The sequence below is a fragment of the Lynx canadensis genome, chromosome B4 (assembly GCF_007474595.2).
Source record: "Lynx canadensis isolate LIC74 chromosome B4, mLynCan4.pri.v2, whole genome shotgun sequence".
NCBI lineage: Eukaryota > Metazoa > Chordata > Mammalia > Carnivora > Felidae > Lynx > Lynx canadensis.
In genome coordinates, this window is record NC_044309.1 from 121,952,894 (window position 1) to 122,097,072 (window position 144,179).

General features: G+C 35.7%; 3 protein-coding genes across 3 annotated transcripts; 1 reads left to right on the forward strand and 2 right to left on the reverse strand.

Moving 5' to 3' along the window:
* Nucleotides 1-1,454: 1,454 nt before the first annotated feature.
* Nucleotides 1,455-44,095, reverse strand: NUP37 (nucleoporin 37). The gene is made up of 10 exons (XM_030323509.1): nt 44,027-44,095; nt 42,505-42,725; nt 33,742-33,866; nt 29,917-29,989; nt 28,123-28,217; nt 11,881-11,971; nt 4,714-4,895; nt 4,175-4,225; nt 2,233-2,326; nt 1,455-1,721 (listed from the first exon to the last, which is right to left on the reverse strand). Exons 2-10 carry the CDS (start codon nt 42,658-42,660, stop codon nt 1,608-1,610), a joined length of 981 nt encoding a protein of 326 aa, XP_030179369.1. The 5' UTR covers nt 42,661-42,725; nt 44,027-44,095; the 3' UTR covers nt 1,455-1,607.
* An 81-nt stretch (nt 44,096-44,176) lies between these two features.
* Nucleotides 44,177-110,339, forward strand: LOC115519504 (PARP1 binding protein). The gene is made up of 11 exons (XM_030323512.1): nt 44,177-44,240; nt 48,349-48,504; nt 62,153-62,386; nt 68,694-68,798; nt 78,704-78,874; nt 79,959-80,113; nt 90,296-90,479; nt 93,783-93,961; nt 95,908-95,989; nt 109,282-109,417; nt 109,900-110,339. The coding sequence occupies exons 2-11, from the start codon at nt 48,352-48,354 to the stop codon at nt 109,968-109,970; spliced, it is 1,470 nt and encodes a 489-aa protein (XP_030179372.1). The 5' UTR covers nt 44,177-44,240; nt 48,349-48,351; the 3' UTR covers nt 109,971-110,339.
* Nucleotides 110,340-111,148: 809 nt separating this feature from the next.
* PMCH (pro-melanin concentrating hormone) lies at nt 111,149-112,037 on the reverse strand. Its single transcript, XM_032593800.1, is given in 5 exon segments — nt 111,149-111,334; nt 111,336-111,356; nt 111,689-111,763; nt 111,766-111,809; nt 111,812-112,037. Coding segments are annotated over 5 exon segments (453 nt in total). The 5' UTR covers nt 111,939-112,037.
* Between the last annotated feature and the right edge of the window lie 32,142 nt (nt 112,038-144,179).

The window sequence follows — 144,179 nt, forward strand, 5'->3', positions numbered from 1 at the left end:
GATAACTTATATTTGGGTAAGCCCTTATTCCAAAGAACCCATTTCTTAGACACCCAAAAATCCAAGGCCAACATACTTTTCAATATGCATCCTTTTTTTTTTTTTTAAGTTTATTTATTTTGAGAGAGAGACAGAGACAGTGTGAGTGTGGGAGGAGCAGAGAGAGAGACGGAGAGAGAGAAGAGAGAATCCCAAGCAGTCTCTGTGCTGCCACCGCAGAGCCTGATGTGGAACTCTAACTCACAAAACTGTGAGATCATGACCTGAGCCAAAACCAAGAGTCGCTTAACTGACTGTGCCACCCAGGCTCCCCTCAATCCCCACCCTTAATAACAACCCACTCAATTCCTAAGTCAACGTCCTTAGACAATTTTCAAAGGCACTGGCTCAATCTGACATCTCAATATGTATTCCTTATATCTGGGACACATCCTGAAATGAAAAATTCTTACAAATTCTTTGATCTACCCTAATACTTTTAGGGTTCTCTGTCCCATCACAGAGATTGTTAAAAGGAAACATGTCCAAATTCCCTGACCTTTGCCTTTTTAAGTTACAATCCGCTTATGAAGGGGTAAAGGAAACCACTGCTATTATTTAGTAACAATTTATTATATCAAATAAGTGACTTAGAATTTGGTATACTGTGCATTTTTTCATCAGTAAAGCACATAATAGTTTAAATATCTACATGATTAAAACATTTCATTGCATTAAAAAAATTACTTGCAACATTTCCTTGTCTCGTAAAGCTAATTTTCTTTTCTTTTTTTTTTTTAAGTTTATCTATTCTGAGAGAGAGAGAGCAAGCGAGCATGGGGGAGCGTCAGAGAGAGAGAGAGAATCCCAAGCAGGCCCTGTGCTATCAGCGCTGTTTTACTGCCACTAGGTGCCATCTCAGAAACATCTCAGTTTCTTGATAAAAATGGTGAAGATTCATAAAAGGCAGAGGCTGTTAAAGATATTAATTATAATTCATTTTTCAAGGTAAGCTTTATCCCATACACCAGATGTTCTAAGAATGTTGAGATGTCTAGTCAAAAGAAATTTGTATATAGTCAACAGGACTGAGTCAATCAGTCACATTTTTAAGAAAGTGAAAATCATTCTTTGTATTAAATTAAATGATAATCTTTTATAATTACTGAGGAAGTTGTAAGACCCTTACACATATAAACTGCTAACAAAGATGCATATACCCACACATATACATTCGATCACTTCCAGAGTAACACTGAAAGGAAAGACATTTTCTTCCTTTTGTAAATGTTTGCATCTCTGAGAATTAGGAAAACAGCATATATTCAAAGTATAGAGGACAGGATACACTTTGGATAATCTGTGATAAAATCATCTCTTTTCTGGAGCTGCTCAATTATAGTCTTGAAAGATGATTTTAAAAAATGTATGTTTTTAAACACATACATGCACATATACAGCACAGAGCAAGAAAATGATTTTTCAAACCATTAACATTTTATTTAACAAAAGCAACAACTGGGACATTACTAGAGCTTACAGTATATTTGATATAAAAATAGGGAGTTCTCCAAAATATGTATTAAAAATACAAAGTTTATGCATCTAAGGTACAAAGAAAATTTGTTTTACATTTCAGTTACCCAAAACAACAGCTTGTGGTCTCCTCCAATTGCACACAGTGGAAGAGTTCTATGCCAGGAAAGGCCAGATCCGACGGCTACAGAACCAATGAGGACAGGCTACAATATACGTAAAGAATTAGAGAAACTCAATAGATCACCAAAGTTAATAAGTAAAAACTACCCTTCAAAAATAAGAAATGCATTGCTAACTTGTCTTTGTTTAATGTAGCAGAAACAGAATTAAAAATATGCTCCCTCATAGGTGAAATACACATTATTTTTTGCAGCTGGCTAGAATGAAGGATACAAATAATCTACGAGTAACTGGAGTAGCTTAGATTCAAACATTTTTGTAGCCTAAACCAAGCAAACAAGCAAAATTATTATATTTAAATGAAGAGGGAAATAAAACAGAAGAAATAAATTTCTTCTTACGTGAATACTGGCAAAGTGTCTGTTACCACTGGTGGTTTAAACATTAAAAAATGCTTTCTCTTTCCAACCAATTTGAGCAGATAAGACATTCACAAATGTCTTTAGTTACATATTACAAATTTGGGGGCTATAAGTAGAAAAGTAAAAAACACAAATGTAGAAACATATATGCCACAAAACAACTCTACATTACCTGAGGGTGTCCTAAATGATGAATTTGAAACTGGCTTGCCATTTTGCCAGGATAACCAGTCGTTGCAAACAAGTTCTCATTAACTGTAGACCACCTAAGAAAAGAAAAAAATAAGTATAGTATTCTACAGATAACTACAGCTTTTCTAAAACAAGTGATTTCTTTTTGCATAAAACCAATAATTTTGAAGTCTAAATTTGTTAATACAGCTTCACAGTTAGACTGGAAATTCCAGGGAAGTTAGCTATAAATATTTTCTCATTTTATGAATATTTATTAAATGCTTACCATGTGCTAGTCGGTTAAGTTCTAAAGTTACACAAAGTTAGCAGTTCCTTTCTTATAACCAAAGGGCCGACAGTGAGGTAGGAGATACAAACAAGGTATCAGACAGACAGAAAATATTTCACAGTGCAATACATTAAAAAAAAAACAAAAAAAAACCCACTTATTGTTCTTACTGACATTTGTTGTACAATTAGCAATAAATTCATGCATTTAAACTCCTTGGGATGATACAAACACCTAGAATAGTTAGATATTTAAGCTTAAGTTTCAAGATATCCTAGACACTGAAATATAATGAATTAATGAATCAACAAGTGTTCCGGCAACATGCTCAGCACTACCATAAGGGCAGTGGGGAAGATATAAGAAAAAAGAAAGAATTCATTGATAAACAACGACAGCAAAAAATCCAAAAGCCTGTCTAGTTAGTATTTTTATATGGGCAGACATTATTAGTTGCTTGCCCAACAGCCTTTCTGCCCCTTTCCATGCTAATTGAACCCCAACTACGTCTGGCAGTGTGTTTGATCCCAAGGGATGAGACACAACCGAGTGAAGGCAATGGCAGCAATTCCTCAGTGTTCCTTCCTCTCCTCTTTGGACAAGCTTGTATGAGGCCCTGATGCATGGAACCCTGGCAGTCGTCTTGTGATGTTGAAGCAACAAGCCCAAAGCCCTGCCACTGCAGATGGCAGAGGGAAAGGTCCGAACTTGTTGGCGCTGATGAGCTCCTAAGCCAATCTCGAGACCGCCTCTGTCCGAAGCATCCCATCTCTTGTGATATGCTCACATTTCTGAAATCAGAATGTACCTTACAATCTATAGCATTCTTACACTTAATCGAATGTAGTTTTTTCTAAGGTGTACAAAAAATGATGGTGTCCCTAAGTTCTAGAATTTTATTGGGGGTAATTTAGATTTTATGAAATATAGCATATAATAGATGTTCCACTGGTTTTATTCTGTTAGTATTCATGTTACTAGAAGCTAAAATCACCCTAATGGAATTATGCAACGGAATATATATACATAATAAACAATAACAATAATATAATATACAATGGTATCTTATAGTAATACTAGCATATTAATATTTAATAAATACATTAATTTGTTAATTTATTCATTTTATTAATATTAAATATTATGGTAATATACATAAAACACATAAATATACATAAACATAATAAATATACAATGCAATATTATGCAAAAATCAGTAAGAACAAGGGAGACATGTATATTAATATAAGTAGAGAAAAAGTTGCAGATATATAATATAGTGTTCTCACCTGAAGCACAACAATGAAATTTATATCTTTATCAGAACAAACAATAAGGATGTATATACTCCAAATCGTTGTAATGGTATTAGTGGAGTGGTAATGTGTTTTGTATTTTATAAAAATTTTCAAAGGAAATATTGGAAAACAAATCACTCCCTCACCCAGACAAAAAGACAAAAGCAAAGACTTAGTTATGAAAGCAAAATAACCATTTATAAAATAGTCAGCAAATAAAACCCAAAACACCCCCAAACAACTCAGTACAAAGGAGAGGACTGGCAAAGTATTCCAGGTTGGGGGCACAGCATGCAACAAAGTAACCGAACTCAAAAAAACCAAATACAGCTCCAACAGAAATCATACATTACCTGAATAAGCAGGCTTGATCCATGTGGACAGGTCTCTTATCTTGAGGATAACTAAAAGGTAACATTTTGCATTTTATGGATTTATATGCTGGTCTCAAGTAGAGGAACTTAAGATTTAAAAGATATTTTCTCTTTAGAGGATACAATACCCAATGTACTTAAACTGTGATAAAATTCTAAATAAGCACTGGATTAACATAAACGAAATATGATAGAAACATAGACATAATTTAGAACTGTTACAGAACACCATAATTCAACAGGATCAGTTTTTTTTTCTTCTTTTTTAAACATAAGTAAATACTGCTCAGGTCTAAGATTTCTTCCTTTGCATTGTTCTTTCTGGGTTACTCTCAAAGTAAATCTGCAAAGCATGGGCATCTATCTCTGTTATGTGAAAAGCTGTAGCTCTGGTCCCTCTACAAGAGAGACTTATTTTTGCTCTACAGTGAGGCTCAGGTATACAAGAATGGCTCAATGGATCATTTAGCAATAGTGACTTTTTGAGTAAGCAACAGATGAATATACTAAGGAAGTACCTGGATCGAGTAATATCCCAAATTAACCAATCATTTCCTGCAACAGCTCCAACTTTGAAGGTGTTTTTTAAGCACCAGTGAGCTGACATTAATGGCATCTGTTCTGATTCAAGAGATAAAATAGCCTGTTGAGCCAAAAGATCATAAAACCGGATTGTTCCATTCTTCTCTGCAACCATCAGCTGTAAGATAGAAAAAAAAAATTCACCTAATTCACTAGTCAAATCTGAGGCAGAAATTCAATATTATATAGTAATATGCAAATATTTGCATATATTACAAATGGGACATCAAATGCAAATGAAACAGGAGAAGCCTTATGTAAGAATCTCTATCAAAAATAAAAAAGCTTACAGAATATTGGCAAAATAAAGACTGAGGAACATTGGGTACAATTTTAAATGATGAGGTATGGTTATCAGGAAAAAATAAGCCCAAAGAATCATTCTGGGAAAAGTTATACCTTTAAGTTATATTGTCTAGAAAGGGTAGCTAAGTGTGTATTTCTCAATAGAGATACATAGTGTGTGTTACATATCCTTATGTGATGTGAGTTTGTTTCCAGAATGGAAGGCAGCATGGTGTAAAGAGCACAGATAGGCCTGGGGACAAGACTGCTTCCTCAACCTAAAAGCTGAATGACTGGCCAAGTTACAAGTCTTTGATTGGCACTTTTCTCGTTTCCAGAATGCATCATGTGAGGATAAGAATAGTTACAGCATTGCGTGTTGATTAAATGAGTAATAGCTCTAGAGCACCCAGTGCTTGACACCTTGTAGCCACTCACTCAATAAATTGCAGTTACTCTAACTTCAATATTTCCTTTAATTCTAAAATAGTACTGATTTAAAGATGTTGGCTAATGAGGCGCTTGCTTGCTTGCTTCCCCTATCCCTCCTTCCTAAGAAATACTTTAGCAATGTAAACATAGTTATAAGACAAATTTAAATTTTACAAAATATTAAAATGTGAAAAAAATTTGTTTCTTAGACTCAAAGAAGTAAGGGCATTTGGATACCCATTTGTGGGAATTAAGGTAAAGAGACTGCTATGAACACATAAGTGCATGAGTAGTTGTTGCCCAAACAAAATGGTTTAAAAACTCTCTATATTTTCTGTAAAGTTCTTACTTTTATAAAATGTTCTTATAATTCTAATTATGTTAAGGTGAAAACATTCCTGAAGATGTGGAGTAGCAGTGGTAGCCTGGGAAGAATGGGAGACTTAGTGTCAAAAATCCTGGGTTCTACTAAACTGGTGAGTGACCTGGAGTTTGCTCTTTTCTTGTCTGTGAAATGTGGGAAAATTACATCAGACTCCAAAGGTTACCATATAGCTAAAATGTGATATTGTATATTCAAGTACTTCCTTAAACTCATAAAACACTATAAAAGTATTGTTACTATTTCTAATAAGAACATCATGTCTAATAAGACACACATGCTCAGGACTATTGGCAGTCATTCTATTATTCATCTAAGAGACCTTTACCAAGCATCTACCCCAGCCCACCCACTGCTGACACATAGTTGAGTTTCATTATTCATGGTACTTAGAGTCTATAAAGTTGCTGTGAACAAAGAATTAGTAAATTCTGAACATTGATTCTAGAGAAAATAAAGCATTGGGTTCTTGTGAGTCTCTGGGCATAACATTTGTGTCAACTGATCAATACATAATCTTGCCTTAGGTATATTTAGAGATACCTTATTTCATATATATGCTTCACTAACATAGAACTCAGCCAACAGCACTATAACTTATGTCTACGAAGCTTACCTAAGACATGTATTTTTTCCATAAAGCACATCACAGTCTTCTGACACTTAGGAACCCTAGACAGCACTTTAGCACTTATGCTTGGGGGGCCATTTTACATGGTGAAATCATGAACAAAAAGCACAAAAATGTGGCACTAAATAGACCACAAATAGGACACTTGTTTAGAGCATGAGAGCTAAAACAAGAAGGCAGATCACTGGCCTCATTCAGCCTTAGGTGGAAATACGCACATTAGCTGACTCAAATTTCTTGCTGCCCTGAGCAGGTCTGTGACTGAAATGCCACTGAGTATTGACTTTGGGGTTATAAATACATTTTGATGAGTAGACAAACTTGCAAATATGGAACCTGTGAATAATGAAGATTAACTATATACACATGTGTGCAAAATACTATGCTAATTTCTAAAGAGATCAAAGGTAAAAGACATGATCCTTGATATCAAGAAACTTTCCATCTAAAGAAGAGAATTATGAAAAAAACAGAACATAGAATATAGGTAGAATATTGGTAGTCTTTGCAACTATTGGATTCTTAATAGAAAAGGTGGAATTTAAAACTATTCTTTAATAGCTAGAATGTTTAAATAATATTAATATTACTAACAATAACATGAGGTCAATGACATATACAACAAAACCAAATGCAACATTGAGCTTTATATGCCCTGCTTATTGAATTCTGTTAACCCCTGTATGAAGAAATTACTATCATCAATCCCATTTTTCAGAAAGGAGACCGAGGCGCAGAGTGACAAAAGTAACTTGTTGAAGTCTCACTGCTTGCCTGTGGCAAAGCCTGCATTTGAACCCTGGTCTTGAACCCAGGTCCATCTGACTACAGAGCACATGTATTTCTTACTATGAGCTAGACTGAAGACTGGTGAATGGCATGGTGTGCTATATATAGTTGAGGGTTGGGAAGAAGCAGTGGAAATGAGAGGAGACCAAGGAAGCCTTAACAGGACCTAATAAAAATATTTGGAATTTTGAGTCTGACTCTAAAAAATCTTAAGGATTTCAGGTATAAATTATGGACTGTGGAAGGGCAAAGTCTATCTGAGTCTAGGTCCTAAATTAGGAGGGGCAATAAAGCAGTTGGGTTTAAAATGGGGCCTACCTGGGTGGGTCCTAGCTCTGCTCTATGATCTTAAGCAAAAGACCTCTCTATACATCAGGTCCTTATCAGTAAAAGTGGAGACAATAACAGTACTTACTTATAATAGAAGGATGGTATGAGTTAACACATGTAAAGCACTCAGAACTGTCTTAGCACAGAAAAGGCACTCAGAAAACATTAGGTATTATTATAGGTTGAAGTCAGATTGAAAACTCAGTTCTCAGTTATTTATCCTTTAAATTTTTTTTAAAAATGCTTATTTATTTTTGAGAGAGAGACAGAACAAGAGCAGGGGAAGGGCAGAGAGAAAGGGAGACACAGAATCCAAAGCAGGCTCCAGGCTCTGAGCTGTCAGCATAGAGCCCAATGTGGGGCTTGAACTCAGGAACGGTGAGATCATGACCTGAACCAAAGTAGGATGTTTAACCAACTGAGAGCCACCCAGGCACCCCTTATTTATCCTTTTTATTAAAAAAATTTTTTTTTTCAACGTTTATTTATTTTTGGGACAGAGAGAGACAGAGCATGAACGGGGGAGGGGCAGAGAGAGAGGGAGACACAGAATTGGAAACAGGCTCCAGGCTCTGAGCCATCAGGCCAGAGCCCGACACGGGGCTCGAACTCACGGACCGCAAGATCGTGACCTGGCTGAAGTCGGACGCTTAACCGACTGCGCCACCCAGGCGCCCCCTTTTTTTTTTTTATTTATCCTTTTTAAACTGTGCTCAATTGTGATGATAGTTTTTGGGGTTTTTTTTGTTTGAAAGCAGATAGAGTAAAAAAGTTAAATAAGTTTGGAACTGCTGGAGCTGAAAAGTTTACAGGGGAATTTTTCCTTTACCATTTCTCAGAACTATAAACAGAATATGCACTGAATTTTCACAGGGGAAATATCTTTTGCAGCACAGAACATTAGTACTTGAACCAGACCGAGGTCAAATCTGTGCCTGTGTGGCCTTGGAAAAATTAGTTATTAACCTTTTGGTGCTTCAGTTTTCTTATCTACAAAATGGATAGAATAATGTTACCAACTTCAGAGTGTTCTGTGAGAATTACATGAAAACACATGTAAAATAATCAGCACAATTCCTGGTACTCAGCATTCAACAAATGTCAGTTGTTACACCTCATTTCATTTAGCAGTTGTCTATTCTCTCAGAGACTGAGATGTCCTTGGTCCCAATTCTCTGATCGTCTGACATCCTAAACTCTTGGTTCTGTTATTACTACCTAATAAAATCTAGTTCCAATTGTGGTTAATTGGATTTAAGATCTTAATTTCTCAAGATCTTTTGACGTTTGTATCTTTTACTAACTATTAAACGCTAGCACTTGCTTTGTGCCTTCCAGATTACATGGCTCTTTAAAAAAAAAATTTTTTTTTTTTTAACGTTTATTCATCTTGGAGAGACAGAGACAGAGTGTGAGTGGGGGAAGAAGCAGACAGAGGGAGACACAGAATCCAAAGCACGCTCCAGGCTCTGAGCTGTCAGCACAGAGTCCAACGTGGGGCTAGAACCCACGAACCGTGAGATCATGACCTGAGCTGAAGTCGGACACTTAACCCACTGAGCCGCCCAGGCGCCCTAGAATGGCTCTTTTTGTAAAGTTCACACCTCATATGATTTTCCTAAGAATTCTATGAGACAGGTAATCATGGACCCATCTCTTTCTCTTGTCTGGCTGCCTCCTTTTCACCCAGGCTAAGCATATCCGAACAAAAATTCTGGGCTTGAATGGATATGGTGGACCACAGAGAACCACTAGCTTTAGTAGTAATGGTAAGTGTCAATCATGACAAGCAGCTAAAATTGACTGAGTGCTTATTATGTGCCAGGTTCTCTTTTAAGGACCTTATAAGGATTCACTCATTTAGTCTTTATGAGCTTCCATTTTACAAGAGGAGGAAGTAAAGGCAGTTGAGAGAGCTTTTGTAACTTACCAGAGATCACACAGCCAGTAAGTGGTGGAACTGGGGTTTGACTCTGGGCAGTTATCTCGAAAGTCCATACCCTTCATCACTTCTGTGTTGCCTTTATGTATTTTGAATTTAGGGGTGATACGATGAAATTGATATTTTAAGATTAGTCTGACTTAAAGTAGGTAAGAAAATCAAAGAGTGGAGAGCCAAAAGCTAAGCCTTGGCAAGAGTTACTTATGAGAACAGAAAGGTGAAGAATATACCTTTAATGATGGAGGAATGTGTTCTAGTAACAGGGAAGGAAAAATTAAAAACCTCGAAAATTCTGCATACAGGGAAGGAAGACATCAGAGGTGATTTCAGATTTTGAGTTTATGTAATTTACAGCAGGGATTTCTAAACATTCTGAAGTCATGGAAGCAATAAAAAAAAAGGAGAGGAGGTGGGGCGGAGTTTTAATGATATACAGAAGAAAAACAGAAATTAACTTAAAGCACATGGAAGAAAGGGATCTGAATCATAAGCATTAAGATACAAGTTTTGGGAGAGAGGTTGTAAGAAAAGTTCTCATTTCTCATCTAGGTCACAGATTTAATTTTTAAAATTTTTATTTTTTGGGAGAGTGCAAGTGGGGGAGAGGCAGAGAAAGGGGGACAGAGGATCTGAAGCAGGCTCTGTGCTGACAGGCTGACAGCAGTGAGCCCAATGTGGCGCTCGAACTCAAATCGTGAGATCATGACCTGAGCGGAAGTTGGATGCTCAAATGCCTGAGCTACCCAGGTGCCCCAGGTCACAGATTTTAAAAAGTAACCTATTGTATTTATACATGGTGATATTAACATTTAGGTAGGATCCCTAGTTATACTTCAAGTAGACTCACTACTACAGGGGAGAAATCTGGCATAAGATAAAATACAGGGCCTGGCTTCATAATACTTCTACATGGAACAATCCCTACATATGCAAGATGAATAAATGGGAAAATTTTACTCATGCACATATACAGGGTATATAGTTCTACTGAAGAAAGATCCAACAGGCCTGAAACAAGTTTTCATGGCATCCCAAGGTTCAGAGAATACAGTTATATGGTCTGGGACATTTCAGCTGAGGATTACCTCTTCTGTGAAGGCTATGAGCAGATCTGTTTAATCCTTTTTTTATGTCATCATTCTACTTATTAGATTTCTTTATTCCAACACTTAAAATCTGTGTTACTGTATTTAGTTACATGTTTCTCTTCCTTACATGTCAGTCATGTGTAACTTAAGGGCAAGGGCTTTATTCATTCTTCTATCCTCTCTTAAAGGGCACAGAGTAGGTGAGAATTACCTCTTGCAACAATTCACAAATACATGGTGAAAGAAGCTGACAGAGGAGAAAGAAAAAGGGAAGATAACATGCAGAGATGCTCAAGAGGACTAGAATAATGCAGCTTTAAAGATTAAGTGAGCAGGGTTTCAAGATAGAAGTGGTCTCCTTGTCTGTAAAGTGAGGATCATCATAGTTGCTTGCTATCTCATAAGGATGCCATGAGGATTAAGTGAGCTAACATGAAATGCTGATAATGGGCCAAGTACATATAAGTACTATGTAAGTGTTTGTTATAATTAAACAGGCTTATATTTCTCTGCAAGTATGAGGACAGAAGAGAGTCAATGGAGAAGCATGAAAGACATTAGAGAGCTATAAAATCAAGATGCCTAAGGAACTGGCATGAACTCTATACAGCTAAAGAATTAAGTTTAAGAAGATGAACATGGGAACTTCTTAGGTTCTAGGGAAAGATAAAATAGAGTGATGCCCAAGAGAAGATACTGGCAAATAAGAGAATTCCTATTGAATATAGCTGATCTTCTCAATGAAATAAGAATTAAGGTCAATTGATAAAAACTTGCAATATATTTTTAGAATTTTAGAAAGCTCTACTTTGAATAATAGGAATTGAATACCACTGCAGCTAGGTCAAATTTGCCTTATGCCACTGATGCTTTCTGTTTACATGTTATGGCTTGCAAAAGTGGATTTTAACATTTTTTTTTTCCCCTAATGAATACTGCTACTAGATAGTCTAGGCATCAGGTTTTTTTTTTTAATTGAAATGTACCAGAGGGTAGGAAAAATGTACTCTGAAAAAATTCCATTTATGGATGATGGCTGTAAAATAAAAACTTAATTATAGAGTTTTTAAGTTACAGAATTCTGGACTAGTCTAAATGCACTTATGACAATTAGAGTCCCTGAGGTGGAAAAAATAATGGCTTTTTCTCCTCTATGTATGCATGTATTACACATGTATATGTCTTTTCAGCTTGATAAAAGAAAGCTAAGTTGTAAATAACAACCTTAAAAGTTTCCTCAGGATGCCAGCACACACTCATTCCCGGGGAATGAAGAACAAAATGAGCTGTCTGCATTCCTTCCAAGTTCCAAATCCTAATAAAAGAATAGGAGTACAATGTTAAATATTTTTGCTATATCACTACTAAAAAAATGAAACCTCCATGAATTCAAAGCTATTAACTACAGATTGCAAGGTTGACATTTACACCTAAAGTATGTTTTTTTTAAGCCATAACATAATTGTAATTGTTTTAGAAAAATGTGAAAATAGTATGAAGGATTTGAGTTTTACCATACTCAATCACAGAAAAATTTAACACAGCAACACTGTAACACAGTAACCAAATTATTCATACACTCTTTATTTTGTGGCTAGAGTCTTCAAGTTTCCAGTTCACTAAACAGGTTGCATTCTTAGTTCAGTAGTCATTTCAATAACAATAATTTCAACCAGGGGTGCTTAACACATACCCCAACACACCCAATACTCCCATTTTTCAAAATAACATATATAGAAGCTAATATGAGGTGATGTGAATTTAGGGAGATAGTAATTTTCCATAGTTGCTTATTCCTTCTGCTTTTGGCCTTCCATGCCAGGGGCTACTTCCTATCTTATATCTTTTCTGATCTGGCTCACTTCCCCAATTCTTGGTGTCAAAGGTGGCTTTGATTGAAAGTTACCAGATTAAAGGTTGGTTGAAGGAACAGATACCTGGCTCCTTCCACTCTTTCTCTTTTTAGTACTTAGAAATCTATAGTAACAAAGCTACTCTGTGAGATGGCTTTCTACCTCAATTTCTTTACTTTCCCCATAGTAGAGATCAAGCCTTAGAAATCTCAGTAATGGCACTCTGTTGTGAGAGGTGCTACTCCCCCACCCACACTGTTAGTTGCCCAGCTCATCCCTCACACTCAACCAAGGCTGTATCTCACTGGTACAGAATGTGGGGGAAGTTAGCATGACAGAAGGCAAAAGTGGTGAGCGGTTGGCAAAGTATTCACAGAATTCTGGTCTTTAAGAATTGAACTCACTTATTAGAATGCCTTAGACCTTTTCTTCTAGGGGTATGGTTCATATCTCATTGAGGACCATAAAATAATTTTAACAAACTTAAGGAATATATGTTTAAAGTCTAGGCAAAGATTTACTTCCAAAAAAAATAGACATAGTTATTGGACAATGCTGCTATTCTGTGTCAAATCACATTATTTCAAATATTTTTTCTTCTTTGTAGAAATTATAGGGTCTCCAATCATGGAATGTTATAGTTAACATATAAACTAACATAAATGTTTTTCAAAATGATTATCTACTTGATTAAATACTTTAGAAGCATACTCTTTTCTCTTGCCAAATCAACACTTTTCATCTGTATTTACTACACAAGGGAAACAACTACAATTTAATTGAAGAGGGGAATCACATTTATTAATGGTTTATGCAATTGTGTTTCACTCCCCACAATGAATAAGATTATTCATTATGGCAACTGAATATTTCTTTCTTCTCTATTGCCTCTTGCATAATAAAGTGCTGGGCTAGCATATATTTGTACCACTACTGAAATAATATGAATGTCTTGCAAATTCAGTGAGTCTCATGAGAGAGAGAATGGTTTAAGGCTTCTTTTGATCTTATTCTAATATGTATTTGATTTTTGTTTGTCATTATATAAATTGAATAAATGCGTACCAGAATATTTTCATGATTTTTTTTCCTTTGAAATGAGGAAAACCAGAGGTAAAAATTATCAATAAAGATATTCTACAAAAAGAGGTCAGTTAATGAAGTGTATTTTTGGCCAATGAACCAAATTTCAGTCTAATTTTTAAATAGTGTTTTATCCTGAACAGAAACCTAACACTTAAAAAAAATGAGGAGGGCAATCCAGATTACTTTACAGGACTAGGATAAAGTAATTTATCACTTATATTTGTATGCTTATTAAATAATTCTCAGTGGTTGCATAATCCAAGCATTAAGTATGCAAAATACAACAAATTGGCTTGAAATGAGTTATAACTAAATAAGCTACATATGGTACACTTTAAGTTGTTAACTCTTATTTCCCTTTTTGATAGATTCCATAATTAAGCTCTTCACAAATCCCTTTGTAGAATTCAACTTATTTTTCTGTTATTACTTCATGTAGTTAATATTAGTTCCATCAGATAAAATCACATTTTTTTTGCAGTTCACCATACATAATAAAAACACATATATCTTAAGCATACAGCTCAAAGAGAATAGCACCCAAGTTAAGACAGTATTTCCACAGCTCCAAAAGTCATCTTGTGCTTCCTTCTAGTTACACTTCCTTGCTCTCTCACAAAAAGCACACCATAGCCTACTTTTGCCAGGTCTGAACATCATACAAATGCAATCATATATTATGTATTTTCTTGGTCTGGGACTTTTCACTTATGGTTAGATTTTGTGAGATTTACCAACATTATTGCATGTTGTACTTTGTCCACTCTCATTGTTGTAGATAGTATTCCACGAATTAAGTACGCTGTAATGTATTTACTCATTGTACTGCTGACACTTAGGCTGTTTCCAGTTTTAGTCATTAGTAATAATGTTGCTATAAATCTTCTTGCATATTTTTTAGTGAATACAGACATCCACATGCACCCCCACCCTGCCCCCCGCGAGTATATACCTGGGTATGGAATTGACAGATTATAGCTTATAAATAGTTGAACTCTAGCAGTTTTTGTCAAATGGCTTTCCAGATTGCTTGTACCTTTTCTTTTTTCTTCCCACATCTTTTTAAATTACCAACTGAAAAAAACCTATGCTGTCTCTGACAAATTTTCTGACGAAAACAATCTTAACAACAATCATTTGACTGGCAAAAGGTAGTTTGCAGTTGGTCTTATTTGTAAGACAGATTTTTCAAATCATCCTTTTTTCTTGCATGTTATTTTCATGTACCTATGTATGGAAAAACTTACATCAGTTTTAAAATGTAGTGAATACAGTGGATAGGAAAAGGTCTTAACTGACCTCCTTTGACAGACTCCTCTACAACTGACAGGAACAAGAAGGCTATTTTCTAATAAGCTTATACATGCATTTGTTGTAGACTTACCAAGAGGGAATATGGATTTTTTCCTTAGCAAACCACTGTTTGTAAGTGGTGTAAACCCATGCTTAATTATTAGTATAATTACATAATTAGTATTATGTAAGCTGATAAAATATGAATATGAAAGAGCTGTTTCTTTTTTTTTTTCCAATATATGAAGTTTATTGTGAAATTGGTTTCCATACAACACCCAGTGCTCATCCCAAAAGATGCCCTCCTCAATACCCATCACCCACCCTCCCTGCCCTCCCACCCCCCATCAACCCTCAGTTTGTTCTCAGTTTTTAAGAGTCTCTTATGCTTTGGCTCTCTTCCACTCTAACCTCTTTTTTTTTTTTTTTTTTTCCCTTCCCCTCCCCCATGGGTTTCTGTTAAGTTTCTCAGGATCCACATAAGAGTGAAACCATATGGTATCTGTCTTTCTCTGTATGGCTTATTTCACTTAGCATCACACTCTCCAGTTCCATCCATGTTGCTACAAAAGGGCCATATTTCATTCTTTCTCATTGCCACGTAGTACTCCATTGTGTATATAAACCACAATTTCTTTATCCATTCATCAGTTGATGGCCATTTGGGCTCTTTCCATAATTTGGCTATTGTTGAGAGTGCTGCTATAAACATTGGAGTGCAAGTGGCCCTATGCATCAGCACTCCTGTATCCCTTGGGTAAATTCCTAGCAGTGCTATTGCTGGGTCATAGGGTAGGTCTATTTTTAATTTTTTGAGGAACCTCCACACTGTTTTCCAGAGTGGCTGCACCAATTTGCATTCCCACCAACAGTGCAAGAGGGTTCCCGTTTCTCCACATCCTCTCCAGCATCTATAGTCTCCTGATTTGTTCATTTTGGCCACTCTGACTGGTGTGAGGTGATATCTGAGTGTGGTTTTGATTTGTATTTCCCTGATGAGGAGCGATGTTGAGCATCTGAAAGAGCTGTTTCAATGAAACGAAGTTGAAGGCCACCAACTAAAGGTAAATTTCTAACTTAAAAAAATGCTCTTAAATTAGGCAGGTGTGTAAGTAACAAAAGATTAAGCCATAAAAGTAAAAAGCCTAGATAATTTTGAACTAAGAATGCCTAGCAAATGTTTTCATTGTAGACTCTGTATTATGGGTATGGTTCATGCAAAAAAGAGGTCCAGTGCTAATCAACAGACTCATAAATTAAGGGGGGAATAAAAGGTCTTGGCCTAATATAAAAAAAATTGGCAATTAGCAAACTGGCAAATTTTCATAAATTTCATAAAACAAGGTAAGTAGATAGTCTCTTAAAATGATTTCCCGAGTTTACTCACTTTTTGAGACTAGCTTAATCAATTAATTAAATTTAAATTCCAATGTAGTTAACATACACTATTACATTAGTATAATACAGTGATTCAACACTTCCATATATTACTCAGTGCTCATTACAAGAAGTATACTTTTAATCCCTATCACCTATTTCACCCACCCTCCACCCATCTCCCCTCTGGTAACTATCAGTTTGTTCTCTATATTTAAGAGTTGATTTCTTGGTTTCTCTCTCACCTTTCTCTCACTTTTTTCCCCTTGTTCATTTGTCTCTAAAATTCCACATATGAGTGAAATCATATGGTATTTTTCTTTGACTGACTTATTTTGTTTAGCATTATATTCTCTAGCTCCATCCATGTTGTTGCAAATGGCAAGAATTCATTCTTTCTATGGCTAAGTAATATTAATTTTCTTTATCCATTCATCTGTTGATGAACACTTGGGCTGCTTCTGTAGTTTGGCTATCGTAAATAATGCTGTGATAAACACAGGGGTGCATATATCTTTCCAAACTAGTGTTTTTGTATTTTTTGGATAAATATCCAGTAATGTGATTCCTGAATTGTAAGGTAGTTCTATTTTTCATTTTTTGAGGAGCCTCCATACTGTCTTCCACAGTGGCTGCACCAGTTTGCATTGCTACCCACAGTGCATGAGGGTTCCTTTTTCCCCACATCCTCACCAACACTTGTTGTTTCTTAAGTTTTTGATTTTAGCCATTCTGATAGGTGTAAGGTGATATCTCATTGTGGTTCTGATTTGCATTTCCTTGATGATGAGTGACACTGAACATCTTTTCATGTGTCTGTTGGTCACCTGTATGTCTTCTTTGGAGAAATGTCTCTTCATATCTTCTGCCCATTTTTTAATTGGATTTTTTTTGACGGGGGAGTGTTGAGTTGTAAAAGTTCTTTATATATTTTGGATAGTAACCCTTCATCAGATATATCACTTGCAAATATCTTTTCCCACTCAGTAGGTTGTCTTTTAATTTTGTTGGATTAGTTTACTGACTTTTTTATTGTTTAACGAATTGCAGGTTTAGACCATGTCAGATAAGGGAGTTTCTATTGTAACAGGGAAAAATTCATAGAACTGAAAGTTCATATTAATATTTCCAAATTTATTGCTAATAAATCTGTTTATAATGAATAAAGTTACTTAAAGTTAATTATAACCACAGATACATACTTTTCAGGAAAGTGGGGCATCACAATAAAAGCTGTAAGGGTTCATAGGCTCTTCAGTTTTTTAATTAATTAATTAATTAATTAATTAATTAATTGTTTTTGAGAGGGAGAAGGTGCAAACAGGGGGAGAGGAAGAGGGAGAGAGAGAACCGTAAGCAGGCTGCACGCTCAGGATGGAGCCCAATGTCATGACTGTGAGATCATGACCTGAGCTGAAATCAAGTCAGATGCTTAACTGACTGAGCCACCTAGGTGCCCCTCATAGAGTTCTTAATACACATAACCAAGCATATGGAAAGGTAATGGACTATTTATAAAAGCATAAAAATATAACATTATCAAGTTAAACTAACGAGCAAAAATCAGGAGCTATATGAAATATATTGTATACCTATTTAAATGTCTGCATGGGAAATTTCAAAGAAAAAGCTTTTAAAGTATAATTAATTTACTGACATATTGAGAAGCCAATACTATGGATTAAATCAAAGGGCACTGGAGTACAGATAGCATCACTCTTCAAGTAAAATAAAATAAATGACAGTTTTGAACCAACGTGACTATAATTATAACAAATACCTCTACCCATCCCAACTCTGTGGTCCTCAGTGGAACTCTTAGATTTTAGCTGTAACATGTACAGATGGACAGCTGTCCAGATCTAAGGTTATGAATTATACTTACTTTACTTTTGGTAGTTTAATCTTAAAATTATTGCCTTATTTCAGGTTGAGTGCTTTTTAGCCGAACATTAAGTATCCTTATTTAGTTAATAAAAAGATCCCATAAATTGGGTGTTGGCATATTGCAGCTATCCTAGATATTCTCAAGGGTCTTTTAAATTACAATTAATAGAGGGAGATGTTCCCTCTGAGATTTTGAAAGGAAATTTCCTGGGTAATACTCTGTTCTTTTATTTGTTTGTTCTCCATTTTTAATTGGCAGCTCATTGTCTGGTAAGGAGTTCATTGTAGAAGGAAATTTCTGCTACCAAATGTTTCTGACAACACAAAAGAAGGAATGGATGACATTAAATGACACATCTGTATCCATCTGGCCTTCTCTAACTAGTAAAGCAAAAAATACTAACCGCAATCTTTCTAAAAGACTTGACTGGATCACATGAATTGCTGTACTGATTAATTAAATATGAAAGCAAGCAAAAAAAAGTAATGCTGAGATGTAGTTATAAGGAGGAGAAGGTACTTTACAATGTTACTGGGTGCAAGAAAGGGATTTCCAATACTCTTAGACAACAAACACTTCTTTCATTGAGTTTTGTGATAACAAAATGAAGATTTTCCCCTACCATTTCCAAATAATCACTAAGTTACACATCACACTATGGATAATTCAAAAAAGGGAAAGACATAGTATATTTCCTTAGTAAGTGAATGCAGAATTAGGAAGAAGTGAAACAAATTACAAAGTAACTTACTGCTAAAATGTCTGGTTTTAGGTGCAAAAGGAATTCAGAGGTGGAAAACCATATTAACTACAAGCACAAATCTAGGGTTAAGATGGGCCAATCTCCATAGTGAGTATGGTAGCTTAGAGTGGTGAATAAATAAACTTTGTCATCTGGGCAAAAGCCTTTAACAGTGGAGGCAACAAAAAGGCATGAGAGTATAAAATAAGAATTTTGTACAGGGCACTTTCAGTATGTGTCTGTGTTTCAAATATATTCAGAAATAAGATTAGACTAATTCAGCTTTTTTTTTTTAATGTTAGAGACTACTGTGCAAGTAGTATTAATGTACTAGTAAGTATTAATGATAAAAGAAATGGACCACCACAAATTTTATTGACTTGAGGGTAAGAAGAATAGTAAGGGTGAAAATGAGAGATAATTGCATATGCTTATTATTTTATCCTCCAATAACAAAAAACAATGAGTCAAAAAAAGAATCAATAATCAAAGACTATGTGTGTTTTGGAGGGGAGACAAAGGTAGCCTGTTTCAAACATAACACTAATAAACCAACTATACCATACATAAAATAATCTACCTTTGTAAATCTTTACAAAGCTTTGGAAGAGTTAAAAAAAATATTACAAGCTCATGTTTTTGCTTCATTTTGTTTTCTTGAAATTCCAAACAAATTCAGCAGAAACTACAAGTTTATCATCACAGAGGTGAGAAACTAGGTGAGGCTGCCCCAGGGGAGAATTAACATCTTACTTAACTTACATAGACAGATTTTTGAAGGACAGGAATTCTGAGAAATTTTGTCACATTTAAAAATAAATTCAAAATTAAACTCTCAACTGCAAAGAAATACCATATGGTAGCTTTCAAACAGATCATACAGAATGATTTCATCTTCAAGGAATTCAAAGTAAAAGAACTTTTCCTTTAACTAACATAAACACCAGTAATACTATCCAGGAAATATTAGCATTTTATTATTTCCAAGAAAAATTTTGATAAACTTTAGAACCTAAAATTTGACTATATGTTATAAATGAGGGAAAGGACTCCTTGTTAGTGACATAAATGGACTTTCAAAACAAACCTGAAAAATGTTTATGGATCTGATTCTCATTTATACAATTCACATCCTGCAACCACACGAGGGCCACATAAAACCAGCTTAAATCACTGCAATCACTGATATGGTAATACAATTTACGTGGTAATGGTTTTGGATTTCATCTACAGGAGCACATAAGAGAGAACAAAGAGTTGAATATTAGAGAGAGGTGTGACCAGTACCTGATCATATAAAAGTTTAGAAAAGTCTTGTATCACTTTCTAACTTTTACTCTACTATAATCTTGCATACTATTTAACTGCACTGAATTGAAAAAGGTCTGCAAATGTGATCAACAGGTTTTAGTATAACTTTTGGATAGTTCTTATAAAGAAACAGATCCTTATGTTCCACACAAGGGAGGTAAACTATTACCAAACCTAACACAAACTGTTTATTTATCCTATTCTTAAAGCTCTTGTTATAACTGTGCAATAATTGATCTTGATTTAAAATGTTACAAAAAATTACATGGAATTTTGGAAGGCAAGCAGAGAACTTTATTTCTGGATTTATTTAACCATAACATTATAATAAATAATATAAATTCTCCCGATTTCACTTTGTACCTGGAATTACTTAGGCAAAGTTTATTTGCTCCTGAATAGGAATTCACTGAAGGCTCTCAGTCCCCTTCTTTCTGTTTCCTGCAAGGACTATTTTTATTTTTATTTTTATTGTTTTTAAATTTTTTTTTCAACGTTTTTATTTATTTTTGGGACAGAGAGAGACAGAGCATGAACGGGGGAGGGGCAGAGAGAGAGGGAGACACAGAATTGGAAACAGGCTCCAGGCTCCCAGCCATCAGCCCAGAGCCTGACGCGGGGCTCGAACTCACGGACCGCGAGATCGTGACCTGGCTGAAGTCGGATGCTTAACCGATTGCGCCACCCAGGCGCCCCTGCAAGGACTATTTTTAAATAGACTGCATATTCTGTGATCCCAGTTGGGGTCAGGGAGGGGTAGGGTGGGGTGGGTCAGAACACCATCTTAACTATGGATTCTGAAGACTCTCGAACGTACATAAACAGAGGTAATATGGAAAGAACTTGGCTGGCATGGGGTTCACAGAAGACATTTGATAAACATTTTTTTCCTCTTGTATAACTTTTCAAAAAACAATACAATTGGCTTAGTGAATATCTTAGGTAATTTAGTATTCCTTTATCCAATGATTTGGTTATATTCCTAAAAAAATCTTATTTTTTATTTTTTATATGCTACCCCTTTTCCCATTCTTTTTAAAAATGATGACAGCTAGAACATGACAACTACTAATATCCCATGTTTTATAGACAAAGAATGGCACATTACATGCTTCTATTATTTTAGTCTTAAACTAAGAATCCCTTGGTTTCTAGAAGCCAATTTTCCTTCACCATAAATTTTATCTAATATTTAAAAAGATTGTTGGGGGGGTGGAGGAGGAAAGAGATTTACTTCTGACATCCTTTGTAGTTACAGTGAGTACTGGGTCTTCTATTTCTTTTGTATCCCCCAAAGTACTAAATGTTGGCTATACTAAACGTGTTTAATAAATACTTGTTGATCTGACTTGTTCTTACAGAACGGTACTGTTTTTAATATACAAGAACATCTGTTATTTGGCACTGACTGGGAATGAGATGTTCTGTATTAGTGAGTTTTTAAAATAATAAGCTTAACCCATTAAATACTTAAACACCATTTTTACCTTCCTTTGGAGGTATGGGATAATAAGTCTTTCTAAATGAATATGTATTTATTTACTTCTCAAATATAATAATAACTTTAACCTTCTTTTGATAATGCTGGGTCATAAGTCTGAACACCAGTAGTGACATTTTCCTGTGCATATGCATATACATACATATACGCATGTATGTGTGTATATATATATATGTGTAAATATTTACATATGGTGGACATGATGAGGGCTATAAAGGAGATGGTACCGAACATGAGGCTGAATGGCTAGCAATGCCATTGTTAACTTGGGAATTTCTTTTCTTAAACACATCTCCTGTCAGATGCTTTGTTTGGTGGTGGCAAGACGTGACAAGTACAGAGTTGTATTCATTCCTTCTCCTACTCACTCACTGAGTACTGCCACAAGGGCACTCAGATGCTATGATGACTGACTCTAAGGTAGTAAAGTAAAGCTGACCCTGAAAAATACCTTATTAGTGCAAAGGCCATAGCAATCTCCTCTAGAATAATTTTCCTCATCCTCTAGAAAAGTCTGTTTCTCTTTACTCTTCTTCCTCATCTGTAAACTGCACTAATGAAGTAGGAAGAAGGAACATGACATCTTTTCAAGAACTGGTATAGAATGTTTTAGCAAAGGTATCTTTCAAACATTATAAACTCTACATAAGCGGAAGATAACACTTCTGCAGACATGACTCTAACCACAATTGTGTCAATTTTATTAAGCCCTACAGAATGCTTAATTTTGAACAGAACACACAGGTTATCTGAATACTTACTTTTTCAGTAATATAAAAAGATGAAAACTTAAAAAGTGTTAAACTGGAAACAGCATAATGTAGTGAGCAAGACTGCCTGGGATTCCCCTCTGTAAAAGGGGGAAAACCTACCACATAAGGGTTTTGAGGATTAAATGAATTAATCCATCAAATGAGAATGAAACTTAGAAATCCCACTAAAGGCGGGAGCATTTCAAGATACAAGATAAAGTTTTTGCAATCTTTGTTAGTATTCCATCCCATGGAATAACAGTGATTTATTTTGATACTATCGATATAAAAACTGATTGATTTCCAAGAATATTATCCTTCCTTAGTTTTTCAACTTGACATCCTATAATAAGACTGTGTTATTTTTACTTTGAAAACATTATTTCCCTCTTTCACTTTTTTCTATTAAGATGGACATGAGTTTTAGTCTAATAACCGTAGTTTCACTCAGACACACTGAGTTATGACACTGCAGAACTCCAGATGGCACTATTTACATTGTACTTGATACAAACCATATCCCTGGAATCCTGAAATTTGGCAGCCTTGTCGCTGCCTTATATTTTCCTATCATCTTGTTTTTCTGATATTCAACTTTATTCATTGTAAAGAGAGACAAAGACTACCTGAGTATATACACACCACACTTTTATTCTGTAACAATTAGTTTTCTTTTTTACAGAAATGTATAGTACAATTAAGGCACTAAAATAATTTTTTGTGAATAGATATTTTGATAGCTTATATTTTCTTTTCTTTTTTTTTTTTTTAATTTTTTTTTTTCAACGTTTATTTATTTTTGGGACAGAGAGAGACAGAGCATGAACGGGGGAGGGGCAGAGAGAGAGGGAGACACAGAATCGGAAACAGGCTCCAGGCTCTGAGCCATCAGCCCAGAGCCTGACGCGGGGCTCGAACTCAGGGACCGCAAGATCGTGACCTGGCTGAAGTCGGACGCTTAACCGACTGCGCCACCCAGGCGCCCCGATAGCTTATATTTTCTATGAGTTTCATTTATGACTGTATATGGGCATTATAAAATATTTATTTTAAAAAGGGGATATTGGGACTGATAAGAACTGCTGACTTAAATGAGAATTCAATTTTCTTATAAACCTACATAGATCACAGAATATAAAACTAGATGAAATTTTAGATTACAATTTAATCTCTCATCTTCTATAATAACATTTCAGATTATGAGTAGCCCTGTGGTTCATTGTTTAAATTAATGAAGTTATATCACAGAATGTAGAGAAGTAAGAAAGAGCTGAAATAGTTTAGATACAAATATGTCTTCTCATGCCAGGTGAGTAAGAGTGCAGGTACTAGGGTCAGACTGCCTGATACTCCTGTTCCTCTACTTAACAGCTCTGTCCCTTTCCACGAATTACTTGGCCTCTCTTTATCTTATATCCCCATCATGTAAATGAGCATAAAAATAGTACTTATCTCAGAGTTGTTGTAAAAATTAATTAAATTTACATAGGTAAGTGGTGGTTAATATACAGTAAAGCACTCAATAAAATATTTAGTAATGTTTTTGCTTATTAATATTGCAATTCACTTATAGAAAACAAAATATCTTCGTGATTCTTGGAGAAGCCTGAAATGCCTTCCTCTGCAATGATTATTCACAGGTTTAAAAATAAGTCAATGATTACTGTTCACTGCCTTTCTACCTCCCTGTCAACCCCCAAAGGGGGGAAAAAAAAGGCCAGTGCTTATCAAGTACCTAGCTAGCATGGTGCCTGGCACATACTAGACACTTGATACTTGTCAACTGAATGGACTAGTCTATATATTAATTGAGTCTCAATACATTTGTTTGTCCTTTATACAAGTGACAATTTGTTAACAGAGTGACATGCTAGTACAAGTAAGAACTATCTTCATTTTGTCTGATTCAGAATTTGGCAATTTTCAATAAAATACATAAACTTTATGAATCTGTTCAGGGGATATACCGTTTTGAAATGATGTCCCTAAGGCCATAAATCTAGCTAATTATAATACTGTGTCTCTCTTGGAAATGACAAAGTCAAACATCAGAAAATATGCATAGATCAAAATATTTATTTTAAAAATTATTTAAGTTGGCATGGAGTCAGAGAGAAATATTCATTCTACCCTTTATAGTACAAAATGTTATCTTCTAAGCATTTTCTAGTTTTAGCTAGACATTGTTGAAGACTTTTGCATCAATATTTGTAAGGGATATTGGTTTGCAGTTCTCTTATAATGCCTTTGGTATCAGGATAATATGGGCATCATAGAATAGTTATAAAATGTTCCCTTCTCTTCTATTATCTATAAGCATTTGAGACACTGGTGTCGATTCTTCATTAAATGTTTAACAGAATTCACCAGTAAAGCATCCTGTCCTGGGCTTTCTTTGTTGGGATGCTTTTTTTTTTTTTTTTAAACTTTTTTTTTTTTTTTTTTTTTAATTTTTTTTTCAACGTTTATTTATTTTGGGGACAGAGAGAGACAGAGCATGAACAGGGGAGGGGCAGAGAGAGAGGGAGACACAGAATTGGAAACAGGCTCCAGGCTCCGAGCCATCAGCCCAGAGCCTGACGCGGGGCTCGAACTCCCGGACCGCGAGATCCTGACCTGGCTGAAGTCGGACGCTTAACCGACTGCGCCACCCAGGCGCCCCGGGATGCTTTTAATTACTGATTCAATCTCTTTGTTTGTTATAGGTCTATTCAGATTTTCTCTCTTTTCTTGAGTTTTGCGAATTTTGTGTTTCTGGGAATTTACCAGAATTTTATCTAGGTTAATTTGTTGGTTTGTAACTGTTCATAGCATTCTCTTAAAATCCTTTTTATTTCTGTAATGTTGGTAGTAATGTCCCACTTTTTCTGATTTTTCTAATTGGAGTATTCTCTTGGTCTAGACAAAGGTTTGTCAATTTTGCTAAATCTTTTCCAAGAACCAACTTACAATGTCTTTGATTCTCTGTGGTTTTCTATTCTCTGCTTATCTCTGCTATAATCTTTACTTTCTTCCTTCTGCTATCTTTGTGTTTCCTTTGTTCTTTTTCTAGTTCCTTTAAGATATAAACTTTGGTTACTGATTTCTTTTTTTTTTTTTAATATTTCTTTATTTTTGAGAGAGAGACAGAATATGAGCAGGGGAGGGGCAGAGAGACAGGGGGACACAGAATCTGAAGTAGGCTCCAGGCTCTGAGCTGTCAGTACAGAACTGGATGTGGGACTTGAACTTGTGAACCATGAGATCATGACCTGAGCCAAGATCAAGAGTCAGATGCTTAAACACCTGAGCCACCCAGGCACCCCTGAAATGTTTTTCTATTGTAGTCTTCTCAGAATTCCTTCTTTCCTTTGTTACTATGAAAGTGTAGGATACCTACTACTCTTCCTTACTTTAAACTTCTTGATTTATGCTGTTTCTTTTAAAAGTTTTAATCTATATTGCTAAGCTTTTGGACCAAGACATTTGACTTTAATAGCCAATTGGAATTATCCTTTACTTTTGATTGGTGAACTAAGCTGACAAATTCTAAGTTTAGCTCCTTAGCTACTGCTAAAATGATGTTATCAACCCCCAATCTCAGTGGCTAAGAAAAATAAGCATACATTTCTTGCTCATGAATCTGTAGGAAGCTCTATTTCATAATGCCACATGGGTCCATATTTGTTCTATGTGTTTCTCATTCTGGGACCAGTAGCTATCTAGGCCACTCTCATCTTACAGAAGACAGAGGACAATAGGTCAAGACAAACCACGTAAATCAGATAAAGTGTCTGCTTGTATCATACCAGCTAACATTTTGTTGGCCTAAACAAGCCACATAGCTAAGCCCAATGGAGTGGGAAAATCTCCTTCCATGGGAAGAGGGGAGGGAGAGTATTCATTTGCTGAACAATAACATCATCCATCGCAGTGTAGCAAAATAAGGCAATTAGGTGCAACAAAGTTTTTTTTTAAAAAGTTAAATTTATTTAAAGGACTTACTTTGAAGTTAAGTCTTTCTCCTTTTTAGAATAATGTTCTTACTTTCAGAAAATGATGGTAATAATAAAAGGCAGTAGACCTTTTAAAATTCTTACTACTTGACAAAATAAAAAGTTGGCAACCCTTTTTCAGTCCCCAAAATTTTAGGACCATTTTACTAGTCTACAAAAATCCCCAATTCTACAACAAGAAAAAAAGTAATAATAGACCACTGAATGTAATCCCAGGTCTTTGGCTATTGTTCACTATTCAGAGGCTGTTCCTTGGCTTGCAAAGACGCTCATTTTCCCCCTTCTCAGGTTTCATTATTCCAAATGCTTGTGATTAGGAAAGTCCATGTGTTACAGAACTAAAATGTCATTATTTATATCTAGTGATCTATTCTAACTTTTACCTTAAAAATGGTCCCATTTACTCTTCAGCTCTCTATACAAACTTGGTTTTGTAACATGTGAGGCCCTAAAATCTTAATGGCATGTAAATCTTTCATGTCCTTGACATGAAAATTTTAACAGGCAGTACATAAAGAATAATGGCCTATGACTCTATAACTTTAAAAGGATGAGCTGTTATGATTAAAATTTAACAAGTTCCTCGTGGCTTTACTTCCAATGTGAAAAGACACATATTTAATGGTTTTATATATATACAAGTGTTTATGAACACTAATGATTTTGTCATCGCCTCATCAAACATTAAAACTATGTAAAATAACAGAGCTGTGGGGTATTTTTCCTCACAGTACTGTTAAAGCAAATGAAGTGATTGGCACTCCTATAGAATTCCCTCATTTCACTCCTGACTCCTCAGCTTATTTCCACCTCCTACTCTTCGTCTTATTCTTTACTTGTGATATTCTCCAGCTTTAGGCACTATTAAAAAATGTTATAGCTACCTCATCCATTCCAAACTTGGGGTGAGGTAGAAGAATGTGATATTTAAATGCACTACATCTACAGGAAACCTTTATTTTTTATCTCAAAAAAATTTTTTTAATGTTTATTTTTGAGAGAGAGACAGAGAGAGAGCGCGAGCGAGTGCACACAAGGAGGGGAGGGGCAGAGAGAGAGAGAGACACAGAATCTGAAGCAGGCTCCAGGCTTTGAGCTGTCAGCAGAGTCTGACTCAGGGCTTGAACTCACGAACTGCGAGATCATGACCTGAGCTGAAGTCGGTTGCTTAACTGACTGAGCCACCCGGGCGCCCCTACAGAAAACCTTTAATATAGAGACTTCCAAATTTGTCAGAATAGGAAATTTCCCATGAGTCTTAGTTTAGGAAATGAGATTTGCAATTCATTATTAAACAACTTTCAGACAGGATCTGTGAAATAACTTCACAGTATGGCAATTGCCTTTTAGTATCCTACTGATCTTACCCGATATTGGAGAATTTGACCCATTATATATTTAAATTTCATAAATGTACACATCTAAAATAAGAGGCAGAGAGGCACCTATGAGTCAGCAAGGGACGTTTCCATTAACTGGGATGAGAACTCAACTTACCAGTTGTGAAACTCATGTTTGTGTCATGCTTACAATTTAAACCAAGTATACTTCTTTTATAACATTTTATGGAGTAAATATACAAATTAAATTTTCTCTAATTTTTCTAATGTAATTCTCATTAAAATAAGATGAAAATTGAAAAATGTGGCTTTAACATAAGCAACATACCTGCAGGTATGATCATCACTCACACTTGCAAGTTCTTGGCCCTCTTTGGGCTCAAACACCAAACCATTAATGAAATCTGAATGGCCCTCTAAAATCTGATAAAAGGAGAGAAGTTAGTAAGTACACCGGAAAATAACCTACAATATTCCTACCTAATATTTTTACTTCACTGACTTAAAAGCTTTCACTGCATGCTTCCCTTTTCTATAAATATTTCTTAAGCAATTTGCTATTTTTAAAGCATGATTTATACACCCACTTTTCTGGAAGGTTTATCTTGGAAAGAAGCTGATCATTCAACACAGCTATTAGCTTGATCTTTCTTTTCTAGTATGCATTTCTTACAAACACACACACACACACACACACACGCACACACACGCATACACACACACACTTTTTTTAGTGTACCTGTCCTCATATCACCTCCTCTTATTACATAAAGCTTAAGCAAATATTAAAGCTAGAAGAACTTTCTAGGGGTACTGAGATAGAGTCCCCCTCAACTTTTTAACTCACATCTACTACTCTGCACACTCTTTATCTAATAAACACATATGGATTTCACCTTCTAAGGTCTTTATTCACTTCCTCAATGTGACTGCCATCACCGGGGACAGTTAGTATTAGAAGCCCATAATCACAACAACTCAAAAATCCAGTTTTGTTTTGTGGCAAGAACATTTAAGCTCAAAGCTTGTTTTTAAAAAAAATTTTTTTTTACATGTTTGTCTATTTTTTGAGAGAGAGAGAGAGAGAGAGAGAAATGGAGCATGAGCAGGGGAGGGCAAAGAGAGTGGGAGACACAGAATCTGAAGTAGTCTCTAGGCTCTGAGCTGTCCGCACAGAGCCTCACGTGGGGCTTGAACTCATGAGCCATGAGAAGATCATGACCTGAGCCGAAGTCTGATGCTTAACTGACTGAGCCACCCAGGTGCCCCTAAGATCTACTCTTAGCAACTTACAGGTATGTAACACATACTGTTCATTATACTCATTATGCTGTACATTAGATTCCCAGAACTTATTCATCTTTTTTTATTTTTTTGTTTTTTTGAGAACTTATTCATCTTATAACTGGAAGTTTATGCCCTTTGACCAACATCTCCCCATTTCCCCCATCCCCCAGCAACCACCATTATACTGTTTCTATGAATTTGCCTTTTTAAAATTTCACGTATAATTGAGATCATACGGTATTTGTCTGTCTTATTTTACAGGGTTATTTATTATACTAATAGAAAACATATCTATAGGGCTTACTATACACAAAGATTTGTTCTAAATGTTTTACATGAATTAGCTCTGTCAATGCTTATGGTCCTTGAGGCAGATACTATGATTATCCCCGTTTTACAGATAAGAAACTGAGCACAAAGAAATTGAGAACTTGACCAGTCACACTGTTACTAAAGCGGTAGAATTGGGCTTCAAACCCTGGTAGTCTGGCTCCTGTGTCTGTGATCTTAAGCACTTTGTAATCCCACCTTGCCCTATGCTGTGCTAATTGTTGGTTCTCTTCAAGTCTGACTCAACTCTATGTGTGTTCATGTCTATTACTCTACTACTATACTGAAATGTGAATTTCTAATTTTCATTCATTTGCTGTGCCTATGTAATATTTTAATAAATGCTACCAGATCTATAACCTATAGTCCTTACTATAGCCTAAAACAGAGTCAAATAAAGTAAAATGACATTAAATGTCATTTTAAATTGAGACAAATTCAATTAAAAAAGCAAAAGTAATACATGTTTTAAAATAGAGAGTTATAAGTATACTTGTCAACATACCTTGTATTCATTTTTATCTTGAAGGTCTGAAGTAAACAACCTTATTTTCATATCAGCAGCTGAAGTACAAAATCTAGAAGTAAAAAAACAAGACCCAACACAAATCAGTAATTAGAGCTATAAGTAGAAACAAGGACGGATCTCACATATATAATGTCAAGTGAACAAAGCAGGGCAGAAAAAAAAGGATATTATTATTCTATTTGTATGAAAGTTCTTAGGTAGGAAAAAATAGTTGATAAAATAACTGATAAAACTACAGAAAAAAACTCAAGAAGATAAATGATTACCACAATAATCATGAGAATAATTACCTTTAAGGAGAAGGGAGGTTAATTAGGAAGGGGCAGGGGGAGACCTTAGGTACTGGCAATGTTTTCTATTGCCTTCCATGGGTGATCATTACATGGGTGTTTGTTTTACAATAATCATGTTAAACTGCACATGTACTTTTTTTTTTCTTTTGTACTTTTGGGCACATATGCTATATTTCGTAACATACAAATTAAAGATAAGAAAAAAATTAAAAAAACCCAAAGCTTATAGTACCTAATTCTTCTTTGAATTTGTCCCATTATTGTTTTGGGTATTCATACTTTCCCACTCAGAGGAAACTCTAGAACAGACTTGTTACAACATTACTAATGTGAGGGTCTTCTAAAGTAGATTTCCCCATAGTGATGTCATAAGAAATCATTTAAAAATCTCTCACCAAAATATCATTTCTAAAATAGAAAAAGGCTATTTTAGAAGGCTTTTAAAATAAATATCTCAAGCAAAAGGGTTTATAAAGAAGGTATTAGTAAAAGAATAAGGCCAAGTTCAGTAAAAACATCAAAGAATACAGGCCTTACAGGGACAAAGATTATTTACTTAAAAAAGAATTAATGAAAGAATCTCATTAAGATTAAAAGAGGGGTGCCTGGGTGGCTTGGTCAGTTGAGCATCTGACTCCTGATTTCAGTTCAGGTCATGACCCCAGGGCTGTGGAAGTGAGCCTGGCAGCAGGCTCCATGCAGAGTATGGAGTCTGCTTGAGACTCTCATTCTCTCTCTCTCTTTCTCTCTCTCTCCCCTTCTCCCTCTCCCTCTGCCCCTCTCCTTGTGTGCGTGCTCTCTAAAAAAACCCAATTTTTAAAAATTAATAAATAAAATTAAAAGATAAAACACACCTACAAAACTTTATGGAAAATCTTTTGGTGTTCTACTTTTCTCCAAACTTTGCTGCTTAACTTTATACATGGTAAGTATACTTACATCATCCTTTAATAAACCATAAAGACTCAGAGAACAGAGGTAAGGTGAAGAGTTACTCTCCAGCAAATGTGAAAGAAAAGCAGTGGGGATGAACAGAGAGAGAGATGGAGAGAGAGAAAGAACTGACGGTAACTAAATGCTAAAGATAAAACACTAGGAATGGGTTCTTTCTAACTATAAGTTAACGATGGTAAGACAGACACAAAGTTATATACCTCAGTCATCTTGATAGACCACTCTTCAGTCATGAAAAAAATAGTATCTACTTTGGATTATAAATATAAAAAAAGTAAAGTAAGAAATATAAAAATACAGTTTAATCACAACTGTGTAAAACTATTTATGAAAAAAATAGAGTACTGGGTGTGTAGATGGCCTTTAAAAATGTTTCTGTATATTCCAAATTTGATACAGTAAATGTGTATTATTTTTATAATAAAAATAAATAATTTATTTAAAAACAAAATTGTGCTGCCAGCTTGCTATAAAAATACTGTCTTTAAAATTAATGCCTGGTTAACGTGCCAAGTTTATTATACATATTTGTAGAGTTCTCCCCAAAATTTGAGGCTGCTTATCAAAAGGCAACAACGACAAAAAAGATGAAACAGTATAGCATATCCATTAAAAGGAGGGCAGGAAAACAGGCACCAAGCAGAACCATGGGAAGAACAGTTTCTACAGCTTTAAAAATCTGCTAGCGAATGCAAAGAGACTGCCTGACTCTTGTTTAGCTTCAGATTCTGTGAACACTTCCTTTTAATATAAAAGGAAATGAACAGCAAACTGGCTGCTGACAATGACTTATGTATGTTAACAAGCACTGTCGTGTGGATTATTTAAAATTCAGTTAGCTAAAACCTGTAAAGCTTCTAGAAGAAAACACCACATCTTCACAATCTTTGTTGCAGGCAACCATTCTGTAGTTAGGAAATAGAATGCATATGAAACAGTGCTCAACATCATGAGTCATCAGGGAAATGTCATTCTGGTACTAACCAAATTAAAGACTGACAACAATTAAACATTTTAGAGTTGGTAGAGGAAGTGGATCATCTTTAGATTATTGGTGGGCACATGAAATGGTAGAAGCACTATGGAGACTGGTACTTTTTAAAAAATGTTAACATACATCTATCCTCTGATTCTACTCTGATTCTCTTAAGAGTAGGAGCAATTCTACTCCTAAGAGAAATAAAACCATGTATCTACTAAAAGCTGTATATAGGGACGCTCAAACAACTTTAGTCATAATAGCTAAAAACTGGATACTGCCCTAGTGTTTATTTACAGGAGAATGTTACAAACAAATAGTGGTATTTATACAATGTAATGGAATGCATTACAAAGTAACAAAATAAATGAAAAGAAAAAGAAAAGAACCACTGGTACTCTTAACACGGATAAATCTCAAAAACATCATACTAGACACAAAAAATACATTCTATATGATTCTATTTACATGAAGTTCTAGAATAGGCAACACTCATTTCTGAAAATTAGATCAATGGTTGCTTTGGCAGAGGATGGGGTACATGGATTGACTGGGAAGGAGCATAAAGAACCTTTAGAAGTGATGGAAATGCTATGTATTGCCAGCATATGGGTTATACAAGTATATGCATGTCAACACTGATCAAATGGTACTCCCAGAAACTGAGAATTTCACTGTTTTCAAATTATCCCTTAATTTAAAAAAATTAGGTTAGCTCAGTAAGAGCTAACTTATGGCTGCTAAGCTGTTTACTAAAAGAAGACATATCTTTTAGATTTGACATCTGTGGAAGCAAGGTTAGTGTTCTGCAACAAGCACTAAATAACCTGACATATTATTATTGCCTTTGTGGAGAAGGCCTCAGCAGGTAGTGTCAAGATGTTTCTCAAAAAGCAATTGTTCTTTTCTAATGTTTTCATAAAAACTGAAGCTCAAGTATTAGAACTGCCGCTTTATATACTGTTAAACATGTACATGTGACATTGGCCTATGTGTGCAGTAGTAAGTTTGATTAATGACTCAACCACATTTACTTATTTCAACAGAGTTGTACTTTCAGTAAGTAGTGGACTCAGTGAAGAATCTGTGAAGACCTCAAATGATTTAGGTGAAACTCAAGTAAAAATTTATGTAGTCAGGCCCAAACATATTCTCAAAGTACCACTACCATGTTGCATATTTAAATCACATATTCAGATAATAAGCCTAAATTACAAAATAATGGCCAATGTTAAAATTGCTAATGTCTAGGGGCGCCTGGGTGGCTCAGTCAGTCGAGCGTCTGACTTTGGCTCAGGTCATGATCTCGTGGTTTGTGGGTTTGAGCTCTGCATGGGGCTCTGTGCTGACAGCTCAGGGCCTGGAGCCTGCTTTGGATTCTCTGTCTCTTTCTCTCTCTGCCCCTCCCCTGCTCATGCTCTGTCTCTAAAAGAAATAAAACATTAAAAAAAAAAAGCTAATATCTAAAAGTGGGGAAAAAGGAAATGGAGGAGAAATGTCCTTATGATCAAAGGCTTCAGATCACTTACAACAAAGGACATTAATAAATACTGCATTTAATAGTTTTAAACTTACTTGATTATTGGAGGCAATGAATCAAGTCTAGTTTCTGGGCTCCAAGCTATGCCATCAACCCTGACTCCATGCTGAAATGTTCGTAGTGTTTTATACTGAATTCCGTCCACGTCTGCTTCTTCTTCCTAAACATACATAGTAAATGTTTTAATAAGTTATAAGAACAAACACTATAACACCCCATTTCGTTATAATGAAGAATTTATCAGGAGGCCATGTATATTCTTTTGTAAGTTCAAAAACAAATTAGATACTGAGATTTAAGTGGTTTACTGAACAACGATGACAAAAATCGGTAAAACTTTCTAAGCCTCAAAGAATAACTCTCTAGGGCTACTAAAAATAAACAGTGAACATGTTATACTTTATCTTACTTAGAAGACATTTTATTCCTGATAGTGAACATATTTCACACCAAATGCAATGAAAATTGAATCCTCTAAAAATCAAAATATTCTAGGTAAATGAATTACCATACATAATCGAACTGACAATATTAAAAAAATACATACCGAACATAAAGTTTTGGTTATGTACAAGATAATGCCTCAGTCATTACAATGAATATCAATAATTTTCACATAGTATTATATATGGCACTATACATGTATAAGATGTTACAAATTGTTCATCTAATACTATTACAGTCTATGAATAGTGAATATGTTGATACAATCTGGTTAGTCTTTTGGATTCTAGGTTAGATGTTTAATTAAAGTCAGCTTATTTACCCGCTCAGTACTAGTAAAATGATTTCTGTTTATCTTCATGGGAAGAGGAGGAAGAAAAAATGAATTTTGAAAAGCCAAGTCATCTAGGTCTGGCAATATGGATGTTCACCTGAAAAGCTTTCCCATTATAAAAATAATGCAAAAATCCAAGTCCAGGGAAGCAACTGAGCACTTAGGCATGCAGCTATCTTAAGTACTTCTGCCCACATCCAATAACTAACTGCTTGTTTGAGAGGCAAAAAGACAAAGCTTAGTGCCCGCACAAAGAGGGATGATTAGAAACTTCTGCATAGATCCAGGACTTCTAAAGGGGAAGTAGGAATAAAACCAAAAAACTGAAACTACTATGCAAAATGTCTACCATGGGCGAAGGCTAAGAAAGAGAAATGCCACTTAGAAGAAAATCTCAACCATAAACTGGTCCTCACATAAGTTTGGGGCCTGAATTCACACTAACTATGTGCTTCAGAAAATAACATTTTAAAATGGCCATATGTTGGTAGTGGCCCCAAGCACTTGACAGACAAAAGCAAATTCTCTTTGGATGAACTACCTCTACCCAGGTCTCAAAAAGTTCCCACAGATATAGTTCAATCAAATATGATCTTACATGCATGCACTCATATACGTGGAAAAAAAGTATCACAAACACAAGTATGAGTAAGCAACAAGAGATTACCAAAAATGATTAGGCAGATTTTAAAAAGAACCAAACAAAAAATTTAGATGAAAATACCATAATGGAAAAAAAAAATCAATGCTTAGAGCAGCTGGAAGACAGATTTGAAAAAAATTACTCAGAATGGAGCAAAGTGAAGACAACAAGAGAGAAGGGATTCAATGAAAAGGTCTACCATGTATCTAATTGGGGCTATAGAGGAGTGAATAGAGGGAATGAGGGAAGAGTGTTGACAATATTCGAAGAGATAATGACAAAGGATCCTCTCCATACTTGATGACAGGCACCAATATGCACATTTAGAAAGAAAAATACATCCCAGTTGGCTTAAATAAAAAATCTGCAGGCAGATACAACATAGTGAAGCTTCAGAATATACACACAAACTCTCATGATATATATTTGTGTGTATATGTATATACACATTGAGGGAGAGAGTGGTGGGGAGGGAGAAGGCCAGGTGTGTGTGTGTGGGGGGGGTGGGGGGGTGGGTAGGGGGAGGTGTCAGCAACACCAGCCAGAAGAAAAGACAGGTTCCCTACACAAGAGATTTCCTAGAAAAGGACAACCATGGACTTCTCAGCAGAAACAACAAATGCATGAAGATAGTAGAATAAGAGCTCCAAAATGATGACTGAAAAAAACTCTAGAACTAAACACTTCAAGAATGAAGCTGTACTAAAGATATTTTCAGAAAAACAAAAACTGAGACTTAGCATCAATAAACTCTCACTGAAAGATCTAAAGCAGATGGTGGCAACCAAGGTTGTGCAAAATCTGACCTCTGGCTTGTTTTTGTAAGGCCCATGAGATGAAAATCATTTTTAGATTTTTAAGGAGTTGTAAATAACTACGAGTAATTTGCAACAGACACATGAAGTGGCTGGAAAAATGTAAAATATTAGAAATTATTTAGTAGTAAATAACTTAGCAGTAAAAATTTAGTAGTAAAGTTTTTCTTATAGTAAAGAATGTGCTTTCAGGTGAAGAAAAATGATCCCAGAAGGAAGGCCTGAGATGTAAGAAAAAGTGAGTAAAAAAATCAAAGGCAAGCAGGTGGGTTGATCTAAACAAATATTAGCCACATAAAACACTTAAATTCGTGTGTTAAAGTGAAAAGAAAAATGACAGAACTAAAATATGACAGTAATATAAGTCTGGAGGGTGTGGTAATAGTTCAAAGAGTCAAAGATCCTTATTTTGTTCATGAAGAAGTTAAAGATATTAATTTTGACTTTGTCTAATTAAGTGTGTATGTTAAAGTGTCTTTGGTAACCATTAAAAGAAACAGCATGTACAACCTCCAAATTAACAGGGAAGAAAACAATGAAAGGAGGTAACAAAACACAAGCAGAAGACATAAGAATATGCGTATTGGCAAGGTTTTCAAGAGTAAAAAACAAAAAGTAACCCAAATAGCCAACAGAAGAATAGATTAATCATGGTATATTTGTGTATCATATAACAATGGAAATAAATGAACTTTGACATGGAGGAATCTAACAAATACAATGGTAAGAGCAACATACTGTAGAAGAACAGAATACAGAATAATTTCATTAAAACAAAGGTTAAAACATGAAATACAATATACTGATTTGTAACACCTACATATATGGTAATTCTATAAAGAAAAACAAAGAATCCCCAACATAAAATTTCAGACTCTTGGGGGTGAGAAGGAAAGGCCGTAAGGGGAGAACACCCTTCGGTGTTCGAGGGAATTGCTAATGTTCCATTGCTTAAGCCAGGTTGTGGGTATACAGGAACATATTTTCTTCTTCTTTTTTAAAATATTTGTTTATTTTGAGAAGGGGTGAGGGGCAGATAGAGAGGGAGAGAGAATCCCATGCAGGCTTTGCACTGATAGCCCCTATGCGGGGCCCAGCCTCACCATGAGATCATGACCTGAGCTGAAATCAAGTGCTGGATGCTCAAGTGACTGAGTCATCCAGGTGCCCCTATTTTATTATTCTTTATACTTTTTATAGATAATACATATTTTAAAATACTTTTTATAGGCTTAAAATATTGCAATTCAAAAATAAGTAAATCCTTGTCTTGTTATTTAAATCAATACCCTAACTGGTCTAGAGACTCCAGCAAAATTTTTCATGACAAATTTGCCCAAGGAATCCTCTGTATTAAGTGGCTGTAGTTACCTTTTGTAAGTTATCCTTTATAATTCTTTTATAATTTTATAAAATGCTAACATCATCAAGGAAAAAAAAATCCAGAGCAGGTGAAACTTGTTATTTAATGAATACATATGTCGACGTAGATAGGAATATTACCTAAAGGCCTGTTCTAAGAACTCCATTCATCCTGAATCTAAATGCCAAGTTTCAGGGATGCCTGGGTGGCTCAGTCAGTTAAGCATCCGACTTCGGCCCAGGTCATGATCTCACAGTCCATGAGTTCAAGCCCCGCATCAGGCTCTGTGCTGACAGCTCAGAGCCTGGAGCCTGCTTCAGATTCTGTGTCTCCCTCTCTCTGACCCTCCCCCATTCATGCTCTCTGTCTCAAAAATAAATAAACATAAAAAAAATAAATAAATGCAAAGTTTTAGAGTGTGTACTTAAAGTGAATCCTATTGGATGTGTAGATTTTTTCCAGGATAGCCTTTGGGATCCTTAGCAAAGCCATTTCACAGATACATTACACAGGGTTTTCTCTAAATAATTCAGATGCCCCTTGAAAATAACTTTAAATTTCACATGAACTTAGAGTTAACAACAAAAAGTTTTTCCATAAATGAAAAAAAGGAGATAGAAATGTACTTATCAAGGAAAGAAAAACACTGTCAACTTTTATTACTTCATAATCTGTGTGTATAACTGTATAGCTAACAGCCAGATATGCCAAGGCAGCAACCACTAAGCAATTTTAAAATAAGGTTAAGAGCCTAATCATAGCTGACTTCATAGTTTGGGTTACATCTATTTTTCCACACTGGACAAATCCATCTTCTAAAAATGAAGTTTCACCATCAAAACACACTTTACTTTGCGACTGTAACAACAGTGTTGACAATTGGGTTCTATAATTTGTTACCCATAGTATATATGGAGTTATTGGGTGGCCGGTGGAGATAAAGAAACCCAGGGACTGTATACCCTGAGCTTTATGTATTACCAGTGAAACCTTTTTTCCTGGCAGCAATGTCTGCCATGGAGCCAACTAAAAGGCTAGGGTGTGTGTGTGGTATAGGCAGAGACGAATGTTATTTTAGGTTTAGTTTGGGGTGTAGGCAGTATTGTATAGGAAGGAAATTAAGACACTTTGGAAAACTTGCTACAGTACAAATCATTATATAAGGCTCTGGCGTATTTGAGGTTGGGACAAAGCCAGGTTGATTGAAAGGGCTATTCTAAGGGTTTGAAATTGGTAGGCCTTCCCACCACACCCATTTAAGGCCAAACACAGAATTTTAGTCAGATGAGACTGTAAAAGTTTACCTAGTCCACTTCTTTCATCTCACACTTGAATTTATAGAACATCTGAAGAGAGTCTGTACAACCCTTCTCTGCACATTCGGTGACAGGAAATTAGCTACTTCTTGGGGGGAGCTTATTTAACTCAGGGGTAGTTCTGATTAGAAGAGTTCTCTTTAACGTTAAACCTAATTCTGTTCCCATGTAAATTCTATTCAGTGCTCCTGCCTTCTGGAACCATATGGATTAAGTCTACTTCAGTGATGGCAAGTGTCTGGCCACAGCTGATCTCTCCTTAGGTGAATGCACTCAAAGAGCAGATTCAGCATCGGTCTTAAAGCGCTATTAAGCCACAACTCAACTCAGAATTGACAAGTAACACAAAATACATCTACCATTCTGAGTCTAATCCCTCTTTCACATGATGGTTTCAAACATTTTAATAGCATTCTGAAATCTGTCTTTGAATACATCATCTGCTTTGCATCATAATATACACTGCTGAGAACTGAAGTAAACATTAAACAACCTGTGAATTTATACAGGAGAATATAGAGCTATACTGTCCAGCATGGTAGCCACCAGTCACATGGGGTGATTAAGCACCTGAAATACAGCGAGTTCAAAACTGTGTATATTTTATAAAGTGCAAAATCCACACCAATACAAGATATCTCATAAATTAAAAAAATTTTTTTTAATGTTTACTTTTGAGAGAGAGAGGCAAAGCGTGAGCCAGGGAGGGCAGAGAGAGAGGGAGACACAGAGTGTGAAGCAGGCTCCAGGTTCTGAGCTGTCAGCACAGAGCCTGATGAAGGGCTTGAACTCACAAACTGCGAGATCATGCCCTGAGCTAAAACCAGATGCTTAGCTGACTGAGCCACCCAGGAGCCCCTCATTAATTTCTCATATTGGTCACACATGAAATATTTTGGATACAATGGGTTAAAAAAAAACATTAAAATTAATTTCACCTGGTTTTTACTTTTAATGTGTTTGCTATAACACTTAAATTTATATACCTGTGGCTCACATTGTATTTCTACAGAACAGCATTGAATTTGGCAGTTAATCATTGCACTGACTCATGGTGAACATCCAGGTGACTAAAAACTATAAGTCACAATTGTCTCTTCTAGCTTTAGCAGTCTATCATTTCAAGACTTTATTAATTTTTAGCTTGTTCAACTTGGTCCATTAATCCGATCTATTAAAGAATAGCTCAATTCTAAGTACAGTGTCTGGCAAATAATAGGTGCTTAATAAATACTTGTTAAATGCAGTTTATCATCAAAGCATTAGGTATCCTTGTCAGCTTCCTGTTCTATATAAATTCAATGAGCTTGCTTAAATCAAATGTTCTCATTCAAATCCCAGTAAGGGCCCCGATGCATTACTGGTGACCCTTTGAATAGACTAGAAATTTTCATGTTTCCTCCACCCTTTGCACATAGGACTTTTTAGAGCAGTTTTCTTACTGCACTGTTATACGTTTAAACATCTTGAGGTCAGAGTCCTTGCTTTGTTAACATGTGTTACCGGTTCCCAGCACCTGATTTGCACTTAATACTTGACAAATACATGACATCAATTAACAGTACCATCATTCAGCTCAAATTTCCATATTCAAAAGAACACCATAAGATTCTGAAAAATGCTTTGTTGAAATTTAAACCTAGTGCACTGTTTCCTAAGAGTCTTAGAATGAGGATTGCCTTTCCAACAGGAAAGTGGAAAGCTTTTAATTCAATTTACCTTTACTTCATGTTGTCTCAGACAAGAGGGAGGCAGAAATTGGATGCTATGAAACTTGAAGATTCTAACATGAGAAAATACATTGTTTAATAGTGTTTAATTAGATAAAAAAAAACTTTAAAGGGAAGCAATAATTTATTCTGAATCCTCAAACACAGATTATTGGGATTCAATTCTCTTGCAGAACTATTTGAAATATGGCTGCAACCTGTCTGAATAACACAGAGGGAAAAGAACAGGGGTTTAGAACCAAGGTCTAGATCTTGTTTTTTTATTTACCAGTCATTTACAAATCCCTGAACTTCTTTGAAGTAAAATGGAAACTCTATGAGGTCAGGGACAGTTGTTTAATTGTATCTCCGATACTTGGCACAGAATATTTGTGTTCATTACTTGCCAAATTAATAAAATCCAATTCTTTCTTTAGGTAACTTGGCTGTAAGACCCAGATTGCCAATCTGACAGGTCTGAAGATGAACAAGGACAATGTGCAAGACATGACAGAGCAATGCAAATGTTTTTGTTAGTTCTCTTCTCGTTTTGTCTTTTGCTTTCATTTTCTCTCTGCCACTCATCACCTCTGCCTTTCTTAATTTTTTTCTCCCTTCTTGACTTTCTCATTTCCTAGCTGGACATAAACAAGAGATTAAGGTATACTTTTTCAGTATTTTTTTAAACACAATTCTATGTTTACAGCTATTAATTTTAAAAGTAATGAAGTAAAAGTTTCACCTGTAAGGAGTTGCTCTATTCTTTCGTAGGTTAGTAGCCTACACTGGAAGGATGGTTTTTCCCTCAGTCTTTTTCAAGAGTGTGTTATTTCTCTTAATAATGTGGACTTTTTTTGATCCTAACCAAGTAGTCCAGCTAGTCAGACCGAGGGTCACTTAGTGTGAAAGCGAGCACTTCCTATCCCAACCTTAAGAGACACCGTGGGACAATGTAAGACCTCCTGTATTCTACTCAGACACCAAAAAACTGAAGCCTTTAATTCATACTTTCTCCTTAGGATAAATACTCATGCAGTCTAACTTTGTATAACTTTATACATTTATTGCATTGCAAAATGCTAAACTGCACTTATGACGCCAAACCATTGTAAGATACTGAACTGCTTCCCAAGTAAAAGAGAAAATAATGTTTATAAACAGTATGGGAGAGGTAAAGTTACTTTAAATCTTTGAAAACTGATCACTGTCAAATTACCTCATTGATTAATCTTGAGAAATACTGTTCTATGAATAATATTCTGGTAAATTAAGGATTAGCCAAGATTTCTGAGAGTTGAACTCTCATTGTTTAGACTCTTCCACATGTGGAACTATTTCCTGTGAGAAAACATGGTGTGTGCTCATCAGAAACAATCTTGCTTTGGTGATTAAATATGGGCCTGTGCTAGGGGGCAATGCTGACCAAATCAATGACAGTTAAAACATATGTGTGTGTGTGTGCATATATATGCATTAAATGTGCCAGATGCCTTCCAGGAACTTCTCATGTACTAACTCACTACATTCTCATAACACCCCATTAAGTATTATTTTCATCATTTTTATAGAAGAGAGGTTAAGTACCTGCTCAAGGTCATACAGCTATTAAGAGGTAAAGCCAGGTAGGAGTAAAAATCTAAGCATTTTGGTGCCAGAGCTCATTGTCTTAATGACTGTGCTAAATTGTCTGTTCAATTAATATGGTCTCATACTTTGTACACTCTGGATGTATGCTTTAGATGTATGAGAAGCAAGAGAGCATATGAATAGAAAAGCTGAATATCCTGACAGCTGTAAAATCTCCTGGAGGACCATTTTTAAGGCTTGTTTCCTAAGTCAAAGTGGAATGTAGAAAAACTAGATTAATTACTTAGAATTCATTTGTTTCCCTGTACATACCAAATGTTCAGTTAATCACAACCTTCAATTACTAGGATATTGCATTTCTAAACATGAGGCAAAAGAGAAGCCTTACAGTCTTTTTTTTTCACTACTTAATGTTTCCACAAGTCTCAGGCATATATTACTGGAATATCTTCCTCTGTAGTTCTTCATATCATTTTTTTTCTTACATTTAAACTCAATATGCTTTCCAAATTTAGCCAAAGTTTACCAAAAAAAAATTTTAAGCTCTGAAATAGCTGCACTGTCATTCACTGAGTTTGTACACTAACCTGAAATGTACACGTGCCAATGACCACATAATTACTGCCACCATATGCAATTAGGTTTCCTGAATCCCCACTCTCAAAGGGATTAAATTCTACCACATGCACATAATCTTCACAATCCACAGTGTAGGCAGCATTTCTTGTGGCATCTTGCTTCATCTTGTATGTCAATACTTGAACAGTTGTAAAAATAAAATAGCCTTCTACTGGACAAGGTCACGAAACTGTGGATGATAGCACAGACACAGTTAAGACAGAAACCATCAAAGTGTTAGTCACTTTCAGCAAATAAAATAAGGACATGGTGTTTCAGATGCCAGAGACAGCTAAACAATTTCAAGTACTTCTTTAAATACTTTATGAGTGATACCTGCAGAATGTATCATAATACCCTGTTTAGATGACCTAAAAGATATAGTAAGTACTTGGAAGATGTAACCACTGTAATAAATATATTCATAAAAATTAATGATACTTAACATTTACGAAGCACCGCTTGTAAGTTCCATGTTGAGGATTTAATTGACATCAGGACACCTATATTTGCAAACTTAAGAGGAAGGTACTACTTACAGTTCCCATTTTATAGAGAAAGAAATGGAGACTTTAATAGGTTAGCTGCCAAGCTCCTAAGGCGAGACAGCATTTAAAATACTTTACTATATGTTGGACACCAGTGCTAGAGAAGTAAAACACAGCCCTCCACCTTGAAGATTACAATATCCGGTAATGGTCATGATTCAGTGTGAAAAGAGCAATAAAATAAGCAGATCCAAAATAGAGGATCTGGAGGAAGGAGTGCCGAAATGTGTGATATAAAGATAATATTCATAAAACTAGGCACAAAATTTCAACCAGCCTGTCATGGCCTGGTGTGCACTGTGGAAGCAGCATTCCCAGACGAAGCAGCATTCCCAGAGATTTAGGGATCTAAAGAGGTCTTTTTTCTCTTAACTGGATGCAGGAGTTGTTCTGAGAACAGTTGGGCTCAGTAACAAACACATCAAGAACCTGATAAGTATTTATTGAGAATCAGAGGAATCCCACCTCAGGGAGCCTATAAAATAGTAACCCTATAGAGCCTATAAAATAGTAATCCCTGGAGGGGATCCGGGACTAGGCAATAGTTAAAGGTGACCAGCAGGTGGATGCCCTCAGAGGCAGCGCGGTGTCAGAAGTGGAAAAGATTCGAGGTCAGGAGACTTGGTCCCCTATTCCTCGTTAAACTAGTGCCCAATCTCACTACATTCTCAGGGTTTTACTGTACAAGGCGGGCTGGACTTGTCCTCTAAAACTGGAGGGGAAAAGACGGAAGGAAAACTTAAGTCCTCTCAAAGAACCCCAACACCTCTCCCCAGGCAGGCAAGTCCCGCGAGACCCCGCTACCACCTCCCGAAGCCCCAGGTCAGAAGGAACAGGGGTGGAGCACGGCCCGGGGAGAGAAGGAACTCGCACGAAAAGGATGCGAGCGCGGGCGGCCAGGAGCAGAGCGGCGCGGCCCCCTGGGTTCCCGTGTGATACGCACCAGGGGCGTCGGGAAGTGGTCAGAAGGAATCTGGTCTCCGCTGGGGGCTGCTGCGGCGCGCTCAGAGTTTGTTTCCGGGTCAGAGGGCGGAAGCAGCGATTGGCTCCCGAGCCTTCCCGCGAGATTTAAAATTAAAATGGACAACTTGGAGACTGCAGCTCGGCCGGAGTTTGCTTCTGTTCGGTCTGCACCTAGCGGGTCTACTTTGAGCCAGGTGAGTCTCATGTCTTCCTTACCTTGCTGTCGTACTTTAATTTTTGACTCAGGCTGCGGCTGGGGAGGGGTTTTCGGTGACAGCTAAGTAACCGTCTAGGGTATTATTTTTTCAGTGGCTTTGCTCTCGAGCCTGGTTGGATCCCGGGGTGTTGAACGGAGTTCACGGTACCTAGTGATGAATAGAGCTAAAAGGTCCTGAGGGATCATCTGCAGACTGGAAGACTGAGCCCCGTAGAGTCCTATTTAGGTTCATTAGGTTGGCAGGAAACCAGGTCCTAGTCCCAAGACGTGTGCAGGCTCCAATTCTGAGACTTCGCCCTCTCCCTATTACATTCTTCTAAGGAATATTTAGGATCAGCATTCTGACGATAATAGCACCAACGACTGCCATTTTTTTTTTTTTTCAATTGAGCACCTAATAAGTGTGCAGGCACTAGGTGGGTTATTTACTTGTGTCTCATAGTTTTATGAGGTAGGAGATCTCTTAACTGGTTTTACATTTAAGGAAATTAATATTCATCAGAGATTTTAAATACTGAAGACCATACATCTCTTAAATTGGGGAACCTGATGTGGGCCCTGGAATGTCTGACTCAAAAATTCTTTTACCATCTCACACTGTCTCTACAGTGATAATTTCCTGTCTCATAATTTTTGCTACAGTGCAGTTTGGAATCCAGTTTTTTAAAACAAGTATTTATTATCGATGCCACCTTCTACTGTTTTTGTATAGTGCAGCCTAACATTCAGAGTGCTTGCATATTCATTGTCTCATTGACTTCTCATAACTGGCTGGAAGGTATTATTCCTGTTTTCTATGTGATGATACTTTACCTAGGCAGTCAGTTGTAAAACTGACTGCCTAGGCTTATACAGACAGCTAGCTGCTGACAAGCTGAGACTACACCAGTGTTGGCAAACTAGGGCACTACTTGCTTTTGTTTTTTTGCAGTCAGTTCCTGAGCTAAGAATAGATTTTACATGTTTGAATAGTTGAAACAAAAACAAGAGAATAATATTTTGTGAAACTTAATTTTAATTTCCATAAAGTTTTGTTGAAGCACAGCTATGCTCATTTGTTTATGTATTGTCTGTGGCTATTTTCGTACAGCAAGATCAAGTAGAATAGTTGTGACATCTAGACCATATGCCTTGCACTCCTTAAATATTTACTATTTTGGTCCTTTCCAAAAAGTGTTCTGACCCCTGGATGAGACTGTTGGCTTTTATATGTGCCAGACACTGCTAAAAGCTAAACTTGTATTTATGTCATTTACTTTTCACAAAATCCTGTGAGATAGGAACTATTATTTTCATTTTCAGTACAAGGAGGCTGAAGCAGGGGTGGTGACATGGCATAGATCTCATAGCTATTAAGTTAATTCTTGACTAGTTTTCATTCTTAGCAATCTGAACTCATATTACTTTTAAATAATACCCTAAATTATTTAGTGCTAAAGATTTGTCAGGTAAACTGATCATATCACTGAAAATTTACTTTTTCACTTTCGTTTTTTTTTTTTTTTTTTCTTTTAAGAAGTGAGGGTGATGGGCACCTGGGTGACTCAGTTGAGCATCTGACTTCAGCTCAGGTCATGATCTCATGGTTTGTGAGTTTGAGCCCTGCATTGGGCTCTCTGCCATCAGGGCAGAGTCTGCTTTGGATCCTCTGTCCCCTCTCTTTCTGCCCCTCTCTGGCATGTGCGCTCGCTCTCTCTCCCTCTCTCTCAAATAAGCCTTTAAAAAAAAGAAATGAAGGTGATATTTTGAAGAGAAATATAACTTTTAGCAACTTACTAGTATTTGTATAGATGTAGATATTGTAAAGTTTTTTATTTGTATCTTTAAATTGCATCACTGATGCAACTATGAATTATTGCTGTAAATGTTATGTACCCATTTTCTTGATCATATAAATCCAAAATACCTAGTAAATATCTGGAATTCTATTTATGCCACATAAAGAAAGAAAAAGATAACAGGAAGCTAATAAATGGGATATGTACAGTAGAATATACCCAAAATAAGATAATGGCACATGAATATGTTAGAAATGAGCATACTTAAGAGGAGGTAGGAAAAAACAACTTTTAGCAGGCATAACTGTAAACTCAGAGAAAGGAATTACTTCCTTGTTTACACTTGGGCTTATAAGACATTGGAACTACATCCAGTTGTTTTGAAAGACTTTTGTCTGTCAAGAGAAGTTATGTAATACAGTGATTTAAGAGCACAACTTATGGAGTTAAGCATCTTGGGTTTAAGTCTGTTTTGCCATTTGCTAGCTGAGTGACATGGGGCATCACATTCTTCAAAGGTAAAATGAAGATAATAATAGACCTTCCTCATAGGACTCTTGCAAAGATTGAATAAGGTAATAAATATTAAGCTTTTGAAAAATTTCTGGCACCAAGAAACTGCTGAATATTAGATATTGTATTGGTTATCTATTGCTGTGTAACAAACCATCCAAAACTTAGTGGATTTAAAACAGCAACCACTTTATTTGCTTAAGATTCTGTGGACCAGCAATGGCTGGACTCAGCTAAGTGGTTCTGCTGGTCTTGCCTGGGATCACTAATGTGGCTGCAGTTCCCCTGGCAGGTTGATGGGGGCTGGAAAGCCTAATATAGCCTCACATGTCTTTGAGTTGGTGTTGGTTGTCAACTGGAGTGCAGTGGTTCTCTTTTCTATGGCCTCTTGAGCAGGTGAGCTTGGACTTTTTCATATGGCAGTCTAGAGTAAGAAAGAGAGTAAGAACTAAAGCTGCAAAGCCTTGTATCAGGAGGCCCCTAAGACCACCCACAGGTTGGATGTCTGCTAAGGCTCAGAGGACTCAGCATCTAGTTGTGCCCATACCTCTAATTTATTACAGCAACAAGATGCTAAACAAAATCAACAAAGAGCGAAGCTACATGGGGAGACGGTGCAGGAAGCAAAGTCCTGGGGTGATCAGGCATAAGCTTACAGAAGTCTGTTCTTAGTGGAGTCACATAGGACATGCTTAAGTCCTCCAGCAAAATGTCTTGACAACCCATATGAAATAGTGTCTATCAGGAAAACTCTTTAGAGACGCAGTGCCCAGGGTACTGATGTAGGTATCCTCTGTCTGTGTTCTAAAATTCCAGACTCAGAAAGAAAGCATTGTGTTCAGCATAAACTATATTATTTGTATAAACAGTTTAGCCACAGTGAGCCACTCTTACTGGGAACCCTCCTGAATTCTGAGTTCCCAGGTGCAGCCAAGGGCCAACCTTGTAGGCAGGACTTTCAAAAGATAGATATCAGGCATGCTGTAGTAACTCTTTTTTTTTTTTTTTTTTATTAAAAAATTTTTTTTTTTTAGCATTTATTTTTTTGAGACAGAGCATGAACGGGGGAGGGTCAGAGAGAGAGGGAGACACGGAATCCGAAACAGGCTCCAAGCTCCGAGCTGTCAGCACAGAGCCTGACGCTGGGCCCGAACTCACAGATCATGAGATCATGACCTGAGCCGAAGTTGGACGCTCAACCGACTAAGCCACCCAGGCGCCCCTGTAGTAGTAAGTCTTTTCAACAAGGGCCTTTTGCGAGCCAGGCTTGGAACTCCCATGACGTCATTCTTGCCATATTCACTTGGTAAATCAAGTCACTAGACTGACCCATATTTAAAAGGGTAAAAAAGTAGACCAGTTATTTTGGGATAATGTAGGGATGGGAGGAAATTGGTCTTTTTCTTTTTCTTTTTTTAATTTACCACACATATTACCATCTATCTCAAAACAAATATAACATATTTTGAAACTCCTTTACTTAGCTATGTCTGTGTCTATAATTACTAAGTTTATAGAATTTACATATCTGTTTTATATGAATTTTCAGACTGAAGGTTGGATTTTGTTATTTCAAAAGATTTGGCTTAAGAAAACTAAAGGAGAGGAAAATATGATTGTGCAGAAATTGTGTTGTTCTGTTTTCCTAAATTTAATTAAAAGCAATCTTAGTAAATATGAAATGACCTTTCATTCACTACTTATTTTTCCCTAACTCTGCTTTCTTACACATGTTAAATATTAGTTTCCAATTAAAATAAAGCTTTTTAACATTGCATTTTGTTCTACTTTCAGAGAATGGCTGTGCTTAATCAAAAGTCTATCTTGGATATGATTAAAGAGTTCAGAAGGAATTGGCACATTCTTTGTGACTCTGAGAGAACTACTGTATGTGGTGCAGACTCCATGCTCTTGGCATTGCAGCTTTCCATGGCAGACAACAACAAACAGGTTAGTAGACTATATTTGGGTTTACTTATTTTTTTAAAGTGAATTTTGGTAGCTGCTCATTTTAATTATATCAATTTCTTTGCAGTATATGTCCTCCTATGATAATATCAATATAGTATTTTCAAAAATGCCTCTGTATATCTACATCAAAATATTACAATTGGATTTGAAATGATTTGCTTCAAAATTAAGGCCTTCATATGTATAATTTAACGTAGGACATGCATATTCAATGTTTAATTTGAGATCTTGAGATAAATATGCAACTAGTATGGTTAAAAATGTTTTTATTTATGACTTCTTTAAAAAGTTCTAGAAGGCATACATAAATTATGTTTATTTTAATATAATTGAAGTCTTTTATGACTAATTTCAGACTCAGTGCTATAGATTGATTATTCTAAGCCATGTTATGAATCAGAATCACTTGGGAAGGTTTTTAAACAAATCTTGGAATTTCCAGTCTTGGAAATTCTGATTCTTATAATCTGCACTGAGACTCTGGAAATTGTCTTTTTAAAATCTTTTCTTAATCTGATTCTTATGTAGTTGGCTTGGACCAAACCAGTGTTTGGAATGAGCTGTACCTAAAGGTGTTCAGATGAGAGAAGGATGAATATAAGCTGGAGTGGTAAGAAAATGATTTAAAAATTTTAGATTTTAGGTAATGTACTTAAAGGAAGGGGAAGTCTTTGGATGGCAAGGTTTTAAAGAAGGGATGAAGGAAGGGAAAAGTCAGTTAAGAAGCATCCAGAGGGATCAAAGTCTTGATGGTTTGAATATAACAAGGAGAATGTCTCCTAATATGAAGAGTGGAATAGTTGGGCAAGATAGTGAGTGAAATGACATTCTGATGAGTTATTTTAATCTGTTATGTCAGTAGGTTCCAGATTTTTAGATTTCATATACCAATAAAAGTTCCAAAGAAGTATTATACATTGACAGATTTGAACATTTGTCACATGGCAAATAAGACCATTGAAAAAAACTAGTTACTTGGAACTATAATTTTGCAAAAGGAAGAATATTTTAACACCTAAAAATTAGGAATTGTATAATCTTAAAACAAGAGATAGTCTTTGTTATACATGATAGTTGGAAGTTTTGTGTGTTTACAACATGTGTGTATATTTTTGCATATATATTAAGATAAACTTTGAACATAGAAAGATTTTGACAAAATTCTGACATAGTCATTCTTTTAACAAATATTTGAGTTTTTACTATGTGCTAGACCTTTTTCTAAATTTTTTTTTTAATGTTTATTTATTTTTGAGAAGAGAGAGACAGAGCATGAGCAGGGGAGGAGAGAGAAAGAGGGAGACACAGAATCCAAAACAGGCTCCAGGCTCTGAGCTGTCAGCACAGAGCCCGACGTGGGGCTCGAACTCACGGACCATGAGATCATGACCTGAGCCGAAGTCGGATGCTTAACGGACTGAGCCACCCAGGCGCCCCTGTACTAGACCTTATTCTAAACATTCTGAGTGGGGCACCTGGGTAGCTCAGTTGGTTAAGCATCTGACTTCGGCTCAGGTCATGATTTCACATTTTGTGAGATCGAGCCCCATATTGGGCTCTGTGCTGGTGGTGTGGAGCCTGCTTGAGATTCTCTCTCTCTCTCTCTCTCTCTCTCTCTCTCTCTCTCTCTCCCCCTCCCTCTCTCTCCCTCTCTCCCTCTCTCCCTCCCTCCCTCCCTCCCTCCTTCTCTCCCTCCCTCTCCCCCTCCCTCTCCCCCTCCCTCTTTCTCCTTGCCCCTCCCCAATTTGCATGTGTGCATGCTCTCTCTCTCAAAAATAAATAAAGAAACTTTAAACATTCTGAAGGAAACTATTGCTCTTATGACATTAATCTTCTAGTGGGGAGAGACAGAGATAATAAATAAGATATTTAGTATTTTAGGTCAAGTACTGTAGAGAAAAAAAACACAGATTTGTGCTTAAGGAATGTATTGAGTTTGGGGTAAAAGATTTCTTGCAATTTGAAAAAGGATGGTCAAGGAAGGCCTCATCTGCAAGTTGCCATTTAAGCAAAGATTCGAAAAGGAAAAGAAGGAACTAGGCATGGAAATTTTTGTGGGAAGGGACTACCAGGCAAAATGGAAGGGCTCTGAAGTGGGAATGTGCCTGGCATGTTCAAGGAACAGCAAAGAGGCCAACACAGCTGTTTATATAAATGTTTTTTTTTTTTTTTTTTTTTTTTAATTTTTTTTTCAACATTTATTTATTTTTGGGACAGAGAGAGACAGAGCATGAACGGGGGAGGGGCAGAGAGAGAGGGAGACACAGAATCGGAAACAGGCTCCAGGCTCCAGGCTCCGAGCCAGCCAGAGCCCGACGCGGGGCTCGAACTCCCGGACCGCGAGATCGTGACCTGGCTGAAGTCGGACGCTTAACCGACTGCGCCACCCAGGCGCCCCTATAAATGTTAATTGTTAATTTCTAACCTTTCATTTTCCCTTCCCCCGATTTTTTTTCTTTTCTTTTCTATTTATTTATTTTTTAGCTTCTGTGTGCCAAGCATTGTGATAAGTGTTGAGGTTAAAATGATGAACAAAACCAGACATTGCTCCTGCCTAGCTTATTACCTAGTGGGTGAGGTAGACATTTAATAGAGAAAAATACAAATAAATGTAAAACTATGGCTGTGAGAAGAGGTGTATGAGGCTGTGAGACCAGGGAGTTGACCTGGTTGGAGAGATCAAGTTGAACTGTAAAGCAAGGAGAGCAGTTAACTAGGCAAAGAGTTGGGGCAAGATGATGAGGATGAAGGAACAGCATATGCAGAGGTCTTGGGCAGGAGACAGTAGGTGGAGTTTGTGAAAATGCAAAAGAACCAGGGTAGCTGAAGTGGTGGTGGTTACATGACCCATTTGTCTGCTTTTTTATTTTTAATCATAGTCATTGTTAAAAATCAACTCTATCTAGGTATTTGGGGAAAAAAATGGAAGTAGCACTTTTTGGAGTTTGTGTTTAAAAAAAAGTTAAACTTTCAGAAAAGTCACAAGAATAGTACACTGAACTCCTTTATGCCCTTCACTTAGATTCACCAGTTAATATTTTGCTACCTTTGCATCATTCTTTTAATATTTTTGTACGTGTATATCATAGAAATAGATAAATACACACAGATATATATTGCACACATACATACATATTATTCATATTATTCTATATGAACCATTTGATGGTAAGTAGCAGACACCCTGAATATTTATCCCTAGACACTCTTGGTGTTGTACATTCTGTGGAGTTTGACAACTATATAAGGCATGTATCCACCTTTATAGTATTGTACAGAATTGTCTCCCTGCCCTAAAATTCCTCTCTGCTCCACCTATTTATCCTTCCCTCTCCCCAACCCCTGGCAACCACTGATCTTTTAATTGTCAGCATAGATTTGCCTTTTTCAGAATGTCATGTAGTTGGAATTGTGAAGTATATATAGCCTTTTCAGATTGGCTTCTTTTACTTTCTTTCAGATGCATTTATGGTCCCTCCATGTCTTTTCATGGCTTAATAGCTCATTTCTTTTTAGCAGTGAATAGTATTCCACTATATGAATCTATCAGTTTATCCATTCAGCTTTTACTTTCCTTCCAACCAATATTCAATAAGATATTCAATATTTAATAGGTTCTTTAGTTTAATAATTATTGGGTTTGCTGTTACCCTCTTTTTTTTTTTAATATTTTATTTTTGAGTACTCTCTACACCCAACGTGGGGCTCAAACAACCCTGAGATCAAGAGTCGCGTGCTCTACCAGCTGAGTCAGCCTCTGTTATCATCCTCTTAATTTCCAAGAGCTCTTTTTTTTCTCTCTTTTTGAAATATTGTTCTGTTCTTCCTGCAAGCATATAGTATTTCTCCTTTAAGACTATTGATAAATTTTTTTTTTTTGAGGTTTTCTTCTTGTGTAATATTTCCTCTAAGTTCCTTGTTTTATTAGTCTTGTTTGGGAAGAGTTTCCTTTCTTCCTACTAGAGACTTTCTTCATGATGATCCTTGACCATCCACTTACATTTAAGTGGAGCACTAAAATGCTTACTGGAAACTCTTCATGGAGTATTAGAGTTTGTCAATCTGACCTAACTGGGCTATTTGGCTGGGGAACATTTGATGCCTATCTCTTTAGGATATCCCTTTTAGAACAGTTTTCTCAGAAAAGAGTCCTCTTTGCCCCTGCACAAATAGTGTAAAGTTGAGCTGCCAAGTGTTGGGTGCTTGAAAGAAGTATCAACATTTAGAATATAAATGGTCATGTGATTCTTATTGTTTCCATTTGGGTACTCTTGTTTTCAATTGAACCCTTCAGTCCAGAGACTGTTTTACGCTCTCCAGGGAATAAACCGCCAATTTTCTGCCAAAGTAGATGACTGTTCTCCCCTTTCTCAGCAGAAATTAATTATTAGACAAAGTCTAAAAGAAGATTATCCAGAGAGGTAAGCACAGTACTGAGGCTACTTCAGAAATCTCTTCACTGGGGGTGCCTTGGTGGCATCGAACTCTTGGTTTTGGCTCAGGTCATGATCTCACAGTTTGTGAGATTGAGTCCCACGCTGGGCTCTGTGCTGACAGCGTGAAACCTGCTTGGGATTCTCCCTTTCTCTCCCCTTAACCTCCTCTCTTCTCTGTCTCTTTCTTAAAAATAAATAAACGTTTAAAAAAAGAAATGTCTTCCCTGGCAAGTATCTTCATTATCACCTTTTGCTGGGCAGATTTTCTTCTAGTGGACATAGTAAGAGTGCTGACCTTTAGAACATTTATGTATTTATGTGTTAATTTATATATTTATTTATTTATTTGTTTCTGAGAAAGAGAGTGAGAGAAAGAGAAAGAGCATGTGCGAGGAGTGCAGGATCAGGGAGAGGGAGAGAGAATCTTGAGCAAGCTCCGTGCCCATCGCTGAGCCCAACCAAACGCAGGGCTCGATCTCTCATGACTCTATCATGTCACGACTAGACATCATGACCTGAGCCAAAATCAAGAGTCTGAAGCTTGGCTGAATAAGCCGCCCAGGTGCCCTGCCCCATAAAGAGTGTTGACGTTTAGAGGCTTTGACTTTATCTGGCAGGGTGGGCAGGGAGGGTCTCTGATGCAACTTTCCACCTTTCTTATGCTTAGCTTTGTCTCCTAAAACTTGTGCTCAGCGTTCATAAAAACCAGCTTCTTTAGTGTCAGGGAATGGTAGTTACCAGGGAAATATAGGCTCCATCATTTGCTTACCCATCTGTATTGGCACTTTCTCATTGTTTTTGAGCTTTTGGGTTTTTATTTTCATTTTTTTTAAATTAAATTTTAGTTAATGTACAGTCCAATATTTGTTTTAGGAGTAGAATTCAGTGATTCATCCCTTACATACAACACCCAGTGCTCATCACAAGTGCCCTCCTTAATACCTCTCACCCATCTAGCCCATCTCCCACCATCAACCCTCAGTTTATTCTGCATCATTAAGAGTCTACTGTGGTTTCTTTCCGTCTCTCGTCCCCCCCCCCCCCCGCCCCTTCCCATATGTTTATTTGTTTTGATTCTTAAATTCCACATGAGTGAAATCATATGGTGTTTGTCTTTCTCTGATTGACTTAATACACTCTAGCTCTATCCATGTCATTGCAAATGGCAAGATTTCTTTTTTTTTTTTTAATATTTATTTATTTTTGAGAGAGAGAGTGCGCGCAGAGTGTGAGCAGGGAAGGGGCAGAGAGAGAGGGACACATAGAATCCGAAGGCAGGCTCCAGGCTCAGAGCTGTTGGCAACAGAGCCAGACACAGGTGTCAAACTCGTGAACTGCCAGATCATTACCTGAGCTGAGGTCGGATGCTTAACTGACTGAGCCACCTACGTGCCCCAAGATGTCATTCTTTTGTTGACTGAGTAATATTCCATTGTATATATATACCACATCTTCTTTATCCATTCATCAGTTGATGGACATTTGGGCTCTTTCCATAGTTTGGCTATTGTTGATAATGCTGCTGTAAACATCAAGATGCATGTACCTCTTTGAATCTGTATTTTTGTATCCTTTGGGTAAATACCTAATAGTGCAATTGCTGGATTGTAGGGTAGTTCTATTTTAGTTGTTTTGTTTTCCAGAGTGTCTACCAGTTTGCATTCCCACCAACAGTGCAAGTGGGTTCCCCTCTCTCCGTATTCTTGGGAACCTGTTGTTTCTTGTGTTGTTAATTTTAGCCATTCTGACAGGTGTGAGGTGGTATCTCATCTGGTTTTGATTTGCATTTCCCTGATGCTGAGTGATATTGAGCATCTTTTTTTTTTAATGTTTATGTATTTATTTATTTTTGAGGTGACTGGGGGAAGGGCAGAGAGAGGTCAGAGAATCTCAGGCAGGCTCCTCATTGTCAGCATAGAGTCCGATGTGAGGCTCCATCTCCCCAACCTGAGATCATGACCTGAGCTGACATCTAGAGTCAGATGCTTAACCAACTGAGCCACCCAGGTGGCCCAGTTGAGCATCTTTTCATGTGTCTGTTAGCCATCTGGATGTCTTTGGAAAAGTGTCTATTCATGTCGTCTCCCCATTTCTTAATTGGGTTATTTGATTTTTGCTTGTTGAGTTTGATAACTTCTTTATAGATTTTGGATACTGTTTATCAGATATGTCATTTGCAAATATCTTCTCCCATTTAATAGGCTGCCTTCTAGTGTTATTGATTATTTCCTTTGCTGTACAGAAGCTTTTTATCTTAATGAAGTCCCAATAGTTGATTATTTTTGACCTTTTGTAATTTCTTTTATGGACAATTCAGTCATGAAAAAGTATTTTCTATTTTCTTATTTATTTATTTATTTATTTATTTATTTATTTATTTATTTATTTTGTTTTTTTCCATTTGATTCCTCTTTATTAGTTCCTGGTAAGGAGGCAGTAAAAATAAGCCGCTCTAAAAACTGATTAACTTTATTTACTTTTTCATTTTTGATAATATCTTAATTTTGAAATTTCCCAGAAGTCCTTGTGATTATTTAAATTTTTTCTCATGTACAGTGATAAAATGATTGGTACTTTGTCTCACAAGATCCCCCTTAGGATTTCTTGTAGGGCTGGTTTAGTGGTGATGAATTTCTTCAGTTTTTTGTTTGTTTGGGAAGACCTTTATCTCTCCTTCTATTCTAAATGACAGACTTGCTGGATAAAGGATTTTTGGCTGCGTATTTTTTCTGTTCATCACATTGAAGATCTCTTGCCATTCCTTTCTGGCCTGCCAAGTTTCAGTAGAGAGATCCGTCACGAGTCTTATAGGTCTCCCTTTATATGTTAGAGCACGTTTATCTCTAGCTGCTTTCAGAATTTTCTCTTTATCCTTGTATTTTGCCAGTTTCACTATGATATGTCGTGCAGAAGATCGATTCAAGTTATGTCTGAAGGGAGTTCTCTGTGCCTCTTGGATTTCAATGCCTTTTTCCTTCCCCAGTTCAGGGAAGTTCTCAGCTATTATTTCTTTAAGTACCCCTTCAGCACCTTTCCGTCTCTCTTCCTCGTCTGGAATACCAATTATGCGTAGATTATTTCTCTTTAGTGCATCACTTAGTTCTCTAATTTTCCCCTCATACTCCTGGATTTTTTTTTCTCTCTCTTTTTCTCAGCTTCCTCTTTTTCCATAATTTTATCTTCTAGTTCACCTATTCTCTCTTCTGCCTCTTCAATCCAAGCTGTCGTCGTTTCCATTTTGTTTTGCATTTCGTTTAAAGCGTTTTTCAGCTCCTCCTGCCTGTTCCTTAGTCCCTTGATCTCTGTAGCAAGAGATTCTCTGCTGTCCTCTATACTGTTTTCAAGCCCAGCGATTAATTTTATGACTATTATTCTAAATTCACTTTCTGTTATATTATTTAAATCCTTTTTGATCAGTTCATTAGCTATTGTCATTTCCTGGAGATTCTTTTGAGGGGAATTCTTCCGTTTGGTCATTTTGGATAGTCCCTGGAGTGGTGGGGACCTGCAGGGCACTTCCCCTGTGCTGTGGTGTATAACTGGAGTTGGTGGGCGGAGCCACAGTCAGACCTGATGTCTGCCCCCAGCCCACCGCTGGGGCCACAGTCAGACTGGTGTGTGCCTTCTCTTCCCCTCTCCTAGGGGCGGGATTCACTGTGGGGTGGCGTGGCCCGTCTGGGCTACTTGCACACTGCCAGGCTTGTGGTGCTGGGGATCTGGCGTATTAGCTGGGGTGGATTGGCAAGGTGCACAGGGGCGGGAGGGGCAGGTTCAGCTCGCTTTTCCTTCGGAGATCCACTTCAGGAGGGGCCCTGCGGCACCAGGAGGGAGTCAGACCCACCGGAGGGATGGATCCGCAGAAGCACAGCTTTGGGTGTTTGCGCGGTGCAAGCAAGTTCCCTGGCAGGAACTGGTTCCCTTTGGGATTTTGGCTGGGGGATGGGTGAGGGAGATGGCGCTGGTGAGCACCTTTGTTCCCCGCCAAGCTGAGCTCTGTGGTCCAGGGCTCAACAACTCTCCCTCCCTTTGTCCTCCAGCCTTCCCGCTTTCCGAGCAGAGCTGTTAACTTATGACCTCCCAGATGCTAAGTCGCGCTTGCTGTCGGAACACACTCCGTCCGGCCCCTCCGCTTTTGCCAGCCAGACTCGGGGGCTCTGCTTGGCCGGCAGGCTGCCCCTCCGCCCCGGCTTCCTCCCGCCAGTCTGTGGAGCGCGCACCGCCTCTCCTCCCTTCCTACCCTCTTCCGTGGGCCTCTCGTCTGCGCTTGGCTCCAGAGACCCCGTTCTGCTAGTCTTCTGGCAGTTTTCTGGGTTATTTAGGCAGGTGTAGGTGGAATCTAAGTGATCAGCAGGACGCTCGGTGAGCCCAGCGTCCTCCTACGCCGCCATCTTCCAGTGATCTCTATTTTCTCTTTTAGTTTTAGGTGTTTTATACCAGGAGGGGTTTTTCTACATATCCAGCCAGGCAGATTTCCCTGTTAATGTGTCTATTTTAAAGTTATAACAGATGGTATACATTCTTTCTGCCTCTTGTTTTGATCATCCAGTATTGTTTTCAAGACCTCTTTAGGTATGATAGAAAAGTTGATCTAATTTATTCATTGTAACAATCATCCTTTGTGTGACTGATACGTTTTACTCATTGATGGACTTTTGGGTTGTTTGAAGTTTTTTGGTATCATAAACAATTCTGCATTGAAATGAGATGTCTGTGCATGGAACAATAGTTTCTCTAGGCTCCCTACACAGCAGGTCATATGATAGATACATCTTTGATTTGATGCTACCACATTGCTCTTCCACTTGGTTATTAGAATTTACATTTATTTTATTTTATATTTTTAAAGTTTATTTACTTTGAGAGAGATCTGGGGAGGGGTAGAGAGATGGGGGAGAGGGAGAGGGAGAGGGAGAGGGAGAGGGAGAGGGAGAGAGAGAGAGAGAGAGAGAGAGAGAGGAAATCCTAAGCAGGCTCCACACTGCCAGCATGGAGCCTCTTGGAAAAGAGAAAAAGTGGTATTTCACTTTAATTTTTCTATTAACTAAAGCATTCAAACATCTTTTAAATGCTTATTTGACTATTTAGGTATCCTCTTTTTATTGTCAGTTCATGCATATTCTTTTGCTTATTTTACTGTTGAGTTGTTTTTATCTCTTTTACTCTTTAAAAGAGTTCTACATGTTCTTTAGATACTCTCTTTGTAATACACATTGTTAATATCTTCCAATATGCTCCATTTTACTATTCACTAGATATACTTGCCTTACATTGTTTCACCAGAATTTATATGCTAGACTTCTCTACTGAGTCTTACTTGGTATGATCAGGTACTTATTGGACATTTTACCTTGATGTCTAGTACTGTCTCTGCATCAGTTTTTTTAAAAGTAGACCATATTGTTTCCTCTGTCAATTTACCTTCTTGTTCATATTCTGAGTCTCAATTATGCATACCATTGTTCACTCAGTCTGTGAAACTAGACACCCAAGGGTCATTTTAAAGTCTCTTTCCTTTGTTCTCCATTGCAATCCATGTTCAAGTCTTTCCAATTTACTGCCTGAATGTTAAAAAAAAAAAAAAATCTCTCCCTTAATAACCTGAAGAAATGGTACTAAGGTAAGTAATAGATTCTGAGGATATTGTAAAAATGGAATAAGCTAGCCAAAGGTTAAACTTTGGTAACCATACACTGGAAAATAAGGAGAGAGAGAAATTGAGGCAATTATTAAGAATCATTATTGTACAGTAATTGAGTACTATTGTTTTGGAATTAAACAGACTACGTTCAACTCACCTTTTGTTTGTTTATGAATAATTTTTGAAACATAAATATGTGAAAATGCTAAATGACTGTGAAGAAAATTTAGTTTTCATTGTAAAAATTTTGATATATTGAAATACTCAGGTCAAGTCATTTTTTCTTCAGGACTTGTCTGTGTAGCACTCAGGATCTCTTTCTATTTATTAATTTTCTACTTGCTAATTCACTTAATTCACAGTGAAAGTTCAGACTCTGGGTGGGAAAGAAGAGGAGAGGTGAATTGCAACTGAGCTTTTCACAGTTTGTGTATGTGTGTGCACATGTGCAGTGGAGATGGTGGGTTGCAATTCCGTTCGACTCTCACTCCCCATGTAGCGTTAGCTCAGGCATCCCCAACTGTGCTGAGACTTCCAAGTCACTCAGCAATATGAAAAACACACATATGCCTGCAGGTGCATTCATAGGTAATAGTAATAAAAAGGTAGAATTGATTGTATATATGCTTCACCTGTATTTTTCACTCTCTGTTTGAGCTCTGTTTAGGTTTTCAATTATCTGAAGTTTGAGAACATGAGTCTCTAAAAGTATGTGATCCTTTGAATTGAATTTGACTATAGTAAAACTTGTGAATACCTAGTAGAGTTGCTTGTTTACCGGCATGTTTGTTTTCTTAGTTGCTTTAATTGGGATAAAGAAAAGGTACATTAAAATAATCTTTGAGTTTTAGGTTTTGGGAATGTTTTCTGAGGGGAAGTCTTTTTTAGCTTAAATCATCTGACCTCTAAGAGTTTTATACTGCTAAAGTTTTAATTTATTATAGATTCATTGAGGACTATATGGCAAATATATGTGACTTTTTAGATTGCAAATAGTGTTTTAGCTTTTCCTTTCTTTAGAATTGGCTTCATTATTTGAATCTGTCTGGCAATTGTATTATACATGCTATTTTTCACATTAAATAGCCTTAAGAGTGTTACAAATGTTCCAGTGGATGAAACAAAGATATTAATTTTATAACTTCATGGAGACTCACAGCCTGTGGTTAACTGTCAGATTTGAAAATGACCTAACATTGACATAACAAATAAGAAGTGACAGTTTTTACAATTGTATTACATTTATCTAATACTCCCCCCAACAGATAATTATTTTACTTTGAGTAAGAAAAGAGAAAGCAGACTGACATTTTTTATCCCCTACCATTTATCAGGTGTTATTTAATCTGTATAATCTCATTTTATAGCCAAGGAAATGTATTCACAGGGATTTCAGTATTTTACCCAAGGTCACACAGCCAATTAATAGCTGTTAAGTAGGCCTACTATCTTTTCTCTTTTGATAACAACAAAAACTCCAGGTAGTTACAAATTGTAAAGTTTATTTAAATTTTTGAATAATTATAAAAATAAGTTCAGTAAAATATATAAAGTGCAGTGCTCTGGAAAAATGTAACTCATTTTTTTCTCATTTTATTCTTAGGAAATACAATCTTTCTTATGTCCATTAGAGAATTAAAGCATTGACCATCTTGAACTTCCTTCAGATATTAGCCAGCTGGCATGTTTTCCTAGCAAAACATTTTCTGATTTGACCACAAGCTCTCTGAATCAGTTGTTACTGGTTTGAATAATAGAATATGCTGTCATGGTGGGCACCTGATCACGAAAACTGATATCTGGAGTACATTTTTATTTGGATTTAAAATGTTTTTACAATCCCAGTATAAACACTGTTAATCTAGTCAAAACCTTTTCTCACAAGATCAAGAGTTTGCATATTTGAACTAGTCATAGTCCACAGAATGAGAGTAAATTGGACATTTACATTAGGCATACGTTTAACTTATTTTTAATGTGAGGAATGCCATACCAAAATAGTTTTGGAATTTTTGAGATAAAACAATTTAGTTTTGAAACTCTAAATAACTGGATTTATTTAACTTAGATACATTTGGAAATTTAATTGTGTAATTTTTACGGGATTGGGAAGTGAGGTGTACAATTTTAGATTCAATGCTGAGAAATTACAAATCTGACTTACATTTGGGTTATGGATTCAAGGTTTGAGAGTTACTTTTTTTTTTTCATTAAATTAATTTCATGAAATATAATTAATTTTTATAATTTTGGTATAACAGGTCCCTCCAAGGATAGTAAGGGTAATTTTCTTAGTTGTTTCCATAGAGATGAGTAAAAAGTTAATTATTTTAAGGCAGTTTGGACATATTGTCTTCAATTTGGATAGTAACTAGACAATGTGGCTCATTTTTATAAAAGAAATATAGATTTGAAAGAAATATAGATTTAATAGAAAGTACTGTATTATTTGGGTCTATTTGATTCTCATTAGTCTTCTTCTTAGGCTAAAGATGATGTTACAATTTTAGTTCCAGTGAATTACAGTTTTATTTATATATCCACCCATCTTTCAGTACAATTAATGGAAAGATCTTGGTGTTATCAGAAACTACTAACATATTAAGGGTACTTAACTGTGAAAGGAGCAACACAATACATTTCACAAAATCACGTATGGATATTTAAAAATATTTGTTATTCATGTTGCTTTGGAAAGGAGTAGTTAGAATTTTTTACTGAATTAGGGCTGGCATATTTTGGAGGGCACCATTACTAATATCTGAGATTAATATTAAGTGGGAGCAGAATGCAATCAATTAAAAAAAAACAAACCTATAGCTACTGGCATAATATATCATGTTGATATTGAAGAAGAGAAAAAGGACAATTTTGCCTGATTAGGAGCATCCAACAACTTATAGAAAGAAACCTTGGCTTTTTAGAACTTGTTTGTTTATAGTTTAGTGTGTCCATGAGCAGGGAAGAATCAAAATTCTCTGACCCAAGGTTTTTTAGCACTGATATTTTGTCTTCCCTGGAATAGTAATGAAAAAACCAAACCAAACCATGATTTTTAAAAATTTAGTTTTTATGATCATGTTTTAAGACTAACAGTTGGAATAGTGCGGTATGTGGTAATTCACCATGGCATTGACAGTTTTGAATAAGAGATTAAAAATACATTAGCTGAAAGAGCTGAAAGAAACTAAGTATTAATGGAATGAAATGTTTTCCCAGTCGGTAGTACTTAAGTACAGATCTCTGCCCACCCATCCCCCGACTTTGGGTAGGAAAAATTCAGTGAAGAATAACTGTATATTTGCCAATTGTGTCATGCACAAACTTGCCATAGTAGTTTATATTTTTATAAACCATCAAAATCTTTCTCTTTCATATCTGGTTTTAAAATTATTCCATAGTTATATCCATTTGGATATTCTCTTCAAATCCACAACAATTCAATGTAGACTTATATAACAAAATTCAATTTGTACTTCCTATCTCAATTATAACTTAATGAATATTCTGGCACCCAACTTTATTTTTTTATTTTTGGCATTGTCTCTTTCAGCACAATGGAGAATTTACAGTTCCTCTCAGTGATGTCTTATTGACCTGGAAATTCTTCCTACATGAGAAGTTGAACTTACCAGTTGAAAATATGGAAGTGATTGACCATTATGAGGACATTAGGAGGACTTACGATGATTTCTTAAAGAATAGTAATATGTTAGATCTGATTGATGTTTATAAAAAATGTAGTGTTTTGATTTCTAATTGTGAAAATAAAGCCAACATATCCCCTGTAAGTATTTTTTAAAATCTGTCTTAAATGAAAATTTGGCTAGATTTATTTTTATTTTAAATTATGTTATCAGCATTTATGGTAACTTGATAATGCTTTTGCTTTTCAGATCATGTTAGAAAATGGAAAATTTAGCTACCTGAAAGCTAGTTATTACTGGAAAGAAATATTTCGGTGGTAAATTTTGCTGAAATTCTGTTGTTATTTGGTTGAAATATAAGAACAGCTTTTTACTAGATCAAAAAATTTTAACAAAGTTATCAGTCCCAAATGTGTGATTTCTTTTTGAATTCATTTCAAGGATTGCTTTTCTATTTACTTACTTGGTTTAATGTGCATCTGTTCATTTTGGCATATGTTGTATAAATGCTATGACTCTTTCTATGGATTAATAATATTATTTTAATTAGATGGGATATCATTTTGTGAGGATAGTATAATGCAATAAACATGAAGTAATACACTATTCCTTTTTTTTAAACATATACACATGTTCATTGCTTTATTTTTTTATTGAATATAAATTTTAAAATTAATGGAATGTTATCCTTTGCAGTTTGGTTTTATCTACATTAGAATTGGTATCTAGTTTGTTTTAAAATGTTGAAATATATTTCTTTATCTTAACATTTACTGGGTACCAATAAAGTAGTAATTAAGTAGTGGTAATAACTAAATAATTGTAGATTTAGTATATTTTCTAAGCTGTTAAAATATTTTATAAATATCTGTCGATACTTGGGAATGGTGTTTTGGCTGCTTGTAATAGAAACCTCTGCAATAGCAGTGGTTTAACGAAATGGAAGTGTATTTCACTCTTTTATAAAAGGTATCTAAAGGTAAGAATCTGGGACTGATGTGATAGCTCTGTGATTATCAGATACCTAGGACTTTTCTGTCATTCTGCTCTTCCATCTTAGTTCCTACCCTCTGCCTTCAAGGTCCTTTGTGACAGCTGTTAGAGCTCCAGATCCCGTACTAGCATTCCTTGCATCAAGAAGTGGTAAGGGAGCACAGTATTCTCCTTTCCTTTTAAAGAGACATAGCTCTTTTGCTTCCATGTCCTTGTCCAGAGCCTAGTCACATGGCCACACCAAGATGTTAGGGAAAATGTAGTCTTTTTTTCCTTCATAACATGCCAGAATAAAAACAAACTCTCTGTTACTGAGAAAGAAGGAGAGAGTGGACATTGGCAGGCAGTTTGCTGTCTTGGCCTCCCTGGGCTATAATGGAACCCTTTGTCCTGTTGTAACTTTCTAAGATGCACATGCATATGTGTACATGCATACCCACACATACACACCCTTACTATGGTGAAGATATTGTGAGGGAAGATAGTTTGTTTTTTTTTTTTTTCCTCCTTACCTATATTTTATTTGCTTGTAGAGATGATTTTTGACTACTTTTCACATAGTTAATTTAGAGGCTGATCAAACATAGTATTGGAACAACAAAGAAAATCTTCTGATAAGCCAATGAGAATATAATCTGCCTGAGGTTTTTGGGCATATAGTTTTGTTTTCATCTTATCCTTTGCCCCTGTTTAAATCTTCTAATAAGCCTCTTCATTTAAGTGAATCACCTATAGTTTGAGATATATAAGTCTACATTGGAGGGAGTTCTGTGTCTCCAGATATCAACATGTTCTTCTGCAGGACATCAGGAGTAGAGTGCAAGCTGCTAAGATGATAGTATGTGAAGTTGAAAATTTTCTGCATTTAAAATGAAAGATTTGATCTCTGATACTTGTTTAGGAAAATTTCCAAAGAGGAAAAAGTGAGCAGGCAAACATATCCCTAGATTGATTCCTCAAAAATGCACTAAATATAACCCTAATTTATGCTAAAAGTGCCTTTAAAGATACATATGCTTATGTGTCTTCTTTGTTTTTTGTTTATTGTAACCTAAATAAGGCAGTAATTATGAGGAACTTAGATAAAGGTAAGACAGGGAAGGGGCGCCTGGGTGGCACAGTCGGTTAAGCGTCCGACTTCAGCCAGGTCACGATCTCGCGGTCCGTGAGTTCGAGCCCCGCGTCAGGCTCTGGGCTGATGGCTCGGAGCCTGGAGCCTGTTTCCGATTCTGTGTCTCCCTCTCTCTCTGCCCCTCCCCCGTTCATGCTCTGTCTCTCTCTGTCCCAAAAATAAATAAACGTTGAAAAAAAAAATTAAAAAAAAAAGATAAGACAGGGAAGTTCTGGGAACCTTATAACTTGAACAATGCCCCTTTCCTCTGTATTTCGTACATTATTAATTCCTCTCCTAGGGAACATGGATGCAGGGCCTGTGGATATCTGGAGCATACAAGGCCTTGGATTCTAACTAGAGTTTAAGAAGAGACAATTGGTACAGAGTTTGCTTTCTCATGAATTAAGCAATTATCTGGGGGAAATCAGAGCCCTGGGCTGAAGAGAAGAAATGGTAGCTCTCAAGAAGAGCTTAGCAGCCCTCAGAAATCTGGGGACCTTCTGGGGAAGGTTAACAAATGCTCTCTGTGAGTGTGCCAGGATTCTCTGTCTCTGAGGAAGCCAAAACGTAGGTGAATGGATGGGTGTACTGTTGGTGATCCTTGAGAGACCACAAGAAGACTCTCCCTTGGCCTCAGTGGGTGACTGGTATCCTGTTTATTTTTCCACTGCTGCTTCATGAAGAGTAGAGACTATTTCAACTTCCGTTACTTGTAAAATTATCAACACTTGAAGTACCTCAGCATTCAAGGCTGAGCCCCAAAAAGCCAATGAGAAAAGCAATAGCCACCTAAGGAGTCCTAGCAGTTACAGAAAGATGAGTTATCTGAGAACACACATGCTCGACAGAATAGAACTGCTAGTGGAGAGTGACAACTTAAATCCATAAAAATAGTAAGTACTCAAGGAAATTCAAGGATAAACCTAAACATGAGACTTTGTAGATGAAAAAAAAGAAGAAAAAAGTTTTCCCAATGCAACAGATAAACTCAGACACAAATTATTGTCCTGAAAGTCAAATTATTGTCCTGAAATAAATATTTAAAGTGCAGAGAGAAAAATCTGAAGTTCAAGAAATCGTGAAGGAAAAGTTAAGAAACTTGGAGGTTAGATCTAGAGGATTTAACACACAAATGATAGGAGTTCCAGAAGGAGATAAAAGAACAGATGCAGAAGAGGCCATGATTAAATATTTCTTGAAACTACATCTATTATAATAAATATTTCTTTGATTCTGCTAGTTAAGAGTGTTTATGAGGTTCCAGCCTGTAATCAAGAGAAAAGACACATACTTACACATGTCCTGGTAAAATTCCTGGACTCTTTAAGGGTAAAGATAAATATTATAAGTTTCCTAGTGGAGAGAACAAGTTATTTAAAAAGAACAAAAATTAAATAGCATGTCTTGATCCTCAACAAGGTATCACTTACTAGCTAAGATAAAGGAAGGACTTGTGAGGCTATGGAAAAATTTAAACAATGTCATCTTCATACTTCAAGTGAAGACTTTGCCTTTTCAAAGACCGTAATAATTAAACAGATGAATTAGAGCAGATACGTATCTAGAGGAAGATGGTAGTGAGCAACAAAACTTGGCGTGTATATGATAAGGGTGGACTGGGGATATGTGTGCTGAAATGGAAGGCTTACACTAAGGGAGATTCCGATATTAGTTTAGAATTAAAATGGCAAAATATTGTAGTTTGTTGGGAATAAGCAGGCATTACCACTTTTAAATAACAGTAGAGAAACGGGTCTGATTTGAGTACCAGAAAGTGAAGGTAACCATTAATGGAATGGAAAAATATGGTTAATAAGAGGATAAAAGTAGAATGAATAACAACTTACCTACAAAGTAAAGGTATAAATCAATAAAATTAATAGTGTATCACAGAAAATACATTGTGATTTTTCTGCTTACTTCAGAAAGCTTTATGCCATATTATCTAGAGTCCTTGTCCAAGTTTTAAGTTTAGGAACCCTTTTGCACTCTTAAAAATTAATTAGGGGGTGCCTGGGTGGCTCAGTTGGTTTGATCTCTGTGCTGATGGCTCAGAGCCTGGAGTCTGCTTCAGATTCTGGGTCTTCCTCTCTCTCTGCCTGTTCCCTGCTCGTCCTCTGCCTGTCTCTCAAAAATGAATAAACATTAAAAAAAAATAATAATAAAATTAAAAAATAATTAGGACTACAAGATTTTGTTTATATGAGTTTTATCTGTTAATATTTATCAAAGATTAAAATTGAGATATGTTCAAAGTATCAGTTATTAAGATACTGATAATAAACCTATTACCTGTTTGTGAATAGTATTAATAAATTTTTTAGGAATAGAAAATTGTGAGAATGTTTTACATATTTTGTATTTATTATTTTTTACATTTTTAATAAATATCCTTAATGTCATGTATGATAGAAAATAGCTGTTTCTCATGTCTACTGTCTGGTATGTTGTTTTGATTGAAGTATATCAAGAAAATTTGGATTCACATTGATACATAGTTGAAAAAGGGTGAACTTCCTGGGTCTCCTGAGTGGGTCTTAAGGACCTCAGGAGTCCATGGACCCTCCTCACTGAACTGATCTAGAATATTGTCCTTTACATGTCATTAAACATGAATATGGCTTTATTTTTTAAAGTTTATTTCTTTTGAGAGAGAGAGCATGTGCAGAAGGGCAGAGAGAGAGAGAGAGAGAGAGAGAGAGAGAGAGAGGGAGAGAGAATTCCAAGCAGGCTCTGCACTGTCAGTGCGAGGACCCCAATGTGGGGCTTGAACTCATGAACCTGTGAGATCATGACTTGTGCTGAAATCAAGAGTCAGACACTTAACCGACTGAGCCACCTAGGCACCCCAACATGAACATAGTTTAAACCAGAGGGTAATATTATCCGATTCAAAAAAATAACATTGTATTTATGGAAGAATAAATCTTTGCTTTTAACATCTCTCCTGAAAACATAAGAACCACAAGTGTGAGGACTACCTCTATTCAAGATTTTTTAAATAGTAAATTCTTAAAAAGACAAACCAAGAAACAAACTTAACTGTGGGAGACAAACTGATGCTTACCAGAGGGGAGGTGGGTGGGAGATGGGTGAAATAAGTGATAGGGAATAAGGAGTGCAGGTGAGATGCACATCGGGTGATGAATGGAAGTGTTGAATCACTATATTGTACACCTGAAACTAATATAACACTGTGTTAACTATACTGGAATTACAATAAAAATGAAAAAAAAAGTAATCATCAAACACAAATTCTCCCAAAACAATTTTTCTGTTTAAAGACAATGAACCTGAATTATTTCATAAGATTAATTTTTTAAATATTGAAAAGTTGCACTGTATGTTGTCACTGGTCATTAAAAGTTTCTGGCTAGCTAATATTTAGAAAATGGGTATCCAGGGCTACCTGGGTGGCTCAGTCGGTTGAGTGTCCAACGTCAGCTCAGGTCATTTTCTCCCAGTCTGAGTTGGAGCCCCATGTCGGGCTCTGTGCTGATGGCTTGGAGCCTGGAGCCTGCTTCAGATTCTGTGTCTCCCTCTCTCTCTGCCACTCCCCAGCTGGTGTTCTGTCTAAAAAAAAAAAAAAAAAAGAAAGAAAAAAAAGAAAGAAAATAGGTATCTAAGTTGCCCTTTGTAGCAAAGGAGTAAAAGTCAAAACTTAAAAAAAAAGAAAAAATAAATTTTTTTTTAGTGAGCTTAAATTTTGAAATTCAAGTTATGAACAACAAAATCCCACTTTGTCTTTTAAGAAGTATGTATTGGGGAGTTATTTTAGTTATAATTTTGCAACGACTGAGAGGAAAGTGGTTTGCAATCTCTTTAGGCTTTGTTAATTCAGTTTATACCTTCCCTCCAAGTTTACTCATCAGGAATGAGGTGTGTGAATACCTACATAATCTTGGATCGCTTAGAACAAATATTAGGGAGATGTTGAGTACCATGGCACAGTGAAAGCAAATAATCATTTTTTTTTCATTGAAATTCTTACTTTGAAATATGCTGTTAGGACACTAGGTTTACTTTTGTATAATCCCAAAATGAAGCATTTATTGTGTGCCTTAGGTAAGCATTTTGTCTTTAATTTTCTTCTATAAAAATTAAAGGCTCAGATTAAATTTCCAAGGTTATCTTTTAACTCTAAACTTGTGAACTCTATGAGTACAGCCGTTGGAAACAAGCATTTTGTTAGTTTAATTCCATGTATACTTACTGCCAACAAAGATCAGGTAATAATACTGTATGCTGGGATATTAGTGAACTATGTAGAGCTCAATGTGAAGTATTTTTTATAGTTGGAAAAGCAGTTTATTATTAGCAACCTCCTGTGTTTTCTACAGAGTCAACTACGGGATTTTCTGCTTGGAAGACAGTATGCAGTAGATGAAACTGATCTTTATGTACCGACATCACCAATGAGTAAACACAACCAGGATAATGAAAAGGTACTGATAAATTGTGAGTAAATTAAAAAGCAGGATATGATCCTCTTCAAATCACTATGAATGTGATTGTATGTTATTTTTCTTAAATCAAAAATGTTCTTTAATTTGCTTAAATAAAGCTGTATTTGCAAAGAGTAATACGTTAGAGACTGGCAAGAGCATAGCAGTCAGTTTCTTCCTGGTTTCCGGCCAGGATCACAGGCACTGTGCAAAAATAGGTTATCTTGGGGCGCCTGGGTGGCGCAGTCGGTTAAGCGTCCGACTTCAGCCAGGTCACGATCTCACGGTCCGTGAGTTCGAGCCCCGCGTCGGGCTCTGGGCTGATGGCTCAGAGCCTGGAGCCTGTTTCCGATTCTGTGTCTCCCTCTCTCTCTGCCCCTCCCCCATTCATGCTCTGTCTCTCTCTGTCCCCAAAATAAATAAAAATGTTGAAAAAAAATTTGAAAAAAAAATATTTAAAAAAAAAAAATAGGTTATCTTGGGGCGCCTGGGTGGCGCAGTCGGTTAAGCGTCCGTCTTCAGCCAGGTCACGATCTCGCGGTCTGTGAGTTCGAGCCCCGCGTCAGGCTCTGGGCTGATGGCTCAGAGCCTGGAGCCTGTTTCTGATTCTGTGTCTCCCTCTCTCTCTGCCCCTCCCCCGTTCATGCTCTCTTTCTGTCCCAAAAATAAATAAACGTTGAAAAAAAAAATTAAAAAAAAAATAGGTTATCATTCTAAGTATCTGAAAAGTAGTTGGAAGATCTAGGTTGCCAGAGTTCTTTGAATCTTTGTATTTGGTAAATTTCACAATTATGGTTTTAAATGAGTGATTCTTGGGAAGATGTACAATGGAAAAATCTGTTTTGTCCCTTTTGCAGAATAACTGATGCATCACAAATCGTGATAATAGAGTTTGTTGAACAAACAAACCACAGTGAAGAAACCACATGTTTGGTCTAATATAATTTACCTTTAGCTAAATACTATGCTAGGTACCTAATTGAATATAGTATCCCCTTACTAACCATGGGAGTTATGTTTATGAAAGTACCTATGGTAAATAAAATCACCATTGACAAGATAAAAATTTAGAAGTATTGGAAAAAGCAGTAAAATTACATTCAACATATCTAAATCCATCTTCTTCAAGTTAATATATTTGATGAATCACCTTCTCCATTTTTTAGGAAACATTGCTAAAGCAGATTCTCCCATAAGTCCCATGCGATACAGGTAGCCTTTAAGAAATATATTGACTGGGGCATCTGGGTGGCTCAGTCAATTGAGTGTCCAACTTCGACTTAGGTCATGATCTTGTGGTAAGTTCGAGCCCCGCATCAGGCTCTCTGCTGTCAGTGCAGAGATTGCTTCAGACCCTCTGTCTCCCTCTCTCTCTGACCACCCTGCCAAAAAAATAAATAAATAATAAAACATTAAAAAAAAAAAAGAAATATGTTTATCATTGCCCTCAAGTAAATACCTGTATACCTACTTCCTAGATTTACTAAGGTTCTTTATATTTGCATTTAATATTTTTTTCTGGCTTATTTGAAAGTTGTTTCTGGCATCATTACCCTTAATACCTAAAATTCTTTAGCATATTATTTCCTGAAAATAAAGGCATAACCATAATATCATTATCATCTGTAAGAAAACTTAAGTATTCCCTATTATCACTTACTGTCTTCCCAATTCCGATTTCTCCATTTGTCCCCCAAATGGTTTTATAGCTCTTTTAATCTAGAATTCCCCTCTGTTTTTATGTTTTGTTTTGTTTTTGTTTTTGTTTTTTTGTTTATCTGATAAATTTCTCCTGGTATTACTTATCTTGTTCTTCTATTGCCAGTAAACTGGAGGTTTCAGCTAAAAGCTTGCTTAGATTGAGGTTTAACATTTCATAGTACATGCTTCTTAACTGATGGTAAGTATCACATCAGGAGACACAGTTTCAAGTTGTCCCAAATTGCCAGATCTGTCTAGAAAAAAGATGTAGTTTTTCCTTTGCTATCAGCAAAGATCTATGGGGTAACACTATGTAAATAACCTGTTTCCCAACAATCTTTTGCACATGCATTGATGATCCTTGGCTGACTCCGTTATTTCTTTAGTGTTTGCAGAACGGTGAATTTCTAACCCTGTCATGTCTTTACATTGATTAGCTGCCATTTTTCAGCAAAGAAGAACTTTATCTTCTCAATTGAGATGAAGTATATAGTTCCCTAAAAAAGGCAGGGTCACTACTTAATTCTTTCTATTTCATTACCAGCTTAGGAATTGGGATAATAGTTATTTAAGATGCAAATTAGATTTTTTCTATTTATCTTTCTCCTTTTTTATGTATTTATTACTATGTACTCATGACTTTTTATTTATTCAGAGTTTTAAAATCAATCACAGTCATTAATCCTTGATTCTAAAATGGTGGATTCCCTTCATGCTGGCTTCTGTGTCTTTTTTTTTTTTTTTTTTTTTTTTTTTTTTACATGCCCTATTAGACTTCTGAGCACTTACTTTTTTTTTTTTCTGGTACAAGAAAATATTCCAAGCCCATCTTTGAATGTTTTCTTCCCAGACATGATTCTATTTAGTGATTTGTAACTATTTTCTCTTGCTTGAAATTAATTTTTCACTTACATTGTTTTTCCCTCCTGTCCCAAATATTGATAAAATGTTTACCAAATACCTGGTCTTTTCGCATTGGTTCTTAAAGAGTACATTCATATATATCAAGAGACTAGATCACTTACAGATCTCTTTAATTTATGTTACAGGCTCTACAGGGAAAAAATAGTAATTGTTATTGTGCCTTTTAATGAATAGAAATGAACTAGTTTGTGTAAAACACCTACGTGTTTATAATTTTGGCTTACATATATAAAATGTTATATCTTAAAGGGATATTCATGAAAAAAGATCATAGTATATAGAAACTGATGAGTCTTCATTGCAAGCATATAGTTTTCTCATTTAAAAATACCATGATAGTGGCGCCTGGGTGGCTCAGTCAGTTGAGCATCCGACTTCGGTTCATGTCATGATCTCGCAGTCCGTGAATTCAAGCCCTGCCTCAGGCTCTGTGCTGATAGCTCAGAGCCTGGAGCCTGCTTCGGATTCTGTGTCTCCCTCTCTCTCTGCCCCTTCCTTACGTGCACTCTGTCTCTCTCTGTCTCTCAAAAATGAATAAACATTAAAAAAAATTTTAAAAATACAACGATAGTTTCACTGGGTTAATCCTCTACTTTTATCTTTTGCCTCCTTGGATTGTTTTCCGAGAGTATTCTATCTAGTAGTTAGCTGATAGATTAGATTTTATGAGGACTATTAAAGTCACAGCCATCCTCTTAGCCATTTTGCATTTTACTTGCAGACTTCTAATTTTTCTTTTTGCAAAGTATTTTTGGAAGGCAATATATTTCTATTAAAATTCTAATGTGACTTTTTTGGGCTGAAGTCTTGCAAAGATATATTTTGATCACAAAATGTACCTTAACTAATGCCACGCCAGAGTCATTAAGTAGATGAATGGCATGAATTTGAGAAAAAATATTTTTGTTTCCTTATTTTATTTTATTTCATTTTTCCTAAGGTACTAAACTGCACTAGAAATTCTGAAGCAAGGAAGGGAAAAATGGAATAAAGGCCCAAAAAGAAAACCCTCAGTTAAATAAAAAATTCTACCAGTATATTAGTTCTAGTTCAACTTTTTGTTGTTGTTGTTATATGTAAGAATTTATGTATTGGCAAAGAAAGTAAAAAATACCTGTATAAATTGTTAATCTCAATCTAGCAAAAGTAACTTTCAAATTGAGGTTGAATATCTGCATTTCAGTAATAATTAAGGGATAGGAAAAGAAGCTTGGACTTGCCAGAAAGCTTAAGTAAGATTGTTCAACTTCTAAACAAACATTGCAAATACTTTGTGGTATGGATTGAATCGGTTTATTAAACAAATAAACAGAACATTATCTTTATTTTTGGTATCTTGGTAAAAGCTTCAATCTTGTGGATTTTTTCAATTTAGGCCCTTGCTTCTGGACATCATAACTGTATTTATGTGGAATGCTTTTCCAGAGAGCCTCTTTAAAACACACTTGCAAATACAAGAGCAGGGAAACCATAACTGCCATGTTATATGACCATAATGATAGGGATAGATTTCCAATTGTAGCCATGAGTTAAAAGAAACACTCTAACTGTGAGGACTCCAAAATGTTTTTCCCTGATGTTTGCCTAGCATCACAGATGAGCAGGGCAGAATTTGCTAGCCTTAAAGAGCAAGTTGTAGATGTGGTTTGTACCCAATAAGGATCAAATCTATATATTGTTATATCCTCATTATTTTTGAACAGTAGAGGCACAGTGAGACAGGGATTGAATGAAATTAAATCTAGAAAGAGTAAAACAGTTTCTGATTACAGTGTGAATGTCACTTTTTCTCTGCTTTAATTTTTTAATTTTTTTTTCAAGGTTTATTTATTTTTGGGACAGAGAGAGACAGAGCATGAACGGGGGAGGGGCAGAGAGAGAGGGAGACACAGAATCGGAAACAGGCTCCAGGCTCCGAGCCATCAGCCCAGAGCCCGACGCGGGGCTCGAACTCACAGACCGCGAGATCGTGACCTGGCTAAAGTCGGACGCTTAACCGACTGCGCCACCCAGGCGACCCTCTCTGCTTTAATTTTTGACAAATGTGTTAGTCTTTTGAAATGTGAAGAGATAAGATAGAGGAGATTCGTATGTTTTCGACAGACTATTACACTGTGAAATTAAAATGGAAACTTTTGTATTACAGATTCACATGAAGTATTATGATTTACACTGAAAATAAAAATAAAAGGACACTTGAAATATAAGCAGAAAACCATGTTGTGCTTTATGTTATAAAATTTTAGGATGGATCTCAAAGATGATTTTACCTTAGAGTTGTACCTTAGAGTGATTTTCTTTTTAAGGCAATGTAATAAAAATACATGAGTGCTTATTCGATCTCAAGTAAGATTTTATCAGTAGTTTTCATTTTGTAATATCTAAAAGGGCCACATACATGTATTAAGTTTTTTTTTTTTCCATTTATCATTGAACAAAAACTAATTGAGAACCTATTAACAAAATGGACTGATTACCTGCTATAATGCCAGTCATTCTTTAAGGCCCTAAGGATATATCATTTGCTCTCCTGGAACTCACGAAGTAGTAGAAAGATTAAGAAAACACACAATGTCAGAAAACGTTAAGGTCTATCAGGGAATTATAATTGGCTGATATGCAGAAATATTACAGGGTGGTAAGAAAGGGAGTACATGAATTGCTGTTTTATATGGGAAATCAGGGAAATGTTACCTGCAAAGGTAACATTTGTCTAATATTTTTAATATGTAAGAAAAGAGTTTCATAGTGTTAATATTCAAACTTTATTTAAAAAATCAATTTTGCTTAAATTTTGAGTCCATATTTAAGGTAATTTTTTCCTGTCCAAAAAGTTTTTTTAAAGTATTTTTTAAAGTTTATTTATTTAATTTGAGAGAAAGAGAGTGAGCAGGGGAGGGGCAGAAAGAGAGGGAGAGAGAGAATCCCAAGCAGGCTCTGTGCTGACCCACTGTGAGATCATGACCTGAGCTGAATAGAAGAGTCAGATGCTTAACTGACTGAACCAGTCAGGCACCCTCAATAAAGTTTCTTTAAATTGACTGCCTACAATGTTTCAAAAATTGTTTTTCATATGATATTTAAATAATCCAAAAGCAAGTTACCTTTAAAAGTGCTTTTAATATGTATATGAACTTGAGAGACTCTCTTAGTAATTGTCTATGACACTTCTTATTGATTTGTAATTTTTATTCCTACCTTTTAAAGCTTTCTTTTATGCTTCCTAATTTAAAATATGATTAAACAGAATATGGAGAAATTTTAATTTTAATTCAGAAAGTATTGGGGCATCTGGGTGGCTCAGTTGGTTAGGGATCCGACTTTGGCTCAGGTCATGATTTCACGGTTCGTGAGTTCAAGTCCCGTGTTGGGCTGTGTGCTGACAGCTCAGAGCCTGGAGCCTGCTTTGGATTCTGTGTCTCCCTCTCTCTCTGCCCCTCCCCCACTCATGCTGTCTGTCTATGTGTCTGTCTGTCTGTCTCTCTCAAAAATAAACAAATATTAAAAACAAAAAGATTTAATTCAGAAAGTATTTTCTTAGTTACAGATGATAAATTATGGGATCTTTAGCTATGTTGTCAGTCTCTGAAGGGTTTAATGAATTTCATGTTTTGAGAGGGAATTGAGTTTAGAATTCGTGGAGTCCATTTTTCTAAGGGTATAGGCAAGGAGAAGATTTCAGGTAAATAGTGTGGGAGCAACATTTAAGAATTAGTTACAAACAAGATTCCAGAGCAAGAAGATGGGGTGGAAGCAGTTGAGAGGGTGATAAGAATTCCATAAAACTAATTTAATTTTGATGAAATCCAATTTATCGTTTTTTTTCTATTATAGATTATGCTTTTGGCGTCATGTCTAATAACTGCCTAATCCAAGTTACAAAGATTTTCTTTTATGTTTTATTCTAAAACTTTTACAGTTTTATATTGTACATTTATACCTGTGATCTGCTTTGAGTTAATTTTTACAAAAGGTGTGAGGTTTGGGTGGGGTTCATTTGTTTTGCATATGAATGATCAATTGCTTCTACACCAGTTATTGAAAAGACTGTCCTTTCTCTATGATTTCTTTTGCACCTATGTCAAAAATCAAATGGGCATATGTATGTTAGGTCTATTTGTGGATGTGGTTCTGTTTCATTCATAAATACTATGTTATCTTGCTTATTGTAATTGTATAGTAATATTTAAGATAATTTCTCAACATATTTAATATGTTGTTCCAGTGTTTTTGGCTTATTTTTTGATGGTCTATTAATCTTGTCATCATTCCCTAGTATGTAATTGTCATTTTGCCCTGGTTACTTTTGAGATTTTTTTCTCATCTTTGGCTGTCAAAGTTTGATTATAATATGGGAGTGATTTTTTTTTTTTCCTACTTGAGTAGCCACTTACATCTATGAATTAATGTTTTGTACCAAATTTGGGGTGCTTTTGGCCATAATTTCAAGTATTTTTTTCCTGCTTCTTTCACTCTTCTGTAGGGATTCTAAGTATTTATATATTGATTTAATTAAATTATCCCACAGTGTTCGTTGGTTCTTTTCTCTTTTTTTTTTCTTCCTTTGTTTTTCAGATTTGGTAATTTCTATTTATATATTTGTAAGTTCACTGATACTTTCTTCCACTTTTTCAAGTTGTTATTGAGCCCACTTGGCAGATTTTGTTTTTGTTATTGTACTTTTCATTTCTAGAATTTACCTTTTTTATAGTGTCCACTTTTCTGTTGTCATTTCCTCTGTTAATTCATTGAAAACATTTTTTAAATTCATTGAGCATATTTCATTTGAATTCTTTGAATGTATTTATAGCAAACACCTTGATGTTTTGTCTGCTAAATCTAACATCTAGGTCTACTTGGTGATAATTTCTATTGATTGCTTTTTATACTAAGAAGGGCTAACACTTTCTCTTTTTCTTTTTTTAAATTTTTTAATTTAATTAATTAATTTTTAAAAATGTATTTATTTATTTTTGAGAGACAGAGAGAAACAGAGCATGAGCAGGGGAAGAGCAGAGAGAGAGGGAGACACAGAATTCGAAGTCAGGCTGCAGGCTCCAAGCTGTCACCCCAGAGCCCGATGGGGCACTTAAACTCAAAAACCGTGAGATCATGATCTGAGTCCAAGTCGGATGCTTAACCAACTGAGCCACCCAGGCGCCCCCCCCCCCTTTTTTTTAAACTGTCTAGTAATTTGTGAATGAAAACTGGACATTACAGATAATATTCTATAGTGATTCTGGGTTATATCATGTTCTTCTGAGGACAGTTGAGTTTTTGTTCTAGTAGGCAATTTACTTGCCTGGATTTCAACTTCGTATTTTGTTTCCTCAGTATGCACCTTTTTGGATATCTATTATTATGGCTTCCCTTTGCTGTTTTTTTGGGTTGGCTTTTGTAGATCTTTCTTCTGCCTGCCAAATTTGGCAGTCAGGCACAGTTTTGGGGAAGTATGGAGCTTATTCTCTCCATAGATTCCTTTTCCTAGGGTTTTTCCTGAATTTTCCAGTTCTGATAAGCTTTGGCTGTGTACATTTAACACTTCAAGCCTGTACACCTTCAGCTTTCTGCCACTTAAGCTATACACAGTTGAGGAATGCACTCAGTTTAGCAAACCTTCCAACTCATAGCTCTGGTTCCTCATAGCTCAGTCTTTCTTGAATATATTTTTTGAATATGTTTCTTTCTCATTTCGACTTGCATTTTTGATGGGCCTCCTGGAGTCTCCCCCATGCTTGTGTGGTTTCCCAGTCAGCTAGGGATTTTGACTCTTTATGCTCTCAATTTTTCCAAGATTTTCCCCTTTAAATATCTAGCTGCTTTCCCAGCCCTGGATTCTAAGGACACCTTTATAGTCACTTCTACCTTCTGCAGCCGCCATAGTCATGAAATTTGGGCCAGTAATCCACGAACTTAATTCATACCCTTCTTATTGCAGTTCCATTAAAATTAAATATTCTTCCAGCTTCTGTCTACCCTCTGGACACTTCTCAGTGTCTTTAAATAGTATTTAAAATTTCTTACCATTTTATGTTTGTTATCTGTGAGGTTCACATGATCACTCACTTCCAGTACTACAGGAAGTTTAGGGCCTTGAACAACCACAGGCTTGCTATTCTTACCCTTCTTGTTGCAGTTCTTTTAAAATCAAGTTCTCCTCCAGCTTGTGTCTGCTTTTTGGATCCTTTCCAGTGTCTTTTATTTATTTATTTTTATTAAAAATTTTTTTTTAATGTTTATTCTTGAGAGAGACAGAGCAAGAGCGGGGGAGGGCAGAGAGAGAGAGGGAGAGGGAGAGAGAGAGAGAGGGAGACAGAATGTGAAGCTGGCTGCAGGCTCTGAGCTGTCCGCACAGAGTCTGACGCGGGGCTTGAACTCACAAACCATGAGATCATGACCTGAGCTGAAGTTGGACACTTAACCGACTGAGCCACCCAGGCGTCCCTCCAGTGTCTTTATGTAGTTATGTTTTTAAAAATTTACCTAATAAGTTATACTTATTTGTGGGAGTTCACACTATCACTTCCCCCATACTAGATAGAAGTTGCAAGGCCTTAAATAGCTATAAATAGCTAATTTTAAGAATAAGATCATTGAATACTCTGGTTTGTTGTTTGACTATAAAAGACAAATACAGTATATATGAAAGAACCAATATCCATATGAAATTATAGCAGATATTATTTATCTTGTGCTTAAACAGTCATAGCTCTGTTTTAGGCCAGTTAATGTCAACATCAACTACTTGTTATTTTTTTTTACATTTGCTTCTATCTCTTCATTGTAATACTTACTTGGTTATTTGGTATTGTCAAAACCAATATCTAATAATTTCCTCCAAAATTTAACCTTTTAACTTCAGCCTATATCTAGTCCTGTATGGGTAAAGGACCAAATAGTGCCAGTTGGCTCATTCCCTAAGCTTGGGGGCATCATTACTCCTTGTTATTTAGTGACAAATGTGTGCAGGGGAAAGAGATCCAGCCTTATCAGAAATGCAGACTTTGGACTTTATCTTTTTATATCATTTTTTAAGAGACATTTTCAACAATTATGATAGTTGTTATTTGCTCATAGATGCTCACTGGTGGCAAGTTGGTTTCACAATCAAGAATATGTTAATTGTCCAATTCAAATTTTTGTTTTATGGTAGTTCTCTTTTTTTCCCAAAGAGTTGAGTGAGATTGTTATTGAATGGTCATAAGTATTTTTACTGCATATAAGAAAAGATTATTGATTTAGAACAACCTCAATAAAGAAAATAATATTTTATTGTACAGGTGCAGTTACTAGCAAGGAAAGTTATCTACTCATATTTAAGCCTGCTAGTGAATTCAAAGAATGACCTGGCTCTGGCTCATATTCTTAATATTCCTGATAGAGGACTTGGACGAGAAGCCTTCACTGATTTGAAACATGCTGCTCAAGAGAAAAAGATGTCTATCTTTTTGGTATGGACGTACTACATTTTCAAGATGTTTTAAAAGGCTGTTATGAACAGTGGATACCTGTACCGTAACATAGACTTCTTATGATAAAACAGGATTTAAACTGTGAATATATGTTCTTCCTTGGTATTTGAAAATCTGTGGTATTATTACCATATTCTTCAAATTTGACAAGGGAGAATATCTCTAAAACAGTGTTTTCCTACGTGTGTTCTATAGAGTGATAGCCCTGTTAAATTCTCCTTGAGTAAATATGTCCAAAGGAAGAAGTCCCTGTTAAATGCTCCTTGAATAAATGTGTCCAAGGGCAAAAAGTTTGGAAATAGTATATACCTTTATTGGATGTTTATATATCAAAAGCTCTGAGAGGTCCTACCATTAAGAAATATGCTTAAATTAACCATGTTATTTAATCTGTTGTTTTCTAAGTTATTTAATCTTGGAACTTTCTTCCAAATTACTGAAATTTCATAGAATTTGTCTTAGTATACACTGTGGAAAATACAGCTTTAGAACATTTCATCTTTGATGGAGATGCTCTTAAGTATAGCCATCATATACATAATTTTATCATTGTAGAGGTAAGGCCTTTTGAACTACACATGATGAAATAATCCTAAAATGTGAAAGCTAGATAGGACGTAGTGATTATTTAGTCTAAGTGTTTAAAGTAAGATAAGGCTTGGAAGAGTTGAATTAATTGCCCACCCTTGAATAAATCAACACAGTTGATACTTAAAAACCCTTTGATCCATATAAAAACTCCAGTTTAATCTATACAAGAATATATTTCTACACTAATATTTTATAGTCAGTGATATTCTCTTATGAATATATTCTTACTCTCTTAGTTTTCTAACTTGGCTCCCCAGTCTCCACTTGCATTGCCATCACCCCTGCTGGCATGAATTTTGCATGGCATCTGTTTCTTTAATATTTGCTTCTGAATCAAAGTGGCATGAATTGTAAAAAGTGCTTACTTTACCTCTATACCCAGAAATAATATAAATGCACCCAGCTTCATAAAGTTTTATTTTTAACTTACTAAATCATTAAACATAACTAAATCATTTGTTTTAATTCATAGGTGGCCACATCATTTATTAGGACACTAGAGCTTGGAGGGAAAGGATATGCACCATCACCATCTGATCCTTTAAGGGCACATGTAAAAGGATTGTCTAATTTTATTAACTTCATTGACAAATTAGATGAGATTCTTGGAGAAATACCAAATCCAAGGTAACGACTTTTCATAAATTACAAATGTTTGTTACTAATATAGCTTTAAAACTTATAGAATCAGAGGTAGATTTGAATATAGGAGCTATTGAAATGACCAAAGATCAAACCAAACAGTAGGGAGAAGAAACAAAATATCTAGATGAATAAATTATAACCTTATGACCTATCCCTCTAGTTTCTGCCTATCTTTGATTCTAAAATTTTTGCCAAAGTCAAATGGCATGTTCAATTAAATTTGACTATAGAAGAGGGATTTCTGTTTGTCTTTTTCTGGAATAAATAGATTTTTGAGGACTGGACATGACTGAATAGATCATTTCTTTAAAGTTTTTATTTAGCAATAAGGGAAACTTATGCCCGGGATGAGTAAGGAAATTGATAGAGATATGATGAAATCTATATTCTACTTCCTGCTACTATTTTTTCCTTTTCTTGGGTGTAAATCTTTAGTTTATCTGGAATTTGTTTTTATATTATATTGGAAGTAAGATCTTCGTATCTGATAGACTCCTATTTATAATATATGCATTTTGGATGATAAGTAATTTTGAGAGTAATTTGGTGGGGAACAGAAGTGTATTGTATATGTTAGCAATCATGGTAGATCACTGTCAATTTGGTTGGTATGCTTTAGCATTGTACTAATAAAAAGAGCTGGTATTTATTCAACACTTTTTATGTGTCAGGCATTGTATTAAGCTCTTTGTGGGGGTTATCATTTGATCATTACAGCAGCCTTACATTATGGGTACTGTATACACACCCAGTTTAGAGAGGAAGAAACTGAAGCACTGGGACTAAGTAATTTAACTCAGTCACATTGTTATTTAAGTAGCAGAGCTGGGATCTGAACTCAGTTCTGAACCTGGAACCCATTCTTTTAATCACTATATCTTATTTCATGAAACTTCTTTTCACTGTAAGATTCCAAGAAGAATTTTTTTCTTAGGATTTTATTCTGAATTACATCCTTCTGTCTTCTTTGTGGATATCCATTCCAAGGAAGTAAATTTGGAAGAGGTTTTTTGAATGTGACTTATAGTCAATAATAGTGACATCTTCTGAACTTTCAAATATATTGGCTGGCTGTTTCTTCTGAGATCACAGATAATTTAAAAAAATATTTTATTTTTAGCAAAGCAAATATAGGTATATTTTGTTAAAATCAAGTGGCATTATGGACTTACAGTAAAATAGTCCTCTACATATGAATTGACTTATGTTTTTTTGTTTTTAGATTTACCTCATTTAAATGAAATTTTTATTCAGCTATTTGTTGATTTTTTCAGTTTTAGACAGTATTAACTTCCTATGCCAACCTCCCAGCCCCCCTTTTCTGTCTTCTCCCTTCTGTTAGGCACACAGATACACACAGACTTCGTTCATCCTTCATATCTAGTTATACTACAATTTCAGCTTAAGTTATGTTTTAGAATTTTTTTATTATGACTCTGTAAATACTGCCTACACCTAAGCTATGTGATATGCTGTGATTATACTTCCTTTCTTGTATAGATTTTTTTTTTTTTAACGTTTATTTATTTTTGAGACAGAGAGACAGAGCATGAACGGGGGAGGGTCAGAGAGAGAGAGGGAGACACAGAATCTGAAACAGGTTCCAGGCTCTGAGCTGTCAGCACAGAGCCCGACGCGGGGCTCGAACTCATGGACCGCGGGATCATGACCTGAGCCGAAGTCCGCCGCTCAACCGACTGAGCCACCCAGGCGCCCCTGTTTTTTTTTCTTCAGTTAATAATTATCTACTTTTTTCTATTGCTTGACTTCCTATTTTATTATAGAATCTTTATCAAGCTTCCCAATAAAACTATACAATTTCTTCTTATTAGACCTAATAATAAGGTTATCTATAAGTTCTGGGTTTTGCCCTTGAAGACATTCCTTTTGGAGAATGCACTATCTTCTTCATTCAGTTTGTACTTTTGCTTGTTAGGCCTGTTTCACAGTGGTAACTGTGAAGTTTCATTACCTTATGAATTTTCTTTGCCTCTGCCTTGTTTTCTGAATCATGACTTTATTTATTTATTTAAAAAAATTTTTTTTACATTTTTTTATTTTTGATAGAGACAGAGCACAAGTAGGGGAGGGGCAGAGAGAGAAGGAGACACAGAATCCGAAGTAGGCTTCAGGCTCCGAGCTGTCAGCGCAGAGCCCTACACGGGGCGAACTCACAAACCGTGAGATCACTACCTGAGACGAAGTCGTAAGCTCAACCGATTGAGCCACCCAAGTGCCCCATGACTTTATTTTTAATTGGTAGACCCCTTATTGGTGTACATGGCTTTCTGAGAAAAACAGGAGACAAATATTTTTATTGTATTCTCTCATTTGATTGAATGTGATCTTATATCATGTTTTATTTATCTAAAAGTATTATATTTTTAAGATTATTTTTATCTGCTTCCTGGATTGTCTTTGTTGTTATCTAAGTTGAATGTTTTCTTTTTTGTTTGTTTTGCAATCTTTCATGTTAGAGGTATTCCTAAAATGTATGGTGATTCTGAACAGCCCTTCCATCATATTTCAGAATGAGACTCTATAAAGCTGATTAGTAGTTCTGTACAGTGGATTTCATTATAGCCTGGCATCCAGTTAGTTCCTTTGTTGGGGATTCTCCCAATGTCGGTAACTATAGGTCTTTTCTTTGGAACTTACCCCAGAATTTACACAGTGGCATCCTTTAGTCTCCTTCAGAAAGCTGTAAGTCTAGCTAGTCTAGTAATATTCTGGGATTTGAAGTCGCATAGGAGCTGATGCTCAGTCTCCCAGTTCAGTCTGTTGACTTTTACTCAGTCTCTCTGTTTTCAGTTCCCATTGCCTTGAGGTCTAGAGCTCATCTGGCTTACTTTCTTCAGAGTGATCTTGCTTTCCATGCTGAGGGGAGGGAAGTGCACTGGCCTGACTGCTCAGAATAGGAGAAGAGATTGAGGCGTCAAGTGTTCTGATGAAGACTGTCAACCAGTTCTTATTTGCAGCCCCTTTATCATAGCCTTCAGTATTGAATTCAATATCTGAGAATTTCTGGAGTTGCTTCTTATTGGAATCTCTTTTAGCAGTTACATATGTTTTAGCTTTCTTTGTTCTGAGTAGTCAGCTACCACATGTCCGTCTGCTTTTCATCTTTCCATCCTTTCATTGTATGTCTCTGCTGTCATCCGCTATTGTCTCCTCTTCCATTCTTTTTCTTCGTGGATTTAAAACACTTGCATTTCTGTCATTTCTCTGCAGCTTTAGGAGGGAGCAGATATAAATGTGTACATTCAGTCCACTGTAGTTTGTTATAATTGCATTCCCTTTGGAGGAATGTCTGGTTTGGATAAATTATCTACAGGATAGAAGTACATTTTAGAGGCATCTAGGATGAGGCATCTTAAATTCTTTAACTTATCAGTGAGTTATTGTGGATATCCTGTCTTGTCACAGTGAGTAATTCACTCTGTGTTCTTGTGAAGACACTGAAGAAGTAGGTGTCCAAGTAGTGGGTATATTCATGTGGGTGTCTAAATAGTGCCCTAAGCGATCTTTATTTCTTCTTTATGGTGACATTTGTGTATACTAAGTATATATTCATCTCATAATCGTAAAGAATTATTAAAAGCTAAAACCATATATCCTATTTATGCAATAGGAGGATGTACAGAGGAAAGGACAATTGCCTTATTTGTGGGAGGCAGGGATAAAGGGTCAGGAATACTTACCTGGGTGGCTGTTACAGTTCAGCTTAATCTTAAAGTATGGACTTGAAGGAGTTAGACGGACATGGAGAATGGGTGTGATATGAAGCCCAGATGGGGAGAAGGGAGGATATTTTCTACAGTGGGGATAATATGAGTAGCCTATTGGGACATTGTTTCATTGGTTATTCATTTTGTCTTATAATTTCAACTTCTACTAGTACTTTTGCCACAGTCCATAAAGATTATAAGAAAAAACAACAAACGATCTTCTCTGTTTTTGTCAATTCCTTCTCCTTCCTTTTATTTTTTGATTTTTTTTAAATCAATTTTTTCTAATGTTTATTTTTGAGACAGAGGGAGACAGAGTGCAAGTGGGGGAGGGGCAGAGAGAGAGAGGGAGAAACAGAATCTGAAACAGGCTCCAGGCTCCTAGCTATCACCACAGAGCCCGATGCAGGGCTTGAACTCACAAACTGCAAGATCATGACCTGCACCGAAGTCGGATGCTTAACTGACTGAGCCACCCAGACGCCCCACTCCTTCCTTTTATAACTGAGATTCTTTTTTTTTTTTAATTTTTTTTTTTAACATTTATTTATTTTTGGGACAGAGAGAGACAGAGCATGAACGAGGGAGGGGCAGAGAGAGAGGGAGACACAGAATCGGAAGCAGGCTCCAAGCTCCGAGCCATCAGCCCAGGGCCTGACGCGGGGCTCGAACTCACAAACCGCGAGATCGTGACCTGAGCCGAAGTCAGACGCTCAACCGACTGAGCCACCCAGGCGCCCCTATAACTGAGATTCTTGAAAAAAAAATGCTGTCCTTTATTCCATTTCCCAATTCTAATTATTTAATATGTATTCCTCACCAGACTCTGTGAGGGTTTTGTTGATTTTCTTCACTAATATCCCTTAGAGTTAACATGGTTTCTGGCACAGAGTAGACACTCAATATCTATTTACTTGTCTGTACTTAACTGACTCACAATCATTCACTGTTCCACTCTATTGAAGCTATTCTGCCAAAGATCACTTGTGATCAGGTTGGTATGGTCTTTTTTGGACTCCAAATGTCCTTAAATTTGATCATTTTCTCTGTTAGAACCCTTTTCCCCATACTTCTGAGATTTCATTCTCTCTCTTATTTTCCATCTACTCCTATAAATTCTATATCTATAAATTCTAAATCTATATTTCAGTGGGATCCAAACCTCTTTCCTGAGTTTCAAAAATACATCTTTGTCTCTAGGTTGTGACCTCAAAGGCAACTAAAACTTAACATGTCCCAAACTAAGTCTTCATCTTTCCTGCAAACCTTTTTCTCTTTCTAAAGTGCCCCAGCTTTTTGAAGCCTCTCTTTCTCAAGCTACCTAAGCAGAAATCTGGAACATATCTTAAACTCCTTTTTTCTCCTTTCTCTATCCCTTCTGCCACCAAGATCCATCAATTTTTCTTACTTAACATTTTTGATATTCTTTCTTCTCATCTCTATTCCTGTAGCTACTATGTTATATTTCCATTTTGTATGGAAAGTCTGTTTTCAGACTTTTATCCTTTCTTGCCTGAACTTCTTCACTTCTCTCTGAGTTGTTCTTTTTCCTCCATTTTGAGTTGCCCCATTCTGCTGTCCTCACTACTGCCAGTGGTCTTTCTGAAACAACGGATGTTACTCCCATGATTAAAATTCTTCAATGATTCATATTAGGTACAGGATAAGACTCCAGAAACCTCAGTATGATATACACATTCTAAATGCTCTAACTCCTGCCTGCATCTTTCTCTAGCCTGTCTCTCAACCTTAAAACTTAGAGATAAAAATATACTTAACTCTTGTAACTGAGTAGAATAGGGTGGAGGTAGTAGGGAAACACAGTAATCTTTGAATCAAAGGGAGGATGGCAAACAGACAGGGAAGAAATGAAAGAATCAATTCCTACACTTCCCTCCCCATTGCCAACTTTTCATCAGGCCATCTTAGCTATAATTTGGTTGTATTTCTACATTTTGCCAGTAGGTGCCACCATAAAATGCATATACTTTCCTGAAAAATATCTTAAATTAGGGGTTTCAGGTTACATAAATTAGTTCTCTATTGTTCCAATATTTAATGGAAACAAATTCCAATTTGTTTAATGGAAGCAAATTCCAATATGTATTTCAAATTTATGACACAACTTTTAAATGTATATTTGAGTTATACTTATTGGACTAACTATTATTCATTTATAGAATGTTAAATCTAGTTGAAATTTTCTGGTCCAAAATTCTAATGTTACATTTTTTATCATTTAAAAATATTCTAGAAGCACTTTTGATATATCTTATGTAGCACTTTTAATCATATTTAAATTTTAAAAATGTGTTTTAGCAAATAGCTTTCTAATTCTTGGAGATAGTAGAGGAAAGCCAATCCATACAGTAAAGTAAGAATATTCAATAAATACACTGAAGTATAACCATCCATTTGTGTTTTACTGCTTATTGTTCTTCTTCATTCACAATATTTTGTTACAAGCTTGGTGATTTAATTGTTTTCCCTCACTAGTTTTATTTTTCTCTTTCTGCCCCAGGGCTTTAATTTGATACATTTGGTAGTCAGTAGGTACAGTTTACCTCTTTTTCACCTAAATTCTTCCTTTTTTTTTTTTTTTAAGTTTATTTATTTACCTTAGAGAGAGAGAGAAAGAGAGAGAGAGACAGAAAGTGTGAATGAGGTGGGACAAACAGGGAGAGAGAGAGAGAATCCCAAACAGGCTCCACATCATCAATCCAGAGTCCAATGTGGGATTTGAACTCACGAACCGTGAGATCATGATGTGGGCTGAAGTTGGATGCTTAACCAACCGAGCTCCCCAGGTACCCCTAAATTCTTCTATTGATGTTTTTCCAGAGTACTCATAATGTATCTTCTGGGATGCCTTCGTGAAATACTCTTTCTTCCCTTACCTCCCCACTTGAACTCCCTTTATACCTTTAGTATCTCACTTTCTCATGTGGTTAATTGTGACCTCTTAAAGAGAAATATTTTATTCATTGTATCCCCATTGCCTAGCACAAATATCCTGGTGTCATTTGAGTTAAAACTTCAGAGATTCCAGGCTCTAGAAGCAAGAGTCTGGATTATACTACCATGTTGCTGAGCAGATTTTTGAAGAGCTAATATTGGGCTCTAATAGAGAATGTATAGCAAGCAATAGACTAGTCACAGCACTAGTGTTTGAGGTATTTTTTACCAAGGTCAAAATGTTGAGCTTGGCAAGGATCTGAAACACAAATCTTACACACTTTTTCCTGATTTAATTCAGTCAGGGAATTATATCATCTTTAGAAGGAAGGAATTGAGAAAAGGAGGCAAAGGTGACTTTTACCTAATATCATTAAAAGCATTTTTTTGTTATTGTAGTTGACATTACAACACTCTTTCATGTTTTATTATCCTTTTGAATCTTACAAAACTCTTCCATTAGATTATTTGCCAGAAGAGGCACATAGTGTTGTGCTTTCATTTCGGCTTCATTTCATCCAATTACTTTCTGTGCTTTTGATTGAAAATCAAGGAAAAACCACTGAAAAAGATAGTGATTGTATATATAAAAGAATTCTTAGAGTTTACTCAGACTTCTGATGACAGGTATATGGCAGGTTAGGTCTCCTGATTGAACCTTCCCTTGAAAATAGTTAATAATGCTGGATACATATCTTTTAAATACTTTTTGAATGCGTTGATGAATAGGCATTTATAATGAAAATACTGGCCAAAAACTAGGGGAAGGAAGAAAGTCAAAGAGGGAAGTCAAGAAGGGAAGCCAGCTTTTATTTTGAGAGTATTTGGTGATTTGGAAAGTCTGTTCTTATGCTGGTAAACTCTGAGGGAGCAGAGACAAAGCCTGGGGACTGTCTAAGATGAGGAGTCTGTTGGGACATCCACACTCACAGGGCTACCCACTCTGTGTCAAATGAACTGAGAATAAAGGCTTTAACCTGATAAAGGGTTTCTATACAGACCTCCTTACTGGTAAAATGTTTTAGCATTCTATTTAAGGTTTAAGATAAGGTAAGAGTTCCTACTCTTATCATTTCTTTTTAGCACAATATTGTATGTTCAATTCAGTGTAGTAAGGCAAGATAAAGAAATAGATGTAACAATTGAAAAGGAAGAAATAAAATTCTGTTTGATGATAATATGATTGTATATGTAGAAAACTCCAGAAATCTAAAGGCAAATTATTCATATTAATAGTAGTGTTTAACAATGTTGCTGGACACAAGGTCAGTAAACAATAAGCAATTGTTTTTCTCTGTCATCACCAAATAGGAAAACAATTTTTAAAAAAGAGCTTCAAAAAGATAAAATACATAAAATAAATCTAATACAACCCTTACTAGTTCCTTCTCCCTCAGAAGGTTCAGACTCAATGTGAAATTCTCTGGTTGCCTTCTCCCACCGGGCTTTGTGTCCTGATCAAAGTACTGCTAGAGATTTTTGCCTTCAGGAAAACCCATTCATTCTGCTTGCATCCCATTTGTAACTCCCAACTTTCTACTCCAGGTCTTGTCTGTTCCTTTTTTGGGGGAGAAATTAAGTGGTATTTAGAGATTTCCCCCTATTCCTGCCAAACTCAGCGAGATATTCCCCCAGGGTATTTAGTCCACCATAGTGTAAGTGGAAGGTGGAAAGCTCCTAAGCACTTTTCTATTGCAAATGATATGAATAATCATAAAATATGTATCTTTTGTCTTATTGTAAAAAATTTTAGATTGTCGCATGTGATAGTGGTCATATCAATCATTTCTTCTGTGTGCAAAGTATAAACTGGTAGTGTAAAAATTAGCATTCTTCCTTTCTCAAGAAGCTTTTTCTTCCTTTTTTTTCTTTTAAATGAAATGTTTCCCAAGCTTGTGTGGTTGTTAGAATCACCTGTGGTACTTTTAAAACAATGCAGCTATTCAGTACTCTTTTCTGCAGTTTGTGATTCAACAAGGTGGGATCTGGAGTTGATATTTTAAACAAATGCTGAATATGATTCTGATAATTAGGCAAATTTGGGAGACACTGGTCTAATCATACATTAAGTGTCTCTGCAATTTTCTTCTAACTTTCCATCTCTATTTGGACCAGCTATTTGATTGTAAATAATCATATTTCCAGTGTTTCTTAGGAAACCTGGCTTCTTCCCTAAAACATAAAACCTGGCAATAAGACAGCATGGATTAAAACTTTAATTCATAATTTCCTTTATGCCACTATAAAAGTCACAGAAAAGTTTGAGGCACCTGGGTGGCTCAGTGGGTTAAGCTTCCAACTCTTGATTTCAGCTCAGGTCATGATCTTACAATTCTTGGGATCAAGCCCTGTGTTGGGTTCTGCACTGACAGTATGGAGCCTGCTTAGGTTTCTCTCTCTTTCCCTCTCTCTTTTTCTCTCTCTGCCCTTGCATGTGCATGGGCACACACTCTCTCCTTCTCTCTCAAAATAAATAAATAAAAATTAAAAAAAAAAAAGTCACAGAAAAGTTAAACAGCATACCCAAGGTAGAAGGGGGTGGGACAGGTGTTATTTTGTGCTCAGGTAATCTGACTTTATAGCCAGGCCATACCACCTTCTCAATCAGCACTGCACAACCTTTCCAGGGATAGCTCTAGGAATGGAGATCTCCCGACTTTAAAAAAGAGCCCTCTTCTATTGTTGGACACCTCTAATTTCTTCCTTGTAATAGATCAAACTCCTTTTTCCTATATATTTCTCACATTTTTTTAGGTCAGCCTTCTAGAGCAGGAACTGCAACCTAAATTCATTCAGGCTCAGGCTTAGTATAAAGAAGTAATTGATTTCAGGTTTTTTAAAACACTTGTCTTTTGGACATAGTTAGTTGGTCCAGTCTCTGGTTTGCTTTAGATCAGTATTAACTAGCTTAATTTCTGCTTCCACGTAATAACAATTCTCATATTAGAATGTAATATCATGCTTCAGGTCAGTCCTCACTACCTCTTTCCTAGCTCAGGCACTCTGTGTTCTTGGACAAGCTATTTAACCTTTTTGAGACTCAATTTTCTCATCTGTGATTTAAGGATAATAATAGCGAATGGATTTTAAGATTAAAGTAATGCAAGATTCTAGGTATAAATTGGGAGGTAGTGTTTCTATTACCTTGTATTTAAAGATACATATTTTTAAGTATATTATGTATGTATCACTGTACCTGAAACTGTTATTATGTATCATATATAACTAAAATATTTCCCTTCAGCTTTCAAATCAAGGAAGAAATAACTTACCTTTATTGAAATGACTTGCTTTCAGAAAAACTTTTAAATTTTGTTTCTCATGGTTCTCATCCTTTTCTCAAATGTGTTAGTTTGATTTATAAGACCAATGTCCTATTTTTTGAAAAGTGTTGATTCACTCTGAGAAGTATATTTTCAAGCTTATAAGCATATTGTTATTTCTAATACTATTGTAAGGGTGATCTTATTTCTATTTTCAGCATTGCAGGGGGTCGGATACTCTCAGTGATAAAGATGCAGCTGATTAAAGGCCAGAACAGCAGGGATCCTTTTTGTAAAGCAGTAGAGGAAGTAGCTCAGGATTTGGATTTGAGGATTAAAAATATTATCAATTCTCAACAAGGAGATGTAATTCTTGGTACCACTGATATCAGTCCTGCAAGGGTAATGAGCTTTTTATTTTTCATTATTGTTCCATACAAAACATTATCGCTTCTACTTGTTATAGAAATGGTTTACTATTGCTACTTAAGTCATAAGCATGTGTTTCCTGCGTTTAAGATGTTGAAAATTTAAGTTTCTCAATAGGATTATATAGGATTATGTTCGACTTGAGTAAATCATAACATCTTTGGGCCAATTGTGTGTATTTGTTAAAGAAGGCATTGGATAATCTTCACTATCCCTTGTAGCACTAGAAGTTTATAATTCTTAATGGGTATTAAGGTGTTTTGTAATGTTTTTCAATAATTACTCTTATGAAACCATTATTTTCCCGTTTACTCAAATATAAAATAAGAACCAGGTTTCTCTGGTTCTGATCCCTGTACTAGGTACTCTGGAACAGCAAGAGAAATGGTTTCTATTCAGTTTATTTTTCTTCAATAGAATTTTTAAAATCTTTATGATGTGTTCTTTTCTACCTCTCTTACCAGCCTACTGGAAACATTAGGAATTTCTCTTATACTTAGAAATCTTTTAACTATATATTCCCAGAATATTTACCTGTTTCTTGTTTGTTTGTTTGTTTGTTTGTTTGTTTTTAACATAGGGAATCAAACACTGTATGGTACAATAAACTAGTATTATAGGAGAAATTGTCTACCATGTTTTCAGCTCTAGAAAAGAATTTTGGGGAATGTGTTATAATCCATTTATTGCAGTTTAGTTACTCAAGCAACAAAAGCTCTTTTTCATTAGGTATGATTGTAATAATCAGAGGATGAAGAAAGACTTTTGCTTATTTTTTATTATTCATCTGTTTATTCACAGAACCATTTTTAGTTATTTTTCTGTAACAATGCATGTTTTTACATTAACTTGAAGGTGGGACATAGGGGAGATAGGGGAGATTCTGGGTTGTTGCCCCTTGTGTGCCCCATGTGGTTGTCTCATGTGTGTTAACACTTCCTGTGACTAGCTTGGCTCAAATGAGAACCATGTTATTACTATTAGTCTAAGTCAGGAATTGTCACAACTCAGGTAATTAAGAGCACCAGTCTCTCCCATTTCCTGTCACAACAAGTAAAGATCCAACCTGGTTCTTAATTTTATGTGTTCAGTCAAATCAGAAATCTTTGAAAAATACTATCCAATAATTCTCAATAAGTTAATGTTAAACAATGTGGACTTCTCTCTCTGGTACTAATGAAAAATCTATGTTAAGCACATATATTGTGATAAGTCATTATTATTGTGATAAGTACATACAATGTGATTAGTAATCATTAGTAAACTAAGCAGTTTGTTTAAATTCCAGTGCAGCTATACAGGTTAGTTTGGTCAAGTCAAGTAGAGAAAGGAGGCCAAGACCAAGTTGATGGAAGCTGAGGGAAGTGGTGCAGCTACAACAGATGTCTCAGAAAGGGTGACTCTGATATTTAGGCACAATGTCCACCATGCTGTATGGGTTAGGCATTTTACCTATTTTACCCCTATTTTACCTACCCCTATTTTACCAGCGATTTAACTGAAGCACAGTGAGGTTAAGGAACTTTCCCAGAGTTATAAAGCACCTGCTATTAGTAAGTTGTATCAAACCCAGCTAGAGATATCTTCAGGGTTTGTGCTTACATGTGTCCGTGTATAATATTATATTATCATATATTTTCCCTTATTCTGTGTAGTCACTAAGTTTTTCTAGCTCTCCTCTTTTAATCTGCTTTTTTTCTTTAAAAAAAATTTTTTTTAATGCTTATTTATTTCTGAAGGAGAGAGAGACAGAGTGTGAGTGGAAGAGGGGGAGAGAGAGAGAGAGAGAGAGAGAGAGAGAGAGAGAGAGACAGAATCTGAAACAGGCTCCAGGCTCTGAGCTGTCAGCACAGAGCCCGATGCGGGTCTCAAACCCACAAACCGCGAGATCATGACCTGAGCCGAAGTCGGATGCTCAACCAACCTGAGCCACCCAGGCGCCCCTAATCTGCTTTTTTCTTTATCTCCACTGCTACTATCTTAGTTCACTGCTACTACCTTCTCCTTTTCCAAGCTGGACTATTACAGTCTCTTAATTTGTGTTCCTGTCTCCAGACTTAGTAACATTCTTACCCTAGAATATATTTTACACATTGCCATCATTTTTCTAAAAATCTAAATAGAATCATTAATGTCCTTGCTTAATAAAGCAAAAGATTTTAACTCTGTAACAGACTGACTTATAATTTCTTTGCCAGATATACAAAGCTTTCCCAGGTTCATCCTGCATAACTCTCTCTGTTACTTTGTTCTTTAGTTATATCATGTTACCTCATCCTTCAAAGTACCACGGTCTCTCCTACCCCTATGTGTCTCCTCCTCTATGAAGACATCGTTGATTCCTGAGTAAATTGTTCACTACCTTTTGTGTGCTCCTATTATGCCATGTATATCTTCTGTTAGAAATAGCACTTAAGGGAGTGCATGGGTGGCTCAGTTGGTTAAACATCATCTGACTCTTGATTTCAGCTCAGGTCATGATTTCACGGTTCCTGAGATCAAGCTCCCATGAGCCCCGTGGTGGGTTCTGTGCTGACAGCTGCAGAGCCTGCTTGGGTTTCTCTGTCTCCCTCTCTGCCCTTCACCTGCTTGCATGTATGCACTTTATCTCTCTTTCTCCTTCTTTCTCTCCTCTCTCTCCTTCTCTTTCAAAAATAGATAAATATTAAAAAATAAATAGCCCTTAGTACTTTGTAATGCACTTGTTAGTTACTTTCTTATTTTATTTAGGAGACTATGGGTTCCTTGAGGCAGCGGTTTTTACCTTTGTAGCCTTAGCTTCAAACACTGTGCTTGGGACTTGGTGTGTACTTATGAATGGATTACTGAGTGAATGAATGTGAACTCATTTTTAATTTTTGCATTTGAATAGATCTTTATGGCCATCTGTGGGGTTGGTATTCAGACCATCTCTCTTTGGTATAAAAAAGAAAAAAATACACAAGGAGATTAAGTCATGAGGCTGGGGTCACATAGCTAGGTAGTTACTAAATTTTCTGACTTCAAGCCTGGGATGTTATTTTGATCAGAACCAATGTCTTCCCTGATGATACTATTTTCTATATTCTTTTGTGCTTTTGGAAGGTGATAAGATTGACTTTGGTATGACTTGAGGGAGAAATATTACATGCCTTAAAGCCATTTCCCATGGCTGATTTTTTTTTATTACTTAAACTATAAGAGGAGGAGAATGGTGGCACAAGAAATGGAAAAGAATGACTGATTGACCCAACTTAGGTGATTATTACATTTACTTAATATTATTTTTTGTTCTAGCCAAAATCTTATGCTATAAACCATGGTACTGCATACTGTGGCAGAGATACTGTGAAAATTTTACTAGTTCTTTTGGATGAGGAAGCAGCCAGTTTGCCTACCAAAAACAAAGCAGAGCTTTTATATGATGATGAAAACACAATTCATCATAATGGGATTTCTATTCTTACACTTTTTAGGTAAGTATTGTGGAAGTTATATGTATGTGAATGTTAACTCTAGTCTATAAAGGGAATGTTGAAAATATACCTCATTAAGTAAAAGGAAATACATGCTATGGTAAGAAACTTGGAGACTACAGAAAAGTGTGAAGAGAGAAGACAAAAGTTAAAGGGAGATTGAACATTTGGATGTGAGAAAGTTGTATATAAAAGCATAGTATCTTCTGAGAGTATGACAGGTATTTTTGGTTTTGTTTTTATTTATTTTTTTTTTTTGTGCTTGTTTTTTGCTTTGGAAATATTCATTTTCTTTGTCGTGTATGTCAAGAACTTAGCTAACTGCTTTCACTTATATTAACTCTCATAGCAACCTCTTTCAATAATATCCCCACTTTATAAGTGAAGAATTAGACACTTGAGAAAGAGAAAGATGAAGTAATTTGCCTAAGAGAGCACAGTTAAGCAAGTAGCAAAAGTGTCTTGCTCCAAAACCTAAGGTCTCTCCTCCAAGGATTGTGCTGTTCTGCGTGAGAACCAGAGAGAGCATATACACCAAACTTAAATTGGAATTGGTATCTCTTGGTTCTTCCTCACATTATGAAGACAAACACTTACTAAATTAGTGTTAGTATTCTATGCAAGACATTGATACGCTCCACTTTTAACAGCAACTAGGTCAGACATTGTGTAGGTTGGTGATATTTTTCATTAATGAGCATTCATTTATAGAAACGTGTAAAACTTTAGAACAACGATTTCAAATTGTATTTAGTACATTGTGGAGAAACTTTACAAAGTCATCCTACTTGTTTGATCTTTTCTATTTTTCTCTTCCCTTTAAAGAGAAACTTTGCAATGGTCTGTCATTCAGTGTTGTCCTCCAATTTATTTAAACCCTTTTCACCAGCTTTCAGTGATTATTCTTTTATATCTGGGCATGATATAATTCTTCCATATTCTACCTCAAAATTGTCCAAATATTTTCCTAGCAATGAAAATTTATCACTGGTTTATGAAAAAAGTATAAAGGAACTGAACCTTTATTTTGTGTTCTTTTACCTTACTTCTGTTCAGCACAGTTTGTTTTTTAGGTAACATCATAAATGATTAATTTTTTCTCAGATTCAATTCTACCATTTTTGTAGAGAAAGTTATTTTGTGTTTATGGAATTTTTTTTTTAAACAAAATTAATCCCTACATCCATTTTAAAGAAGTATTTTTCTCAATCATGTGGCCAAACATATTTCAATTGTTTATAGCTACCTTAGTATTTACAATTGTCATTGTGCAGACAAGTACCAATTCATGGTAAAGTGAATTTTTAGTGGTCTGCATTGAAATGATAAAATTAAGGACAATGTGGTGTATGAATATAAGTCAATGTAAGGTTATAAACGAGTGTTTCTTAGAATAGACTATTCTTTATTCTTATATAACAGTCTTTTGAGTTAAAGAGGTTATGACTCTGGCTCTATTAAGCCAGAAAGGAATTTATTGAGGAATCCAGGTTTGTCTGGCTCCAAAGCTCCAGTGTTTCTTTCTCCATTGTGCCTTCTTTGACCGTCCTATTTCTAAACTATATTTTTCTCTTGAATTCCCCTGCTATGGCTCTTGTCCTTTTTTATTTTAAATTTTAGTTGTGTGGGTATCTTATTTCCTGTACTTTAGGCTTCAGGATGCCTGAATTCAGGGCAATGAATGAATCTACTTTCTGTCCTTCATAATATCTTACACAGTACCTTACATATATCAGAAATTCAAATATGTAGTGACTGTATTAATTAACATAGCAAATTATTAATATTTAGAACTTTCAATAGTAATACTGACACTTTTACATAGTATTATAAACAACAAGATTTAGTTGTCTTTTTATTTCATTACTGCTTTGGGGGAGGGGAGGGGCAAAAACAAGTTAAAAACCTACTTTTGTTTATAGATTTTTGCTTTTCTTTGGACATAGATCTCCCACACAAGTGAATAATTCATCAATGAAACCCCTAAGAGAACGCATCCACAAGTCAATGCATGAGAAAAAAACTAAGGTACAGTTTAATGTACTGTCATAAAAATGATAAAAATGTTTTTTTATTTGTAGAAGATATAAATATAGAAAGTTGATCTGGATGTTATAAATATATATCATACATGGAACAATAGGAATTGAATGGAAAATGAGTTATGACATTGACATACTGAAACTTTCCTTTTATACAACCTAGGCTCATTGTTCTTTGGCTTAGTCTATATGCTGGACCTAAAAGAAGGGAAGGAATAAGCACTTGCTTTTGTAAGTGTTCAATAAGTGTCTTTTCAGTGAACGAAGGGGAAAATGAAGAAGACATGGTTTTCTCATCTACATTACTCACATTGTATTTTTCATTTTTCTTAATGTTTATTTATTTATTTTGAGAGAGAGAACAAGGCAGGAGAGGGCAGAGAGAGAGGGAAAAAGAGAATCCTAAGCAGGCTCTATGTAGAGCCCAACATGGGGCTCAATCTCATGAACTGTGAGATCACAACCTGAACCAAAATCAAGAGTCAGATGCTCAACCAACTGAGCCACCCAGGCACCCTTCATTACTCACATTTTAAACTAAATCTTGAGAGACTATATAAATTCCATTTTGTTCCTCTCTGAAGATATTATGGCAGACTATAATTAATTGTAGATTAAGACATGGAGAATATTTCACATTGTTTCTTGACTAGAGCTATTCTTTATATCTTTATTTGGTTTGAAATAAGTTTTCCTGTCCTCATTTCAAATGTTTGTGCCAGTAAGTAGCCAATAATGTGTTTTTTAAGTGTTTAAAATTTTCTTGGTCGTCTTTTTCTTTTTTCCTTAATACATTTTTTTTCACGTTTATTCACTTTTTGAGAGACAGAGACAGAGTGTGAGCAGGGCAGGGGCAGAGAGAGAGGGAGACACAGATTCCGAAGCAGGCTCCAGGCTGTGAGCTGTCAGCACAGAGCCCGATGCGGGGCTTGAACCCATGAACCATGAGATTATGACCTGAGCCGAAGTCAGACGCTTAACCGACTGAGCCACCCAGGCACCCAGGTCTTATTTTTCAAAAAGAAACTGGTCTTAACTCATTTAGCATACATTTGTTGAGTATCTACTATGTGCTAGACACTCTTCTGTGGTTGGGAATTCATTCATTTGTTCAACAAAATTTTCGTGTCAAATTTACATTTACCCTTAAATTATCAGTTATTCATCTTGATACAATTTTAGGAACTGTGATTTGTATGCTGTTTATATTCCCATTTGGAAAGTTAGTCCCAGTTCACAAAACTTTTAGTTATCATCAGTTTCATCTACATACTCAAAACCCATTTAGTTTATATTAATAAGTCTTGTCTTTCTTTTGGTTGTTATTAGTTGTTAGTACTTAATACCTGTAGGATACATCAGAGAGTTTTATATGATTTCTCTGTGAATAAAACTTGTCAACCTCTTGTTATATTACATAAGTACTTGTAGTCAAGGCAGAAGATTTTAAACAAACAAAAAAATCCATTCTTTGGACTTGATTAGAACCAGAAATGTACTGTATAAATTCTTTAATTTTTTACCTGTTATGGATACTGACAAACTAATATTTTCATTTAAAGGTCATTGGGATATTTTGTTAGAACTAAGTAAATCAAAATGAGGAAGTCTATCTGAAGAATGAGAGGTCTTTTTTTTGTTGTGTTTTATTTTATTTTGTTTAGAAATTGGTAAGAGTCAGCTAATTACTATAAAATTTATAAACAAATTTAGAAAGTTTTGGGAAGTAGAGGAGAGATTGTCTAATCCAGTCTCATTTATAAATGTGGAGACCAAAATCCTGAGAAAATAACTTATCTAAGATCTCATAACTACTATGAAATCTTTTATACCAGTGCGCAAAGCCATGGTTAAATGCTATTGAGATTAGAATCACATTGTTTCTGTTACTTAATAGTGGAGCTGGCTTAGTCTACATAGCTCTGAAACCAGATGGCAGTGGAGAAGAGAAGGAATTGTTTGTGATAAATATACTGTAAAAAAGTAAAGTGTGAAAATAATTGGTTTAGCCAGGTATACACAGCTGTACCATAGCCAGGTACAGTATTTTGTTGGAATAGCAAAAAATGTTACAAATATTTACTACCAAGTAACTATGGAAAAGTAGTTTAACAGCTTATTACCTACTATCCTGTTACTTTTGCTCTTTTGGCGTAAAGTTCTTTTTTTAGTCATGGAAAGAATATATGATTTACATTTGAAACAGTGTCTTGGGAAGAGCACTTCAAAAGTAGAAAATATTAGGGAACTTAGAATTTTGATGTCATAGATGATAATTAATTGAAATATCTATGTCATTATTATATGGGGCAAATTAACTTTTCTTAGATTTTAGTTTCCTCATTTATAAATAAAAATAGACACCCCTCTGATCACAAAATCTTGTGAAACCATATTCATTTTAAGTCCTCGAGTTGTTTTTCCTACTACTGCTTATTAGGAAACTTGTCCATGATGGTCAAATAAGTTCCCCTGCAGTAGAAATCAGAATCTTCTTCTGAACCTAGATGGTTTTGATAGGAAGCTATTGAGAATGTTCACTTCTCATTCCAATTCCAGTTGGAATTCCAACTCCCCAATTCCAAGCAGTTTATACACATATTCTCATACCTCTTTCTTAAAAGATTTTCCTCCTTCTATCCTTGTATATTAATTAATTTTATTCCTTTCAGTGTGGTTTAGCAGTATTTTGCACGTCAGGCACAACTGAAAAGTCACATGTACATGTCTTTTCCTTATTCTGAGTCTAATGTTTGTGTCCGCATTGAATGTATGTCACACAGATGTAAAATAATGCATACATAATCATTAGCATTAACTGATTTCATAACTTATGTGAGCTGATCAGGAAAATGTTGGATCTTTAAAACATAGAGTAGCCAGGGCAGTGAAAATTAGGGCTCTTTAAACTTTAGAGTGTTAACAAACCTCTGAGTATATCCAAATTAAAATGGTAGAGTTTAACTCATAGAATTTCTCTCCCCCCAAAATGGCTGTAAAATAGTACCAACTAGCAAAAACCTTCACCGAGAGCAAACAACAAAGAATAATGCAATTAGATATAATAACTTAAAAAACGATGGCCAAGGAAAGAAACTGAAGATTTCAGAGTGAAGATGCACAGCATGACTTAGCAACTTAATATAGCCCCAGTCCCCAGATATTATACTAGTCAGTTGATAGATCCTGAGAATTATCACTAATATTTCTCAAACTGAAAAATATTTTTTTCCCTCCTTTTCAGAGGAATAGTAGAAGTGGCAAGTAGATAGTAATCTGGTTAAAATGTAAAAAATAACCCTGGAACTTATACACACACAAATGAAGCCTCTAGTGCTACATAGTGAACTGGGGAAATTATCTAAATGATCCCTCTCCATTTGAATGAGATATAGTCTAAGTAGAGGCAGTGAATCTTCTTATAATACATACAATGTATAATAAACTCTTAGGATAGAGTGTAGAACCCAGAAATGTTTTCAAACTGTCTCCTCGGCTGAACACTACTTCTGCCTCTATCATTCCTTAGGCTAGTGAAAAATGAGGAAAAACAGAAAATATGCAGCCTTCAAAATGTCACTGAGGAGAAAATAAAAGGCTCTCAAAAAAGGAGCGAACAGAATCAAGAAATCACTCACATACTTGGTTGCTTCTGTTTCAAACTAGGATATAGTAGGCCATGACAGAATACCATTTCTGCTACAATAACAAAATAAAAAGCAGATAAATGGGGAAGGATATATTTTAAAGACATAGGAAAGGTATGTAAGCAAAGCTATTTAAGTAAACTAAAAGTATGGGGAGAGTAAAGTCCTTGTGAGGTGAGCAGCTTATTATCAGCTGTTTTGTTCCCTGAGATTATTTGCCAGTTTTAGGTATGAGCCAAGGATTGACGTTAGCCCACGTAAAGGAACTCTTCTGAGGGAAGGAGTAACTAACAAAGACTGGGTGTCTTGGGTGGTTGGCAAAAATTTGAAAACTTTAGGAGCCCTGAATGCATGGTTATTTTTACCTAGTGCACATATGCTAGATTTTTTGTTTGTTTGTTTGTTTTTAGAGAAAGGGAGAGAGATGAAAAGAGTGCCAGCAGGGGAGAAGGGCAGAGGGAGAGAGAGAATCCCAAGCAGTCCCTGTTCTCAGTGTGGAGCCTGCCGTGGGGCTCAATCCCACAACCCTGGGATCATGATGTGAGCTGAAATCAAGAGTTGGATGCTCAACCATCCAAGCCACCCGGGCATGCCAACATATGCTCAATTTTGAAGCCAAGTGGGTGGCTAAAATTCAGTAGACCAGGGGCGCCTGGGTGGCTCAGTTGGTTAAGCATCTGACTTTGGCTCAGGTCATGATCTCACGGTCCGTGAGTTCGAGCCCTGGTCGGGCTCTGTGCTGACAGCTCAGAGCCTGGAGCCTGCTTCAGATTCTGTGTCTCCCTCTCTCTCTGACCCTCCCCCGTTCATGCTCTGTCTCTCTCTGTCTCAAAAATAAATAAACATTAAAAAAAATTAAAAAAAATTCAGTAGACTAAAATCACCTATGCTCTTGAGGTAGCTAGAAGACAAGGCCCTGCTTGAGGAGTGGGAACTGCCTTCAACACATGGCTGTCTCCTTTTCAACTTATTTGTCATATTTGAAATGGAGTAAGTAAGATAGGAGGCCAAAGAGCACAGTGGAAAAACCTCTGAAAGACAGATTGAATCCCCCAGACTTTTAGGTCAGAGACAATAGAGATCCACAAGGCTCTCGATTGAAAGCCTAAGAGGGACATTCCTGAGGAAGAGATGAGAACCAGAAGACGAATGTAAGTTATGATAAGTAGAACCTAGCTCTTAATCAGCTTAGTCCCTGACTGCATGTAGGTTATCAGCCCTTTGCTGTGTCTGCTCAACAGAGACAAGGGAAACCCTTCTAGATAGAGGAAACTTCATCTGGAGTGTCTACAGTCTTTATACACAATATCCAACATGAAATAAAATAATTCTGGACATGAAAAGAGGTAGGCAAAAGCATAAGAGGGGCGCCTGGGTGTCGCATTCGGTTAAGCGTCCGACTTCAGCCAGGTCACGATCTCGCGGTCTGTGAGTTCGAGCCCCGCATCAGACTCTGGGCTGATGGCTCGGAGCCTGGAGCCTGTTTCCGATTCTGTGTCTCCCTCTCTCTCTGCCCCTCCCCCATTCATGCTCTGTCTCTCTCTGTCCCAAAAATAAATAAAAACGTTGAAAAAAAAATTAAAAAAAAAAAAAGCATAAGAGACTCTTAAAAACTGAGAACAAACTGAGGGTTGAAGGGGGGTGGGAGGGGGGGGAAGGGTGGTGATGGGTATTGAGGAGGGCATCTTTTGGGATGAGCACTGGGTGTTGTATGGAAACCAATTTGACAATAAATTTCGTATTAAAAAAAAAAGAAAAGAGGTAGGCAGATTTTGCCTTTAATTAAGAGAGAAAACTAACAATAGTGGCAGATTTACCAATAATCCAGATACTAGAATTAACTGACAAGGAATTAAAAATTTTTCAACATGTAAAAGTAATTATAGGAAAAGATGGGCAAAATGGATGATGATTGGGGAATTCCAGCAGAGAATTAAAATCTATAAAACAGAACCAAAGAGGCATTCCAGGACTGTAAAAACATCATCTGAAATTAAGAACTCATTAGATGAGTTTAATAGTAGACCAGACATAGCATTAGGTGGCAAAAGTAGACTTGGAGATAGGTCATTAGAAAAATATCCAAACTAAAACAAAGAGAGAGTAAAGAATTTAAAAATCTATAGAAAAGTGCAGGACACAGAGAAAAAGTCTAACATGTGCCTAATTAGAGTCCCAGAATGAGTGGAGAAAATAGGAAAGAAATAGTATTTTTAGAAGACAAAATGATTATAATTTTTTTCCAAAGCTTAATTGATCCTTTTACATCAGGTAGTAGTTAGAAGACGTGGGGAACAGATGCGAGTTCTCCTTTAGTAATATAAAGTTGCATATGGGTTTCAATATTATGGACCCAGCAAACAAAACATGTCCCAGACTCCTTTGAGAATCCATTTGCAGCACATGAAAGTGCTACAGGGTGTAGATGATAATGCGTTGCTCTGGAACAGTGCTCTCCAGTGGAACTTTCTGTGGAAATGTTCTGTAACTATGCTAACACATGTTGCTGTCAAGCGCTTGGAATGTGGCCACTGCAACTGAGGCACTGGATTTTTAGTTTTATTTAATTTTCATTAATTAGCTACATGTGGCTAGCATATTAGAGGAGTTGTAGTTCTGAAGGATTAGAGATACCCACAAAAGGAAGAACTAGAGACCAATAAGTAGAGAAAATGGTGCCCTGACCTTGAGAAATGAGAATAAGATTTAAAAAGGCAGAGAGAATGCAAGAGAGACTTCTAAGCTGAGCAAATAACCTGATGAAAGTATTAGATTATCTCACTAGTATAGACTGTGTACTGGGTAGCTGTACAAAATAAGTGAGTAAATAGTGTAGGGCAAGGTTAAGGAAAGTGTGTGTGGCTTTTGTGGTTTTAAGGAACGGTTATTTTTTGTAGGGCTTGTTGTGAGGATATGTGCATGAGAGCCTGAAAAAGGTGGACTATTTAAGAACTTTAAAGGAACAGTGGATATAATGGGGCTTAAGGACTCAGCTGCATGGTTTTCAGTATTTAAATGTGATTTAGGTTTTCTCTGCATGTATACCTTTCTCTTGTTTCTTTATCGAACGGTTTCATTACTCTGCCGAACAGAGTGGGGCTTACTTTGTCTTACGTGTTTTTCTATCTCAAAGCTTGTGTTCTTAGGGTGATTTAGCTGTTCTTTGCCAGTCTACTTCTCTCATTTCTGTATCACATGGTTTCCTTTGTCTGTATTAAAGAGTAGAATCCATTCTGTAAATCTTTTTTCTACCTCCAAGCCTTTGCTTACTCATGTTTCTGTTCCCTCATACCTTCCTCTTGCATATATCTGTTATTATAGTCTTATAATTTTACTTACTTGATTCGTTCAACAAACATGTTTTATATGCCTCCTGGGTACCAGGCTATGTCCTAGGCACTGGAGATACATCAGTGAACAAAACAGACAAAAGCCCCTGCCCTCATGGACAGGTCTTCCCCAAATATTTGTGGGGCTGGAGTACAAGAATATAAATGGAAGCCCATACATGGCCCACCTCCAGAGCCCCTTTCAATCTTTGTTCTGTTCTGTACTCTTAGGGACATTCCTTCAAGAGGTGTACGCACTCTCCTCCCCATCACCCTTGCCATAAACAGTCTGCCCTTGAACCTAGAGAAAGAGGCCAGCACCAGCCTAGTACCTAAGATAGTTTGAGCAGGGAATTCTGGGGTCCCAGGTACTTGGAATAGGATAAAAAAGGGAGTCATAGTCTCCAAGTGGGCCCTATAGACTCCTCACCCTGTGGGGTTGGGGAGGCCACAGGAAGGCCAGAGCCAAACTAAGGGTTTGGCCACCAGTTGCCAAATTAAGGGTTTTGTTCACAGAGCTTACATTTTAGTTGGAAGAGGCAAACAACAAAACAAGTGAATTATGTGGAACATTAGAAGTTTATTCGTGCTCTGGAGTGAAATAAAGCTAGGGAGGGGAATAAGGAGAGTGTGTTCCTTTGTGTGTGTTTTGATTTTAAATAGGATGACCAGTAGAGATCTCTTTGAGAAGGTGACATTAAGTAAAGACTTTATTTAAGAGAGAGAGCAGCATTTTTCATTAGAATGAAAATGGGATGTTTGTATTAGACTGAACTAAAGTTGAATTCGTTGGGCTGAAGTAATGAGGTTGGGATTTATTGCATACCTACTAAGTGTCAAGTGTTATATTAGACATTTTATATCTTTCATCCCAGTTAATCCTTGTTCAATTCTAGAAGACATCATTTTCTAGACCTTACAGTTAGTAAGTAATAGAGTAAGGGTTTGTAGTCAGGTATAAGACTTCAAAGACTTTATGCTCTTTCCAAAGAGTAGATAAAGGCATAGTAATTATAGTCAAGAGCCATAAAAAAGTAATGCTACTACTTAGGTCAAAAATATCTTTCTGCTATTTAATGAAATAAATTGAATTTCACTGATGAAGCAATGAATTATTTGATGTATTTTACATTCATATGCCATTAACGATAACAAAAGTGGTCTTTTTGAAAAGGCAGTAATGTAAGAATGAAAAGATAAATTTTTCAGTTTATTTAGTTTAGATAATTTTTCAGTTTCAGGATATTTATTTTCAGTTGCATATTTAATGAGTATGTTGAGAATAAATTCCTCTTTCAAACTTGTTGACTTATTTATCAACATAATGGGGCTTAGCGCTTTCATTATCTTAATACACCTAACTCAGAGAGTGACTGCAACTTTACAGTATTTTGACTCATTTGTCTTAATTTAGCTAGAGTCAGGCTTTCCTATGTGAAGTACTATTTTCCTCAAACTGGGAACTTACTAATAATTCCAATTTAAAAAGAGCTTGTGGCAAAAGGACTTTTCCAATTCTTGGCAAGTTTGAAGTTCATTGCAATTTTACTGTGGATAGAAATCTTTCCAAAGGGGGGAAATCACTCTACAAAGGAAAATGTTCAATCCTTTTCTCTCATGTGACTTGAACATAAAATGATTTTAACAGCCATGTATGAATCTGGACATTATTCTTAGTTGTTTAGTATTTCAAAAGCAGTTTCAAGAGGGAATTGTTTTGCTTGTTTGTGATTCCAAATCAAATACACAGAGAGATTTGGAAGATTTGCAACAGGAAGTAATCTCAATTCTATGTAGCCACTAATCTTGTGCAGAAAAATTCAACTTTTATGAACAAAAGCAATCTCTTTTAAGTTACAAATACAAGCCAATGCAGCTTGTATTGTTTTGATAACTGAAATGAAGATGTTGATTGTAAGTTCAGTTTTTGAGTTGCATTCCTAGAATAATTTTAGAGTTGTCCTGGTCGTGAGAACTCTAATTTAACAGATTTCTTACTGTATAGGAAACTGTCTTCATATATGTTACTACGTTAATTAATTGCATGGCATCTACATGGATCTCTAGAGCTTATATGGTCCTTTCCTATTTTTAACTTTACTTAATTCTGACAGTTCTGTAAGATTAATATTATTCCCATTTATGTGTGGATAAGTGAGAGGTTCAGAGGTTTACCCGAAATATCCAGTTTATAAGTGATAGGGCCAGTTTTAGAAGGCACGTCTTTTAACTGCAAATCTGGAGCCTTTCCAATCACATCACTGTCTTTTTGTGCTGGTTTTGCTTTTTTCTTTTTTTTTTTTTATTTTAGCTGGACATCACATTGTTGGCTCCAGTCAAGTTCACGATCAATGAAAATCTCTAGGTCTTTTTCATATATTGCATTTAAGTCAGGTTTTCGTCATCCTCATCTGTAACTGATATTTTGAACTTAAATACAGGACTTTGTTTATCCTCATTCATTTTCATCTTATTATTTTCTACTTATGGTTCTAGTGTTCTGACATCTTTTCAATCTTGAGTCTGATATCCAATTTATTTATTATTTCTTCCAGCTGTGTGTCAACAGCAGGTTTTATAAGTAGAATACCTTTGTGATTATAGAAGCCATCTAAGTAATCCCTTTAGTATTCTGTGTGCCTGTTTATTACATAGTTGGAACTTAATAAGTCATAATTGATTTAAAAAAAAGAGATTTTTGTACAGGGTGGGGAAAGAAAACCCACGTGTAATCTTTTACAGAAAGAAAAAAAAATACCTTCATTGTAAGTACTCAGTTATTTCTTTTGGACATAAGTATTCCAAGATTACTGTAGAACAGTTGTGGTTCTCATGTTTTGATATTTTTATAAATAATATTTTTTATGGTGAATAAAGTGGTTAACTATTTCCTTTCACATCTGAATCTATTCTCAGTATTTTAGGAATCCATTGCTTTATAATTCTGGCTTCTGAAATTATCCTACTGTCACTAAGCCTCAAGAATTTCTCTATAGGGGGCCTAAAGAAAGGAAATGTAGTTGTGACAAGGGCTATGACACTTATTCTGTAACTGTATTTACATAACAAGGAAAGGTTTTTACTTAGTTGTATGTCAACAATAAGAATGACACTGCTTTCTGGGGCCCCTGGGTGGCTCAAGTTGGTTAAGCGTCCAACTTTGGCTCAGGTCATGATCTTGCAGTTTGTGAGTTTGAGCCCTGTGTTGGGCTCTGTGCTGACAGCTCGGAGTCTGGAGCCTGCTTCAGATTCTGTGTCTCCCTCTCTCTCTTCCCCTCTCCTGCTCAAACTCTGTCTCTATCTCTCAAAAATAAATAAATATTTTAAAAAATGACACTGCTTTCTAAAGAAATGTTTATTTTTGCTAAATGTGAGACTGAGAAAACATCAGTTGTCTGTAGTAAATAATTATTGTATATTTTTTCAGAGTGTGGGACGCTAAAGTGGTCTAAGCCACCCACAGGGGCTATCACTATCTGGGTACCATGGAAATGATCCTAGCCAGCCACTTAGCATTCATTTGCCTTCATGGTCTTGCTGTACTCTTTACAACTCATTATGGGCAATTAGTTTATAATTCTTTATAAGCAATAGTTCTGGTGAAATGAAAGAAATGTATAAAGAGATAATGTCAATTGTTAGTACTGGTTTTGCAGATAGAAATAAAAGTTTTTGATAATGTTACTAGAGTAATGATGTGGTGCAATATAAACTTTACGAAGTTCATTTTATTAACAAAATGTATGTTAATGGCTTTATCATTTGCTTTAATTCTATATGTATAGAATTAATAAAGTCCAGAAAGGGCTAGTTATATTTTAGTGGATCTCATGATGGAAAATGTATAATAGTAGTTGTATTCATGTGGATTCAGGAGGATATTGGATTATAGTTCCATCATCCATAATCAAGAGCCACTTTCTTACACTATTTCAAATAGTGTTTGATCTTTTACATTTTCACATTTCTTTTTCAATTTTGTGAATTTTTATGCTTAAAATGGAAGATATCAAACTCCAGTTGTTTAATTTTTTAAACAAATTAAACATAATTTTTAGTGGTATGGGAACTGGAGCTCTCATAGACACCATTAGAAGGACATAAACATGTCACTCTGGGAACATGTGGGGAATAAGCTTAGAAATTCCCTGGGCTTACACCAATTACAAAGCCTTAGGTTGCTCTCACCCAAGCTTGGGTAAACTGAATAAGAACCCTAGAATAGAGTAGGGAGGGGCAAAGGACCCCAGATTAAAGTTGGGAGAGGCCAAGGCCCCAGGATAGAGAGGGAGGGGCAAAGGCCCCAGAATAGAGAGGGGGGCAAAGGCCCCCAATATAAAGGTATATGAGGTCATCAAGATTAAGCATTCAGGGCGAAAACATCCCCCAACTTAGTAGTATAGCAGAGAGCTGCTTTCACAGGAAGAAAAGGACCAAATTAGGTAAATAGTATATAGGGCTATAGATTCCAGGGCTGAAGCTACCCAGAGCAGAGCTGATTAGCAAAAGAAAAGGTGTCTTGTTAACCCTGAAGTTATTTGCCCCATCTGTCTTATCTCTTAGGCTAGCTAAGATAAACAGACATGATGCCTCCTGTCCTGCCGTTAACAACCATCTAACCATCTAACCATCTGCCCATCTATCAGGCGCCAGGATTTTGTTTTATATTGACCCAAACCCCAAATACCATATATCTTCAAAACCCCCTTTTCTCTCATGCCCGTGAGTTAATGTTCACAGATTCATTGTCTCTTTGTGCATGCCCATCACATTTGTAAGCCATCTGATTTTAATAAATACGGAGCAAGGACCCTTATTCGGGGCTCTTGTCTTTTCCCAGACATTAGCCATCTCTCGCTTTTAATCCTGCGTCCCGCTTTCTTGCTGGCCAAGAAAGAACTTTAGACTTAGAGTCTACGAAAGGAACACTTGCTTTTATGAAGCAACTGGATTAATCTAATTCCTTTTAAATCATAGTCTGTATTTCACTGCCATTATCTTTGCAAACATCTAACTGAGTTAATGCAGTGATCTCTCTGAATGTATAATACTTAATTGCTGAATATGAAATAAAAAGTTGTGCTGTTTTAGACTATGAACTGTATCAATCAATATTTTGTAAGTAATGTTCCACATAATGTAGTTTTTGAAGTATTAAATTTTTGAATTGTTGAAGTCCTCTTTAATATTTACTCATCTGAAATTTCTTAAAATTTTTTTTAATGTTTATTTTTGAGAGAGAGAGAGAGAGAGAGAGAGAGAGACAGAGCACAAGGAAGGGAGGGACAGAAAAAAAGTGAGACATAGAATCCGAAGCAGGCTCCAGGCTCTGAGCTGTCAAAACAGAGCCTGATGTGGGGCTCGAACCCACAAACTGTGAGATCATGACCTGTGCTAAAGTTGGCTGCTTAACTGACTGAGCCACCCAAGTGCCCCTCATTTATCTTAAATTTAAACATCTTTTTCTGAAAGGGATTTGACATCTCAATTTGGAGATATCTGCAAGTTATAACTAAATGTCATTATATATCAACTGTAATTACTGAAATTTGCATTGTCCATATAGATTACTTTGTTCTGAAATTAATTTCTTTCCCTAAATCAGCCACTGGTTTTATGTTTGCAGAGTACATTTCCAAAACTACTTCCTTGACGTCCTTTTTAGTGGTTGAGAATTAAATTTCGCTTTCTGATTTTCTCCTACTTATGATCTTTGAAGATAAATGTGAGCGTTTATATTGAATATTGGACCATTAAATCTCTTGGTCACATCTTCCTAGAATGATATATTTGAATCATCTTTCTTATTTTCCTAAATATTTAAGTATTCACATATTCTGGAGTCTCAAATTGATTTTTCTAAACTGTTACAAAAATTTTTTAAATGTGCATAAAGGTGGTATTACTGAAAAGAACAAAAATGCCAGTTGTAGCAAAGAATGAGTTTGCAGATTATGAAACATCAAGCGTTAAAAGTTCCCAGTGAATAATGGAATTTTTAAGGCAACTAAAAAAATATTTTAGCAAGAGAGTGAGCAGGGGAGAGGGGCAGAGGGAGACAGTGAATCTTAAGCAGTCTCCGCACTCAACACGGAGCCTGACATGGGGCTCGAACTCACAACTCTGGGATCATGACCTGATCCAAAATCAGGAGTAGGACACTCAACTGACTGAGCCACTCAGGTGCCCCAAGGGAAATTTTTATGATCTCTTGATTAATATAGAGTATGTTTCTATTTAGATGAAAAAATAAATCAAAATAAATCAAAATAAATTGTATACTTTCTTCTTTCTGTTACTAGATGAAGCAAACCTTAATTAGATCCCAGTTTGCTTGTACTTATAAAGAGGACTGCATAATAAGCAAGGATAAATGGAATGATGTTAATTCAGCATCGGAGCCTTTGTATGTACTTCGCATGGAAAATGACCTTTCTGGTAATTGACCTTATTTGAGTAATTAAATAACAATTTAATTCTAGTGTATTAATTAGTTTTAACTTAAATAAAACTAGATTTTGTTTTGAAAAGTATGAAATGTGAAATGTAAAGGTTTATATTTTTAAGACCTGAGTTTATTTAAAAAGTTATATCTATGTACAAATCTAGGAGGAATAGGACACAGTTTGATTCAACTAAATGTATTTAAGAAATCACTTGTAGTATTTAAGGGTTAAGTGTCATGAATTCAAACAAAGCAAATATTTGTTTGTATGGGTAAAAAGTGATATGGGGAAAATGAAAATTAATGTGATAGTAATATGGCTGTATTTGCTAATCATGTAATTTATGGTGTTATGTGATTGCAAATCAAATTTTTGAATATTCTTTAGTGAATTTTAAACTTTATTGTAAAATTTTCATAGGTAATAATACTAAATATTATGTAATCTTTTTCCTCTTTTCATCTTGCATAACAGAAGGTGTAAATTCATCTGTTAGAAGACAACAGTTGGAACGAGTTCTGAAATGTTCATCTGGACAGAAGTAAAAGTGAAAAAGTTGCAAGGAAATCAAGTAGTCAGACAGGAAATAAAGCTCAAAGAGGAAACAGGTGGATTAGATGATGAAATAATCTTTGTGATAGTGGAAATGAACCTCTCAACATAAATTTTAAAATACCTAAGACATCAAACAATTTCCAGAATAAATTGTGTGGCAAAATAGCTAGAGTAGCAAAAAGCAACAACTGTACAGGCAAGGACAAATTGAATTACTGGCCAGACAAAGTTAACTCAATATTTTAGACTATGAATTTGTTTTTTATTTACTTTAGATTTCTGTATATATTTAACCCATTCACCAAAGGCATCTACTTAATTTTTAAGAGATCAAGGTATAGGGGGCGCGTGGGTGGCACAGTCGGTTTAAGTGTCCGACTTCAGCTCAGGTCATGGATCTCGTGGTCCATGGGTTCGAGCCCCACAACGGGCTCTGTGCTGACGCTCAGAGCCTGGAGCCTGCTTCGGATTCTGTGTCTCCCTTTCTTTTCTATCCTCCACCGCTCATGCTCTGTCTCTGTCTCTCTCTCTCAAAATAAACATTAAAAAATTAAAAAAGAGATCAAGGTATAAGTTATGATTCTTTATTATATTGGTCTGAAGTGTATATAAGGTTAGTATGTAAGCATTTTAAAAAATACTCATAAATCATAATTATGCAGAATATTCACAAAGTTTAATGCACAGATAAAGCATATCATTTAAGTTACAGATTTATTTACTTTATTTTAAAACAGACATTTTAAATAATACAAGTCATAGTAACATTAAGGGCTTTTTCCTGGACAGACAATTAAGTGATTTTGTTTTCTTCAGGAAAGATGTGGTCCAGCAGGTTTCAGACTTGCCAACAAGGTCGATAGACTCTTCCCAGCATGCACCTGAGCACTGAAGGAATAAAAAAGTTTAAATTGTCTAAAGGACTATTATTATCACACAAAATTTATGAGAAATAAGAGAATGGATCTTATACAGCTAATTCTGAGTAAGTCAGTATTACAATAACTCTTAAATTCTTTTTAATCCCACATCTGTGGCAGGGGGCACTTAACGTCAAGTGTAATTGAACCATGGTCTTACTTGATTTTGTTAAGATTGGATCCAGATCCACTTAAAGTCAGAATTCTCTTTTATAGTATTAAGATGTAAGAATTGAATTTTAAAAAGACTACTCACTGTCAAAATCTCTCCTTCCTATAGGAAATTTAGCTGAGTTTTCTTCATCCCCAATTTCTCTCTTTTCTTGTGTTGATTCAGTATTCTGAACTCCATTCTCAGCTGGAAAAGCTACAGATCCTTTTAGTGCCAGATAAGGTTTTATAGCCAGATTCAGTGGCAGACCATGATTTAAGAAAATTATGTTTGGAGCCTGTGTTCTGTAAAGAAAAGGTTGATTTGTGTTTTAGCTGTCTTATTGGGAATAGAACTATAATATAGTTGTATAGTATTCTCACTGATCATTTCAAAGATGGCTCTGTACTGTTTTGACTCTTTAAAAATACATTAGATACAGGTTTTTGGGAAAAACCTTTTGGATAAGAGGTGTTGTCCAGAATGGAAAAACCACCTGCTATGTACGAAATTTCGTCAGTTGTCCAAAAGCATAATGTGACTGCTTGCATATATTTTTATAAATTTTACTTTCAAAAGCATTGTAAACCTCATTCAGATTTCCACTGAAAAAAGGATAAGTCCCATTGCCACTTACCTTTGAATTTTTGTTTTCCTCATCGTTCATGAAACTGCTCTCATCATTTTTGTATTGTTCCAGAGAAGGAAGCACGCGACTGATTTTTGAGGAGTATCATCCTTCTGAAAAGCTTTCCCAGCCTGAATGTATTAAATACCATGTCATCTTCTAAATTTCTTATGGACTTGGATGCTGAAAGTAAAATGCCTTGAGAAAACAGAGAAAAAGTTAGTATTAATATGTAGGAAGAGAGACTCATTTTTGCCATTCTTAGTTTGATGTTTGCATAGAGTCGAATAAAAGTATGTAAAGTGAAGGAAAATTTCTCAAGTCAACCTGCTTTGAAAGTGATTCCTACCTTTATATATTTTCCAGTTTGAATAGAAAGCACTTCAAAGACGTAGACTTTCATCATTCTAGAAATGACTCATCAGATAGAGGCTAACCTCTTGTATAGCTGCTAATACCTACATTGTTTTGGTTTTAGTGGCATATTGTTTATTTTGAGTGTGTATTTTCTCAGAATCTGATTAAGATCCTTGGTAGAATGCTTTCTGTTGAATAGATTACAGTCTCTTGAAAGTGGATTGTATTAAGGAAGACCCATGGACACCAGGCTCTCCATACTCTTACTGTTTTCTTCTCTATATTTTCTGATTAGGCATGGTATTAAAGCTAAAGTTATTTTATTTAAGGATGATAAAGGTTTTATTTACTTTTAATCCTGATTAAATTGAAGTAGTCTTCCAAAAGGATTTTCTTTCATAAATGCTCAGTTTAGTTTTTGGTAATTAAAGTATATATGCCTGTCAGTGTGAACAAAAAGTCATTCATGCCCTATCAAAAATTGGCTTGTCATTGTGTTTTATCTCTGCATTTACAAGAGGATATTAATTATGAATTTAACAATGAATAAGAAGTCCATGAAAAGAGTATTTATGTCTTCTATAAATATTAATTTTGGGTGAATATGTTGTATAATGGTTAATTAAACATTTTGCAATTAAGTTCTCATTTTGACCCCTCAAGTAGGAGAATACATTCTTGTATTTGTCTTTTGGTACATATGTGCAAAAATTTCTAGGGTATATTCCTAGGTATGAATTAGTCATGGAATACACGTGTTCAGCTTTACTAATGCCAAAATGTTTACAGAATAGTGGTAGCCAATTACCTGCCCACCAGCAGGGGTTTGACAATTCCCATTGCTCCATGTCCTAACCAATACTTGGGTATCTTATTGTCCTTTTAACTTGTATTTCTCTAATTACCAAAGAAGTTGAATGTCTTTTCATATATTTATGAGCCATTTGTCATTCCTCTTATGTAAATGCCCCTTAAAAAAAATCTTTGTCCATTTTTCTTTGGGTTGTCTTTTTCATAGTGATTTATGGGAGTTCTTTATATCCTAGATGTTATTGTTAGTTACATGTGTTTTATATATTTTTTCTCATTTTGTGACTTGTCTTCTCAACCACTTTATGGTTCTTTTGGTGCACCAAACTGCTAAATTTTATTGTTTAAAAATTTTTCCCTCATAATATGATTAGTACTTTCAACATGTTTTTATTTAGAAATCTTTCCCAACCCTGAGATCATTATCATATTTCTATACATTCTAAAGCTGAAATGTTTTGACATTGACATTTAGATTCTTAATTCATCTGAAATTTTGTGTATGATTTAGAATAGAGATAAATTTTACTTTTTCCAAATGTTTTTTACATATTTCTTGAATAATTTGTCCTGTGTCTACTAATCTGCACTGCTGTCTCTGCAGTATATCAACTTTCTGTATACATGTGTGTCTCTTTCTGAATCTTCTTTCACTGCCAAATCAACAATCTTAATTATTATAATTCTAAATAATTTTTGATATCTGGTAGGTCAAGTTTCCTAGCTGCCTGCTCACCCACCAGTTTTTCTTCTACAGCAGTTCCTTGGCTATTGTCCATTTCTTTTTCATATAAATCTTAACATCATCTTTTCAAGTTCTGTGAGAAACTTTGTGGGATTTTGAAGAGAATAGTATTAGTTCTGTGGATTAATTTTAGAGGGTAATTGACACTTTCAGGATAATTCATTTTTCCTATCCATGGACATGGTACTTTTCCATATTTATTTAGATCTTCTTTAATCTTTTAATAACATTTACTATTTCTTCATAAAGTTCTTACATGTTTTTGTCGAAAGGATTATTAATTCTTTATAATTATACTTAAACTATTTTAGTATTATAAATGGTATTTTAAGAAATTTACCTTTTCGGGGCGCCTGGGTGGCGCAGTCGGTTAAGCGTCCGACTTCAGCCAGGTCACGATCTCGCGGTCTGTGAGTTCGAGCCCCGCGTCAGGCTCTGGGCTGATGGCTCGGAGCCTGGAGCCTGTTTCCGATTCTGTGTCTCCCTCTCTCTCTGCCCCTCACCCGTTCATGCTCTGTCTCTCTCTGTCCCAAAAATAAATAAAAAACGTTGAAAAAAAAAATTAAAAAAAAAAAAGAAATTTACCTTTTCTAATGTTATTGTTGGTTATAGACATGCAGTGGCTTTTGTGTAGTGCTCTTATAAACAAAATACTTTCTAAATTCTTTTTAATTCCAAATAGTTTATAATGTATTAATTCTTTGGGGTTCTCCATGAAGACAATTGATATAAAAATAAAATAATGGCATTTTATTACCTCCTTCCAAGCCTTTCTATATTTGTATGTGTGTGTGTGTGTCTTTCTTCTGTGGTCTGTCTGTGTAAGCATGCACACTAATACTGACCAAAACCTCCAGTAAATGTTGGGAATAGAGATAACAGACATCTTTGCAGTATGACTGATTTTAGAGAGAATGCTTTTAATGTTTTGCTGATGATCATATCATTTTTCTCCTTCGATCTTTAGTAAATGAAATGAACAGATTTTTCTCATGTTAAATCAACCATGTGTACATGAAACAAACCTTTTAAAAATATAATTGGAGTCAATATGGTAGTATTTGATTTAGTACATTTTACGTTTATTATCATGAGTGAGATTGATATGTACTTTCTCTTTCTTATGTTGCCTTTGTCTGGCTTTAAGGTTATGCTAGCTTCATAAAATGAACTGGGGAATATGTTTATTGCATTTCTTTTCTCTCCTGTAAAAACTATTTGAGTATGGTGTTTTCTTGCTGGGATTTTTTTTTTTTATAACGATGAATTCACTTTGTTCAGTGACTGTAGGAGTATTCAGCTTCTCTGTTTCTTTTTTAGTTTGTTTCAGGAATGTGTATATTATAGAATTTGTCCATTCACTAAAGTTTTCAAATTTGCTAGTATAAAGTTATTAATAATATTTTCTTCTAAATATTTTAATTCTTGCTTCATCTGTAGTTATATTTTATTCTAATTATGTTTACTTGTAATCTTACAGTCTCTGCCTGTCTCTCTTTCATCCCTCTGTTTTGATCAGACTTCCTAGAAGTTTATCAGTTTTGTTAGCCTTTTCAAAAACAAACTTTTGGTTTGTTGCTCTTTATTATATTTTTCTATTTTTATTAATTTCTGCTGTTTATATTTTGGGGGGGATATTTTTTAATTTTTATAAGTTCTTACATTAGAAGAATAAATCATTAATATTTTGACTTTAAGAAAATAAGCTATATGTTTCCTTTTATGTATCATTTTTGCTAATTCCTACAATTTTGATAAGTGACTATTCAGTGTTTAATTCTAAGTTTTTATTATTTTCATTATTTCTTCTTTGACCCCTCAGTTACTTAGGTACTTTTAACATTCCAAATATATGGGAATTGAAATTTGGGGGCAGGGGCTACCAATTTTCAACAAAGTTGTGTCAGAAGTCTTGGTCTATAAATTATAGAGTATTTGAAATCTAGATTCAACAATATGTAATGATTTTCAACTGTTTTTGACATACAAATACAAATTTCATATAGTTCAACATAGAGAACTTGCCTTATGGCCTATAATATCTTCACTCTACATAAAAGTTCTGTCTATTCTTGAAAAGATATGTATACATTATTGTTGAGATCAGGGTTCTGTAAGTCTCATAAGATGAAACATGATCATATGTTGTTTAAATCTTAGATGTTTATTCATTTTTTGTCCACATGAACTATCTATTATAGAAAGAGATATTCACAAATCACTGCAATGGACTTATCTAATTCTTTTGTAGTTTGCAATTTTTGCTTTATTTATTTTGAGCTTATGTATTAGGACACTCAAATTAGAAATTGTTTCATCTTGCTTATAAGCCAAATCATGTATCATGACCCTCTGCAGCATAATAATGTGTCTATTACTGTTATTTTTCCTGTATCTTTATGTTTTAGATATACCTATTGTAAATACCATGTAGCTAAGTTTGGAATTTTTAGTCTGACAATTCTGTCTTTTACTTAGAGACTTTAGTCTATTATATTTATTCTGTTTACTGAATTACTGAGATTCATTACCACTGTCTTCTTTTGTGATTTTTATTTGTTCTAATATGTTTTCCTCACCCCACCCTCCCTTTCTTGCCTTCTGGTTAAATTTAATCTATTTTTTGTTCTTTTAGAGGCAACCCTAGACATTTTAATATCATCTTTAGTTGTTTATGTTTTAGTTAATCTGTATTTCTGCGTTTCTCCCAAATAAGGTAAACACCTTCAAATCCTTAGCTCCAGTTACCATTATTCCTAATTTATATGCTATTATGTTATTTTTGTTAATGTTTATTTATTTTTGAGGGAGAGACAGAGTCGCATGGAGGAGGGCAGAGAGAGACACACAGAATCCGACGTAGGCTTGAGGCTCTGACCTGTTAGCACAGAGAGTCTGATGTGGGGCTCGAACTCACAACTGTGAGATCATGTCTTGGGCTGAAGTCAGATGCTTAACTATCTGAGCCACCCAGTCCCCCATTGCTATTATTTCTAAGATTTAAGTTCTGTCTTGATTTTTTTAATGAAATAGAGACTATTCCGTTGTTTTATGCAGTTAACTCTTGTTTAGATTTACTGCAAGCTTACTTTTTTTTCCTCACCATTCCTTTTTACATCTGAGATCTTTGGTAATTGTCTTCCTTCTGAAATACAAGTTTCTGAAGTATACTGAGTTAGATGCCTAACTTAGTGAGGGTCTGTTAGTATGAACTAAGTTTTGTTTTGTTTTAGTTAAATGTATTTTGCTGTTCTTAAAACATGGTGTCAGTGTTATACAGTCATTTATTTGACTATTATTTTCTCTTAGTACATTATTATTTCAGTTTCTGGTTTTCATTGTTACTAGTGAGCTATCAATGCTGTCGGTTTAATCATGATGTCTTTATAGGTAATCTCTATTTTCTGTCTGTCTGCTTTTAAAATCTTCTCTTTGGCTTTGATGTTCTGCAGTTACATGATGTGTCTGGGTTTGGATTTCCTTTAATTTATGCTTAGATTCTTGAATCTGAGCTTGAGTGTTTCTTATGAATTCTGGAAAACTTATTAGTTATTATTCCTTTGAATATTGCCTTTCCCTTCTCTGGAATTCCCAATATAATATTGGTCCTCTGTGCTTACTCTGTCCTCTATTTCTTGTAACCCTCTCTTTCCTAGTTTTTCTTTCTGCCTCTGTGCATTTTAATAATTATTCAGAGTTATATTCCAGCTTACCAGTGCATTTTCACTTATATCTAATCTGCTGTTTAATTTGTGTTGAACTTTTAATTTCTTATATTTTTTATTTTTAAAATTCTTTTTGGTTCCTTTTCATATCTGCCTGGTCAGTTTAAAAATGGTTTTCCATTTTTAAAAATTTGAAATCTTTTATTGCTTTAAATCTATTCTTAAACATTGATTTTTATATTTGTATCTAATTATTCTAGTATCTGCTATCTTTGTCTGTTTGATTCTATAGTTTCTTATTTCTGCTTATCCCTAGTTCATGGTGTCTTCTTCATGTGTTTAGTGAATTTTCATTTTTTTGTATATATTCATTGAACTGTATCCAAAGGAGTTCTTGAAATTCTTGTGTTGGCTTCTGCCAGGCCCCTGGAGCACTAGCAACCCAGGGCCACTTTAAATTTCTGCTTGAGGCTTTTCAGGCCACAGCATCAGTACAAATACCAAACTAAGTCAGTATGCCTTTGTCATTAGGAATTCTCAGGACAGTATATATTTTTTCTCCACCCGCCCCATCTCCCTCCCTTGTTTCTTAGAGCCATTCCCAACATAGACTTGTTTCCTTCTACAGGCTGGATTTTTTTTTTGGTCGTTTACTTCCTTATGGGGTTCCCAGCTTATGTGGGATTTTCTGATCTGAGCTCTCATTTTACTTGGGTCCTAAGGTTTGTCTTCTGTCCCAGCATATGTGGGTCATTAAAACCAGGTGCTAGGCCACCAGGAATTCACAGAATCTCTCAGAGCAAATGTTGTCTGTAACCCTTGTTAAGTCCTGTGGAATTTTTTTTCTTTTCTAGCTTCGTATGGTTTCCCTTATTTTACCACCGTCCAGCCATACTTTATAAAAGATGTTTTTGTCAAGCATTTTGTCAAGATGTTTTTTACTGAGAGGTGGTCTCTATATAAGTAGTCTGCCATATCACTGGAGTTGGATATATCACTTCATACTTTAGTATACAATTCTCTCTGCAAGGGAATCTTTGTGCAAAAATGTATATATAATGCATGCTAAATTATATCCTTTTTAACTTTTGTGTTATAGGGCTATATTTCACGTTCTTCAATGGTACTGTTTAATATTCTGATTTCTGTAAGTATGTTTGTTAGAGATGGAAAGAGCTGCTAATTCTTTTGGGGACTACTTAAATCTTATTAGGATATGTTTTCTGAGAGCATTTATAATAAAAGACTCTGAACTCCTCTGACTTTGTTCTTAGAGCTTTCTTTATCTTTTTAATGTTAGTTGTGCCTTGATTTTCCCCAGGGTTTGAACTGCTTTGGAGGTGCTATTAATCTACAAAGTCCTTGTTAATGGTAATTTTTTTTTAGCTGCTATTCTAGAAGTATATAAATATTTATAATTATGTATTTTGTGTTAAATTTTCACTGCATGAATTGGTTTGGCTGATCTTCACCCAAAATTGGGACCAAATTCAAACCATTTTAACAGTTTAGAAAAGTTAGTTAATGTTTCCTTTATTTTATTTAAATTGTCTTAGACTCTGAACAGTATGAGGTTTTCCCATAATCATTTAATTATGGAGATAGTTTCCAATTTTCTTAAATGATAACTTTTTTTTGAAACATTGGTTTACTCTGATGTGCAGTGGAGCATAGTAGATTTCTTTTCCATTGATGCTGAAAATGAAGTGTCCCCAAGTGGTAGAAAGGAACTTTGAAGAAGAAAAACTCTTGCCAGATGGACTTGGGTGGTTCAGAAAACCTTGGAAAGGCAAAAGGTTTATATCAAATGTGGTCTTCATTTTCTGAAGAACTACTAACACATGTATTTGTAAGTTGCTTTATCAAATTTTTCTTTTTCTCCAGTTAACAGATCTTTCCCATACGATGCCAGTTAAGGCAATGCAAATGAAGGGCTTGGTTATTGTTTATTGAGAACCCTGAATTTCTTAATGGCTAATTTATGAGTCTAACAGCCAAGATTGCTCAGTATTACCAAAAGATATAAGAAAACTTAAATTCCTCCTCAAATTTATACAGTGAATAACCCATATACCTATACCTAGAATTCTACATTAAATATTTTACTATACCTGTTTTATTATCTACACATCTTCCATCCTCTCCCATTAATCATCTTATTCTTTTTTTCTTTAGGTTTATTTATTTATTTTGAGAGAAAGTGAGAGAGTGAGCGATACTGTGAGCATGAGCAGGTGCCAGGGGCAGAGAGACAGAGGAGAGAGACAGAGGAGAATCCTAAGCAGGCTCCATGATGCTAGTGTGGCTTCAACTCATAAACCTTGAGATCAAGACCTGAGTGGAATCAAGAGTTAAATGCTTAACCTGACTGAGCATCTAGGCACCCTAATCATCTTATTCTTCTAATGCATTTCAAAATACATGTATCAATATATTTTCTACTAAATACTTCAGTATGCATATCATTAAGTACAATTTAATATTTGTTTTACAAATTTTTAAGTTAAATTTTTACAAAAAATGTACAATTTGTGCATTTGGTAAGTTTTGACAAATCTATATATCTTGTAACCCAAAATCCTTTCAAGGTAAGATATTGCCATCACCCTGGAAAGTATCTCTGCTCTCATCATTAACTGCCAACACTCTCCCATCTCCATGCCTTACCCCAATTCTGTGTCTGAGGCCATCTTTGTTCTGATTTTTTTGCACTGTGAATCAGTTTTGCCTCTTCTGGAATCACACAGTATGCAGTCTTTTGTGTAAGTCCTCTTTCACTTAGCATGTTTGACATTCATCTATGATGTGTGAATTAATAGTTCCTCCCATTTTATTACCATTGTTTGAATAAATCACAGCTGGTTTATCCATTCTCCTTTGATAGACTTTTGAGTTGTTGGTTTTTAGTTTTTGCTGTTATAAATAAGGCTTCTATGAACATTTTTATACAAGTCTATTTGTGGACATGTTTTTATTTTCTTGTGTAAATACTAGGAATGGAATTGCTGGGTCATTGGGTATGTATATTTGATATTATAAGAAATTATCAGATTGTTTTTTTAAAGTAATTCTACCATATTACACTTCAACCAAGAATTTATTAGAGCTTCAATTGCTCCACATCCTCACCAACATTTGATGTTGTCAGTCTTCTTAATTCTAGTCATTTCAATAGATGAACATGATATCTCATTGTGGTTTTAATGTGCATTTCTCTGTTAATGATGCTGAGCACTTTTCATGTGCTTATTAGCTATTCACATACTTGTTTTGTGAGGTGTCTGTTTAAATCTTTTGCTCTTTTTGTGGGAGGGATTTTTTTTTAATTGTTTGAGTGTAACAAGTTTTTTAAATATCCTAATTCGAATCTTTTGCTTTGTGTGTGTGTGTGTGTGTGTGTGTGTGTGTGTGTGTATTTTTTCTCTCTCTTGACTATTCATTTTCTTAGTTGGGTGTTTAGATGAACAGAAGTTTCTAATTTTGATAAAATTTATCAATTCTTTCCTTTATCATTACTTTCTGTGTCCTAAGAAACCTTTGCTTACCTCAAGACACAAAGATATTCCCTATACTTCCTCTAAAAACTTTATGGTTTTAGCTTTTACATTTAGGTCTATGGTCCACCTCAAATTAGTTTTTGTGTAGGATGTGAGTATGAAGTAGGGTTTTATTTTCCTTTTTATATATGGATATACCGCTGTTTAGGTACCATTTGTTGAAAAGATTTTCTTACCCTCATTGTGATGCTTTGGTGCTGTTTTTAAAAACTAAGTGACCAAAAGTACATACCTATTTTGGGATCCTCTAATTTGTTCATTGATCCAATTGTTTATTCTTTTTGCAGTACCATATTATGTTGATTACTATAGCTTTATAGTAATATTGGAGTCAAGAGTATAAGTGGCGCAAATTGGTTCACTTTCAAAACTGCTTTGGATATTTATTTCGTGTTTATAATTATAAAATTGTAGTGTACATTCTTTTATCGCTCTGGAATTAAACCAGAAGTTATTAATAGAAAAATAGTTAAGGCTATCTACAGATATTTACATATTATGCAACACAATTTGAATAATGTATGGTTCAAGAAGGCAAATGCAATAGAAATTAGAAGATACTTTGAACTGAAGGTAACAAAAATATGGCAAAAGATGGGGTTTAGTTATGCAGTGCTTATAGAAAATATATAGCTTTAATGCGTATTTTAGAAAATAAAAATAATTGAAAAATTAATTATCTAAGCTTATGTCTTAAGGAATTAGTAAAAGAACAGCAAAGTAGACTCAATGAAATAAAAGGGAGAGGTTACTAAATATAAGAATAGGGATCACTAAAATAGAAGGCAGTCATAGAATAGAAAAATTTTACAAAGTTAAAAGAATAATAACTAGTGACTTGTTGGCAAGACCATTTAAGAAAGACAAAAACACAAGTTACTAATACCAGGAATGTAAAAAGAGAACATTGCTATAGATCTTACAGATATTACAAACGATAATAAGGTGAATATTATAAACAACTTTTTGCCAATAAATTTAGATGAGATGAATGAGGGATTGGTAAACTCCTTCTGCAAAAGGCCAGATAGTAAATAGTTTAGGCTTTGGGGACTGTATAGTCACATCTATTCAGCTCTGCCTTTGCAGCATGAAAGCAGCTGTGCATAATGATTCAAAACTGGGTATGGCTGTGTCCCAATAAAACTTTATGTACAAATACAGATAGCCTGAGGGACATAGTTTGCTGACTCCTGAGACAGACAAATGCTGTAGGAAAAAAAGACGTTAAGACTGCCACAAGAAATAGGAAATCTAAACATTTCTGTATCTACTAAATAAATTGAATCCATAAATTAAAACCCTTTGTCTCAAAGAAAACTCCAGGCCCAAATGGCTTCATTGGTATATTCTTCCAAGCAATAATACCAATCTTACAAAAATTCTACCAGACAATAGAAAAGAGGAAACAGTTTCTGTGGTAGCTTTGTAATCTATCACCTTACCTAGGCTGAACTATATTTTCCAAAATTTCCTTCCTTTATCTGTATGTTTCTAGTTGGAGTTGGCCACAAGAGACATTTTGTAAGAGATTTAGAGGACAGAAGTGTGAATCAGCATTCATTTAGCTTACACATTATGCTGCTTACCTGCTGGCTCATCTGGTTGGCTTAGGCAGCAGTTTTTCTAACTCCGGGGACGTGTGCATGCGTGTGTGTGTGTGTGTGTGTGTGTGTGTGTGTGTGTAGTTCTGTGATAAAGGGCACTAGCTTTCCTACAGGACATATCAGATACAGCAAGATCAGATATGAGTTTCAGTCTGTTTTCACTGTTTTCAACTATGCATATGGGTTCCAGCTTCTCCTGTTCTTCCTTACTTTACATCTATCTTCCCTCCCAACTGTCTGCCCTGGGGACTCCAGTATTGGATGCTACACTCTTATGGAGAATGCCCAGTTAGATTCCACAATTGCAGGAGACCAAGTCCCTATAACAAATCCTATATATGTGTGTGTGTATGTATGTATGTATGTATGTATACATGTTTGGTTCTGTTTCTCTGAATCCTGCTATTTCCCCAGCTCTTACTTTGAGTCTAGCATAAACTTGGCACTAAAACCTGACAAAGATATTACAATAAGAAAAAATTGTAAGCCAATCCTTCTCATAAACAAAAATGTAAAAATTCTAGGGGTGCCTGGGTGGCTCAGTCAGTTGAGTGTCCGATTTCAGCTCAGGTCATGATCTCACGGTTTGTGGGTTCGAGCCCCACGTCAGGCTCTGTCCTGACCGCTCAGAACCTGGAGCCTGCTTTGGAGTCTATGTTTCCTTCTCTCTCTGCCACCCCCCCCCCCACTCATGCTTTGTCTCACTCTGTTTCTCAAAATAAATTAATGTAAAAAAAAACAATTTAAAAAAATGTAAAAATTCTAAACAAAATATTATCTAGTAGAAACTAGTTATGTGGAAAGAATCATAATTCTTGACCAGGTGAGGTTTACTTCAGGAAAGTAGACTGGTTTAACTTTCAAAAAAAAGTCAGATTTACCACATTAAATTAATAAAGGAGTAAAAACATGATCATCTCAATAAATGCAGAAAAGCACAGTGATCAGCTGTGCCAAATGCAACTGGGTGAGATAAGATAAGAACTGAGAATTCATCTTTGATTTGGTCATGTGGATAGTCCTTGGTGACCTACATGAAGTTTCAATGATGCTGGTAGAGACCAAACCCCGGTAGGAGAAGATTTAAGAAAGAATTGGAAGAGAGAGAGTGGAGATGTTAAATATAAACAAAATGCCAACAATTTATGCTGAGGAATGCAGAAAAATTGGGCTGTGGATAGAAGAGGATGTGGCCCAGGGGAATATTTCTATTTAAAGGTGGAAGATATTATATCATGACGATAATGAAGAGAAAGAAGTGTCATTGCTGAATCTGTGGGACTCAAATAACAGAAGGTTTCACATGTTATTGACAGTGTGAAATAAAAAGGACATTCATTCCCCTTCCAACCCTTAAGTATGTATGGTGGTTAAAATATCAGTGAAATGGAGGAGGGTATAAGTATGTTTGTTACCCAGAAAGTGTAGTACAAATTGGAGAGGAAGAGAAAGCACAGAGCTGTTTGGAGATGACAGTGTGGGAAAGATGGATGACTGAAGGGCTCACATTTGGGTGCAGAACAAGGACAGCAGGGTATATGGCAAGGTGGATTTGGCTGGCAAGAGATTTAGTCCTAGCACTTCTTAGAAGAGGATGGTGTTTTCTGTGTGTGGTGTTTACATAGTAGACAGGAAAGGGTAGCTCCTGGTGGGCATTTAGGCCACTCAGAATGCAGCAATGGAATTGAGAGGTTACACCTCAAAGAGTTTGAATTTAGTTGATGAGTTGATTCTAGTTTTTCTGTGAAGAATCAACTTGAGTCTGTAATTTGAAGGCTTGGGAGAGATGCAAGGCTCCCAGCACACAGGCTCAGGCTCATAGAGATTCTTAGGCTTAGAGATCTTCATGATATGGGGCCCAGCTGAGGGCTGTGAAGGCTATAAAGCTTTTCAAGAATCAGCTTGAGTCTGTCTGTAATTTGAGGGCTTGGGAGAGATACAAGGCTCCCAGCCCACAGGCTCAGGCTCATAGAGATTCTCAGGCCTAGAGATTCTTCATGATATGGGGCCCAGCTGAGGGTCGTGAAGGCTATAAAGCTTTTCAAGAATCAGCTTGAGTCTGTCTGTAATTTGAGGGTTTGGGAGAGATACAAGGCTCCCAGCACACAGGCTCAGGCTCATAGAGATTCTCAGGCCTAGAGATTCTTCATGATATGGGGCCCAGCTGAGGGTTGTAGAGGCTATAAAGCTTTTCAGTTTTGCAGATACAGTGTGGGTGGGTAGGGTATCTTGTCACCATGCTCAATGTAATGGATTTGTGGGATGGTAGGTGGAAGATGGGAGAGTTGGTGATGCTCTACTGAAATTAGCCCAGTGAATATGAGACCAAGTGAGTAAAACATTGGTATCCTCAAGCTTTGTTCTGTCACGGCTGCTAATTGATTTAAATATTTATATCTCTATAATATGTATTTGAATTATGGGGCTGCCTTGCATAAGGTTTCCTCTTTTTTATTTATGTATGAAGATTTTAATTCATCTCTGTCTATGAACACTGGTGGACTGGCTGTTTCCCAGGATCTCATTACTGGATGATGATGTTGCTATTAGTGTCATATAAGCAGAATTAATAAAATTGTTTAAAGAGTCAAATGAAGAGCCTGTTCTAGTGAATTACACATTACCAGTTTTTAGAGCTTAGAAAATTATTGAGAATTGCCTTAAAACCTTAATGCCGTGAATCAAGATATAAGTAACATCAAGAGTTACATGAACATGCTTGAGATTATGTTTGTGGCCAAATTTTTCAGTTGCCTTGCAAAGAAAATTCTTGGATATTTTGATTCTTGGCAATTTGGAGTCATCTGATAGCATGCTTCCAAAATAACAATGTGATGATAGCTTTCAACATTGGGTTACCAAAAAGGATTGTTGTATTGTATACATTGATTCATAATTTCAGGTTTATTCACCATTATGGTAAATACTGCATTGAGACTTCATTGTTGCACATGTTTGGAATCTTATGTTTGTACTCTCATGGCTGTCTTCAGCCCTCAGACATTCTTGATTATCACATTGAGAACTCTTAGACTCTCAAAACATTTTGGTTTCTATTATGTAGGATGCATATGAGATTCGTTTGTTCTACTTCATTTTCTTCTGTTTGTGATAGAGATGGGATCAGATGGAAACATCTTGATATTGGTATGCATGCTAGTCTTCATTCTGTGTAAATACATGCTCTTTTCTACCATCATGACTTTGTTCATGTTATTCTCTGCTCTTTAAAAATTCCCTCATCTTGTCCCTTCGCCCATCTAAAACTAAAATACCTGTCAAGACTCTTCTTTGTAGCTTTCTCTGAGTATTATAGTCAAATACCTTTTTCTGAACTCCTACAACATTTGTATTACATTATTATTTAGAAACTAATTGTTTCTTACATTCATTACTTTACCAAGGCCTTATGTATCTGCAGAAACTTGTCTTGATGACTTCAATTGTTTATCATTCCTGTATCCCTACCATGTAACTTTGTCTTCCCACTGGGGGCAGGGTGACCTGCCACATCCTTGACTTTGACCTCAGTCAGGTGACTTGCTTTAACTAATGAGAAGTTAGCAGATATTACACAAGAAGAGACTTGAACTAGTCTTGCACATTGAGGATTCTTTGTTGAACCTCTGCCATCACCAGGAGAACATTCCTCTGCTAGCCCACTGGAGAGAGTTCCACATGGAACAGAGCCCTTGCTACAGCTGAGGCCTTCCTAGATCAGCAGATACCCATTCAAACATCAGACGTTAAAGCAAGTCAGTTGAGGTCAGTAGAGCTGCCTAACAGACTTTCAGCTGATTCTAGAGGCACAAGCTATATAAACATAAAGTTTGTGTGTGTTTGTTACACAGCATTATTATAGCAGTAGATAATTGATACAAATGTTCTGTGTCGCCTGGCCTTTGTCTTGCTTGCCAAGTTTTTTTACTATTCTCCTCCCTCAGTCTTTGATCACTGTCTAGCCATATTGGCCTTCTTTCTGTTCCTCTGATATGCCAAGATAATATTTTTGGCTCTAGATCTTTGCCCTACTCTGTTCCCTCTGTCAGGAGCATCTTCCTCCTATTATTTGTATGGGCATTTATCCCTCATCATCCTGAGGCTCAGCTCACGTGGCATGATTTCTGAGAATGCTTCCTTGATTCCACTGCCTGAAGGAGCCCTCTTCTAAGTCATTCTGTATTCTATCTCATCTTTTCATTTTCTTTACTGTGCTTCTTATTTTCGAAAATTATCTTATTTGTGTATATGTTATTGCCCATTTTCCCCAGTGTCCAGGAGGGTAAGGACTTTATTTTATTTACCTTCTTAACCCTGGTATTAGGAACAGAATCTGGCATATAGTAGACTTTCATTAATAAGAGGTAAATGTATGAATACATTTTTGTTAATCAAGATGACAGACAATACAAAGTATGATAGGTTCCTCGGGCTGCTGTAACAAATTACCATAAATTTGATGGTTTGAAACTACAGAAATTTATTTCTCACAGTTCTGGAGGCCAGATATCTGAAATCAAGCTGTATGTAGGGCCATAGTCCCTCCAGAGGCTCTAGGGAAGATCTTTCATTGCCTCTTCTAGCTTCTGGTGGCTGTTGGCATTGTGGCTGGCTGCATCTGTCTCTGTCTTCATAAGGTCTTCTCTGTGTCTTTCCTCTGTGTATCTGTCCATAATATCCCTCTGCTCCTTACCTCTAAGGGTTCATGTGATGGCATTTGGGGCCCACATGGATAATATAGGAATATCTATTCATCTCAGGATCCTTAATTTAGTCACATCTGCACAGACCCTTTTTCCAATAAGGTATTACATACACGTGACCATGTTATGTAAGCTCACTGTGCTATTTCCTCTTCTTCCAAAATTCAGTTATATAAATAACTGAGTTAAGAAAAGTTATTTCTCTGCGATTGAGAAATACCTGCTTCTGGTCATTAGAATGTAAGCTAACTGAGGACAGGGGAATTTGTTTTGTTTCATTTTTCCCCCTGCCCCCCACCAGCAGTCTTTTCAAAACCTTTGAAAATGCAAGTCAAATGAACTTCACTTGTCAATTCAAAAACGTCGAAAAACTTCAGGCTGCATAGTGGTGTCCAAACCTCTCCTTGATCTGATGGTCCTCTCTGATTTTCTGATGTCTTCTTTTGCGCTTCTAAACTTGCTCTCTCAGCTCCAGGCACATTGGCCTATTTGCTGTCTCTTAAACTTGTGGTTTCCATGCCTGAAACTCTCTTCCTCAGGTATCTGCCAGCTTGCCCCTTTACCCTCTAAGTTGGTCTCAGAGGTCATCTTTTTAGTAAGGTCTTCCCTACACAGCCCTTTCCTGTTATGCCCTACCCCTCTTCCTCACTTTCATTTTCTCCTAGAACTTAGTATCACCTGACGTGCTATTTTACTTATTTCTTTGCTGACTGGCTTTCTCTGTCCAGCAAAATGTAATTCCATGAGGACAGGGATATTATCAGTTTGTTCATTGCTATATCCCCAAGGCTTTAAATAGTGTTATGGCACATAGTAAGCACTCAATAAATGTATATTGAATAATTCAATGAATGTTCTGCGATGTGACAGTCCAGTGAGCCACCCAGATTGCTGAGATATGGTCTGCCTATCTAACACTATGTGGAGATAATATTTCTGTGGATTTTTCTGTATTCTAAATGCTTGGTTTAGACGGATTGATTTTAGTATTTACTACTGTGTATCTTGAAATGCTGTTAATTCTCCATGTAGTCAAAAATGGCTAAACTCTCTATCCCTTTCTTTACAACTTGTGGAGTGAAATCCAGGTAAACAACCTGTTAAACGGCTTGTTAGAGTTCTTTTAGTTGTGTATATTTGGGGGCAGTGGTAGTGGTGGCAAAGAGACCACTATGGAAAACCATAAGTTAGGATTCCCCATTCTCTACTTAAAACTCCAATAAGTTCTTTTTTCAAATTAAAAAAATATATATGTTTTAACTTTTAGTTTTAGAGAGAGCACGTGAGTGGGGGAGAGGAGCAGAAGGAGAGAGAGAGGATCTTAAGCAGGCTCCACACTCGGCACGTAGCCTGATATGGAGCTCAATCCCATGACCCTGAGATCGTGACCTGATCCGAATCAAGAGTCGGATGCTCAACCAACTGAGCCACCCGGGTTGCCCCTAAAACTCCAAGAAAATTCTTAACTGAAATTTTGATAAAAGCAAATGAGGCTATGTAGCATAAGATGAATAAAGGGTACTATAGTGTAGTTGCACTAGCCCATTTTAAGTGCTTAGTTGTCACACATGGCTAGTCACTATCATTTTGAACAGTGCAATTATAGAACGTTTCATCATTGCAGACAATTCTACTGGACAGCACTGCCCTAGACAGTGGGAACTGTGAAGATTGATCTAGATAATAAGATAACAGTTATTTTATGTTTTGTCTCCCCAGGGAAAGTATAAGGATTGTGTTTTGTAGTTCTCTTGTGCTTTTATTCATTCAACAGATGGTTACTGTGTATCTAATAATACATGCCAGGCACTGTGCTAGCCATTAGGAATTCAGTAGTTGGCAGGATAGCCTCAGGCCCTTCTGTATGAAGCTTATATTCTAATGGGAGAGATACTCATTAAATAGTCAATCATACAAATAGCTATAATCTACATAATGCTGGATATAAAGTAGCTGTTTAAACAACCACTGGTTAATTAACGAATATGTACAGTCTCACCAACTTCCTAGATCCTTACAAATAGGCACAAAAAGTTACATAGTAATGTATAGTTCAGGTATACAGGTAGTGTCAAAAGTTCTGTGCAGCTAATAAGTTTAGTAATATGCAGACTGCCTTTTGTATTTTTTTTTTATTTCGGACATAGAGCAAAGATTATGTCAGTTGCCCTGTGGTTTAAAGCCACAGTTATCTGAGAGTACACAGTTGCCATCATTGAACAGTAGCTGATCCAAAAGAATTCCAGCCAAGATCTTGCCAATGATGGAAAGAAATGATGTGTCCTGGTAGTTGCCAAGAAGTATATTTTTCTTGTTGATGGCAATCATTGTGTCTTCGAAGCTCTTCATATATTGTGATGTACATATATGACTGTTCTTAGGAAGCAGTCAAATTGATTCAAACACTGCTTACCTCTGTGTAATTTGCAGTTATACAGATGCCTCATAAATGTTTCAGTACTGCTGCCGCCGCTGCTGTTGCCAATAACATTCCATAGAAAGTTCTAGAAGTGCCATGGAGACTGGCACTTTATCATTGTTTATTATTTTAATTTCATTTTTCCCTTCAAATCAGCAAGTCTTGCTTGTGCTGTAAGTCCTAGAAATTCTCCTTTAATATGGAAGGGGGTATGAAGTGTAATTCACACCTCTGAGAATTTTCTTTTTGTTGTTGATTTTTGTAACCTCCTTTAGACTTCTCTAGGTGGTATGTCTGTGTGTGCTTTTATTGTTAGACACTGACACTGCCGGTACCCATAATAATCAAAGGAATTATTGCATTGGTTAATAATTAGTGGAGTAACAGATTCACAATAGAGGCAAATAAATTGGGAGATTAGTTTTCCTATGCAAAGAGGAGTTTGGGAATAATCAGAGCACAGCCAGTGTGGTGGCTCCACGATGTCACCAGAAACTAGGTTCTCTCTTTGTTCTTGGCCATACTTAGTACCGGCTTCCATCTCCAACATCACTATGGTAGTATTTGCAACTCTAGTCATCATATCTGTATTTCTGGCTGAAAAGAGGTGGGGGGGGGAGGCAAAATATAGCACACATCAGTTTAAAGTCACACAAGGTATGTCTATCTACTCTCACAAAATCATTCCTTATTGCAAGGGAAGCCAGGAAGTAATTTTTAGGTAGATCTAGTTGGCACCCCAAATAGTATTAAAAGTAAAGAAAATTAGGAGTATAGATATTATGTTGATAGCTTACAGTCTTCTCACTGTCTAGCGCATATTATTGTTGGTAAACTGTGGGCAGGTGGAAAAACTACATTAAGAGTGTGAAATTGCTCATGAGTCCACTTTTATGAATATGACTTAAATGTAGCTATATGGAAAGCAAGAAAAATACACTTTCTACTTTTATAAAGGAAAAACTGGTTGAGGTAATGAAATATTTTGGTACATTTTGTTTGACCCTGGCTAGTCAAATATTTCCCATGACCTGAAGTATTGTTCACTCAGGAAAGAAAAATCAAGCACGTAGTAGACACCCAATAAATCTTACTGAAATTAATCACATTTACCTATCTTTGGTAGAAGTTCATTATGTGGTTTCCTTATTAATACAGGGTAATGTTACACTAGCATGAATGATTAATGCCACTTGATGAAGGATGACATCATGAAAACTCGAATTACTTCATTTGTTCAGTTTCTCCTCATTTTAGAATATGACAGCAATACCAAAAACCATGATGCCTAGGAATAAAGCTAACCTAAGAGGTAAAAGATCTGTACTCTGAAAACTAAAGAACACTTATGAAAGAAATGGAAGATGACACAAAGAAATGGAAAAATATTCCATGCTCATGGATTGGAAGACAAATATTGTTAAAATATTTATGCTACTCAAAGCAATCTACAGATTTAGTGCAATCCCTATCAAAATTCTACCAGCATTTTTCACAGAGCTGGAACAAACAATCCTAAAATTTGTATGGAACCACAAAAGACTCTGAATAGCCAGAGCAATCTTGAAAAAGCAAAGCAAAGCTGGAGGCATCACAATTCTGGACTTAAAGATATATTACAAAGTTGTAGTCATCAAGACAGTATGTTACTGGCACAAAAACAGACACATAGATCAATGGAACAGAATAGAAAACCAGAAATGGACCCACACCTATATGGTCAACTAATCTTCAACAAAGCGGGAAAGAATATCCCAATGGAAAATAGCCTTTTCAACAAATGGTGTTGGGAAAACTGGGCAGTGACATGCAGAATGAAACTGGGCCACTTTCTTACACCAACACAAAAATAAATTCAAAATGGATGAAAGACCTAAATGTGATACAGGAAACCATCAAAATCCTAGAGAAGAACATAGGCAGCAACCTCTTGACCTCGGCCATAGCGACTTCTTACTAGACAAGTTGCTGGAGACAAGGGAAACAAAAAGCAAACATGACTATTGGGATTTTATTAAGATAAAAACCTGCACAGCAAAGAAAACAATCCACAAAAATCAAAGGCAACCTATGGAATGGGAGAAGATATTTGCAAATGATGTATCTGATAAAGGGTTAGTATCCAAAATTTATAAAGAACTTATCAAGCTCAACACCCAAAAACAAATAATCCAGTTAAGAAATGGGCAGAAGACATGAATAGACATTTTTCCAAAGATGACATCCAGATGGCTAACAGACATTAGCAAAGATGATCAACATCACTCATCATCAGGGAAATAAAAATAGAAACCACGATGAGATACAACCTCACACCTGTCGGAATGGCTAAAATTAACACAGAAAACAACAGATGTTGGTGAGGATATGGAGAAAGGGGAAACCTCTTACAAACTGGTGCAGCCACTCTGGAAAACAGTGCAGAAGTTCCTCAAAAGTTAGCATTGCACTATTAGGTATTTACCTAAAGGATACCAAAATACAGATTCAAAGAGGCACATGCCCCTGAATGTTAATAGCGGCATTATCAACAATAGCCCAACTATGGAGAAAGCCCAAATGTCCATTGACTGATGAGTGGATAAAGATGTGGTGTATATACACAATGGAATATTATTCAGCCATGAAAAAAGAATGAAATCTTGCCACTTGCAATGATGTGGATGGAGCTAGAGGGTATTATGCTAAGTGAAGTAGTCAGAGAAAGACAAATACCATATTATTCACTCATGTAGGAATTTAAGAAACGAAACAGATGTACATAGGAGTAGGGGGAGAAAAAGAGGGAGGCAAACTGTAAGAGACTCAACTATAGAGAAGGTTGCTGGAGGGGGGGGTGGGTGGGGGAGTAAGTGTTGGGTATTATAGAGGGCACTTGTGGTGAGCACTGGGTATTATATGTAAATGACGAATCACTAAATTCTACTCCTGAAACCAATATTACACTATATGTTAACTCACTAGAATTTACATAAATAACTAGAACTTAAATAAATACAGCAGCAACATTTGCTAAGGACTTATTTTAATAAGGCTATTTGACCATTTAACAAATATTTAGTGGATTTTTTTGCCATTTTGTTATAAATCACACAAAAATACAGAAGGAAACTTTACACAAATGTATAGCTTAATAGGTTATTACAAGAGAAAATAACCACTCAAGAAATGAAACTTTTCTGTACACTCCACAAACCTCTGTGTGCCCAATCTCTCTTTCAACCTCCTAGTTAACACCTCAAAATAACCATTATTATTATTATTTTTATAGTAATGGATTCTTTGAATTTCTATGTACTTTGAATACTCAAGTGTGCATACCTAGACACCATAATTTAGTCTTACTCATTAAAAAAAAACCCAAAACTTGTCTTAGAAGTCTGTTTTTGAAAATAGGTTTCCCCTCCATCTTTTCTTTTTACACAATTTATCTGTTGATTAGCCCAAGATATTTGACCTGTAGAATTTCCTACAGTCAGGATTTTACTAATTATGTACTTACGGTGAAGTTCAACCTACTTATTTGCCCTCCTTATTTCATGCAAATTGGTAGTAGGATCCAGAACTTAATAAAACTCACGTTTGATCCCTTCAGTAAGAGTATAAGTGAGGTTTTTGTTTGTTTAATCAAGAAGCACATAATTATTCATGTTATTATCAAGTATTGATGCTCATTAATTGGGGATTTAAAAGTGGTGAAATTCTAATTTATCATTTTTTTTTCATTTATTATTTGAAATGCTTTTATAAGAGATGTTTCCCCTTGTCTAATATTTGTTTCTTGGTGGTACACTGTATATAAGAAATGAAGGATAAATGCTTGGTTTTCCCCTTTATTTTCAGTGTTCATGATAATGAATTGGCATCCCTCTCATTCTCAAAAGGTGATCTTTTACTTTTGTTTTTCTAAGTATTAATATGAACTCATGAATTTAAACATACTTTTTGTGTTTCATTCACTGAAATTATTACACGACTTAGAGCTCAAATTGTGCCATCTTTGGCCAGGGGGAGCCTCTTTACATGGGCTCCTGAGTCTGTGATAGCTTTCTTGCCATCTAGTATGGTCCATTGTTTCCGGTTCATCTTATACATTTCTTTTGCTAGACCTGAATTTGTCATTTCTTCAAAAAGTCTTGAAGTGAGAGTTGGAATTTCAGTGCTACAATCTGGGTACAGAGCTCTCATTGCTATTGGGTTCGTCATTTTTTTCTAAGCCTCTCCAGTGGATAGCGCAAATAAACACATTATGTTAAATAGTTTTGATGAACTCATATTAATGCTTCCAGTTCAAATTCAACTATAATAATTTGTAACTCAGTCTCTTTGTGTTGTATTTGTATCTGCTTTTTCTCTCCCACTGAAATCCTAGTTCTCAAGGACACAGAGGATATTAGAATATCTCATAATTACTCATGTATTTGTCCTAAATTAAATCTCAAAATATTAATCTGTTAATACTTCTACTACCAATATCATGAAGAAAGTTTTTAAAAAGGTGGGTTTTTTTTTTTTTTTTTGGTTTTTGCATGTGTCTGCTCCATTTTTGAAGTTGTGCAAGAGTTTACCATTGTATGAGCATATAAGCATTACATACTGTTTTCTGTTTTTTTAACACTCCTTTAGTATTAATTTTATGAATATACATTTATATTTAATGCTCATTACTAGACTTAGGTTGATGTCTATAGTGATTTTGGTTGTATGAAGCTAATTCTCTGGTATGCCCCTTAGTAGGCCTCATAGGAACATATTTCCTGAGGTTTGCATGTTGCGAAATCATTTGTACCCTTTCTCAGTGAAGAACATTTTGCTGGATATAAAATTTTAGCTCACAATTTGTTTTCTTGAGTATCTTAGATATGGTTGCTTTGACTAATGCCCAAAAACATTGATTCAATTCCACAGCTGTTCATGAAAAAAAAAAAATTCTTAATAAATCAGAAATAACATAAAAAAGAATATATGTCACTTACTAACACCAATAAAATAATTAGCCTTAAAACATTTTCCACTATTGTCAGGACAAAGCTAATGCTCACTGTTATCATTGTTATTCATCATTGTTCTGGAAATTCCAGCAAATGCATTAATAACAAGAAACAGAATATATTCTGGTATTTACCAGAGTAGAGGAGACAAAATTGCCTTTGTTCACAGATGATATGAGCGTCTAGCTAGAAAGACTACAAAATCAACAAAACAGAATTGGAAACAAATATATTCACTATGATAGCTAGAGTCAATGTCCATAAACAAAATCATTAGCTCTCCTATTATGCAGGAAAGGATTAACTCAGCAGGCTTGGGTTGTTCAAACCCCACACATTCCCAAGAAATGCCCATTTTGAAGACTGCCGGCCTTTGGCTGGCCCCTGGGAGCTGAGCTCTTGGAATGTTCTTTCTATTAAGAGTGTTCTTTTTTTTTTTTTTTTTTTTTTTATGCCTGAGGCCTTGAGCCATGCTGTACCAGTTTGTCCAAATAGTTTATGCTAACAATGTGATTTAAGGTTTGTTTCTTGGATCTGAAGCTTGGGTAACTGATGTTTATCATGCAAGTGCTATATCTATATGAATGCCCCCCCTTCCCCCCCCCCCCCAAATTAAAAAACCCAGGGCATTCAAGCTTGGGAGAACTTACCAGGCTGGCAACACTTTGCATATGTTGTCACACATTGCCACTAGAGGAGTTAAGTATGTCCCATGTGATTCCTCTGGAGGGAACATTGAAATCTTGAGTTGGGTTTCCTCTGGGTCGTGCCCTCTATGTTTTTGCTTTTACTCCTTTTATTATTTTACTGTAATAAACCATAACCATGAGTGTAACAACTTCTCAGTCCTATGTAGGAGTCCTAAAGTAAATAAAGGGGCTTGAGGGTGGTCTTGGGGACCCTTGACACATCTATATACTGTGAATATCTTTATAGAAAATAAGACCCTATTTATCAGGGTAATAAAATAGAATATTTAGAATATATACTTTACCTATAGAATACTCAAACTTTAAGAAGGCTTAAAAGTAAAGACTAATCAATTTTGAAAAGACTTAAACAAAAGATAAATTTCACTTTGAGATTCAGGGAAGACTTGAACAAATGGAGAGAGAGGGCTTATAAAATATCAACTTTCCCTAGATTATTAAAAATTTTAACATAGTTCTAATTAAAACCATAAGTTTTTAAAAAACATGATCACCTAAGAAAATATAGCCTGTACATTTTGAGGAAAAGAATTCTGAATAGGGCCTTACCTTCAGATAATAAAATTTATTTTCAAAGGGCGCCTGGATGGTTGATTGTTAAGTGTCCAACTCTTGATTTAGGCTCAGGTCATGATCTCTGTTCATGGGATTGAGCCCTGCACTGGCTCTGTGCTGACAGCATGGAGCCTCCTTGGGATTCTCTCTCCCACTCTGCCCTCTCTGCCCCTCCCCCCACCCCCCGCTGCCGCTAGTGCTCTCTCTCTTTAAATAAACATAAAAAAATAAATAAAATTAATTTTTTAAGTTATAAGAACTAAATAGTGTGGTATATACAAAACCAGGAATAGATAAATTAATTTAATGGAAACAAATATATCCAAATATTTATTAGAATTTAGAATAAAGACTGCCTTCAAATCAATGAGGAAAAGTTGTTTACTCAAAGAGTCATGTTGAGAAATGGGCTAACCATTTGGAGAAAACTAAAGTTGGAACTCTAATAGTCCTTAAAGAAAAACGCATTTCAGGTGTAATATATTTAAATTGTGAAAAACCGAACTGTAAAAGGACTAGAAGAAAACATAAGAAAATGGTTAGATAATATTATGGTAGGAAAAGGCCTGTATGTAATTCCAAAGGTATACTGTTACAGAATATATCTAAACTTTGTAAATATTTAAATCTGATTTCTGTATGGTAAAACAGCAAAACTACAAAAACAAAACAAAAACAAGCACAAGTCATTCCACTAATAAAGAAATGCAAGTTAAACTCCAATAAGTTCCTACAGTTTTCCTATTAGATTAGCAATGATTTAGAGTAATGATAAAGCTTGGATTGGTGAAGAGGTACATAAATGAAGACTCTCATATGCTGCTGGTAAAAGAATATATTGATACAATATTTCTGGGTGGTAATTTGGAAATCTATGTCAGAATATGTATCTTTTATCAAGCAATTCCACATCTAGAAATCCTTTTAAGGGAATAATCAGGAAATGCTCAGAAGTATATGCAAAAATATTTTTTAAAAAATTAGAAACTGTTTAAATGACCGTAATAGGGAATTGGCTAAACAATTACAATACAGCTATACTATGTAGTCACTAAGAATGATGATGTAGGTATGTGTTTGTGTATATGCAAAGATGTTATTAATATATTATTTTTGAAAGGTTATAAAGCTATTTTTAGTTACCTTTTAAAAATGCTGTGTGTGTGTGTGTGTGTGTGTGTGTGTGTTGTGTGGTGTGAAAGATTATACAGTGAAGTATCAATAGTTATTTCTGGGAAGGAGGATTATAGGTAGTTAAAATACACGTATTCACTTTTGTGTTTATCTGTGTTCTGAATTTTCCATATTAAACTTTGTTATGGAAAAATAGTGAACTAAAAACAAAACGAATCACCCTACCTGCTTTAAATTATATCAGGATTCATATGGGGAATATATTTTTGATGGAGGAGTAGCTTTAAAAGAAAAGGTTTGCAACTCACATAGTTAAATTTTTTCTGGCCATCCTGTTACTAATTCTTATTTGATTTCAAAGCTCCAGATTGAGACCATCCCCCCCACCCCACCCGGTAACGATACATAATTTGATCTACTTCCTTGATTTTTTAACATTCCTGTTTTGTCTGTGACTAGCAAGCAGTTTCCCTTTGTCATGACCCTAGAACTCCCCACACCTGATGATTGCCCTGTGGTCAGTTTTGTTTGAACATGTTTTCTTTCAGAGACTATTTATGGATAGTTGTGAATACTGAGGATAATATTTATAAATATTTGAATAAAAGTGTTTTTTATCTCTAGAAATTGGTGGTGAGAGAGAGATTAAGAATCTGAAATGTATATACCAACCTTGCCTTAGTTAAGCTCTTTAGGGAAATGTCCAGATATGTTTGGTTATGGGGTTCTATCAGAAGTGAGGAGGCCTATGTCCTAGTACTTCCAAGAAGGATGTTTAGCAGGGCTTGTAAAGATTTCATTCAGAATTTGGCTTGCTTACAAATGATTCCCTTATGTTTCTTAAGAAGAAGCTCCGGCTGGGTCAATATGGTGTTTGTTTATTAAGCAGAAGTTCATGCCAAACAACTTCAGATGCCACTTCATATTTAGCCACTGTGGATTTCTGTATGAGCAAATTATCCCTCACAGTGATGAAAAAATGAGACAGTGCTGGTGATGCAGTGGTTATAGTTGCCCTTTTCATCTTTGATTTTGAAGATCAGGGTTCTTTGACATGGACCATCAATATGGACTCTGAATCTCTCATTTATGGAGTTGTTTTCTGAACTGGCATCCACCTAAGCCAGGAATAGACTGCAGTACACTAATTGAGAACGACACAGTTCTTGATTTTAAGTCTGATCCATGGCTTACATTGTCTTACCCGCACCAAATAGCTCTGCTATGAAGTTTTGGTTTCTCTTAGTTCCTTTATTTCTTGAAATTCTTTTCCTCCTACAATTCCACTCTGTTCCCATGGGTCTGTAGGATTCAATGAATCTTCCAAGCCTAGAGACTTATATCTGGACATTCCTTTTTCTTCCAATCAGTTCCTTTTCTAAGATGGCATTGAGGTAGTATGTTGTATGTTTGTTTAATACTTAGTTATTATTGTTATAATATGTAATTTCTATTTTATTTCACTTCTGAACTAAAATTGCTGGCTTGCTTTTATCATTGTGCTATGGTTTTTAGGGACATTGCACTCCAGTTTTGCCACTGAACGTTTTAATTAAGTGGTAGGTATCAGGAGAATGGAATTTAAGAGAAGTTTTCAGAGAGAATTAAGAAGAAAATAGTTCCAGAGTTGACCATCTTACAATATTCCTATCCAGGCCTATCTTTTCTCCATGCAGTTAGTTACAACAGTTGGAGGGCTGCTTCTAACACTGGCACCAAAGAGTTCAGTTTTTCCACTCTCTCTCCCAGAAAAGACAGGAAGTGCAATAAGGTTCATGAAAATTTAAGCTTGAAGTTTAGAAAACTCAAAACAACCCAAACCCTCAAACATTCAGTTTGGTTTGAATCTTGGACAAAAGTTGCTATGCAGCTAGTGGAGCCATTCCAGCTTAAGGGCTGTAGTAACTTCATTTCAGGGCTAGTGACGGGGAAATTATGAAACCATAACTTGGATCTTATTTTAACAAAACCAAGAAACAAAAACACTTACTGGGGAATCTGCATGGGAAAGGGGGCCTACCTAACCCCAATTGCTGCTATTTTACTGTGGCAACTCCTCTTACTATAGGAATATAGAACCGTTCTTTCCAATTCCTTCAGAGAGAGCTGACTTTTGAAAGCAATTGAGTTGTCTGCATCCAATTTATAAGCCTCCTGATGTGCACAACAGGGAAAGATCTTCATAGGTGATTAAATCCAACAGGGTTAGGCCTGTCATAGTGATCTCCCTCATGGTCAGCTTTCATTTCAAAAGTCATCCCAGGAGAACCACTGTAGTTCTTTACCTAGTTGACTTCTGAAACAATTTTTCCACTTCAAAGAGAGCCCAATAATTTAGACCCTAATCCTCCTTGGATACTATTTATTTGTTCCAGGGATAAGAATTCCATTTAAGGACTATTTCTTGAGTGGCTTCATGGGCTTCATTATATCTGGCACAGGAGAATATATTCCAGGCAGGGGTATACAACATAGAAAAAAAAATTTTTTTTCCTCAAAGATCTAACGGACCAGTCTATGATCAACAATGGAAACATATTAGAACCAAACAAATACAAAAAGGATTCATTGTGAAATAATTAAGAAAAAACTTGAGTTGATTTCTAAACATACCCAATAGATTATCTCACCTAATTTACAATTGTTCACTTATCAAATACTGCAGAGCAAAATGAGGTCAAGCCTCAGGCTCTGCAGATGTGGTAGACAGCCTGAAGGGGCAAAGAGTCATAGAGGCTTGCTGAAGTTCTGAAACACACAGTCTCAAAGGATTTGGGAAAGATTTGGGGCCTCAGAGATACTGAGAATTTAATAAAGTACGCATTTTCTTAGGTAGAGATATAATAGAAGTGATTAACTGACAAGGTTCTGGTGAGCAAAAAGCATAAGTATTCCCCCAGAGAATCCATATTTTTATCAAACTGGCTGCTTTTCTTACTTGAGAATATATGAAGTTAGTGATTTAAGTTGGATTATAGTAAACGTTCACCATTCTTTCAAGTGATTATTTCTGCTATTACATGGAATCATGTTGCTGTGAAATCTGAACGAATTCACATGAAATCTCAAATGAATCACAAGCCAGTGAACTGTTTAATGATGTTTGTTGCAACCTGAGATTTTTTTTTGCATTTCTATTAAAATATTGTTTAATATTATGTCTTAGTGACATCAATATCTAACTCCTTTCCTTCTTTATCTTTGTACTTTAGAACTACAGGAAGCAAGTTTGTTTCTTAGAATGTAAATATATCTAGTTAACTTTCCAAAATTTGGAGACTCTTAGAACTATTTTCTGAACTAATACTCATGTCATAATGATTATAGTTAACAGTCGAAATATAGGAGTATAACATTCTTCAATAACTTGGAATTTAAAATTCGATTTGTGGAATATTTATCAAAGCTATTAGTGGACAACCAATTAATAATCTTTGTAAAGTCCTGTATTTAGGGAGTGAACTAATGGTTGAGGAAATGAAATAAACTTGAGTGTTAAATGTCTACTAAGTGGCAGGAACAGTCAGTTCCAAACAGGAAAATAATAATTTCCAGATAGAGATGGTCAGAGAATTCATGGGAGATGTGATATTTGTGTTCACCATTGAAGGGTATATGGATTTGAAGAAGAATAAGCAAGTTGTTTGAGATGTGAGAGATCAATGCATCAGACTGGTAAATGCACAAATTGTGTGGGGATAGAGAGTTAATGTAGGAGAGTAGTGGGAATTAGAGTTGAAAGGTAGGATCAAACCACATTTTGGAAGACTGAGCCAATGGGTCTGAGCTTTATCCTATAGTTATAAATAGCTGTTCTAAGTTTCTGAGATGGGGAATGAAGTGGTCAAGTGATGGTTTAGGATGATAACACTGGTAGTAACTGGTAGGATAGATAGATGGAAAGGGGAGTGTTTGACAACAGAACAACCAATTAGAAAACTTTTTCACTAACCTAAAAGATAATAAGTCTAGTGTAGAGTAGTGGCTACAGTAATGGAAAGAAAATAAGTAGGAAGAGAATGGAGAATCAATATAATTTGAGGTTGTTAGATGTGGGAAGTGAGGAACTACTTGAGACATCTTTTGGTTTAATGTATGATTTGGGACCTATGTATCAGGGAGAATGGTTGCAGAGCATTATTATAAATGAAAAATCTATATAATTAATTAGCTTGGAATTAGGGGAGAATATAGGTTTGCTTGTAGGTGAATTGCTCTTGAGGTGATAACATGTCCTTTAAAAGCAGTTGGAAATGCAGGACTCAATTTTATTAGAGAAAGTAAAAGGCAAGACTAGTAATAATGATTTGGGTATTATCTATGTTAGTAATGGTTGAAGAATTGATCTTGGGGAAGTAGATAAGATCACCAAAGGGCTAGGGAGGGGCCAAGATGGTGGAGCAGCATGGAAGGTTTTTTTGCTTCTCTCATCCCTGAAAGATCACCAAAGGGCTTAGGAATAGAAGAACAACTATCTTGATATACGAGCTGTAGGATACATCCATACTTAGGTGATGAAAGTTGGAGAGGAGACAGTGGAGGAGACATAAGGCAGAGAAGAGAATCAGAATATGGTAGAATGACAAGTAAAAAAAAAAAAAAAAAAAAAGGAAAGACTTTTAAGAATGGAATGGTTATTACCCTGATAACAAAACCAGACAAAGCTGCAACAAAAAAAAGGAACTTCAGACCAGTATGTCTGATGATCATAGATGCAAAAATCCTCAACAAAGTATTAGCAAACAGAATCCAACAATATATTTAAAAAAATCATTCACTGCAATCATTTATTCCTAGAATGCAGGGGTGGTTCGTATTTTCAAATAAATCACTGTGATACATCACCTCAACAAAAGAAAGGATAAAACCATATGATAATTTCAAAGTATGCAGATAAAGCATTTGACAAAGTATAGCAGCATTCATGATAAAATTCCTCAACAAAGTAGTTTAGGAACACACCTCAACATAATAAAGGCCATATATGACAAAACCACAGCTAATATCCAAGTCAGTGGTGAAAAACGGAGAGCTTTTCCCTAAGGTCAGGAACAAGATAAGATGTCCACTCTCACCACTTTTATTTAACATAGCACTGGCAGTCCTAGCCACAGCAATCAGACAGAAAAAATAAAGGCATCTGAATTGGTAAGGAAGAAGTAAAACTTTTCACTATTTGCAGATGACATGATAGTATATATAGAAAACCCTAAAGACTCCATCAAAAACTACTAGAACTAATAAATGAATTCAGTAAGGCTCACAGCTACAAAATCAATATACAGAAATCTATTGCATTTCTATCCAGTCATAAGTACAGAAAGAAATTAAGAAAAAGTCCTATTGCAACTCCACCCAAAATAATAAAACACCTGGATAAAACTTAACCAAGGGAGGTGAAACACCTGTACTATAAAAACTATAAAACATTGATGAACAGAAAATGAAGATGACACAGACATATGGAGATATATTCCATGTTCATGGATTGGAAGAACAAATATTGTTAAAATGTCCATACTACCCAAAGTGATGAACAGATCTATCAAAATAAAAACAGTATTTTCACAGAACTAAAACAAATAATCTTAAATTTGTATGGAACCACAAAAGACCCCAAGTAGCCAAAACAATCTTGAAAAAGAAGAATAAAACCTGGAGGTATCAATCCCAGATGTCAAGATATACTACAAAGCTGTAGCAATCAAAACAGTATGGTCCTGGCACAAAAATAGACCCAGAGCTCAATGGAACAGAGTAGAGAGCCCAGAAATAAACCCATGATTATATGGTCAATTAATCATTGACAATAGAGTCAAGAAAATGCAATGGGTAAAATTCTCCACATAAATGGTGTTGAGAAAATTGGACAGCTACATGCAAAAGAATGAAACTGGACCACTTTCTCACACCATACACAAAAATAAACTCAAAATGGATTAAAAACCTAAATGTAAGACCTGAAATCAAAAATCCTAGAAGAGATCACAGACAGTAATTTCTCTAACATCAGCCATAACAACATTTTTCTTGATAGGTCTGAGGCAAGGGAAACAAAAGCAAAAATAAACTATTGAGACTACATCAAATAAAAAGCTTTGCACAGCAAAGGAAACAATAAACAGAAGTGAAAGCCAACCTACTGAAAGGGAAAAGGTATTTGCAAATGACACATCTAATAAAGGGTTAGTAGTCAAAATATATAAAGAACTTATATAACTCAACACACACAAAAAACAGTAATACAATTAAAAAATGGACAGAAGACATGAACAGATATTTCTCCAAAGAAGACATACAGGTGGTCAACAGACACATGAGAAGATGCTCAACATCACTCATCATCAGCGAAATACAAATCAAGACCACAATGAGACGTCACTTCACACCTGTCAGAATGGCTAAAATAAAAAACACAAGAATCAACAAGTGTTGGCAAGGATATAGAGAAAAAGGAACCCTTGTACACTGCTGGTGGGAATCCAAACTGGTGCTGCTGCTGTGGAAAACAGTGTGAAAGTTCTTCAAAAAATTAAAAATAGAATTCCTATATTATCCAGTAATGCCACTACTGGGTATTTACCCAAAGAATAAAAAACACTAATTTGAAAAGATACTTGCACACCTATGTTGATTGCAGCATTATTTGCAATAGCCAAATTATGGAAGCAGCCCAAGTGTCCATCTATAGATGAATAAAGAAGATGTGTTGTCTGTCTATCTATCTATCTATCTATCTATCTATCTATCTATCTATCTATCATCTATCTAGTGGAATATTACCCAGTCATAAAAAAAGAATGAAATCTTGCCATTTGGAACAACATAGATGGATCCAGAGGTATAATACTAAGTGAAATAAGTCAGAGAAAGGCAAATACCATAAGACTTCATTCATATGTGGAATTTGAGAAACCAAACAAAATGAAAAGGAGAGACAAACCAAAAAGCAGACCCATAACTATAGAGAATAAATTGATGTTTACCAGAGGGGAAGTGGGTGGAGGGATGGACAAAATAGGTGATGGGGATTAAAGAGTATACCTACCATGATGAGCACTGAGTAATGTGTAGAATTGTTGAATCACTATATTGTACACTTGAAACTAATATAACACTGTGTGTTAACGATACTGGAATTAAAAATTTTTAAGTCACAACTAGCAGATTAAAAAAAAATGGTAGTGATTGACAGTATCTCATGCCTCAAAGAGGTTCTGTAGAACAGAGAATGGAAAAATCCATTG

Bases quoted from the DNA above. Each gene is read 5' to 3' on its own strand.
- LOC115519504 (XM_030323512.1), top strand. From the start codon at position 48,352: ATGGCTGTGCTTAATCAAAAGTCTATCTTGGATATGATTAAAGAGTTC. The intron at 62,387-68,693 runs GTAAGTATTTTT...TGTTTTCTACAG, and splicing joins ATAAAGCCAACATATCCCCT to AGTCAACTACGGGATTTTCT. The intron at 68,799-78,703 runs GTACTGATAAAT...TTTATTGTACAG, and splicing joins ACAACCAGGATAATGAAAAG to GTGCAGTTACTAGCAAGGAA.
- NUP37 (XM_030323509.1), bottom strand. From the start codon at position 42,660: ATGAAGCAAGATGCCACAAGAAATGCTGCCTACACTGTGGATTGTGAA. The intron at 33,867-42,504 runs GTTAGTGTACAA...ATGTATGTTTAG, and splicing joins TTGGCACGTGTACATTTCAG to GAAGAAGAAGCAGACGTGGA. The intron at 29,990-33,741 runs GTAAGTTTAAAA...TTTTACTTCTAG, and splicing joins TCATTGCCTCCAATAATCAA to ATTTTGTACTTCAGCTGCTG.